The sequence below is a fragment of the Pan troglodytes genome, chromosome 23 (genome assembly GCF_028858775.2).
Source record: "Pan troglodytes isolate AG18354 chromosome 23, NHGRI_mPanTro3-v2.0_pri, whole genome shotgun sequence".
Lineage (NCBI taxonomy): Eukaryota > Metazoa > Chordata > Mammalia > Primates > Hominidae > Pan > Pan troglodytes.
The window spans coordinates 31,717,399-31,856,920 of NC_086016.1; the positions used below are offsets into that span (position 1 = coordinate 31,717,399).

Here is a 139,522-nt window from a genome sequence, read left to right on the forward strand (position 1 = left end):
CTCCCAAAGTGCTGGGATTACAGGCGTGAGCCACCATGCCCAGCCTACCAAGGGTTCTTAACAAGGCTGTCCGGGATGTGCAGCAGAGGGTCAGTGTAACCACCCCATGGGTTCATTTTGCCCGTTTCCCAGACAGCGGATTTATCAAGACAGAGGAATTGCAATAAGAGTTTAATTCATGCAGAGCCGGCTGAATGGGAGACCAGAGTTTTATTATTACTCAAATCAGTCTCCCTGATTTGAGACTGGGTTTTATTAAGGATAATTTGGTGGGTAGGGGCCAGAGAGTGGAGAGTGCTGATTGGTCAGGTCGGAGATGCAATCATAGGGAGTGGAAGCCGTCCTCTTGTGCTGAGTGGATCTCTGGGTGGGGGCCACAAAACCGGATGATCCGGTTTCTTAATCTGTGTATCGCCAGCGGATCCATTGAGTGCAGGATCGGAAAAATATCTTGAGCACCAATCTTAGGTTTTACAGTAGTGATGTTATCCCTAGGAGCAACTGGGGAGGTTTAGAATCTGTGGCCACTACCTGCATGACTCCTAAACCGTAATTTCTAATCTCGTGGCTAATTTGTTAGTCTTACAAAAGCAGTCTGGTCCTCAGGCAAGAAAGGGGTTTATTTTGGGAGAGGGCTGTTATCTTTGTTTCAAAGTTAAACTATAAATTTGCTGCCGGGCATGGTGGCTCATGCCTGTAATCCCAACATTTTGGGAGGCAAAGGCGGGTGGATCAGGAGTTTAGGTCAAGAGTTCAAGACCAGCCTGGCCAACAGGGTGAAACCCCGTCTCTACTAAAAATACAAAAAAATTAGCCAGGCATGGTGGCGGGCACCTGTAATCCCAGTTACTCGGGAGGCTGAGGCAGGAGAATCTCTTGAACCCTGGAGGCAGAGGTTGCAGTAAGCCAAGATCGCGCCACTGCACTCCAGCCTGGGCAACAAGAGCGAAACTCTGTCTCAAAAAACAAACAAACAAAATGACTGTAAGTTTGGCCTATGCCCAGGAATGAACATGGACAGTTTGGGGGTTAGAAGCAAAATGGAGTCGGTTAGGTCAGATCACTTTCACTGTTATAATTTTCTCACTGTTAAAATTTCTGCAAAGGGGTTGCATCAGTAAGCCCCCTGAAATTGTATACAACGTTATGTGCTCCTGTGTGGTGCATTCTCTGGGGAAAGGCATTCACATGCCAGGTTTATCACCATCAAAATAACAAACTTCCTTACAAGTTAAGACAGGGGCAAGGCTGTCAGCTGCAGACACTTCATCTCCACCATCTCCTTTCCCCTTTTCATCCCCCTTTGACTTCTCTGCCTGAAAATCCTGGGGCCTCTTTCTGCCCTGCCCAGCTCTTTTGCCCACCCTCTAAACTAATCCCTTCTCAGCCCACAATCCCCCAGATCACAGACATTGGCAGGGGTGGAGAGCCTGCAGACCCCACAGGGGGCAGGGGCTTTATCCACTTCCAAAGGGGCAGGGACAGTTCCCCAAAAGAATGTCCACCCACTGACTAGTGGTTGCCTCCTGTTATGCTTGGCATGGGGGAGTGGAGGCCAGGCCATGATTGCACCACTGCGCTCCAGCCTGGGCAACAGAGCAAGACCCAGTCTCTATAAAAAAAAATAATAATTTTAAGATTAGGACCACATGTGGTGGCTCATGCCTGTAATCCCAGCACTTTGGGAGGCCAAGGCAGGAGGATCTATGAAAATTCAAAAAATTAGCTGAGCATGGTAGCACACACCTGTAGTCCCAGCTACTCAGGAGGCTGAGGCAGGAAAATCACTTGAGGTAGGAGGTCCAGGCTATAGTGAGTTATGATTTTTTAATTAAATAAATAAATCAGGCTGGGCGTGGTGGCTCATGCCAGTAAACCCAGCACTTTGGGAAGCCAAGGTGGGTGGATCACCTGAGGTCAGGAGTTCGAGACCAGCCTGGCCAACATGGTGAAACCCCGTCTCTACTAAAAGTACAAAAATTAGGCCGGGCGCAGTGGCTCACACCTGTAATCCCAACGCTTTGGGAGGCCGAGGCAGGGGAATCACCTGAGGTCAGGGGTTCAAGACCAGCCTGATCAATATGATGAAACCCCATCTCTACTAAAAATATAAAAATTAGCCGGATGTAGTGGCATGTGCCTGCAATCCCAGCTACTCGGGAGGCTGAGGCAGGAGAATCACTTGAACCCAGGAGGCAGAGGTTTTAGTGAGCCAAGATCGCGCCATTGCACTCCAGCCTGGGAAACAAGAGCGAAACTCCGTCTCAACAAAACAAACAAATAAATAAAATAAAAAATAAAAATACAAAAATTAGCCAGGCATGGCATAGTGATGCACAGCTGTAACCCCAGCTACTCCGGAGACTGAGTCAGGAACATGGCTTAAACCCGGGAGGCAGAGGTTGCAGTGAGCCAAGATCGCGCCACTGCACTCCAGCCTGGGTGATAGAGATTCCGTCTCAAAAAAAAAAAAAAAAAAAAAAAAATCAAAGTCAGTATGATCTCAGCAGAGTCCCCAGTCAAAGCCACTCAGGAAAAACCCAGGTGGGTTGATGGAAGCACAGCAAATGGTGTCATGTGGTGGGACAGCTCTTTCCTTAGGAACCCAGTGTAGCAGACTGACTGTGGAGTGGTGGAAGTGACCACCTCCGCCAGCCTGACTTTGGACCTGAGCTTCAAAGGATGAGTAGGAGTCTGCCAGGAGAGAGGGAAGGACCAGTGGAAACTGAGAGGAAGCAATGTGTACTCAGTATGTGAAGGGGCTGCCAGAGGCCAGGCGCGGTGGCTCACGCCTGTAATCCCAGCACTTTGGGAGGCCGAGGCAGGTGGATCAATTGAGGCCAAGAGTTTGAGACCAGTCTGGCCAACATGGCAAAACCCGATCTCTATTAAAAATACAAAAAGTTAGCCAGTCATGGTAGCACACACCTGTGGTCCCAGCTACTCCGGAGGCTGAAGTATGAGAATGGCTTGATCCCAGGAGGCAGAGGTTGCAGTGAGTGGAGATTGTGCCACTGCACTCCAGCCTGGGTGACAGCAATACTCTGTCTCAAAAAAAAAAAAAAAAAATGAGGGGTGTGTGTTGAGGGCTCTTCCAGGAAGAAAGCACGGTTGAATATAATGAATGGGTGGAGATTATGTGATGGCAGCCTCTCATTCAGTACAGGAATAATTTTGTTTCTTTTTTTTTTTTTTTTTTTTTTTTGAGACAGGGTCTCACTCTGTCGCCCAGGCTGGAGTGCAATGGCGTGATCTCAGCTCACTGCAACCTCCACCTCCTAGGCTCAAGCGATTATCCTGCCTTAGCCTCCCGCGTAGCTGGGATTACAGGCTTGCATTACCACATCCAGCTAATTTTTGTATTTTTAGTAGAGATGGGGTTTCACCACATTGGCCAGGCCGGTCTTCAACTCCTGACCTCAAATGATCCACCCACCTCAGCCTCCCAGAGTGCTGGAATTACAAGTGTGAGCCACCGCACCTGGCTGGAATAATTTTCTAACAATGGAATGGGCTGCCTTGGTGACATGTCATTGAATTGTGTCAACAGAGGCCAAGTAGCAGCACGTTGGCTATGTGGTAGACGGCATTTGGCAGTCAGGCCACAGCAAGCTGGACCCAAGGACAGGGAGGAGCCAGCCTTGCTGGTTTAGGGTGAGAGGCTCTCACCAAAGCCTTGGCGTTCCTGGCTGCATCACACTGCCTCCCAGGTGAGGAGAATGAGGGAGGACTGACCTGCAGCCTCCTCCTGTGGGTCTTAGCATTTCCAAGAAGGGTTTTCCATCTCTGTCCAGCCAAACAGGGCAGGAGGGTGAAAAAAGGTGGTGCTGGGAGCATGCTTCCACCCCTGCCTGGGAGAGATGGGATATGGGCCTCCCTCCCCATCCCACATGAACCACAGTGTGGCCACTGACTAGAAGGGCAACCTCAAGGCCCCTACTCCCACCTCAGCTAGGGCGACCACATATCCCAGTTTATCCTGGACTTTCTCAGTTTTAGCACTGAAAGTCCTCCATCCCAGAAAACCCCTCAGTCCTGGACAAGCCAGAACCTTTGGTCACCCCAATTACGGCCCTAGTTCTCTCCCCAGGAGATATACCCACTCCATCCCAGAATCTTTTCCTTGCTTAACTAAATCTATTTACCCTCCCTTTTTTTTTTTTTTTTTTTGAGATGGAGTCTCGCTCTGTTGCCCAGGCTGGAGTGCAGTGGCGCAATCTCGGCTCACTGCAAGCTCCGCCTCCCAGGTTCAGGCCATTCTCCTACCTCAGCCTCCCGTGTAGCTGGGACTACAGGTGCCCACCACCACGCCCGGCTAATTTTTTTTTGTATTTTTAGTAGAGACGGGGTTTCACCGTGTTAGCCAGGATGGTCTCAATCTCCTGACCTCGTGATCCACCTGCCTTGGCCTCCCAAAGTGCTGGGATTACAGGCGTGAGCCACCGCGCCTGGCCCTATTTACCCTCCTTGAAAGGGAGCTGGGGTCTGGGCGAGGTAGCTCACGCCTGTAATCCCAGCACTTTGGGAGGCCGAGGTGGGTGGATCACCTGAGGTCAGGAGTTCAAGGCCAGCCTGGCCAATGTGGTGAAACCTCACCTCTACCAAAAATACAAAAATTAGCCGGGTGTGGTGGCAGGTGCCTGTGGTCCCAGCTACTCGGGAGGCTGAGGCAGGATAATCAGTTGAACCTAGGAGGTGGAGGTTGCAATGAGCCAAGATCATGCCACTACACTCCAGCCTGGGCAACACAGCGAGACTCCGTGTCAAAAAAACAAAACAAAACAAAAAAACAAAAGAAAGAAAGACAGAAAGGAAAGGAAAAGGAAAAGGAAAGGAAGAAAGAGAGCAGGGATGGGGTCCAAGCTCAGTGGCTCACACATGTAATCGCAGCACACTGGGAGGCCCAGGCAGGAGGATTACTTGAGGCCAGGATTTCGAGACCAACCTGGGCAACATAGTGAGACCCTTGTCTCTACTAAAAATTTTAAAAAATGAACTGGGCATGGTAATGTGTGCCTGTAGTCCCAGCTATTCAGGAGGCTGAGGTGGGAGCACTGCTTGAGCCCAGGAGTTGGAGGCTGCAGTGAGCTATGGTCATGCCACTGCACTCCAGCCTGAACAACAGAACAAGACGTTCATTCTAAAAGAAAAGGGGTATGCCGGGCACGGTGGCTCACGCCTGTAATTCCAGCACTTTGGGAGGCCAAGGCGGGCAGATCACCTGAGGTCAGGAGTTCGAGACTAGCCTGACCAATGTGGAGAAACCCCGTCTCTACTAAAACTACAAAATTAGCTGGGCGTGGTGGCATGTGCCTGTAATCCCAGCTACTCGAGAAGCTGAGGCAGGAGAATCACTTGAACCTGGGAGGCGGAGGTTGTGGTGAGCCAAGAGTGCGCTATTGCACTCCGGCCTGGGCAACAAGAGCAAAACTCCATCTCAAAAAAAAAAAAAAAAAGAAAAAGAAAAAAAAAAGAGTGAGGGTGGAACTGGGCTCTCTTTGTGGCACTCAGTGACATACAATGCTGGTTAACTGAGCACCTGATGTGAACTGTCCTTACCCACAGACCATTCATTCTGTGTAGCAAACCAGTTGCTGTATTCTGGTCAGCAAACCAGTTAGGATAAAATTCCACCAATAGGCCGGGTGGGATAGCTCATGCCTGTAATCCCACTTTGGGAGGCCGAGGTGGGCAGATAGCTTTGAGCTCAGGAGTTCGAGACCAACCTGGGCAACATGACAAAACCCCATCTCTACAAAAAATGCAAACATTAACTGGGTGTGGTGGTGCACACCTGTAGTCCCAGCAATTCAGGAGGCTGAGGTGGGAGGATGGCTTGAATCCAGGAGGCGGAGGTTGCAGTAAGCCAATATATCACTGCATTCCAGCCTGGGTGACAGAGTCAGACCCTGTCTCCAAAAAAAAAAAAAAAAAAAAAAAAAAAAAAATTCCACCAGTAAAAATGTGGCTGACCACAGTAGCTCACACCTATAATCCCAGCACTTTGGGAAGCTGAGGCAGGAGGATCACTTGAGGCCAGAGTTCAAGACCAGCCTGGGTAACATAGGAAGACCCCATCTCTATAAAAATAATTTTAAAATATTAGCTGGTGGTGTGTGCCTGTAGTCCCAGCTACTTGGGAGGCTGAGGCCAGAGTATTGCCTAAGCCCAAGAAGTCAAGGCTTCAGTGAGCCATGATCATGCCACGCCACTCCAGCCTGGGCAACAGAGGGAGATCTTGTCTTTAAAAAAAAAAAAGAAAAAAAGAAAAATTCCACAAATAGAGATTTAGACAATTTCCAATTACTATGGAATAAATTACCCCAAATCTTAGCAGCTTGAAACAATCAGCATTTATGATCTCACACAGTTCCTGAGGGTCAGGAATTCTGGAGTGGGTGGTTAGCTGGGGCGGTTCCTTCTCTGGGGGTCTCACAAGGCTGTAATCAAGATATTGGCTTGGGTTAATAGTCATCTGAAGACTTGACCAAGGCTGGAGAATCCCCTTCCATGGTGAGTCATTCACATGCCTGGCAAGTTAGCGCTGGTAGTTGGCAGGAGACCTCAGTTCCTTGCTACATGGGCTTCTCCAGAGGGCTGCTTGAGTGTCTTCACCACATGGCGGCTGGCTTCCCTGAGAGCGAGTGATCCAGTAAGGTGAAACCTTCAAGGACTTTTGTGATCTGACCTTGGAAGTCACACTGTCGTTTTTGTACATCCCATTGGTTGGACATGCAGCCCTCCTCTGCAGGAGTCAGGGTCTTGTTCTGTTGCCCAGGCTGGAGTGCAGTGGCACAATCATAGCTCACTGAAGTCTCCAACTCCTGGGCTCAAGCAGTCCCCCTGACTCAGCCTCCTGAGTCACTAGGACTGCAGGCATGCGCCATCCATGCTCAGAATATAAATATCAATATGTGAGCGAGGCTGCATGTCTAACCAATGGGTGTAAATATCAACATGCGAGAGTCACATGGGACATCCTGGAGGCTGGCTAGCACAATTAGCTTTTGTACTAGGCCCAACTTAATTATTAGGGTTGGACTCAGTTCTTCAAGCTGTCTTCTACAAGCCCTCCCCAGAGTCCCCACTGTCCTCTGTCCTAGGATCTCTCTCTCTCTGAAGTTCCTTTCTGCCCACCACTATGTCTGTGACATCTTTTTCTCCTGAACATGTCTCCCACCCACCCCTCCTCTCCCTGCAGAGAACCGACCCCTCCTCTCCTGCCCTCTTCCCTTCCCAAAGCTGCCCTCATGGAATCCACCTTCATAACTCTTTGCCGAAGTCTGTTATCCAATCTGCAAAACAAAATGAGAGGAGCCAGGGACAAAGACAGTTGGGCAGAGCCAGGCAGAGAAGAACAGGCAGGTTCATAAGTGTAAAATATTGACAAACCTGCCATCATCCATTCCCTCGGACAAATAGATCATCACCAAATGGGCTGCAGACGAGCAAAGAGACAAATTACCCAGCTGTGGCAGTGTCACCTGCTCCTTATTAATGGGCTTTTATGCTCAGACCCAACTGCTGTCTGAGAACTGTATCCTTCAGTTCCTATGGGACCCCAAACAGGAGGGAAAGGGACAAGAAAGCTTTTATGTCTCACCTGGGGCAAGAGCCACAGAGCTAAGTCCCAGCCTTTCTGGACTATGCATCATATACAGATATGAATCATGTGCCTTTGACAGAGTGCCACATAAAAACATTAACAGGCCAGGCGAGGTGGCTCACGCCTGTAATCCCAGCACTTTGGGAGGCTGAGGCAGGTGGATCACTTGAGGTCAGCAGTTCAAGACCAGCCTGACTAACATTGGTGAAACTCCATCTCTACTAAAAATACAAAAATTAGCCAGGTGTGGTGGTGTGCGCCCATAATCCCAGCTACTCAGGAGGCTGAGGCAGGAGAATCGCTTGAACCCAGGAGGCAGAGGTTGCAGTGAGCCAAGATCATGCCACTGTACTCCAGCCTGGGCAACAGAGCGAGACTCTGACTCAAAAAAAAAAATGAACAAAAAGTGCTACTCCGCGTATAGATTATAAATAATACAAATGCTAGGGGAAAAAATTAACCTGTTAAGTATAGAACAATTTCAAAGCTGGTGGAGTGGATTATAAACTGTGTTTATGCTATTGCCACAAGGTGGCGCCACTTTAGCAAGGAAGCAAATGCCCACATCCTGTCATTACTGAGCAAATCACACGGTTGTTGACGTGCTTGGGACACTAGCAATTGTTTTTTTGTGCTATTATTTGGCCAGACACTGTTATTATGAACCACTTAAAAAGGCTATAACAAGACTGGGCGCGGTGGCTCATGCCTGTAATCCCAGCACTTTGGGAGGCCAAGAGAGGCGGATCACAAGGTCAGGAGTTCGAGACCAGCCTGGCCAACATGGTGAAACCTGGTCTCTACTAAAAATACAAAAATTAGCTGGGTGTGGTGGCACATGCCTGTAATCCTAGCTACTCAGGAGGCTGAGGCAGGAGAATTGCTTGAATCCAGGAGATGGAGGTTGCAATGAGCTGAGATTGCGCCACTGCACTCCAGCCTGGGTGACAGAGCAAGACTCTATCTCAGAAAAAACAAAAATAAACAAATAAGAAAAAGGATACAACAACATCATTCAAGCATTCCTGAAGGAGAGGGGCTAGTGCTGAAAAGCATGTCCTCAAATCAACACCTTTGGAGTGGATATTGGACATGATGAGACACCATGAAGAAGACCAAACCACCTCCATGACAGGTGGTGCTGTTAATTTAGGAGACTGCCCGCAGGTACAGATAATGCTGCAAAGATACAAAGCAGGATCAAAAGCAAAAATGTGGTCAGATGGTTGTGCAGATTTATGAGTTATGTGAGTGCATTTCATCTCCTACTCGTATTCTTGGAACACAAAGTTTTGAATCATGTTAAGTTTACAGCATGGCATCCTTCTTGTAAAATATGACATTTAAATGAGGGAGGTTGGCCAGGAGTGGTGGCTCACGCCTATGATCCCAACACTTTGGGAGGCTGAGGTGGGTGGATCACCTGAGGTTAGGAGTTTGAGACCAGCCTGGACAACGTGGTGAAACCCGGTCTCTACTAAAAATACAAATATTACCCAGACTTGGTAGCCCATGCCTGTAATCCCAGCTACTTGGGAGGCTGAGGCAGAAGAAGCACTTGAACCTGGGAGGTGGAGGTTGCAGCGAGCCGAGATGGTGCCACTGCACTCCAGCCTGGGTGACAGAGCTAGACTCTGTCTCAAAAAACAAACAAACAAATAAATATGACATTCCTGGTCCTCCCCAGCATAAATATGGCCACTTGAGTCCACTCCTGCAAGCAGGGAGCTATGGGTTGAATTGTGTTTCCTCAAAAAGAGATGTTGAAGTCCTAACCCCTAGTACCTCGGAATGTGACCTTATTTGGAAATAGGGTCTTGAAAGAAGTAATACAATTAAAATTAGGTCATTAGGGTGAGCCCTAATCCAGTATGACTAATGTCCTTGTGAACAGGGGACATTTAGACTGGGTGCAGTGGCTCACACCTGTAATCTTAGCTCTGTAGGAGGCCGAGGTGGGCAGATCATTTGAACCCAAGAGTTCAAGACCAGCCTGGGCAACATGGCAAAACTCTTATCTCTACAAAAATGCAAAAATTGCCGGGCGTGGTGGCTCATGCCTATAACCCCAGCACTTTGGGAGGCCAAGGCAGAAGGATCACCTGAGGCTGGGAGTTCGAGACCAGCCTGACCAACGTGGAAAAACCCCGTCTCTACTAAAAATACAAAATTAGCCAGGCATGGTGGCGCATGCCTGTAATCCCAGCTACTTGGGAGGCTGAGGCAGGAGAATCGCTTGAACCCAGAAGGCGGGTTGCAGTGAGCTGAGATCGTGCCACTGCACTCCAGCCTGAGCAACAAGAGCGAAACTCCGTCTCAAGAAAAAAAAAAAAAAAAGAGCATTCAGTAACAATTCAATAAATTTGTGCTTTTAGGATGGATTTACTATTTGAAATTCCATTTCTTTTTTTTTTTTTTCTTTTTTTTGAGATGGAGTCTCGCTCTGTTGCCCAGGCTGGAGTGCGATGGCGCGGTCTCGGCTCACTGCAACCTCTGCCTCGTGGGTTCAAACGATTCCCCGGCCTCAGCCTCCTAAATAGCTGGGATTACAGGCATGTGCCACCATGCCTGGCCTCCATTTCTTTTTTAAAATTATTTTTATTTCTTTTGGGTGGGCAGGGTAGCTCATGCCTGTAATCCCAGCACTTTGGGAGGTGGAGGCAGGCAGATCACTTGAGGTCAGGAGTTTGAGACCAGCCTGGCCAACATGGTGAAATCCGGTGTCTACTAAAAATACAAAATTAGCCAGGCGTGGTGGTGCACGCTTGTAGTCCCAGCTACTTGGGAGGCTGAGGCAGGAGAATCACTTCAAACCAGGAGGCAGAGGTTGCAGCAAGCCGAGATCATGCCACTGCACTCCAGCCTGGGTGACAAAATGAGACTCCATCTCAAAAGAATAAAATAATTATTATTTTTTTTCGAGACAAGGTCTCACTCCCATTGCCCAGGCTGAAGTGTAGTGGTGCAATCTCAGCTCACTGCAGCCTGGACTTCTTGGGCTCAAGCGATCCTCCCACGTCAGCCTTCAGAGTAGCTGGGACTGCAGGCTCGCACCACCATGTCCAGCTAATTTTGTTGTTGTTTTTGTGACGGAGTCTCGCTCTGTCGCCCAGGCTGGAGTGCAGTGGCGCGATCTCGGCTCACTGCAGGCTCTGCCCCCTGGGGTTTACGCCATTCTCCTGCCTCAGCCTCCCGAGTAGCTGGGACTACAGGCGCCCGCCACCTCGCCCGGCTAATTTTTTGTATTTTTAGTAGAGACGGTGTTTCACCGTGTTAGCCAGGATGGTCTCGATCTCCCAACCTCGTGATCCACCCGCCTCGGCCTCCCAAAGTGCTGGGACTACAGGCGTGAGCCACCGCGCCCGGCTGTTGTTGTTGTTGAGATGGAGTTTCGCTCTTATTGCCCAGGCTGGAGTGCAATAGCGCAACCTCAGCTCACTGCAACCTCAGCCTCCCAGGTACAAGTGATTCAACCTCCCAAGTAGCTCAGATTACAGGCATACAGATTACACCTGGCTAATTTTTTTGTATTTAGTAAAGACGGGGTTTCACTATGTTGGTCAGGCTGGTCTTGAACTCCTGACCTCAGGTAATCCACCTGGTTCAGCCTCCCAAAGTGCTGGGATTACAGGTGTGTGCCACTGCGTCTGGCCTAATTTTTTATATTTTTAGTAGAGACGGGGTTTTGCCATATTGCCCCGACTCGTCTCAAACTGCTGGGCTCAAGTAATCCTCCCTCCTTGGCCTCCCAAAGTGCTGGGATTACAGGGGGGCCACTGTGCCTTGCCCCCATTTCTTATTCTCTCCTTTTTAAGTGATGATGAAATGAAGGCCAGGAAATGGTAAAAATCTTTTTGAGGTAACACAGCACCTTGGACACAGGAGGTGCTTGATAAATTTTTTTTTTTTTTTTTTAGATGGAGTTTCGCTCATTGCCCAGGCTGGAGTGCAATGGTGTGATCTCGGCTCACTGCAACCTCTGCCTCCCAGATTCAAGAGATTTTCCTGCCTCAGCCTCCCTAGTAGCTGGGATTACAGGCACATGCCACCACGCCCAGCTAATTTTGTGTTTTTAGTAGAGACGGGGTTTCTCCATGTTGGTCAGGCTGGTCTTGAACTCCCGACCTGAGGGGATCCACCCCAGTCTCCCAAAATGCTGGGATTACAGGCATGAGCCACCGCGCCTGGCCGATAAATATTAATTACAGTTTACGAGGGGTTTTAAACTTGTCATAGCATTTATTACAGTATTACCATTTTTACAAACGGGGTAACTGAAGCTCAGAGAAGTTAAATTGCCCAAGGTCACAGAGAAGTAGAAATTCTACCTCAGGCCTGTCTGCCTCCACCATCAACTGACATCCTAGAGAAATTCAAATCTCTGCAATCTGGCCTGAAGAGAACAGAGGACAGGAGGAGTACTACTTATTTCCAAAAGTGTTCTAGGTCCAGATAGGAGTTATTACCTGCAGCCTGCTTTCATTCAGCTTCAGTACCCCAGTGTGGTGCCTTGGCTGAGCCTCTGACCATGCAAGGTCACCTGGGTCAGGTGATGTTTAATGAGTCGGGTTACCTCACTGAGCCTCAGGCTGCAAGATAGGCAAGAACCTCTTAGTTTGCTTATTGCTCTCTCTGCTGGTGCAGCTTAGAAAAATGCATCTAGAACATCAGTCCAATTCTAAGCAAATGTAAGACAAACCAACGAGACAGACCTTTGAGAAATATATTCTATCGATACTTTTTTTTTTTTTTTTGAGATGGAATTTCGCTCTGTCACCCAGGCTGGAGTGCAGTTGCACGATGTTGACTCACTGCAACCTCCTCCTCCTGGGTTCAAGAGATTCTCCTGCCTCAGCATCCCGAGTAGCTGGAATTACAGGCGTCCACCACCACACCCAGCTAATTTTTTACAGACAGGGTTTCACCACGTTGGCCAGGCTGGTGTCAAACTCCTGACCTCAGGTGATCCACCCGCCTCAGCCCCCCAGAGTGCTGGGATTACAGTCATGAGCCACTGCGCCCAGCCTATACATACTCTTTAAAAAGTGTCAAGGCTGGCCGGACACGGTGACTCATGCCTGTAATCCCAACACTTTGGGAGGCTGAGGCAGGTGGATCAATTGAGCTCAGGAGTTCAAGACCACATTGAGCAACATGGCAAAACCCTTCTCTACTGAAAATACAAAAATTAGCCGGGTGTGGTGGCACACGCCTGTAGTCCCAGCTACAAGGGAGGGCTGAGGCACAAGAATCCTTGAATCCAGGGAGGTGGAGCTGGCAGTGAGTAGCTGAGACTACATCCATGCACCGCCATGCCCAGCTAATTTTTTATATTTTTAGTAGAGATGAGGTTTTGTCACATTGGCAAGGCTCTTCATCAACTCCTGAGTTCAGGCAATCCACCCGCCTTGACCTCCCAAAGTGTTAAGAGTTACAGGCATGAGCCACGCACCAGGCCTCAATGTTAATTTCTTGATTTTGATCATTGTATTACGATTAACTAAAATGTTAACGTTAGAGGATGCTAAGTGAAGGATACAGAGAAACTCTATTTTTGCAGGTTTTAAGTCCAATGTTAGGTCAAAATAAAAAGCTTATAAATTATACACATTAAAAATTACTTTGTTGGTGGGGCGCGGTAGCTCACGCCTGTAATCCCAGCACTTTGGGAGGCCGAAGCAGGCGGATCACTTGAGGTCAGGAGTTCGAGACTAGCCTGGCCAACATGGTGAAATCCTGTCTCTACTAAAAATACAAAAATTAGCCATGCGTGGTGGCAGGCACCTGTAATCCCAGCTACTCTGGAGGCTGAGACGGAATTGCTTGAACTCGGGAGGCAGAGGTTGCAGTGAGCCGAGATCGCGCCACTGCACTCCAGCCTGGGCGACAGAGCAAGACTCCATCTCAAAAAACAAATTTGTTATGTAATGTCTTGTCCCAAAAAGAATAAACAATAACAAAACCTTAAATAAGAGATCTATAACTGTGTAAAAAGAAATACAGCTAGTGCAACAATTAAATAGTAAGTGGGTAGGGAAAAATTCACTGTAAAGTAAGCAAGAGCAGCAAGAATAAAATAAAGCCAAAAATAAGGCAAGGTCAAGTACAATTGCCAGAGGCAGACATACAATTTGGCTCTGAGCTTCTTACCAGCAGGAAGGAAACTTGATTACTTGAGTTACAACGTGTGTAAGAGAAAAAAACTTAAAATTTACATCCATACATAAAGTCCTGTACATTTCTTAGAAAATTATAAAATATTTAGTGACGGGTGAGGATAATATTAATGAATGAAAAATTAACAAACGGCCAGGCGTGGTGGCTCACGCCTGTAATCCCAGCACTTTGGGAGGCCGAGGTGGGTGAATCACAAGGTCCTGAGTTCAAGACCAACCAGGCCAAGATGGTGAAACCCCGTCTCTACTAAAACACAAAAATTAGCCGGGCGTGGTGGCGGGCACCTATAATCTCAGCTACTCGGGAGGCTGAGGCAGAGAACTGCTTGAACCCAGGAGGAGGAGGAGGTTGCAGTGAGCCAAGATTGCGCCACTGCACTCCAGCCCAGCTGAGACTCTGTCTCAAAAAAAAAATAAAATTAACAAATCATAAAACAATAAGTAGTATGCGATAGCAGTGGGTCAGTGGATTATGCGAGTTAAATTTTTTTTTTTTTTTTTTTTTGAGACGGAATCTCGCTCTGTCGCCCAGGCTGGAGTGCAGTGGCGCGATCTCAGCTCACTGCAACTTCTGCTTCCTGGGTTCAAGCGGTTCTCCTGCCTTAGCCACCCCAGTAGCTGGGACTATAAGCACGCACCACTGTGCTCAGCTAACTTTTGTATTTTTTTTTTAAGACACAGGTTTTCACCACGTTGGTCAGGCTGCTCTCAAACTCCCGATCTGGTGATCCACCCACCTCGGCCTCCCGAGTAGCTGTAATGTACTGGCATTACAGGAGTGAGCCACTGCGCTCAGCCCCAACAATTTTTTTCTTGGTGGGGCGAGGTGAGCTGGGTGACTCATACCTGTAACCCCAGCACTTTCGAATGCCGAGCTGGGAAGATCGCTTGAGGCCAGGAGTTTGAGACCAGCCTGGGCAACATAGCAAGATCCTTGCCTCTACAAAATTTTTTTAAAAAATTAGCATGGCATGGTGGTGCCTTTAGCCCCCGCTAATTGGGAGGCTGAGGTGCAAGGATCTCTTGACCCTAGGAGCTCAAAGCCGCAATTAGCTATGATCGTGTCACAGCAGCACTCCAGCTTGGGTGACAGAGTGAGTTCCCATTTCTTTCCCAAAAAATGTTTTTCTTTCTGGCTGTTTTCTATTGCTGTGCAATAAATTGCTATACATTTAGGGGCTTAACATACAGGCCAAGCACAGTGGCTCGCATCTGTAGTTCCAGCACTTTGGGAGGCTGAGACAGAAAAATGGCTTGAACCCAGGAGACCAACCTGGGCAACATTACAGAACTGTCTCTACCAAAAAAAAAAAAATTAACGTTGCGTGACGGTGCATGCCTGTAGTCCTGTGTCCAGGATTGGTGGGTTCTTGGTCTCATTGACTTCAAGAATGAAGCCACGGACCCTCATGTTGAGTGTTACAGTTCTTAAAGGCGACGTGTCCAAAGTTTGTTCCTTCTAATGTTCCGATGTGTTCCGCATTTCTTCCTTCTGGTGGGTTCATGGTCACCGGCTCAGAAGTGAAACTACACACTTCCGCAGGGACCGTTACAGCTCTTCAGGCGGCGCTTCTGGAGCTGTTCCTTTCTCCCGGTGGGTTCGTAGTCTTGCTGGCTTCAGGACTGAAGCTGCAGTCTTTTGCAGAGAATATTACAGCTCATAAAAGCACGGTGGACCCAAACAAGGAGCAAACCAACAAAGCTCCCACAACACACAAAACAAGCTGCACAGGTTGTTCCTGCTAGCACTGGCAGCCTGCTTTTATTCTCTTATCTGGCCCCACCCACATCCTGCTGATTGGTCCATTTTACAGACAGCCGATTGGTCTGTTTTACAGAGAGCTGATTGGTCCGTTTTGACCAGGTGCTGATTGGTGTGTTTACAATCCCTGAGCTAGACACGAAAGTTCTCCACCTCCCCACTAGATTAGCTAGATACAGAGTGTCTATTGGTGTATTTACAAACCCTGAGCTAGACATAGAGGGATGATTGGTGCATTTACAAACCTTGAGCTAGATACAGAGTGCCGATTTGTGCATTCCCCTTAGCTAGACATAAAGATTCTCCAAGTCCCCACCAGACTAGCTAGACACAGAGTATGGAGTGGTGCATTCACAAACCCTGAGCTGGACACAGAGTGCTGATTGGTGTGCTTACAAACCTTGAGCTAGATACAGAGTGCTGATTGGTGTATTTACAATCCCTTGGCTAGACATAAAGGTTCTCCAAGTCCCCACCAGACTCAGGAGCCTAGCTGGCTTCACCCAGTGGATTCTGCACCGTGGCCGCAAATGGAGCTGCCTGCCAGTTCCCCCGCCGTGCACCCGCACTCCTCAGCCGTTGGGCGGTCGATGGGACTGGGCGCCCTGGAGCAGGGAGCGGCGCTCGTCGGGGAGGCTGCGCAGGAGCCCACGGCGGTGGCAGAGAGGTTCAGGCATGGCGGGCTGCAGGTCCCAAGCCCTTCCCCGCGGAGAGGCAGCTAAGACCGGTGAGAAATCGAGCACAGCAGCTGCTGGCCCAGGTGCTAAGCCCCTCACCGCCCGGGGCTTGCCGGCGGGCCGGCCGCTCCGAGTGCGGGGCCCGCCGAGCCCACGCCCACCCGGAATTCGCGCTGGCCCGCAAGCGCCGCGCGCAGCCCCGGTTCCTGCCCGTGCCTCTCCCTCTACACCTCCCCGAAAGCTGAGGGAGCCGGCTCCGGCCTTGGCCAGCCCAGAAAGGGGCTCCCACAGTGCAGCGGCGGGCTGAAGGGCTCCTCAAGCGCGGCCAGAGTGGGCGCCAAGGCCGAGGAGGCACCGAGAGCGAGCGAGGGCTGCAAGGGCTGCCAGCATGCCCTCACCTCTCAGTCCCAGCTACTCTGGAGGCTGAGGCGGAAGGATCACTTGATCCAGTGGAGGTCTAGGCTGAGCCATGATCTTGCCACTGCACTGCAGCCTGGGCGACAGAGCGAGACCTTGTCTCAAAAACAAACAAAAATCTCTGCTCTAGAGCACAGTTTCTTTATCTTGGCACTATTGACACTTTGACCTGGATAATTCTTTGTTGTGGGGAGTTGTCCTGTGCATTGTGGAATGTTGAACGCCATCATTGGCTTTTACCCTTAGAGGCCAGGAACATCCCCCAGTTGTGACAACCAAAAAAGTCTCCAGACATTGCCAAATGTCCCCTGTAGGGCAGGGACCACTATCTGAGAACCACTGATCTGGAAGAGCAAAGTGTAAATCAGGAGAGATGGATGAAACCACTCCTAGATGCAAATTGCAGCTCTACCAATCATGGCTGTGGGTAAATTACCTCTTTTCAGCCTTATTCAGTTTCCTCAGATATAAACTGAGGATATTACACCTACCAAATGTGGTTTTGAAAAAGGTCAAAATAGTCTGGGCGCGGTGGCTCATGTCTGTAATCCCAGCACTTTGGGAAGCTGAGGGGGGTGGATCACCTGAGGTCAGGAGTTCCAGACCAGCCTGGGCAACATGGTGAAACCCTGTCTCTACTAAAATACAAAAAATTATCTGGGCGTGGTGGCGCACCTGTAGTCCCACCTACTCGGGAGGCTGAGGCAGGAGAATTGCTTGGGCCCCAGAGGCAGAGGTTGCAGTGAGCTGAGATCGTGCCACTGCACCATAGCTTGGGCTACAATGCAAGACTCCATGTCAAAAAAAAAAAAAAAAAGATCAAGATAAATAAAGCATGCAAAGCACTTTGCAGAGTGCTGTATATGGTAAGCATTTAAAATATGATAGCTACTAATATTGTCCAGACCATAGTTGACACCATAAGTATTTCTTTATGACCGTCACTCATTCATTCAACAGATATTTATTAACTGGGGTCTGTGTGCCAGATCATAATGAGCTCTATCTGAATTCCCCCTCAGACCCTTATCTGGTGCATATAATTATCATCTGTGTTTATTTATTTATTATTATTTCTTGTTTTGAGATGGATTTTCACTCTTGTTGCCCAGGCTAGAGTGCAATGACGCGATTTCGGCTCACTGCAACCTCTGCTTCCTGGGTTTAAGAGATTCTCCTGCCTCAGCCTCCCGACTAGCTGGGATTACAGGCACCCAGCACCAAGCCCGGCTAAGTTTTTGTATTTTTAGTAGAGACGGGAGTTTCACCATGTTGTCCAGGCTGGTCTTGAACTCCTGACCTCAGGTGATCCACCCACCTCGGCCTCCCAAATTGCTGGGATTACAAGTGTGAGCCACTGCGCCTGGCCGTATTTATTCTTTATGAATGGCATTTTTTGGGGAGCTGGGGGTCTCACTCTGTCACCCAGGCTGGTGTGCAATAACACCATCATGGCTCATGTGGACTCCAACTCCTGGTCTGGTGTGACCATCCCGCCTCAGCCCCACTGAGTAGCTGAGACTGCAGGCACACTCCACCACACAGGCTAATTTTTTTTTCTTTTTTTTCTGAGATGAAGTCTTGTTCTGTCACCTAGGCTGGAGTGCAATGGCACGATCTCAGCTCACTGCAACCTCTGCCTCCTGGGTTCAAGCGATTTTCCTCTCTCAGCCTCCGGAGTAGCTGGGATTACAGGCGTGCGCCACCACGCCCGGCTAATTTTTTTTTGTATTTTTGTAGAGACGGGGTTTCACCATGTTGGCCAGGCTAGCCTTGAACTCCTGATCTCAAGTGATCCACCTGCCTCCGCCTCCCAAAGTGCTGGGATTACAGGTGTGAGCCACCGCACCTGGCACACACTGGCTAAATTTTTACTTTTTTTTGTAGAGATGGGGGCTTACTATGCTGCCCAGGATGGTCTCGAACTCTTGGCCTCATGTGATCCTCCAACCTTGGTCTTCCAAAGTGCTGTAATTACAGGTGTAAGCCACTGTGTCCAGCCTGTGAATGGCACTTTTAATACCAGCATAATATTCTATCACATCGATTTTTATTCCTGGCCCTGACCTCCCTTCTGGGATTCAAACCCATATGTCCAGCTGGATGTCCTCCCAGGAACATTAAATTTGGCATTTGGGGCCAATTAGCCCAGTGCCTAGCACCTGGTAAGTCTTTTCATAAAAATGAGCTATTACCAATCATCAGTGTCGCTTTTTAGTCCCTGCTAGCTGATCCACCTCCTTTTGCTACTCCTCACTGGGTTCCCAGTGTCACGCATTTTCTTTTTCCTTTTTTTTTTTGAGACGGAGTCTCGCACTCTCGCCCAGGCTGGAGTGCAGTGGCGCCATCTCGGCTCACTGCAAACTCTGCCTCCCGGGTTCACGCCATTCTCCTGCCTCAGCCTCCCGAGTAGCTGGGACTACAGGCGCCCGCCACCACGCCCGGCTAATTTTTTGTATTTTTAGTAGAGACAGGGTTTCACCGTGTTAGCCCGGATGGTCTCGATCTCCTAACCTTGTGATCTGCCTGCCTCCCAAAGTGCTGGGATTACAGGCGTGAGCCACTGCGCCCGGCCCGGTGTCACGTATTTTTATCAGCAGCGATTTGTTGTCCCTGTGGGGAGCCCAGAAAACCCAGCCCGGTTCTCCCACCTGCGGGGAAGAAATGAAGCAATGATAATGAAGACACTCCCATGCCAAGCCCATACTGCCCTGAACAATCAGTTTTGGTGGGGAGAATTTGCTAGCAGAAGGCAGGACATAAAGTCCCCACAGCAGCCTCACTGGGTGTGGCAGCAAATCATTCCTGAAGCCTGGCCGGTGCTACCAGGAACAGCAGGGGTCCGTGCAGAAGAACTAGATTTATTCCATTAATATACCGTTACAGCAACAATGTCTGCTGAGTACTCTGGAACTGTAATTCACATTTCCTGAGGCTGTAGTAGGGAGAATTTGGAAGCAGGGCAGCACAGTGCTAACCAGCAGGCTCTGGGTGGGACAGACCTGGGTTTGAGTCCTAGCTTTGCCTTTCACTATCTGCATTATAGTCAGCGAGTGGCTCTATCATATCTCTCAGTATCTTCACCTGTGGAGTGGGGGGGTGATGCTAATGTTAACTAACATTTATGGGGTGATTATTGTTGTTAAAACTCAGTAGACCGGGCGCGGTGGCTCACGCCTGTAATCCCAACACTTTGGGAGGCCAAGGTGGGCAGATCACCTGAGGTCAGAAGTTTGAGACCAGCCTGGCTAACATGGTGAAACCCTGTCCCTACTAAAAATACAAAAATTAGCCGGGCGTGGTGGCGGGCGCCTGTAATCCCAACTACTGGGGAGGCTGAGGCAGGAGAATTGCTTGAACCCGGGAGGCGGAGGTTGCAGAGAGCCGAGACCGCCCCATTGTACTCCAGCCTGGGCAACAAGAGTGAAACTCTGTCTCAAAACAAAAAACAAATGAAAAAACACAGTAAATTGTCCCTATTTGACTACTAAGAGCTATTTTAAAATAGAATTTATCTAAGTACAGAAAGGTGTAATTATCCCCCCTACACCCGTTAGAACCCTTGATGACACTAAATAAATAATACATGAATATGGTTCAAAAATGGGCATCATAGAGTATAAAATAAAGAATGCTTTCATTTTCAACCCAAATTCAGCAATTTCATAGGATGCCAGGCTCAGCTCTAAAGCCTTATATGTATTCAGTGCGCTGAAATTCAACAACCTCACGAGGTAGGTATAACCAATAATAATTATAGGCGGGGCGTGGTGGCTCACGCCTGTAATCCTAGCACTTCGGGAGGCCGAGGCGGGCGGATCACCTGAGGTTCGAGACCAGCCTGACGAACATGGAGAAACCCCGTCTCTACTAAAAATACAAAATTAGCCGGGCGTGGTGACGCATACCTGTAATCCCAGCTACTCGGGAGGCTGACGCCGGAAAATCGCTTGAACCCGGGAGGCGGAGGTTGCAGTGAGCCGAGATCGCGCCACTGCACTCCAGCCTGGGCAACAAGAGCGAAACTCCGTCCCAATAATAATAATAATAATAATAATAATAATAATAATTCTAAAGGGAAGCAGAGAGATCTGGCGGAAAAGTGCCAGCAAACCTAACAGGCCTCCACAAGTGTCTTGAAAGTTTCATAGGGGTCGGTATATGTGATTAACTGCCAAAGAAGAATATTCGCCGTGTGTCCGAAACGCAGTCCCCTGGGGCGCCACACTCGGAGCCTACTTAAACCGAAAGAGTCCCTCCCTGGGCCAACGAAGGACCCAATTCCCGCGCCCCGGATCCAGCCTCTACGTGGTTTCCCGGGTAAGGCCAGCAGAGGTCCGCCGCCTCAACCAGTCTTGTTAGAGTAGGCACAAAAGCATTCGGAGTGACTGCCACTGTAGCCACTCAACGCCGAGCCCAGGCCTGCTTTTTTGCAGTTAGAGTGAAACTTTCCATTGGTGGAGTCACCCCAAAGGAGGCGGGACGGAGCGGGAAAGTCCTGCCTACCTTGGCCTTCCCAGCCAATCGCAGCATCTATGCGTCAGCCTCCGGTTCGGTTGCGCTGCGCGTAGTGGTCTGGGCGACCTGAGGGCGGGGCCGGGAGCAGGCCCCGGGCTGTAGGGAGGGTACGCTTCCCGCGGGCGCGCGGAGTGAGGACGGTGACAGCCACGCGCGCGCGTACGCGCCCGATGCAGCGCGGCCCCGTGACCCTAGTCGGCCGCTGAGAGGCGCGCGGAGTCTGGGCCGCTGCCGTCTAGGGTTCCCGTCCCGAGGCGTCCTCGGCATCTCCGGCCCGAATCCCGGAGTGCCGGGTCGCGCCTGCACCGAAGGTCCCGGCTCCTGTGCCCTCCCTGCAGCCGTCAGGGCCCGCCCCCCAATTCCCCTTTCCGCCCGGGCAGGGTCCTCGCGGCCCATGCTGGCCGCTGGGGACCCGCGCAGCCCAGACCGTTCCCGGGCCGGCCAGCCGGCCACCATGGTGGCCCTGAGGCCTGTGCAGCAACTCCAGGGAGGCTAAAGGGCTCAGAGTGCAGGCCGTGGGGCGCGAGGGTCCCGGGCCTGAGCCCCGCGCCATGGCCGGGGCCATCGCTTCCCGCATGAGCTTCAGCTCTCTCAAGAGGAAGCAACCCAAGACGTTCACCGTGAGGATCGTCACCATGGACGCCGAGATGGAGTTCAATTGCGAGGTAACCGGCCGGCAGCCCCGACTGCTGCGGTGACAGTCGAGGTGGAAGCTCGAGAGGTTCTCTTTATATCATCTTATGGGTGTAGCTAGAGACGGGCAGAACCGGAAGGGCCAACTAGGCCCAAAACCTCATGTTAAAGATGATTGCTGCTTTTTTTCATAGGACTTTTGGGTTTTGGCATTTTCTGAAGGTTATTTTCATTCATTGTTATTGGAAGAAGCTGGATGCTCCTGTGATAGAAAATTCAGGATTTCAGTGTCAGGCTTAAGTTAGGCTTACGCTTAAACGCTTGAAAGTTTATTCTTTCATTAGGTAATATTGTTATGTACCCAGGTATTAGAAGTTGCGTCTTGTTTATTGGAAAGCCAATACTTGTTTCCCTTTTCTAAAGCTTGCATATTCTGGAAAAAAAAACCCTTTGAAGAACGATATAACATCTCATACTTACTTTCCACATAGTTTCCAACATGATGGTAACAGCTATCAATTGTTCAGTACTTTCAAAGTGCCAGACATTTGCACATTTAATCCTCAGAACAAACCCATTTATCTAGTAAATGGCAAGGTGGGGTTTTGAACCAAGCTCACAGCCCGTACAGTACTGCTTCTCAAGTAATTTAAGTTCTTGCTGCTAAAAGTGTGGTTTGTGGACCAGCAGCATTGGCAGCAGTAAGCAAGGGTTGGCATGCTTTTTCTGTACAGGACCACATAGTAAATATTTTCAACTTTGTAGACTAGAGAATCTCTGTTGGAGTTATTCAACTCTTCAACTCTACCATTGTAACACAAAAGCAGCCTTAGATAAGATCAGCTTCCAGCATGACAGCTTTAAGGAACCCATTCCTCTGTAAAACTGGTGAAAATTCTTTTTTGTTTTGTTTCGTTTTGAGACAGAATCTCACTCTGTCACCGAGGCTGGCATGCAGTAGTGTGATCATGGCTTACTGCAACCCTGACCAACCTCCCTGGCTCAGTCAGTCCTCCTGCGTCAGCCTCTCGAGTAGCTGGGACCACAGGCGTGTGCCACCACACCTGGCTAATTTTTTTTTTTTTTTTTGAGACGGAGTCTCGCTCTGTCACCCAGAGTGCACCGGGCTAGAGTGCAATGGCACGATCTTGGCTCACTGCCACCTCCACCTCCCAGGTTCAGGTGATTCTCCTGCTTCAGCCTTCCAGGTAGCTGGGATTACAGGCGTGCGCCACCTCGTCTAGCTAATTTTTCTATTTTTAGTAGAGACAGGGTTTCACCATATTGGGCAGGCTGATCTCGAACTCCTGACCTCGTGACCAGCCGACCTGGGCCTCCCAAAGTGGTGGGAAAGTGGTGCGGTTACAGGTGTGAGCCACCGCGCCCAGCCTCACCTCGCTAATTTTTGTAAAGACAGGGTTTTGCCATGTTGCCCAGGCTGATCTTGAACTCCTGAGCTCAAGCAATCCACTCACCTTGGCCTCCCAAAGTGATGGGATTACAGATGCAGCCACCACGCCTGGCCCAAAAATTCTTTTTTAAAATCAACTATTTAAACCCTCCGGCAATGGTCCTGAGGGCAAACAACAAATGAAGAAACACCTATTCAAGAAAATCTACAAATTCGGTAAGAAAGATGAGAGGATATGGTATTTGAACCAAGATCATTCCCTCCTTACCCACTCCTAGCTTAGTGAGGTGGAGCTTCTACTCCAGACTATTGCAAACTGTAATACCGGGCAGTGCTCCCCCAGCTCCCAATCAAATGCTTTCTTCCCGGGAAAAGCAGGACATCAGCATTTCTCATCCTACCTAGAGCTACTTGTTGCTGAGGTTAAGACCTGTGTGAGTGCAATTGAAAGTTGGAGCTCCCCTTTTTTTTCTTTTGAGACGGAGTTTTGCTCTTGTTGCTCAAACTGGAGTGCAATGGTGTGATCTCGCCTCACCGCAGCCTCTGCTTCCCAGGTTCAAGCGATTCTCCCGCATCAGCCTCCCAAGTAGCTGGGATTGCAGGGTTGCGCCACCATGTCTGGCAAATTTTGTATTTTTAGTAGAGACAGGGTTTCTCCATGTTGGTCAGGCTGGTCTTGAACTCCCTACCTCAGGTGATCCACCTGCCTCGGCCTCCCAAAGTGTTGGGATTATAGGCGTGAGCCACTGTGCCCGGCGAAAAGTTGGAGCTCCCTTCTTCCACCGAGTCCCTACTTGTGGAACAGGACTGTACCTTGGACATGACATACTGAAATTACTGGTGCCCCAATTGCTCATCCCCCAGTTCTTGCAGGCTGAGCCTCAGGTTATTGCGGTCCCCTGCCTCCTTCCACCAAGTGCTCAGTTCCTAGAGTGAGGGTATTTCTCAGAGAGAAGCTTCCCAGGGTCCTCCCCCACAGCTCCAGAGCCTTGGCTCCGGGATTTTGCCTCAGGAGAGAAGCAGGTCCTAAAACAGATAGCTCCTAATCTCTTTCCAATGGCAGTGACTTCATTTGCAACACAGTGTGGAGAAATTCATGCCTAAGGGCAATCTGGAGATGTGAAGGTTTTGGTAAGAGGCAACTGGGAGATCTGCGGATTTAATGGAGATGCAGCCTAGACTGTAGGCCTCCTGGTTTGCTGGAAAGAATTGGGGAATAAGACAGCTGGAAGAAGCCCTTCTAGGATCAGAAGAAGGATCAAACATTGACCGCAGCATGGTGGCTCACGCCTGTAATCCCAGCACTTTGGGAGGCTGAGGCAGGCAGATCATCTGAGGTCAGGAGTTTGAGACCAGCTTGACCAATATGATGAGCCCCGTCTCTACTAAAAATACAAAAATTAGCTGGGCATGGGGGCATACACTTGTAATCCCAGCTACTTGGGAGGCTGAAGCAGGAAAATCACGTGAACCGGGAGGTGGAAGTTGCAGTGAGCCAAGATCACGCCACTGCACTCCAGCCTGGGTGACAGAGTGAAGCTCTGTCCTGTCACAAAACAAAACATTGACCACAGACCTCTGAGGTGGTGGATGTCCCTCGTGTCCTGGTTATATCATTATACATTGTATATTAATGTATGGAAATACTACAGGTACCCCCAACATGTGTACAACTATTATGAATCAATAAAAAACAATTTGAAAAGTAAGGTATGTGGCGGAGGTGGAAAAAAATGCTTTCCTCCAAACAGCCACAATTTGATTGTATCAGTTTGTAGAGTAAGAGCAAGTTATGCCTCAGTGTGTTGTTGAAAATAATAGAACAATATGCCACAATTAGTGGAGCTTCATAGCTGGGTGTGGTCAAGGAGAGAATAGAAGAGAACCCTACCAAAACCACTGTCATCCCAGGGTGACTGTGAGCATACCCAAAGCTGCACCTCCCTGAAGGGCAATATCATAGGCCTTAACACTTTTCAGGGGAAATGGATTTCACTCAAATAATCCAGCCAGTCGCTAAACAAATAAATAACAATTGGCCCTGGAGAGGGGGTACCAATCCCCAGAGTTGCTACAGTATATTATCTAAAATGTCCAGTTTCCAACAAGAAATTGTGAGACATACAAAGAAACAGGAAAATATGACACATACACTGGAAAAAAGCTGGCAACAGAAACTGCCTGTGAGACAAGGGGCCAAATTAATGAAAAAGGCTTCAAACTAGCCTATATATATGTATTCACAGTACTAAAGGAAAATATGATGACAAAGAAGTAAAGGATGGTATGACACTGTTGCATCAATTAAAGAATATCCATAAAGATATAGAAATTATAAAAAAAGAATCAAATGAAAATTCGGGAGTTGAAAGTACAATAACAGCTGGGCATGGTGGCTCACACCTGTAATCCCAGCACTTTGGGAGGCTGAGGCGGGCGGATCACCTGAGGTCGGGAGTTCGAGACCAGCCTGACCAACATGGTGAAACCCCGTCTCTGCTAAAAATACAAAAATTAGCCAGGCATGGTGGCCAGCACCTGTAGTCCCAGCTACGCGGGAGGCTGAGGCAGGAGAATTCCTTGAACCTGGGAGGCGGAGGTTGCAGTGAGCCAAGATCGTGCCACTGCACTCCAGCCTGGGCAACAGAGCAAGACTCTGTCTCAAAAAAAAAAAAAAGTACAATAACAAATTTAAAAATTAACTAGAGGGACTCAGGACTCAATAACAGATTTGAACTGGGTGAAGAAAGAATTAGTTAATTTTTTTTTTTCTTTTTGAGACAGAGTCTCGCTCTGTTGCCTAGGCTGGAGTGCAGTGGTGCAATCTCGGCTCACTGCAACCTCTGCCTCCCTGGTTCAAGCGATTCTCCTGCCTCAGCCACCGCACAGTGGCTTTGGGAGTACTCTGGGAGGCTGAGGTGGGTGGATCACCTGAGGTCAGGAGTTCAAGACCAGCCTGGCCAACATGGTGAAACCCCATCTCTACAAAAATACAAAAATTTAGTTGGGCATGATGGTGGGTGCCTGTAACCCCAGCTACTCGGGAGGTTGAGGCGGGAGAATTGCTTGAACCTGGGAGGCGGAGGTTGCAGTGAGCAGAGATCGTGCCACTGCCCTCCAACCTGGGTGACAGAGCGAGACTCCATCCCTGCCCTGAAAAAAAAAAAAAAAAGATGTGAAACACATACAAAAAAAAGTAAAATGGCAGTTGAATGCCAAGTAATTAGATAACTTCAATAAAATGGACAAACTCCTAGAAAGACATAAACCACCAAAATTGACCCAAGAAGAGACACCATCTGAATAGACCTATAACAAGTAAAGATATTAAATTAGTAATTGAGGGGACTCGTGGGGTAACTTGCCCTTGGGAACCAGTAGTATGGCATCGGGCTGCAAGATTGGCCTGTCCATCCTCAATGCTACCTGGCCAATTTAGGGGCCCAGTGCCTCTGGATGCTAGACTCTGGGGTCAGTTATCTCCACCGGGATGTAATGGACGAACATGCATGTGATGGTGTCCAAGCCAGAACAGTGGGTAAAGCCAATGGCTATAAGAGGAGCCAATCAGTACATCTTTCATCTCGAGGAAACTGAGAACCCAGGGGCTTTGATTAAAGACATTCAGGAGAATGGGATGAAGGTTGGCCTTGCCATAAAACCAGGAACCTCAGTTCAGTATTTGGCACCATGGGCTAATCAACTAGGTATGACCTTGGTTATGACAGTGGAACCAGGGTTTGGAGGGCATAAATTCATGAAAGATATGATGTTAAAGGTTCACTGGTTGAGGATCCAGTTCCCATCTTTGGCTATAGAGGTCGCTGGTGGAATAGATCCTGACACTGTCCATAGGTGTGCAGAGGCAGAAGCTAACATGATTGTGTCTGGCAGTGCTATTGTGAGGAGTGAGGACCCTAGATCTGTGATCAGCCTGTTAAGAAACGTTTGCTCAGAAGCTGCTCAGAAAGATTCTCTTGATTGATGAAACCTTAAGAAGCCCAATGTTTGTTTATGAAATCTCCTTTTTACTGGAAAACAGGAATATTGACTACCAAATCATAGTGCAATTGAAGCCATTCTGCGTTTTTGAGCAGTTGTTTCAGTGATTATAATTGATTGTGCAGAGTATTCTAAGAAGTTAGAAATTGGTGTGTATAACTACATTTTCAGTGATGCAATGTAATGATTAGTGAGTGAGGTACTGTTTTTATTGAGAGCCTTGATTTTTATAAAGAGTAAAAATATGGCTGCATTAAGGGTACAAACAGAAAAGTGTCTTAATGTCTAAGGAGGGCATATTAGCTACACTATAAAAACAATTTTTTTCTGTATTTCTGAAAAGAATTTTGTTGTTTCTCAGTTGTTTTCCAAAAGCAAAGGAAGTCTTCATGTTTTTTTCTATTTCATGTTATGTGTGATTTGTTTATATGCTTGGTAATATGAGTCTAATGGAATTTAAAAATATAAGTTTGGGTAGGATAGTATACCCTTAAAAAATAAATAAATAATTAGAGAGAGAGAGAGACCTGGGCACAGTGGCTGTTGCCTGTAATCTCAGCACTTTGGGAGGTCAAGGCAGGAGGATCCTTTGAGGCCAGGAGCTTGAGACCAACCTGGGCAACATAGAGAGACCCCAACTCTAAAATATACATACTATATCTAAACTCAGCTAGGCGTGGTGGTGTGAGCCTGGAGTCCCAGCTACTCAGGAGGTTAAGGTGTGAAGATCACTTGATCCCAGGAGGTTGAGGAGGCAGTGAGCTATGATTGTGCCACAGTGCTTCAGCCAGGGTGACAGAGTGAGACCCTGTCTCTTAAAAAAAAGAAAAGAGGCTGGGTGCAGTGGCTCATGCCTGTAATCCCAGCACTTTGGGAAGCCAAGGTGGGCAGATCACGAGGTCAGGAGTTCAAGACCAGCCTGTCTAATATGGTGAAACCCCATCCCTACTAAAAATACAAAAATTAGCCGAGCATGGTGGCGTGCGCCTGTAGTCCCAGCTACTCGAGAGGCTGAGGCAGGAGAATCGCTTGAACCCGGGAAGTTGGAGGTTGCAGTGAGCTGAGATCGCGCCACTGCACTCCAGCCTGGGTGACAAAGTGAGACTCCATCTCAAAAAAAAAAAAAAAAGAAGAAAGAAAAGCAAAGCAAAGCCCAGGCCTGTACCTACTAGAGGTCCTGATAGCTTCACCACTGAATTCTATCAAACATTTCAAGAAAAATTAATACAGTTCTTCACAAAGTCTTCAAAAATGAAAAAGAGGAGAAAATACTTACAAACGAATTTTATGAGACTGGTATTACCCTGTTGCCAAAAACCAGAAAAAGACATTACAAGAAAAGAAAACCATAGACAAATATATCTTACAAATGTGGAAGCAAAAATCCTCAACAAAAATACTAGCAAACTGAATCCAGTAACATATAAAAATAATTATATACCATAAACAAGCAGGATTTATTCCAGGAGTGCAAGGTTGGTTTAACATCCAAAAATGAATTAGTGTAAATAATGTAATGCATTATATCAATAGAATAAAAAACAAAAATCACCTTGTCATCTCAGTAGACACAGAAAAAGCATTTGACAAAATTCAGCATGTTTTTCATGATAAAAACACTAAATAAACTAAGAAGAGAAGAGCAGTTCCTCAACCTGATACACAGCAGTTATGAAAAACCCACAGCTAACTTCATAATAGTGAGACTGAGGCCGGGCACGGTGGTTCACGCCTGTAATCCTAACACTTTAGGAGGCCAAAGTTGGAGGGATCACCTGAGGTCAGGAGTTCAAGAACAGCCTGGCCAACATGGTGAAACCCTGTCTCTACTACAAATACAAAAAAAAATTAGCCAGGTGTGGTGGTGCATACCTATAATTGTAGCTACTTGGGAGGCTGAGGTGGGAGGATTGCTTGAACCTGGGAGGCAGAGGTTGCAGTGAGCTGAGATAGCACTACTGCACACAATAGGCTGGGCGACAGAGCTCAAAACAAACAAACAAACAAACCAAAAATAGTGAAAGACTGTATGCTTATCCTTAAGATTAGGAAAAAGAGAGATAAGTCTACTTTCACTACTGCTATTCAGCATTGTGCTGGAGGTTCTAGCCAGGGCAATTAGGCAAGAAAATGCAATAAAATACATCTATGTTGGAAGGGAACAAGTAAGATCATCTCTGCAGATGACATGATCTTGCATATAGACCCTGAGGAATCCACTACCAAAGTATTGGAACTAATAAATTATTAGTTTAGTAAGGTTATAGGATACAAGATCATTACACAAAACTCAGTTGTAAATGTATCCACTTGGAATGAACAATCTGAAAAGGAAATTAAGAAAATTCCATTTACAATAACCTAAAAACTAAAAATACTTAAAAGAGGTATCTTTTTTTTCCATCCTCTGACAGTTGAGTAAAAGAAAGTATAAAACTTACACTCTAAAAGCTGTAAAACATTTTTGGTTTTGTTTTTTAAATTAATTTTTTTTTTTTTTTTGAAACGGAGTCTCACTCTGTTGTCTGGAGTGCGGTGGCGCGATCTCAGCTCACTGCAACCTCTGCCTCCCAGGTTAAAGCGATTCTCCTGCCTCAGCCTCCTGAGTAGCTGGGACTATAGGTACATGCAACCACACCCAGCTAATTTTTTGTATTTTTTTAGTAGAGACAGGGTTTCACCATGTTAGCCAGGATGGTCTCGATCTCCTGACCTCGTGATCCACCTGCCTCGGCCTCCCAAAGTGCTGGGATTACAGGCGTGAGCCACCGCGCTGGCCTTAATTAATTAATTAATTAATCTTTTTGAGATGGAGTGTTGCTTTGTTGCCCAGGCTGGAGCATAGTGGTGTGATCTCGGCTCACTGCAGCCTCTGAGTCCTAGGTTCAAAAGATTCTCCTGCCTCAGCCTCCGGAGTAGCTGGAACTACAGGTGTGCACCACCATGCCTGGCTAATTTTTGTATTTTTAGTATAGAGGGGGTTTCACCATGTTGGCCAGGCTGGTCTCGAACTCCTGACCTCAGGTGATCCACCCACCTCAGCCTCCGAAAGTCCTGGGATTACAGGCGTGAGCTAGTGCGCCCGGCCTGGCCTTTTAAAATATTTAATTAATTGATTATTTTTTTTCTCGGACTTGCACTGAAGTGAGAACAAGTGCAGTGGTGCAATCATATCTCAGTGCAGCCTAGACCTTCCAGGCTTAAGTGATCCTCCTATATCAGCCTCCCAAGCAGCTCAGACCACAGGCATGCGCGATCATCCCTAGCTTTTTTTTTTTTTTTTTTTTTTAATTTCTTGTAGAGACAGAGTCTCCCTGTGTTACCCAGGCTGGTCTTGAACCTGACCTCAAGCAATCCTCCCATGTTGGCCCCTCAAAGTGCTGGGATTACAGGTGTGAGCCACCGTGCCTGGCCTGTAAAACATTTTTAAAAGAAAGAAGACATAAATAAATAAATAGAAAATAGCTCTTGTTCATGGATCATAAGACATAACGTTGTCAAGTTGGCAGTATTTTGGAAATTGATCTACACGTTCGACATAATCCCTGTCAGAATCCCAGTTTATTTCATTGTAGAAATTGACAAGTCTCCAGGCGTGGTGGCTCATGCCTGTAATCCCAGCACTTTGGGAGGCCGAGGCAGTTGGATCACCTGAGGTCAGGAGTTCAAGACCAGCCTGGCCAACATGGAGAAACCCCGTCTCTACTAAAACTACAAAATTAGCCGGGTGTGGTGGTGCATACCTGTAATCCCAGGTACTCGGGAGGCTGAGGCAGGGAATCGCTTGAACCTGGGAGGCAGAGCTTGCGGTGAGCTGAGATCACGCGCCACTGCACTCCAGCTTGGGCAACAAGAGCGAAACTCCATCTCAAAAAAAAGAAAAGAAATTGACAAGTCAATTCATAAATTCCTATGGAATCGCAAGGGACCCACAATAGCTAAATCTTGAAAAAGAACAAAGCAGAAAGACTCACGCTTTGTGATTTCAAGACATACTATAAAACAACTAATCAAGACAACGTCACCAGGCACCGTGGCTCATACCTATAATCCCAACACTTTGGGAGGCCAAGGCAGGCAGATCACTTGAGGACAGGAGTTCGAGACCAGCCTGGGCAACATGGCGAAATCTTGTCTCTACCAAAAATACAAAAATTAACCGGGCGTGGGGGTGCACACTTGTAGTCCAAGCTTCTTGGGAGGGCTGAGGCACAAGAATCCCTTGAACCCAGGAGGTGGAGGTTGCAGTGAGTCGAGATCGTGCTATTGCACTCCAGCCTGGGGGACAGAGCGAGATTCCATTTCAAAAAAAAAAAAAAAGACAGTGTGGTACTGGTATAAAGATAAATGTATAGATCAGTGGGATAGAATTGAGAGTCCAGAAATAAACCCAGTGGAATAGAGTTGAGAGTTCATGGTCACCTGATTCTTGACAAGGGTGCCAAGACCATTCAGTGGGGGAGAACTGTCTTGTCTTGTCTTGTCTTGTCTTGTCTTGCTACATGCCACAGACTGTGAGAAGGAATAGTCCTTTCTTTTCTTTTTTCTTTTTTCTTTTTTTTTTTTTTTTGAGATGGAGTCTCGCTCTGTCATCTAGGCTGGAGTGCAGTGGTGCAATCTTGGCTCACTGCAACCTCTGCCTCCTGGGTTCAAGTGATTTTCCTGCCTCAGCCTCCTGAGTACCTGGACTACAGGCGCCTGTCAGAACGCCCGGCTAATTTTTGTATTTTTAGTAGAGATAGGGTTCCACTATGTTGGCCAGGCTAGTCTCAAACTCCTGACCTCGTGATCCACCTGCCTCAGCCTCCCAAAGTGCTGGGATTACAGGTGTGAGCCACCGCACCCGGCCGGAATAGTCCTTTCAACAAATGGAGCTGAGACAACTGGATAACCACATGCAAAAAAAAAAAAAGAAATTAAACCCTTACCTCACACTATATACAAAAATTAACTCATGGCTGGGCACGGTGGCTCACACCTGTAATCCCAGCACTTTGGGAGGCCAAGGCAGGTGGATCATGAGGTCAGGAGTTCAAGACGAGCCTGGCCAACATGGTGAAACCCCATCTCTACTAAAAATACAAAAAGTAGGCCGGGTGCGGTGGCTCAACGCCTGTAATCCCAGCACTTCGGGAGGCCGAGGTGGGTGGATCACGAGGTCAGGAGATCAAGACCATCCTGGCTAACATGGTGAAACCCTGTCTGTACTAAAAATACAAAAACAAAATTAGCTGGGCGTGGTGGCGGGCGCCTGTAGTCCCAGCTACTTAGGAGGCTGAGGCAGGAGAATGGCGTGAATCCAGGAGGTGGAGCTTGCAGTAAGCCGAGATCGCACTACTGCACTCCGGCCTGGGCGACAGAGGGAGACTCCGTCTAAAAAAAAAAAAAAAAAAAAAAAATTAGCTGGGCGTGGTGGCGGGCACCTGTAATCACAGCTACTCGGGAGGCTGAGGCAGGAGAATCGCTTGAACCCAGGGGTGAGCTGAGATCACGCCATTGCACTCTAGCCTGGGTGACAGGGTGAGTCTCCGTCCCCCACCCAAAAAAAAGCTTAAAATGGATCAAAGGGCCAGTTGAGGTGGCTCACCCCAGTAATCTGAGCACTTTAGTATGTTGAGGTGGATGGATCACTTGAGGCCAGGAGTTCGAGACCAGTCTGGCCAACATGGTGAAACCCTGTCTATATTAAAAATACAAAAATTAGGCTGGATGTGGTGGCTCATGCCTGTAATCCTAGCACTTTGGGAGGCTGAGGCAGGTGGACTGCTTGAGGCCAGGAGTTCAAGACTACCTTGGCCAACATAGCAAAACCCCATCTCTACTAAAAATACAAAAATTAGCCAGCCGTGGTGGCATGCTCTTGTAGTGCCATCTACTCTGGAGGCTGAGACATGAGAATCACTTGAACTCGGGAGGTGGAGGTTGCAGTGAGCTGAGATTGTGCTACTGCACTCCAACCTGGGCAACAAAGCAAGACTCTGTCTGGAAAAAACAAAAACAAAAACAAAAAACAAATGTGGAGAAATGTGAACCCTTTTACACTGCTGGTAAGACCGTAAAATGGTGCAGCCAGTTTGAAAAGCAAACTAGTTAGCCAGGCATGGTGGGTCATACATGTAATTCCTGCACTTTGGGAGACCAAGGTGGGAGGATCACTTGAAGCCAGAATTTTGAGACCAGCCTGGGCAACAAAGTGAGACCTTTTCTCTACAAAAAATTTAAAAATTAGCCAGGCGTGGTGGCTTGCACCTGTAGTCTTAGTTACTTGGGGGGTTGAGGTGGGAGGATCACTTGAGCCTGGGAGAGGCTATAGTGAGGCATGACTGCACCACTGCACCTCCAGCCTGGTAATCAAAGCGAGACCCTGTCTGAAAAAAAGGAAGACAATTAGCTGGGTGTGGTAGCGTTCCTCTGTAGTCACAGCTACTTGAGAGGCCAAGGTGGTAGGATTCCTTGAGCCCAGAATTTTGAGGTTGCAGTTAGCTGTGATTGTGGTGCTATACTCCAGGCTGGGCGACAGAGTGAGACCCAGTCTCAAAAAAGATAAAAAGAAAAACATGGTGGCAGTTCCTCAAACAGTTAAACACAGAGTTACCATATAACCCCACAATTCAACTTACAGATGTCTTCTCAAGAGAAATGAAAACATAGGTTTGCAAGAAAAACTTATATGTGAATGTTTATAGTAGTAGTATTCATAATAGCCAGAAGGTAGAAACAGTTCAAATATACATCAGCTGATGAATGGATAAACAAAATGTGGTCTATCCTTACTATGGAATTACTTGGCAATAAAATAGAATGAAGTACCAGCACGTGCTTCAACATGGATGGACCTTGAAAACACTATGCTAAGTGAAAGAAACCAGCCGCAAAAGAACACATATGATTCCATTCATATGCAAATCTAGAATAGGCATATCTACAGAGACAAAGTAGATCAGTGGTTGTTCAGGGCTGGCAAAAATGGGTGGGGTAGAGGGTGTGATAGCTGAAATATACAAGGTTTTATTTATGAAGTGATGAAAGTACTCTGAAACTGACTGGTGATGGTTGTACACACTGAATATACTAAAAACTACTGAATTATACACTTTAAATGGGTGAATTTTAGGGTATATGAATTATATATCAAGATGTTTAAAAAAAAACCTTAGGCAAAATGTAAACAATGGGCATGACTGTGTTCCAAGAAAACTCTATGGACACAGAAATTTGAATTTCACATAATTTTCACAAGAAAACAAACATTAAAAAATGTAACAGGCTGGGCACTGTGGCTCACGCATGTAATCCCAGCACTTTGGGAGGCCGAGGTGGACGGATGACGAGGTCAGGAGTTTCATACCAGCCTGGCCAATATGTAAAACCCTGCCTCTACTGAAAATAGAAAAATTAGCCGGGCGTGATGGCACACGCCTGTAATCCCAGCTACTCGGGAGGCTGAGGCAGGAGAATCACTTGAACCTGGAAGGCGGAGGTTGTGGTGAGCTGAGATCATGCCGTTGCACTCCAGCCTGGGCAACAAGAGTGAAACTCCGTCTCAAGAAAAAAAAAAAAAAAAAGTAAAAATCATTCTTAGTTCTCAGGCCACACAAAAATAGGTGGTGGGTTGGATTTGTCCTGTGGGCCATAGTTTGCTGATCTCTGATCTAAGTTACTATTTGATAGATGTTAGATGTTGTGAGAGGCAGTTGGATCACCTGAGGTCAGGAGTTCAAGACCAGCCTGGCCAACATGGAGAAACCCCGTCTCTACTAAAACTACAAAATTAGCCGGGTGTGGTGGTGCATACCTGTAATCCCAGGTACTCGGGAGGCTGAGGCAGGGAATCGCTTGAACCTGGGAGGCAGAGCTTGCGGTGAGCTGAGATCACGCGCCACTGCACTCCAGCTTGGGCAACAAGAGCGAAACTCCATCTCAAAAAAAAGAAAAGAAATTGACAAGTCAATTCATAAATTCCTATGGAATCGCAAGGGACCCACAATAGCTAAATCTTGAAAAAGAACAAAGCAGAAAGACTCACGCTTTGTGATTTCAAGACATACTATAAAACAACTAATCAAGACAACGTCACCAGGCACCGTGGCTCATACCTATAATCCCAACACTTTGGGAGGCCAAGGCAGGCAGATCACTTGAGGACAGGAGTTCGAGACCAGCCTGGGCAACATGGCGAAATCTTGTCTCTACCAAAAATACAAAAATTAACCGGGCGTGGGGGTGCACACTTGTAGTCCAAGCTTCTTGGGAGGGCTGAGGCACAAGAATCCCTTGAACCCAGGAGGTGGAGGTTGCAGTGAGTCGAGATCGTGCTATTGCACTCCAGCCTGGGGGACAGAGCGAGATTCCATTTCAAAAAAAAAAAAAAAGACAGTGTGGTACTGGTATAAAGATAAATGTATAGATCAGTGGGATAGAATTGAGAGTCCAGAAATAAACCCAGTGGAATAGAGTTGAGAGTTCATGGTCACCTGATTCTTGACAAGGGTGCCAAGACCATTCAGTGGGGGAGAACTGTCTTGTCTTGTCTTGTCTTGTCTTGCTACATGCCACAGACTGTGAGAAGGAATAGTCCTTTCTTTTCTTTTTTCTTTTTTCTTTTTTTTTTTTTTTGAGATGGAGTCTCGCTCTGTCATCTAGGCTGGAGTGCAGTGGTGCAATCTTGGCTCACTGCAACCTCCGCCTCCTGGGTTCAAGTGATTTTCCTGCCTCAGCCTCCTGAGTACCTGGACTACAGGCGCCTGTCAGAACGCCCGGCTAATTTTTGTATTTTTAGTAGAGATAGGGTTCCACTATGTTGGCCAGGCTAGTCTCAAACTCCTGACCTCGTGATCCACCTGCCTCAGCCTCCCAAAGTGCTGGGATTACAGGTGTGAGCCACCGCACCCGGCCGGAATAGTCCTTTCAACAAATGGAGCTGAGACAACTGGATAACCACATGCAAAAAAAAAAAAAGAAATTAAACCCTTACCTCACACTATATACAAAAATTAACTCATGGCTGGGCACGGTGGCTCACACCTGTAATCCCAGCACTTTGGGAGGCCAAGGCAGGTGGATCATGAGGTCAGGAGTTCAAGACGAGCCTGGCCAACATGGTGAAACCCCATCTCTACTAAAAATACAAAAAGTAGGCCGGGTGCGGTGGCTCAACGCCTGTAATCCCAGCACTTCGGGAGGCCGAGGTGGGTGGATCACGAGGTCAGGAGATCAAGACCATCCTGGCTAACATGGTGAAACCCTGTCTGTACTAAAAATACAAAAACAAAATTAGCTGGGCGTGGTGGCGGGCGCCTGTAGTCCCAGCTACTTAGGAGGCTGAGGCAGGAGAATGGCGTGAATCCAGGAGGTGGAGCTTGCAGTAAGCCGAGATCGCACTACTGCACTCCGGCCTGGGCGACAGAGGGAGACTCCGTCTAAAAAAAAAAAAAAAAAAAAAAAATTAGCTGGGCGTGGTGGCGGGCACCTGTAATCACAGCTACTCGGGAGGCTGAGGCAGGAGAATCGCTTGAACCCAGGGGTGAGCTGAGATCACGCCATTGCACTCTAGCCTGGGTGACAGGGTGAGTCTCCGTCCCCCACCCAAAAAAAAGCTTAAAATGGATCAAAGGGCCAGTTGAGGTGGCTCACCCCAGTAATCTGAGCACTTTAGTATGTTGAGGTGGATGGATCACTTGAGGCCAGGAGTTCGAGACCAGTCTGGCCAACATGGTGAAACCCTGTCTATATTAAAAATACAAAAATTAGGCTGGATGTGGTGGCTCATGCCTGTAATCCTAGCACTTTGGGAGGCTGAGGCAGGTGGACTGCTTGAGGCCAGGAGTTCAAGACTACCTTGGCCAACATAGCAAAACCCCATCTCTACTAAAAATACAAAAATTAGCCAGCCGTGGTGGCATGCTCTTGTAGTGCCATCTACTCTGGAGGCTGAGACATGAGAATCACTTGAACTCGGGAGGTGGAGGTTGCAGTGAGCTGAGATTGTGCTACTGCACTCCAACCTGGGCAACAAAGCAAGACTCTGTCTGGAAAAAACAAAAACAAAAACAAAAAACAAATGTGGAGAAATGTGAACCCTTTTACACTGCTGGTAAGACCGTAAAATGGTGCAGCCAGTTTGAAAAGCAAACTAGTTAGCCAGGCATGGTGGGTCATACATGTAATTCCTGCACTTTGGGAGACCAAGGTGGGAGGATCACTTGAAGCCAGAATTTTGAGACCAGCCTGGGCAACAAAGTGAGACCTTTTCTCTACAAAAAATTTAAAAATTAGCCAGGCGTGGTGGCTTGCACCTGTAGTCTTAGTTACTTGGGGGGTTGAGGTGGGAGGATCACTTGAGCCTGGGAGAGGCTATAGTGAGGCATGACTGCACCACTGCACCTCCAGCCTGGTAATCAAAGCGAGACCCTGTCTGAAAAAAAGGAAGACAATTAGCTGGGTGTGGTAGCGTTCCTCTGTAGTCACAGCTACTTGAGAGGCCAAGGTGGTAGGATTCCTTGAGCCCAGAATTTTGAGGTTGCAGTTAGCTGTGATTGTGGTGCTATACTCCAGGCTGGGCGACAGAGTGAGACCCAGTCTCAAAAAAGATAAAAAGAAAAACATGGTGGCAGTTCCTCAAACAGTTAAACACAGAGTTACCATATAACCCCACAATTCAACTTACAGATGTCTTCTCAAGAGAAATGAAAACATAGGTTTGCAAGAAAAACTTATATGTGAATGTTTATAGTAGTAGTATTCATAATAGCCAGAAGGTAGAAACAGTTCAAATATACATCAGCTGATGAATGGATAAACAAAATGTGGTCTATCCTTACTATGGAATTACTTGGCAATAAAATAGAATGAAGTACCAGCACGTGCTTCAACATGGATGGACCTTGAAAACACTATGCTAAGTGAAAGAAACCAGCCGCAAAAGAACACATATGATTCCATTCATATGCAAATCTAGAATAGGCATATCTACAGAGACAAAGTAGATCAGTGGTTGTTCAGGGCTGGCAAAAATGGGTGGGGTAGAGGGTGTGATAGCTGAAATATACAAGGTTTTATTTATGAAGTGATGAAAGTACTCTGAAACTGACTGGTGATGGTTGTACACACTGAATATACTAAAAACTACTGAATTATACACTTTAAATGGGTGAATTTTAGGGTATATGAATTATATATCAAGATGTTTAAAAAAAAACCTTAGGCAAAATGTAAACAATGGGCATGACTGTGTTCCAAGAAAACTCTATGGACACAGAAATTTGAATTTCACATAATTTTCACAAGAAAACAAACATTAAAAAATGTAACAGGCTGGGCACTGTGGCTCACGCATGTAATCCCAGCACTTTGGGAGGCCGAGGTGGACGGATGACGAGGTCAGGAGTTTCATACCAGCCTGGCCAATATGTAAAACCCTGCCTCTACTGAAAATAGAAAAATTAGCCGGGCGTGATGGCACACGCCTGTAATCCCAGCTACTCGGGAGGCTGAGGCAGGAGAATCACTTGAACCTGGAAGGCGGAGGTTGTGGTGAGCTGAGATCATGCCGTTGCACTCCAGCCTGGGCAACAAGAGTGAAACTCCGTCTCAAGAAAAAAAAAAAAAAAAAGTAAAAATCATTCTTAGTTCTCAGGCCACACAAAAATAGGTGGTGGGTTGGATTTGTCCTGTGGGCCATAGTTTGCTGATCTCTGATCTAAGTTACTATTTGATAGATGTTAGATGTTGTGAGAGGGTAAGAGAGACTAGCCTATAAGGAAAGGGATTTTAGTTTTTTTGGGGTGTTTTTTTGAGATGGAGTCTCGCTCTGTCGCCCAGGTTGGAAAGCAATGGTGTGATCTCAGCTCACTGCAACCTCTGTCACCCAGGCTCAAGCGATTCTTCTGCCTCAGCCTCCCAAGTAGCTGGGATTACAGGCACGTGCCACCATGCCCGGCTAATTTTTGTATTTTTAGTAGAGACGGGTTTTCACCATGTTGGCCAGGCTGATCTTGAACTCCTGACTTCAGGTGATCCGCCCTCCTTGGTCTCCCAAAGTGCTGGGATTACAGGTGTGAACCACTGTGTCCATCCAGGAAAGGGATTTTGTATGACATTTTTCAGCCGCAATTTTGCTAGGAAAAGCTCTTTTTTCTTCATTAAGTAGATTCCAGACCCAAAGATGTTGGACAGTATTATCAGCTAGAGCAAGGTTTTTCAACCCTGGCACTATTGACATTTTGGCTGGATGATTCTTTGTTGTGGGGAGCTGTCTTGTATGTTCTAGGATGTTTAGCAGGATCTCTGGCCTCTACCTACTAGATGCCAGTAGCATTCCCCCACCCCATCCCAGTTGTGACAACCAAAAATGTCTTCAGACATTGTCAAGTGTCCCTGGGGTAGGGAGGACACCCTCCAATCTCCTCTTTCTCCCTACCCAACCTCCATTACCACATTGAGAACCACTGATCTATAGAAAAGGATAATAGTGGTGACATTCAGAGAGGCAGGATGGTATAGTGCAAAGCTTGCCAAACTTTAATTTTACATAAATGACCTGGGGAATCTTGGGAAAATGTAGGTTCTGATTCAGTAGTTCTGGGATGGAACTGAGAATTTTGTATTAATAACAAACTCTCAGGTGATGATACCTGTGCCACCGGCCCAAGGACCACACTTTGAGTAGCAGAGCAGTAGTAGAAAGTGCATTGGCTTTGAAAGAAGACAGACCTGGGCTTGAATTCTAGCTAAAATACTTCTACTTTGGACAAGATACATAGCTCTCTGGACCTTATTTTCTCATTGGTAAAATGAGACTAATAATGCTGACCCTGCAGAGTTCTTATAAGGATTCATGGAATGCATAGTCCCTGGCAGAAAGGAAGATATAGGAGGGACTATAATTGGCCTAAAGTAGGAGGCTCTGGTTACCATGGGCACTGCCCTGTTGTGATTTATCAAGCCATTACACCTCACTGAACCTCAGATTTCCAGTGGAAAAACCTGTTTGTAAATCATGTTCACATATTTTGTTGAAAGTAATCATAGTTTGATTTATGATGATAGGGCTCAGGTAAGTGATTAGTTTTATTCTCCTGCCTGCTTTTTATGTTGTCCATTAATGAGCAAGGTGCTGATGCAAGGAGATGGCAGATGCATTTTGAAAAAAAAGGAGAGAGAGAGTACTTGTAGAATTCTTGACTTTATTGAGGTCAAATGTAGGTGGCTTTTCAAGAAGGACTCAATTTCAGAACCGGTGGCAGTTAACATATGAGTCATGTTACCTTATGCTAATAAGTTCAGACTTTTTTTCTTTTTACTGCAGAGAGAGGGGGAAAAATCTCCTGCACTACTTGCTGCATTGCACAATTGGCTGGATGCTTTGGAAGATTTTTCCACTTGAAAGATTTGTTGTTTGTCATTTTGAGAAAGTGGGTGCTGAGTGTAATTTGCCAGGAGGCTAAACGGCTATGTTATTTCTTATCTAGGCTGGAATTTTACTCTAATAATTCAATCTATCAGTAAGAAAAGCCAAATAGGAAGTTGTAAGAGATCCTCATACTATCTTATATTGAAAACAAAGTCTCCTTCTCCTGTTGTTTGGCATTCTAAATGTTTTCACATACCTAAGTGGGATTATGATTGTATTAAATACCAACATTGCAGATCATTCCAGCGTACAAGTGGACGTAAGTTGTCCATAACAGAAGGAACTTTCTAAAGGGGAAGACAGATAGAACAATTCTGGCATTTTCAGTAAAATCTTAAATCCTAGGCTCCCTAGGACCAGGCAAACCATCCCCTTCAAGGATGTAAACTCTGGAGGGCAGTGTAGTTGTACAGGGTAATAGTTCTATACTCTATATTAGTGCAACAAGAAACTTCTATTCCTGTTTCAGAAGTAAGACTGTTATCTACCTTTTTTTTCTGAGATGGAGTTTCACTCTTGTTGCCCAGACTGGAGTGCACGATCTCGGCTCACCAAACCCTCCTGGGTTCAAGTGATTCTCCAGCCTCAGCCTCCCGAATAGCTGGGAATACAGGCATGTGCCAACACGCCCTGCTAATTTTTAGATTTTTAGTAAAGACGGGGTTTCTCCATGTTGGTCATGCTGGTCTCGAACTCCTGACCTCAGGTGATCCACCTGCCTTGGCCTCCCAAAGTGCTGGGATTACAGGCATGAGCCACTATGCCTGGCCTGTTATCTACCTTTTTACCGCTGTGCTCTCCCATGGGTTTTTGTTTGTTTGTTTGTTTGTTTTGAGATGGAGTCTCGCTCTGTCGCCCAGGCCGGAGTGCAGTGGCGTGATCTCAGCTCACTTCAACCTCTGTCTCCTCGGTTCAAGCAATTCTCCTGCCTCAACCTCCTGAGTAGCTGGAATTACAGGTGCCTGCCATCACGCCAGGCTAATTTTTGTATTTTTAGTAGAGATGGGGTCTTACCATGTTGGTCAGGCTGGTCTTGAACTCCTGACCTCATGATCTGCCTGGCTCGGCCTCCCAAAGTGCTAGGATTACAGGCATGAGCCACCGTGCCCGGCCTCTCCCATGGGTTTTAAGTAGTGCCTATGGATGGCATGGGTGCCACTACTCAGGTCTAGGACAGGCAGGGGTGAGTGATGAGTGCGTGCGTGCTGATGAAGGGGTGCGAAGAAACAGATGCTGGCTAGTGCTGCCCTCCACTGGACCCCATTCTGCCTTTGTGTGGGACAAAGGGCTAGGGACTAGCAGTTACTTTGTGCTAGGTACCATACTAAATGCTTTAAATGCACACTACCTCATTTGATATAACAGGGACTCATTTATTCATTCAAGAGATATTATAAAATAGGCTAGGCACAGTGGCTGACACCTGTAATCCCAGTGGGAGGCCGGGGCGGCCAGATCACTTGAGGCCAGAAGTTCGAGACCAGTTTGGGCACATGGTGAAATCCTGTCTCTACTAAAAACACAAAAATTAGCCAGGCGTGGTAGTGGGCGCCTGTAGTCCCAGCTACTCCGGAGGTTGAGGCAGGAGAATTGCTTGAACCTGGGAGGTGAGGGTTGCAGGGAGCTGAGATCGCGTCACTGCACTCCAGCCTGGGCGACAAGAGCGAGACTCTGTCTCAAAAAAAAGACAATAATTAGGCGTGGTTGTGCGCACCTGTAGTCCTAGCTACTTGGTAGGCTGAGACAAGAGGATCACTTGAGCCCAGGAGTTCGAGGCTGCAGTGAGCTATGTTCGTACCACTGCATGAAGCCTGGGTGACAGAGTGAGACTCTGTCTCTTTTATTTATTTGTTTTTTAAAAAATAGAGACAGGGTTGGCCGGGCATGGTGGCTCATTCCTGTAATCCCAGCACTTTGGGAGGCTGAGGCAGGTGGATCCCTGAGGTCAGGAGTTCAAGACCAGCCTGGCCAACATGGGAAAAACCCGTCTCTACTAAAAATAGAAAAATTAGCCGGGGGCAATGGCATGTGCCTGTAATTCCAGCTACTTGGGAGGCTGAGGCAGGATAATTGCCTAAGGTGGAGGTTGCCTGAGATTGAGCCACCACTGCACTCCAGCCTGGACGACAGGGAGAGACTCCGACTCCAAAAAAAAAAAAAAAAATAGAGATGGGGGTCTCCCTACATTGGTTGCTCAGGCTGGTCTCAAACTCCTGTGCTCAAGGGATCCTCCTGCCTCAGCCTCCCAAAGTGCTAGGATTATAGGTGTGAACCACCACACGCAGCTCTGATTTACTGGGTGCCCACGTTGACCAGGCAGGGAACACCTCCTAGCAGTGATCAAGGACTACTTTGGACCTAGGTTCTGTAACTGGCTTCATCTTTAAGTGGGGAAACAGAGGCTCAGACAGGATACATAGCATGCTTAAAGGCTTAGTGCAGCCACTGTCTATTCTGAAAGAGGCAGAATAGGACAGGGACAGGTAGGTAGTGAGAGAATAGGGAGAATAGATGGGCACACCCTTTAACTTAATATCGACCAGTAAAGCCTGCAGTTGCTTATTTGAACCTCACATTGAGGCTGACATGTAAGTTGAGCAAATCTTAGCTCAAGCTTCAGTTTCCTTGTTGGGGCCGCTGAGGCAGCATAGCCTAGAGATTACAAGCATAGACTTCAGAGTTTGATTCCTGGCTCTGCCTCTAACCAGCTTTGCAACCTTAAAGCTCCTTAACCCCCTCACATGCCTCTGTTCCCTATCTGTAAAATGGTGAATGTAATTAATTCTTCCTGCATAGTGTTACAAGAATTAAATTTGAGTAATTACTGGTAAAGTACCTAGAATAGTACCTAACACAAGATAAGTGCTATATATAATGGTTGTTACCTAAAGAAATAACAGCCTGGGCAACATGGCGAAACCCTATCTCTACAAAAAATACAAAAATTAGCCGGTTGTGGTGGTGTGCACCTGTGGTCCTAGCGTCTCGGGAGGCTGAGGTGGGAGGATCACATGAGCCTGGGAGGTCAAGGTTGCCATAAGCTTCCTGATTGCACCACTGCACTCCAGCCTGGGTGACAGAGTGAGACCTTGTCTCAAAAAATAAATAAATTAATTAAAAAAATAAAAAGGAAATAAGTTCAGTGCCTGTCATTAGCTTGCTCCCTTTCTCAGCCTCTCCTCTACTTCCTCACGCACCCTCTTGCTCTGAGCCTATTGTCCTGGTCCCTCCTTCACACTGCCACACCTTTGTGTAGGCTGTTCTCTTTGCCTGGAATGCCATTCTCATTTGTTGCTTGGCAGAACTGAACTCATTCTCCTTCTAGACTCTGCTCAAGGGTTTCCTCTTCTTTGTGTCCAAAGTCACCACATAGCTTCTAAGTGATGGGACTGAGATTTGAAGCCAGGTCATCTGTCTTTCAGACCAGCCCTCTTTCCACTACCCTATGCTACCCAAATAGGAAGCGTAAAAGAGAAGTAGGAGAGAAAAAGTTAGAAACCTGGAGAGAACTTAGGTATTTGGTAAACAGGAAAAAGAAAGTGGAAAGAAGAGATCCTTTGAAGGACTTCCTCAACTTAACAACTATTGCCTATGGCATTATTTTATTGCATTTGGTGTATGATACTATCTCAAAAGCATTTTGTAAACTTGCCAGTGGCTTACATTTTTGCCGGATGAATGACATGACTAACGATCCGTGCTACATTACCTCAGTGTCTAGTTTGTCATTTTGAATCAAGTGGACATTTTCTGTAAGTGAATCATTTTCACTTGCTCATGATATAATGAGAATTCCTTACCTTTGGCTTAAAATGAGGCTTATGTTATAACAGTTAAGCATTGTCTAGTTGCATATTTAACATAGTCAGAATGCTCCTGCCTGTATTCAGCCTGGTGTCTTATAATATTTGGTATGCCCACCTAGATAGCAATTGGTAACATCTTTATTCTGAGACTCTTTCATGTATGGATTTTGAAAAGTTAGTTAACTGTTCAGACGACATTGTTTCTTTGACTTTTAAAATCCGCTTCCCTCTCACTGACAGTTCAGTTTTGGAAGACCCTGTATTTTTTTTTTTTTTTTTTTTTTTTTTTTTTGAGACAGAGTCTCGCTCTGTCGCCCAGGCTGGAGTGCAGTGGTGTGATCTCTGCTCACTGCAACCTCCACCTCCCGGGTTCAAGCAATTCTCTTGCCTCAGCCTCCTGAGTAGCTGGGATTATGGGTGTGCACCACCACACATGGCTAATTTTTGTATTTTTAGTAGAGACGAAGTTTCACCATGTTGGCCAGGACGGTCTTGATCTCCTGACCTTGTGATCAGCCTGCCTCGGCCTCCCAAAGTGCTGGGATTACAGGCGTGAACCACCGTGCCCGGCCTTTTTTTTTTTCGAGATGGGGTCTCACTCAGACTGGAGTGCAGTGGTGCTATCACAGCTCACTACAGACTTGACCTGCTGGGCTCAAGTGATTCTCCTGCCTAAGCCTCCCAAGTAGCTGGGACTACAGGCACATGCCACCAATACCTGGCTAATTTTTTTGAAGAAATGGGATCCCGCTATGTTGCCTAGGCTGGTCTGGAACTTCTGGGCTCAAGCGATCCTTCCGCCTCAGCCTCTCAAAGTGCTGGGATTACAGGCATGAGCCAACATGCCCAGCTAGAGATGTGTGTGAATTGGTAGCTTCAAGCTAGATATTGGAGGCTCATGAAGCCCAGGTTAAAGAGGCTTGTATTCATCAGATGCGATGAAGAGCTTTGAAGTTTTTACTAGAAGTGTGATTTAAAGTGGTTGGCATGCAAAATGATTTGGAACCTTTGGGGTTTGGGGTAGGGAGAGAGAGGTTGGAAGTAGGAAATAATTAGAAGGCAAACGCTTTGGGCAAGGTATCACATTGAAACCTGAACAGCAGTGGGACTTGCTGGGGGTTGGGACAAAACTAGGCAGATGTAAGCATCTAGTGAATCTAGAGATTAGGGTGTTCTGTGACCAAGAATGAGCAGAAGACCTGCTAGGCTCAAGATTCAGGAGATTCTCAGGTCCAAAGCCAGTCCTCAGTCTCCGAAGTCAGGCAGGCAGAAGGGAATTTGGATCAAGCTGGCCAGAGTTGAGCTCAGGAAGTCAGTGCACTTTCTCTTGTCTGGTTCCTGCATCGTTTTACTTGTGTAAAATCATCAAGATCCCTAAACCGATGTCTGAACACCAGGCTTCTAGGCAGAGCTCCACCGTGTGACCTTGGGCGCATCACTTATTTCCCCCAGGCCTCAGTTCTTCTGAAAGATGAGGGGAAGAACTCACATTCAAAGGCCTTCAGCTTTAGCGTCTTATTTTAGGTGATCTGGGCAGAAGAGTCTCACTGTGCTCCTCTCCCTTTCATATTTCCTGCTTTGGTAGGAAGTCATCTCAAGACTTGAGTGTATAGGCATGAGGAAGTCTGCTAGAGGACAGGAAGAATATTGCTTAAAGAATAAGAGCTACAGCCCTGATGGAAGGGGTAAATTGGCCTGAGAAAAGCCCTGCCTCTGCTACCTGCTTCCCAAGTGACCTTGAACTTAACTCTTTAAACCTCAGTTGCTGCATCTATAAAATGAGAATAATAGTATCTTTTTTATAGGGTTTTTTTTGTTTTGTTTGTTTGTTTTTAGACGGAATCTCCCTCTGTTGCCCAGGCTGGAGTGCAGTGGCACAATCTCTGCTCACTGCAACCTTTGCCTCCCGGGTTCAAGCGATTCTCGTGCCTCAGCCTCCTGAGTAGCTGGGATTATAGGAGTGCACCACCACGCCTAGCTAATTTTTGTATTTTTAGTAGAGATGGGGTTTTGCCATGTTGGCTAGGCTGGCCTGGAACTCCTAACCTGAAGTGATTCTCCTGCCTTGGCCTCCCTAAGTGCTAGGATTACAGGTGTGAGCCAACGTGCCTGGCCAGGGTTGTTTTGAGACATGAATGAGGTGGACCTTTACAGGCACTTGGTTCAGGGCCTGACCCGTAGTGAGCATTTGATAAATGTTACCTATCTATGTTGTCATGGGCTGGGAGTGTGGGAACAGGAAGTGTCTCATGCCGGAAGCACTGTGAATTTTCTCCTTTAATCATTGCCTTCATTTTCTTTGAACCTTATTCAGATTATCCATGCCTTTGTAATTGTAGACCCTCTAAACTATAATTAGTCCAAATAAAATGGACTCACCTTATGCCATGTTCTTGTTGAAGGGTCCTCTTTCTTTCTTTCTTTCCTTTCTTTCTTTCTTTCCTTTCTTTCTTTCTTTCTTTCCTTTCTTTCTTTTCTTTCTTTCTTTCTTTCTCTCCTCTTTCTGTCTCTTCTTTCTCTCTCTCTCTCTCTCTCTATTTCTTTCTTTCTTTCTTTTTCTTTCTTTCTCTTTTCTTGCTCTATTGCCAGGCTGGAGTGCAGTGGTGAGATCTCGGCTCACTGCAACCTCTGCCTCTGCCTCCCAGGTTTAAGCAATTCTCCTTTCTCAGCCTTCCGAGAAGCTGGGACTACAGGCGTGCGCCACCAAGCCCAGCTAATTTTTGTATTTTTAGGAGAGACAGGGTTTCACCATGTTGGCCAGGATGGTCTCGATCTCTTGACCTTGTGATCCACGCGCCTCAGCCTCCCAAAGTGTTGGGATTACAGGCACGAGCCATTGCACCCGGCCAGATCTTCTTTTTTGTAACATGCTAAGTAATACAATCTCTATTTAGCTTGATGTCCACGGTGATAGCAGGATTCTTTTCGGATTTCTGCCATAGTTAATTATTCTGCATTCTTTTGTCCCTAGTGTGTCATATTGAAATTTTTCTTTTTTCTTTGTTTTTGATGACTTCTCCAGTTATTCATGCTAGTTTTGCATTCCTGTCCAAGAACATTTTTGCTGCTTGTTTATTTTTAATTTCATAAACTAAAGCGTTTGAGGTTTTAAAAACCCAGAATTGAGTTTTCTCAGAGCTGCTAATCTTTCTAGCCAGCTGGTAACGAGGCTTCTCAATTCTTGTTACAGGATGATGTGTTCTGTCCTCCTGTCTGTGCTTTGTCTAATTTAGATTCTAAATCCACATGTTTTAGGACATTTTTAGCGCGTCAAAATTTATTACCAAAGTAGTGCTGACTTCAGGGAAAAATTTTTAATGAAATCTTTAGTCACTCATGTTGACACAAGGTGCTTGTCCTAGTGCAGGAATCTGTGTGGCACCACTAGGTGGTGCCAGACTGCATCATTTTTAAAGACAGCCTTTTCTCTTCCAACTCTTTTGCCACTGTTCTCTTTTTTGCTTCTTTGCCAAATTTGGACCGAGCTTTGAAAACTTCATATAAACTTTCTCTTAGTGAGTTATGTTGCTTATAGCTTTTCCCTCCACCTTGCCTGTTTTAGTCTTCTTGTTTCAATAGTTTTGATAGTTTGACATTCAGATAAAACTTAAAACTGAAGCCCAGAGTAATTACTAAATGTATCTCGACTGATCTGTGGTTTTAAATTCACCAACAGTGCATCTCCCTACTTGCTTAATCATATTGATTTTGAGATTAAATCAGTCTCATAAATATGTTAGTCTTCAGCCCACAGTAGTTCTCATCCATCTGCAGACTTTTTTTTTTTTTTTTTTTTTTTTGAGATGGAGTCTAACTCTGTCACCAGGCTGGAGTACAGTGGCGCCATCTCAGCTCATGGCAATCTCTGCCTCCTGGGTTCAAGCGATTCTCTTGCCTCAGCCTCCCGAGTAGCTGGGACTACAGGTGCTTGCCACCACGCCCAGCTAATTTTTGTATTTTTAGTAGAGACAGGGTTTCACCATGTTGGCCAGGATGGTCTCGATCTCTTGATCTCGTGATCCACCCGCTTCGGTCTCCCAAAGTGCTGGGATTACATGTGTGAGCCACCACGCCCAGCCCCATCTGCAGATATTTTTACCAGTCCTATCCACTCATGCCTGTACCTTCTAATGTTATTAAAGTCAGTTTTATTATCATTGATGACCATGAAACTTAATCAAAAGGTCAAGCTAGAAACAGAGAATATTCAAAATTTCTTTCCAGGCAAACGTCTGGGTTCAATAGAAGCTAGTTCATGTGAATGGATCATGCTCTAGCTCTGTTGTGCTGGAGCTTTTTTGAAGGAATGCATTGTTACATACTAACCACAATTTTTACATTGTCCAGGGCAGGAGTAACCAGTTGGTTGATACTTAGTCAGGGGTTGTGTTTCGTAATCTGCTAGTTGTACTTGTTGTTTAGGCATTTGAAATTTAACCTTGTGCCTTATTTGTGCTGAATTTACTATTGTTTCCTATTTGTAGTGCTCTGCAAAATTATTCTCAGTATATCACACATTTGTAATCATTGCCAATCACTGAATATCAATAACATGCTAGGTGATAAGAACTTCTATTTTTCAGCAGCTTTATCATTCCCAATTTTACTACATCCGAGAGTTCATCATTACACAGTCAACTCATGATTATTAGGAGTAAGGAACGTAATAGCAGACCCTGAATGAGGGAAAAGAATGTGAAACCACACATAAACTAAAGGTGAAGTCATTTACATCCCTGAAAATGATTTTAAGATACAGAATGAGATGTTAAAGGATCAAAAGAAAATTATCGTAGCAATGAAAAATGCTACATGGTTTATACAAAGTCATGTCAAGCTCATAGACTCAGAGAGTGGTGTTAATCCTGAAGACCACTTGATGATTATGGAAGCCGAGACCCAAAGAGGTTAAGTGACTTACCCAGCACAGCGGGTTTGGGTGTTTTATAGCTGTTTGACTATATGACCTATGATTGCTCTCATGTTGTGAGCTAAATTCCAAAGATATTGTCGTGTTTGCTTTTGTGGGGACTGTATTGCTTTCATAGCATGATGGTTGTATTGTTTCTTTTTGCTTTGTCATCTGTCAGTCAACTTTGAAGCGAATCTTCTTTGTTTACAGCATAGTAAAATATGGTGATTGCATGGCTCATAAGAGATTTACAAATGAAGAAACTGAGGCCCGGTTGAGCTGCATGGCACACCCAAGTCATAGACTTGTGTGTGGTTGAGGCAGAGAATCTAGGATACAGACCTCCCTGCTGGGTTCCTCCCGCTCCCATAACTGCTCTGCACTTCAGCGGGAAAGATGCCAGAAACTGCAAGCATAAGGCCTTTTTTTCCCCTAAAAAACTGTAATTCATTTGGTTTTGAAAGACTTACCAGAGTTTAAAAGCTCCATTTTGTGGCTTCCCAAGGTGCTGTGATTTGTTTCTTACTAGTCTCCTTTGTTCTGTGGAAAATTTTCTTCTTTGGTTGTTTGAGATTTAGATTTCCTTGCCAAGGTATTTTTAGAGAGAGGAAATCAGTATGTGTCACCAAAGGGGTAAAATATATACCTTAAGGCCTAATTATGCAATTACATTTTTAATAACGAGTGTCATAAATTCTTGCTTCATTGCAATCATTAATTGGAAGACTGTTCTGCTCAGAAGCCTCATCTAGTTATCATGATTATCATCAACATCGTCAACCAACCACAAGCATCAAGCATTTATGGAGTATCCACAGATTATGCAGCACTTGCCAGGGTTCTGGGAGACTTAATCTGTGTGTGTGTGTGTGTGTGTGTGTGTGTGTGTGTGTGTGTACACCCTTGCCTTCAAGGAGTTTGTGATCTGCAGAACTGGAGGAAAGACAGAAAACTTGGGGAAAGACAAGTACCTCATTTTTCAATACGTGTAAAGCCCATACTGATTCATGTATGTGGCATTGGGGGACATGGACAGCAGGGAGACAAAGGGATAGATCTTAGAAAGGTCTAGTTACAAATAAATGGAAGCACATAAGTTTGCTGACATGGGAGGACATAGGCTGGGTTGTAATAAGGTAGGGTAATTGGTTGAAGGAGGGAGGAAGAAATTGGTGAAGAGTTGAAGGCAGTAATTAAATAGATTTGGCATAATAACAGAGATGATTGGAGAACTGGGAGAAGAAAATTGCTTGCTGTAGTTGATTATGGCAGAAACTGACAGGGCAAGAGATTACAGTTGGGATTTTTTGCAAAGAGGAGCTTTCAAGTTTGTGACATCTTTTTTTTTTTTTTTTTTTTTTTTGAGATAGTCTTGCTCTGTCACCCTAGCTGGAGTGCAGTGGCGTGATCTTGGTTTACTGCAACCTCTGCCTCCCAAGTTCAAGCGATTCTCCTGCCTCAGCTTCCCAAGTAGCTGGGACTACAGGTATGCGCCACCACGCCCAACTAGTTTTCGTATTTTTAGTAGAGACGGGGTTTCACCATGTTGGCCAGGCTGGTCTCGAACTCCTGACCTCAGGTGGTCCACCTGTCTCGGCCTCCCAAAGTGCTGGAGTTACAGGCATGAGCCACTGCGCCTGGCCTCCAAGTTTGTGAGATCTTGCCCAGATTTAAATGAAGGATGTGGGGTTCAGGATTGGTACAGCAGAGGAAAAAAGTCTCTCTCTCTCCCCCCTCCCCTCTTTTTGCTGTGATCTATTTTTTTTTTCCCACACTTTTCACAGGTGTTGTCCTGTGATCTATTTCTATTTGGAGGATCTCTTTTCCCCTCATGTTGAGAGTAATGGCTGAGGTGTGGTGTATCCTTTAATTTTGAAAGGAAACGGCATGATGGTTTTGCGGTTTAATCATGAGACACAAGAACAGCTTTTGTTGTGTGGTGATACCATACCCTGAATTGAGAGTATCAGTGTCAGACATATATTACTGCACTTTTTTATCTTCTTCGCTTAATCAAAATAGATTTTAATGGAATTTATTATTCACTTACTGTACAGTAAAATTACTTTTATAACTTTCCATTGTGTTTTTCTTGTAAATTGAGGTATTTGGCCTCTATTTTTCAAAACAGATAAAAGTTGTATTCAGGTTAGGTTTGGATCTGGTATATTAGCATCTTAAATTCTCAAGTCTCCTATAAACCTGTTCTCTTAGGCCAGCTATGACTGCAGAAGTCAGTTATAGATAAACATTGAGAGGGGAGATCACATCATCCTTTGTTTTCCATTTCTGAAATAACGGCAGACACGTGGCACATGTCCTGAGCCTGGGGCGGTGCCGTTCCTTTTGTTGCTCTATCTGTATGGGAGCTAACCTTTTGACAATTTTTCTGGCAAATGCTAGGGCAGCTTGTGAGCTAATTAGAAGAAACTGATATGTGAATGCTGAGTTCGTCGATTCTCTTTCATTTTCTGCAGAGGAGACAGCCGTTCAAACGGCATTCTTCATGTGGCTGATAATTTAGCCCACCAGACCCCTATGAAAGGGAATATTGCTTCTCTCTTAGCTTTTTCCACATTTTAGTATTCTCTTTAAAGCCAACATTTCTCCATAGGTTCTAATACCTAGGCATTTCATATATAGTAGCCAAATTCAGTTCACTTTCTTCAAGAAAGTTGTCCTTTTCAAACTGTGGCCTTTTCCTGTCATGGGTCTGGTTTCTTACTCACCCCGCACTGTTGTATCAGCAGGTACCAGGATTTGATTGCTGATGACTGTATGTCCCAAAGAAAACAGTGGAAGAAATGCAGCTGTCAAAGCAAAAAACAAATAGCGGTTTTAAGGTTGAGTCTCAACCTGGCCAGTTGCAAGATGGCTGTTCAGTAGATGTTATTCCTAATGCTTCCCTGGTTAATAGAACTCAATCAGTCCTGCAGGTTATTGGTGCTGGTTGCTTCCTATAACAGAAAAGGACTGCATTCCAGCTACGTTCCTGCTGTGGAACATAAGTGCTTAGTGCTATTTACTTAAAACATTGTAGGTTGATAAATTACAAGCACTTCACTCTGGGTAAAGCTCATAAATCCAGCTCCTACAAAAAAAAAATAGCAAGCTGATAGCACTTAGTCCTGTTTATAAAGTTCATACACATCTATCCATGATATAGGCACAAGTATATATCTATGAAATAGCACTGCAGCCTGTTAAAGTAATGGGTGAGCACAGCCACAAAGGCGAGAAGCATCCGACTTCCAGACTCCTCCTATTAGTCTCTATGCCTGAAGGGCACCTTGAGGAGGAGGTCTGTGGAAGGGAGCTTCCAGGCATTGGAGTCCACATTTGTGCTCCTTTCTCTCTTTCTTCTTCCCGCAAGTCACCTTTCTCACGCCCTCCACCTCTCTCTTTCCTTCTGCAAAATGAGCATCTGCCTCTTAGCCTCCCTCTTCTTCACTAGGCTGAGATGAGGCAGGGAACCGTGGTGGATCCAGAGCAGTTTGAGCACTTTGGCTGCGTGGAAAGCGATGGGGTTAAATGAGCATTTAATCAGAACCAGGAGCTGTTCTTTTGGCAACCTGTTGAGGAAAAATGATAAACCCTAACAAAAAGGCCCTCAAGTGGCACGAGTGCAGGGCCTGAAAGCGTTACGTGCCATCAGGTATCCAAAAAGAACATTTTTTAACCAGAAAATAAACATGAGACTCATCCCACTAGTCCTAGGTTCTTGGAGCCCCACAGGTATTGTTGCAGGATGCATCACTGCTTCGAATCAGTGACTGAACAACCCAGTTCCTAATCAGCGTGGAGAGTCAGAATTGTCACACGCACTGGGCTGAAGCTGCATATTCAGTACTGCATTGAACATTCAGTACTGCAGATAGGATAATTATGCTGTTTGTCAGATACTAGAAAAGTGCAAAGAACATTCCTTCACTTTGCAACAGCTTGGACCCAAGCGGCAGACCTGCTGTTCCCTCAGGCTGGCGTGACCTCCCTATCGTCAGCCCCTTCACCACAGCTCAACTACCCCCCTGGCTTTCAAGATACAGCTCAAACAGCATCTCTCCTCAGGAAAGACCTTACTCCCGGAGACCCAGGCCCGAGTTGTGTTGCCACTGTACCCTGTTCTGTTAGCACTTACCAGGTTGCATTTTTGTGATCCATTTACCTGTCTTCCCTGTCAGACATGAACAGGGACAGTGTCTTGTCCTCAAATCATCATTTTTCTCCTGTTTTGAGCACAATGACCAGGACGTAGTGGATGCTCAATAAAGGTTTGTCAAATGACTGATAGTATGGTTAGCTCAGTGAGAATTGATGGTGCCCTTTGTGATCTGTCATCCATCATCCTTGGTGTGAAGCAGGGCTGGGAGGCTTTAAACAGTGCCACTTGAGAATCTAAGGAGAGGTGGCAGAGTTACAATTAACAATAACTACCCCTTACTGAGTATTTATTTGCTATGGGCCAAGCACTCTCTTAGGGTTTTTAAATGAATCAATGCACTTAATCCTTAGATCAATCTGCTAAGATGAGTTCTGTTTATTATCCCCTTTGCAAAGCACAAGGAAGTTCAGTCACTTGCCCAAGGTCACACAGTGACAGTGCAGAGATTCATACCAATGGAGATAACCATCACTTATCTATATTCCTTTTAGACTAGTTCCTGGAAAGATTAAGCCCTCATGTCCTCAGGCATCCATCTTAGGTAACAATTTAACTTCTCTCTTGTTTCTAGAATGGTATTAGTGTGTTCCCTACTTGGGAGAATGGAGAAAATGGTCACCAGATAACTTTCTGTGTTTTTTGGTTCAGATGAGAGAGGTAGAGTTAGTTGACAAAGAATTGATTTTATGTATTTATTTTTATTTTGGTTTTTTTGTTCTTGATTTTAGATGGTAGTTTCGGTCCTTTTGGAAACATAGCATTATCCTCCAGCCAGACTGAACTATCCTACTCCCATTTCCTGTAAGGACGACTGACCTCTTTTTTGCCTCTAGACTTGTGCATATGCTATTCCCTCTCCCTGGAACATACTTATTACCTGCTTGCTCCTCTTTCCCCAAGCCCAGTCTTCACTTGGTTCCTCTTTTCTACCATGAGCCAGTTTAGATGTCGTTTCCCTACCTGCCCAGGATAGGAGGTTCCCACAGCCGCTGGGTGTCCTGTTGTGGCACTCACAAGTGTTATAGTGCTGAAAGCCCACTCCTGGGGTTTTTATGTGTGCGATGAAGGAGGTGATTATCTTTTCCCAGCTAGTTCATATCCTAGTCCTCTGAGTGTAGAGACTTGTTTCTTTTTCCCCATTTGTCCCCTGCACCTTGGGCGGTGCTTGGACACAATGTGTGTGTTCACTAACTATTTGTGGAAGAGGTGGGTGAGCGGGAGTTAACTGGCTTTAAGTCTTTGAGTTTTGGGTTTTTGAAGTAGTCAAGTCCGTCCACAGTCCGTCCTGTGGACAGCCATTGTTTGCCATGTCTTGTATGTACACACTTGCCTGGGCACTGTGGGGAGCAGAAAGAGGACTAATACTGCCCTTGTGCTGAGGCACCTACAGTCTCGGGAGATGTTCAGAGGACAGTGAGTCACTTCACAGCATCAGCATGGTATAGTGGATGAGTGATGACACTGAAGATGAGCTTGGTCATATTGTGGCAAGTTGGCTGACACCTGGAAGTCCCGTCCACACCCCAAGACCTCTTTTCCCAGGGTGTCCTGAGAACCACCCAGAGCAACTGTGACCAATGGCGCTTGTTTTTAAACAAGTAGAAACCCAAATTAGGAAGACTGAGCAAACCTCATGCATTTGGGGAAGGGCTTGTTGGAAAGTGGAACCTGATGTAGGTAACAACATGTTGAGGTTAGATTTAACCAAACAGAAAGACTTCTTAATTGCTTAAAGACAAAATTTTATTTTTTAAGTGGAATTAGGGCTTTAAATCAAATATGTTTGAACGTCTTTACTTGGTTTCCTCAGGCACCTTCACTCATCTTGTCTAAAACTTAATTGCTGGTCTACCTCTGCCAGATTTGCTGCTTCTCCTTGATTCCATCTCTCCTTTAGTGGAACCACCTGGTACTCAAGCCAGACACACAGGTGTCCCTCTTAATTCTGTCTCCTCTGGTCCTGTTCAGGCACCTGTTCTGTGACTCCGCCTCTTTTCCATTTCTCAGGCTGCCTTCTCTCCCTTCTACTGCCTTCCTTATGTCAGGGGTTGGCCTACTTTCCGGCCTTCTTGATCCAGGGCTTCTTTTGTTCAACTCATACTCCACCCTGTTGTCAGAGTCCATCCAGATTGCAGATTGGAGCCTATGACTCGTCTGCTCAAGGGTCTTCAAAGACTTTGCAGCTTTTGGCTGAAGTTGAGCCACCTGGTCCCAAATGGAGCCCCATTCCCGCCATGCCACCTCCTGTCTGTTTAAGCTTTACAAGATGACTTGCAGTTTCCTGTAGAAAGCATGACTTTTAAAAAAAGACTTATTGCCTTCTCTCCTGCATCTAACTCTCACTTGCTCTTTAAAGCCTTCTCTGACCTAGGTCTTGCCTGTTTCTCCTGCAGAACACTGCTTCCACCATTTTGTAGCATCAGTGTCTAACATTGGTTGGCATGTAGGGTGTGCTCTGTAATCCTTGTTGAAAGAATAAGTGGGAGGTAACAGAGGCTTAATTCACATTGAGCTGTAAAGGAGCAATATCTGACTCTTCTGAGAATGGATTTTGTTTCAAACACTGGTTACTTACTGGAAAAGGTGTCTGGGGAGTGCTGGACAGCAAGAACAAAGGGACCCCACAGAACAGGAAAAGAGGCACTCTGGGGTCTGCGGTTTGCCTATGTTAGATCACCGTGAAAAAGGCCAGTGTATGCTTTGGCAGCTGGCAAAGAATCCTGTGACTCAGTTTCCTTATTTGCACAAAAAGGGTATGAGTCTACATTAGGTAATTACTCATGCTCATTTCCAACTCTTGACAGTCTACGATCCTTTGTGTCAAAGTTAAAAATCTAAGTAGGGCATTCTGAATTGGTGTCAGAGTTGATGCACTTCTCACTGTATTGCAAGTGCCAAGGGGACAAATACATTGTCTTTTTGCATTCAACAAAGACAGTTTTGCATTTTAAAAACAAAGTAGAAGGGAATACAGGAAAACTGCATTAATACAATTTTATGCTGGAGAATTTAAACTCCCATGTCAGGAAATTCACTCATCATTCCCTTGGCAGCTTTTGTTTCTCTGCACTGCACACCCCACTTACAGACAGCCCCTTCTTGCCAAAGCCCAGCCCAGCCATGACCATGAGTTATGGCAGATTGGGAATCGTTACCTTGATCTTCTCAACCCTTGGGTGTTTACCTTTTCCAAGTTAATGCCTGTTCTTTAATGTTACATTATCTTGTAGCAAGGTAGTCATTTATAATTTATATACTAGAGCTGCCTTAAAATAGAGACAAGAGGATAATCAGCATCCTGAAGCTTCTAGTTTTCCAAAATAACATTTCTTCAGTGAAGTCTGCCTGTAGGAATTAAAACTTTTGGTGAATTAAAAAGCCTTTTGTCCTATTGTCAGACTGGGAAATGGATGTGCCCATTACTCAGCCTTAAAAACGAGGAAGGAGATCATCTGTTAAAAATAAAACTCATCATTTTCTTTTATTCTTCTCAAAATAATCCCTAAAGACCTCAATCTTTATAGTGTTCCAGTGGCCCCACTATAGTCAGAGAGGAGACAGGGCAGAAGTTGAAGGACAGATAGGAGAAACGGCCCTGCTAAAAGATAAAAGCCAGTATGCATCTCAGCTACTTGTCTGCTGTGGTCCTGATATTCTTCCATCTAGGTTGCTGCTTTGCTTGACTTTGACTGCAAACACAGAGAAGGAATGGGCTTTCCTGTTGAGTACCTTGTAGAGAACCCACTGTTCATTCATATGTGTTAAAAATGAAAAGCCTACTTGAAAACTCCCCTGTAGAATCAGGTTTTAGCAAAAACCAATCAGGTATCAGAGGTCTAACTTCTTTTTCCCTTCTTGGTTTTATAGCAAGTCTCTAAACCCTAAGATTTTTTGTTTGTTTGAGATGGAGTCTTGCTTTGTCGCCAGGCTGGAGTGCAGTGGCATGATCTCGGCTCACTACAACCTCCGCCTCCCGGTTTCGAGTGATTCTCCTGCCTCAGCCTCCCGAGTAGCTGGGACTACAGGCATGCGCTACCACACCTGGCTAATTTTTTAGTATTTTACTAGAGACAGGGTTTCACCATGTTGGCCAGGATGGTCTCGATCTCCTGACCTCATGATTCGCCTGCCTCAGCCTCCCAAAGTGCTGGGATTACAGGTGTGAACCACCGCGCCCGGCTGCCTAAGAATTTTTTTCATTCCTTTTCATTATACATCTTCAGTGTGCCAAGACTTTGAGTGGAGATTTCTAATGAGGGCAGGAAGGGACGGATGCTTCTGCAATTGAGTGGTCTCATTTTTCCCATGTCTGTCGAAAGATTACTCTTTCATGACCACCATTTCTATGATGCATCTCATATGATCCTAATGCACTCGAGTTTGTATTTGAATGTCCATCTGATATTTAGGGGTGGTTGGGGCAAGGAGGGGGCAAGCAGCAACTAAGGGGTTGTATGGGAACATCCTGGTGGTTTAACTTGAAAGCCACTAGGTGGCAACATTTACTAAGCTGCCAGCCATTCTCTTCCCTTAAGACATTGAACTTGCTTTTCCACATAGCAGATGGAATAGCTGAGAAAAGAGATTAGTAGCCATTGCTTCAGGTTCTTTTGAAAGTGAGGCTATAGGATAAACACACTACAGTATATTGATGTCTTTTCATCACCTGGGTTTAGATACCAGGAGTTTGAATTTGCTCTGGGTGACTGGGTGAGTAGCTTCCCCTTTGGCCTCAGTTAGGCATCCTCGACAGGACAGACCTGTGATTGGACTGTCTGGTCTCTCATGGTTCTTTTTCTCCATGATTTATGACTTTGATTATAATTTCTTTATATTAAAAAAAAACTTGTAGTAAAACCAGTCTTATTTAAAGGAATACTAGCCTTTTATCAAAGGGCAAAGTAATGATTTAAAAAAAAAATCAACAACAAAATTTCAAGGGAATGAATGTCCCTAGAAGCTAGCCATCTCCCCGAGTTAACTTAAGAGGCTAGACTCTCCTAAATGAGGATGCTTATTTACCAGCTTTCCTAAATTAGCAGCTTTGGGGATGTTAAAATCCGTAAGGAACTGTCCAAGGGATGTATTGTGTATGCTTTGCAGTGATTAAGCCATTAAGCTCTAATTGGTATTTTCCCACTCATGGGTTTGTAAAGGAAGCTTTAAAATTATTTAGGAATTCAGTCCTCATCAGCTATCTTAGTGTCATCCCCACGTTTTGGAACCTGAGAGTGGAGAGTGCAGAGAAAAGGTTTTATTAATGATTTTTGCTCACAGTGTCCTTCCCCATTGGTTTGTTATTGCAGATGAAGTGGAAAGGGAAGGACCTCTTTGATTTGGTGTGCCGGACTCTGGGGCTCCGAGAAACCTGGTTCTTTGGACTGCAGTACACAATCAAGGACACAGTGGCCTGGCTCAAAATGGACAAGAAGGTTGGGCTAGAACTCGATGAAACTGGTGGGGCTGACGTGAGCTTTCCAGTTTTTCCCTGAGCAGGCGCCTAGCTCATCACTGGGGCGCTGTAGCTGTATAGTAGAGAAGGGGGCACATTCCTGAATTAAGTCATGCAGAAAGCAGGACGTAGAGATGCTACCAGTTTCCTACTCCTCACAGGCTCTCCTGGGCAAGCAGAAGTTACCAGGATTAGACTGCTGCTGGCCCTGGCTTCTTTACCCATTGTTACCAGCCTGATTGCTTCTGGCTTTATGCCTTTCAGTTTATGAATAAAAACTTCATGAATAAAAATTACTGTTATCTTCATATACTTAAAAATAACCAATTTGTGTCTTTTAGAGAGTATTGGGGCTTGTGTTCTTTAGGGAATTTTTAAAAGTCTTTTTGAGGAACACCATAGTCTGACATGAAGTAATCATTAATATGATCTAAGGAATAGAGAGTGCCTGGTCCCCAGGGTGAAAGAATGTCCATTTTGTCCTCAGGATTCTCTGGGGCTTCTGACACATGGCCAAGAAAGCTGGGCTCCTGGCAATTTTAATGTGGCTTGGAAATGAATATTGTCTAAAGGAACTGCCCTCTGCATGGGTTCATATGTTCACACAAGGATACACTTGCTTACTGACCTGCCTACCTAGCCATGAAAGGCAGGCGGGGAGCAGGACCATATGCTTTTGTCAGTAACTCCTAAAAGACACCTGAACTTCAAAGTAAGTCAATGTCTAATTCTTACCCCAAATGATGCCCCCTCCACTTGCCTACCTGAGCATAATAAATAATGAAAGCTTCCTATTTTTTTTTTTTTATCAGTTTGACTCAAAGCTTAAGTGTTCGAATTGTGTTCACATATGTACACTGTAATCTAAATAATCACATGGGAATCCCTGCTGGTTGTAAGTTCAATGGTAATTCCCAATGATCATGAGCATCTAAGTGCCACTGGGGGCCACTGTCAGTGAGGGTGTCGTAGACCAGATTTTGAATCTCCTTGGCATTGCCATCTAGAATTTGGGCAGGAGCATGGAGAGTTATGTGTCAAAGACAGCAAAACTTTTTGTATGTTTTTCATGATTCTTAGCAAAGTGAATTTTAATGATAGCTGAGTGTAGGCCAAATGGATATTAGACTGGGGGCATCAGGAGCCGTGGAACTTGCTGCTCAAGGGAAATACATCATGACACATGTTAATGGAGCCTTGTAGCCTGTCACATGGCGTGTTTATGTCTTGAAATTCACTCTGGAGAGCAGATGGTTCAAGCTTTACAGGGGTGAATGGAATTGTTAGAAGATTTAAAGGCAGTGGTTTACAGACTGTGCTTCAAGTATTTTGTGGGGCATCTCTGGAGGTTCCTTGAAACAAAGGGTTGCCATGATGGACACATTTTATTCTGTTGCTCAGTTAATGTTTGGATGACTTCATAATGATCTAGTTCATCATCTCTAAGCTGTATTTTTTTTTTTTTTTAAGACAGAGTTTTGCTCTTGTTGCCCAGGCTGGAGTGCAATGACGCAGTCTCGGCTCACTGCAACCTCTACCTCCCGGGTTCAAGAGATTCTCCTGCCTCAGCCTCCCGAGTAGCTGGAATTACAGGTGTCCACCACCACACCTGGCTAATTTTTTGTATTTTTAGTACAGATGGGGTTTCACCATATTGGCCAGGCTGGTCTTGAACTCCTGACCTCAGGTGATCCACCCGCTGTGGCCTCCCAGCGTGCTGGGATTATAGGTGTGAGCCACCGCGCCCAGCGTTCTAAGCCGTATTCTATCACGGACCTAAATATTGGCAGTAGGCACCAAGAAAAAAGAAATAAAGGAAGATTCCACTACTTCAGATAATTAAAAAACCTTCCACCTACCATAAAGGACAGTGTCCAAGACTGCTGAGTGATACATTTCTAGTTTTTAACTATTCTGTGGCCCTGAGAACATTTATGCCTTAATCCTAGCTCTGCTCACTTCTTGGGGCTATTAATTTGTTTCAGAAACACCATAGGAAGTGAATATTACCTCTTGCTATAGGTGACTTTGTGAATACTTCAAACTGTGGAATCACAACTTTCAGGAAATGTGATAAATTTAGTGGGAAAAAAATTTAATGCACACCTTGCAAAGGCTTCTTTGAGGGTAGCACAGGAGGAAGAAGTGCCAATATAGTGTGTTTGTCTTTTGCTCTGCAATTCTGCAGGTACTGGATCATGATGTTTCAAAGGAAGAACCAGTCACCTTTCACTTCTTGGCCAAATTTTATCCTGAGAATGCTGAAGAGGAGCTGGTTCAGGAGATCACACAACATTTATTCTTCTTACAGGTACATCAGTCAAGGCTACCCCCCAGTTCTGAGAGAACTTGCCCAGGAGTGGTTGCAGAGTTGGCCTCAGAGTTGACCACAAACACCTTTGTATTGCAAAAATATTCTACCTCTGGAAGGTCAGCCCCTTTGGTTCTGTAATGGAAAAAAGGCTTCAGAACAGAACTATACTTGAGTGATGAAAATTGGTGTCAGATGAAATTGCGAAGGTGTGATGGTGAAGAATGGATACAAGTAGCTACCTAACTTAAAACCTCCTTGAAAATGGGTCCTATTTTCTTCTAGCTAACTTAAAAGTACTCAATAGTTTCAAAGGAAGGCTAAAGAGAGAGTCTTATAAAGCAGTAGTTCTTCCAAAAGTTTAAAATCTGCTCTCATTAAGAGAGGACTGGCCGGGCATGGTGGCTCATGCCTGTAATCCCAGCACTTTAGGAGGCCGAGGCGGGCAGATCACAAGGTCAGGAGATTGAGACCATCTGGCTAACATGGTGAAACCCCATCTCTACTAAATATGCAAAAATTAGCCAGGTGTGGTGGCGGGTGCCTGTAGTCCCAGCTACTCGGGAGGCTGAGGCAGGAGAATCACTTGAACCTGGAAGATGGAGGTTGCAGTGAGCCAAGATCGCGCCACTGCACTCCAGCTTGGGCAACAGAGTGAGGTTCCGTCTCAAAAAAAAAAAAAAAAAAAAAAAAAAAAAAGGACTTCAGCTGGGCGCGTTGGCTCATCCCTGTAATCCCAGCACTTTGGGAGGCTGAGGCAGGCAGATCACGAGGTCAGGAGTTCAAGACCAGCCTGACCAACATGGTGAAACCCCATCTCTACTAAAAATACAAAAATTAGCCAGGCATGGTGACGCATGCCTGTAATCCCAGCTACTCAGGAGGCTGAGGCAGGAGAATCACTTGAACCCGGGAGGCGGAGGTTGCAGTGAGCCAAAATTGAGTCACTTCACTCTAGCCTGGGTGACAGAGTGAGACTCTGTCTAAAAAAAAAAAAAAAAAAAAAAAAAAGAGGACTTCAGAGCTCTAGTGACACTTGGTTTGTCCCCCATATGTGGTACTTCAGACATCATGCTTCATGCTATGCTGTGTCTCTAATTGTCCTATTTCTTCCTTAATTCCTCATTAGATTGTAAGCCCCTTAAAGGCAAGCCTCATTAAGTGCACAGTAGGCATTCCATAAGTAATTGTCCCACCGAATTGAAGAAATTAAGAAATTCATAATTACAGGTTGACCATCCAGAGGCACAGGGAGGGGAACTGGTCTGAGGATGAAAACCTTATCAGTTTCACTTATGTTCTTACTGCAGGTCAGAGTGGCTCCCCAGTTTCATGGCCAGTTGCAGTGATTGGCACTGGGGCTATTTGTGTGCTCAAAGGTTTCAGTAATGTAAAAGATGGCAGTAGGGGCGTTAATTACATGATTTCCCAGAGATAGTTGGGTAGTCTGTCACATAGCCCTCCTGTAATTAATTTCAGCCTCAGTATATTGTGGTCAGCAAATATTAAGTTAAATATAATAAAACCCCCTAAATTCTTTTTAAAAAAGGTCTGGGGGGCGTGTGTGTGTGTGTGTGTGTGCGTGCAAAAGAGGTGACAAATTTATTTCTGATGTTTGCAGATCAAAGGGACACTCTTAGGCTGGGCGTGGTGGCTCATGCCTGTAATCCCAGCAATTTGGGAGGCCGAGGTGGGTGGATCACCTGAGGTCAGGAGTTTGAGACCACCCTGACCAACATGGAGAAACCCCGTCCCTACTAAAAATACAAAATTAGCCGGGCATGGTGGCACATGCCTGTAATCCCAGCTACTTGGGAGACTGAGGCAGGGGAATCACTTGAACCCGGGAGGTGGAGGCTGCAGTGAGCCGAGATTGTGCCATTGCACTCCAGCCTGGGCAACCAGAGCAAAACTCCTTCTCAAAAAAAAAGGGATGCTCTTGCAGTTTTTCTATAGTGTTGCTTTTTTCCCCCTCTCTTTGGAAATGAAACCAAGGGATTAGAAAGTTGCACTGCTTGAGAAACATCTCAGGTTTCATTTTCTCTCTAAGAATGTAAAATCACTTTTAAAACCTAAGAAGAATTTTTCTGTTTGAACGAAAACACCTAACAATCTCCTAGGTCCCAGAATGTCCTAATGTTATAGAAATGGCTTTCTTGTAAGTACTTGGAAGCACTGCCTGTCTCTTGTGTGACTGACTTGATTTTCCCCATACTGAAATGTTAAGGCATTTTTATGACTGAGCAAGGCAAAATTTACTGCTTTTATGAATCCGGTGACTGTTGACATCTGTGAGAGGAGAGCTGGCTTTCCTGCTGTGTTTATTTCAGTGTCCCCCTGCCACGTCATGCAGTTGTCTTGCTTCTGTGTCTGGAACATCCCAAGTTGCACCATTCTAAGAAAATTAAGTGCAATGAAATATGTTAATTCAACATTATGGCTTAAGAATTATATTTCCTGGACCTCACGTGTACTTAAAAGTTGAATCGATCAAATTTTATTGCTTCCTTTTCCCTTAGAGCAGCACGTTGAGAGTGATGGTTTTTTTCTGCAATCATAACTCAGTGGCCTTGGTGACTTTTGTCTTGTGTTAATACTTAAAAGTAGATACATTTCCTCTAGGGCCATGCATATTCAAAGGGGCTGAGGCTGTAGTCACCCCCAGAGCTGCTCTTGACACTTCTTGAGTTCATAGCGCTCTGTCACACAGCCTCTGTTGTAACTACAGAGACCGTTTTTACTCTTCAGCATTGATCATGAAGAGAAGAGATAAGGGGTTTTTATGCATAGCCGTCATACCAGTAACTTCTGTGACTGAACTCTCCACCTGTCTGCATCAGTAGAAAAAAAATTGTACCCTTTGTCAGAAAATTATTAACAGGCTGCTCTGGCAGCCCTCATTAGAATGCCGTGAGGCCATCTGTTGTGATCAGCCTACACACCTCACTTCCACGCACAGAGTATCATGTCTCCCTTGTTGCTCCTTTCAGGTAAAGAAGCAGATTTTAGATGAAAAGATCTACTGCCCTCCTGAGGCTTCTGTGCTCCTGGCTTCTTACGCCGTCCAGGCCAAGGTAGGCTCAAAGAAGAAAAATGTATTTTTCCTGGGCGTTAATTTGGGTCATGGGATCACTCCTATCTTCTCTTTCTTTGGGTTTTCTGTACTTCAGAGAGACTTGCCCCAGAAAGTGAGATGTTATGGGACTTGTGGACTTGAAGAACCACTGTCACTGTTCCAGTGTTTGTATAATCTTGTGTGTGTATGTGTGTGTGTGTGTGTGTGTGTGTGTGTGGTGTGCAGAAATTATAAGTATCGTTCTAATGAATTAGAATTCATTCTAAGTGAATTAATTCAGAAAGATGAATTTTCTGTGTAATCTCATCATGTACATGTGGTTTATGACATTTACTGGAAAAACCTTTTTTCTTTTTTTTTTTTAAACCATAAACTCAACCATGTGGTACAACCTTTCTATTAGCCAGGAAAAATGAATTTATGGTCTCCAATTTTAGCCAAACATGGCCTTTAGGTCAGAAAGGCCCAGGTCCTCACTCCAAACTCATTTGCGAACAAGCTGCCTTGTGTATGGACACTACACTACACCCTCAGAGAATGCCCTGCTTCATCTGCCCCTGATTGACATGCTAGCTGTTCATGTGGCTAAGCACTGCAGGTGCTGTGGCCCACCAAGCCCAGTTGAGCTGTCTGGTTAGCTGAAAATCGTTCACTTCCGTTAAATCACTATAGACCTTTTTTTTTTTTTACAAGACCGATAAGAGGGTCAGCCATGGAGTTTCATGTCCCTCAGATTTTTCACTTCAGTCATATATCACCTTCTCTTGGTTCCCCTGATCCCTGCCTTTCACCAGAGCACAAGATGTTGTCCCCAGAATTGGGGCTCCTTGATTACTTGTGTGATTTTATTTTATTTATGTTTTATTTGTATTTTTATAGAGATGAGGTCTCACTATGTTGCCCAGGCTGGTCTTGAACTCCTGAGCTCAAGTGATCCTTCCACCTTGGCCTCCCAAAGTGCTGGGATTACAGGTCTGAGTCACCATGCCTGGTCTTACTTGTGTGATTTTAAAACATAATCTTTTCACTTATTTTTCTTTTTAATTAAAGGTGTTCATGAAGCCATTTCCCTTAAGGTTAGAAAAAATAATAAAATACTCTTAGCTCACTTTTTGGGGTAGATTAATGCAATTTCAGATCAAAGCCAGGAAGTAACTGTCATTTGTGGGGAAAAAAGACTATACATGCTGGTCAGACCAATAGAAGCACCAAAGTCAATTTAATCATTTGATGGCTCATGTAATATTTGCTGAGTATTCATCAGGCCCAGGGTGGGGAGAGAGCGTGAGAGTTGTTGACTATCTCATAGTTGCAGGCACTAAAGCAAGTATCTGCCCTCAGTGATTTGCCCAAGATCATTCAGACAATCTTGGGCAAAGCTAAGAGCAGAAGGGTAGAATTCATGGCTTTGAGATTGCATTTTGTGCCTCCAATATTCTACTTTCCTGAAAAATGAGTAATTGAGAAAACAGAAAATGGGCCCTCATTCAACTAAAACATACGCTTCCTTTTATGCTTTGATCAAGAATATTAGTAAGAGGAAAAATGTGTCCTTTCAATCAGTATCACCCCGACAGTGATGAAGCAGTCATTGGCACTTTGATTAAATCCGAGCACTTCCTGGCCTGGAGTTGAGTTCCTTTTCGCACGCTTTCTCCCCAGTGGGAGCAGACCCAGACTCTCAAGGACACCACCTCTCTTTGAAGGGCTTCCATCTCAAAGGCTACATTTCCTTTCCATGGATTTTTGGGCCACAAATTCAAAGGCCACCTGTAGAAAAAAATTACTTTTCAGTGAACCAGCAGATGTTTGCTTAAACAGGTTTCACTGTAGGAAAGCCCTGCTAATTTGGATCGTACTAATTTGGAGATGAAAGTGATTCACAGACAACATATGTGGCTCACATGGAGGAGGATGTTCTAGCTATTTTTTCTGGTGTAAATTTTAAGGATCTTACAAATAAAGGTAATCTATGGCTTAAAGTCTTCATTTGGGAAACTAAGGCTTACTATGATATGCTTCCAGTTTCTAGGACTGCTGGTTAATAGTTAAAGGATATCTGATTATAATATTAATAAGATCTTACATGCCCATAGTGTTTTCTAGTTTTACCAAAGCAATACAAATGAATATTTTGTGCGACACTCAGTGTAGTCTTTCCAGAAGCCAAGGCTTGAGAGTATTATGCCTGTTTTGCAGATGAGGAATTTAAGGCTCAGAAAGGGATTTGTGATTTGTGCAAACTCAAAATACTTTTATGTTAAGCCTATTTTTATGAAATTTTTAGCCCACTTCTTGATGGAGAGGATTTCAGGCCAAATAGAATGAGTGGAGCTGGGATGGGAACCCTAGTGTCCAGGCTGCCTAAGTTAGCACATTGCACTTGCCTGTCACTGTCTAGCTTGAGGGAGGTCTTTGGGTAGCAACCACTGCCTTTCACTAAAGGCTAGTTTCATTTATATGATCACATTTGTCTAAGTTCTTCAGTAAGTCATACTGCTTCCTTCCATTATATTCAGCTTGTTTTCTTCCACCTTTCTGAAACAGAAAGGAACTTTAGAAGTGTGGAAGGGAAAGCGAATTGAGCTCATTAACACATGGAATGTAATTATGCACAAATGTATTCATTACAGTATTTCAGCTGTTGGAATGATATAGACACAGTTAATTCCAAAGCATAAAGAAACAATTACCCTCAAAGTATAAATACAATACTAATCACATGGTTCAGTTAACAAGAACCATATATGAGTTATACTTGAATCAAAAGTGTAGGCAGGGACTGGGCACAGTGGCTCACACCTGTAATCCCAGCACTTTCGGAGGCCAAGGAGGATGGATCACCTGAGGTCAGGAGTTCTAGACCAGCCTGACCAATATGGTGAAACCTCATCTCTACTAAAAATACAAAAATTAGCCAGGCGTGGTGGTGTAGTCCCAGCTACTTGGGAGGCTGAGACAGGAGGATTGCTTGAACCTGGGAGGTGGAGGTTACAGTGAGCTGAGATTGTGCCATTGCACTCCAGCCTGGGTGACAAAGTGAGACTCCATCTCAAAAAAAAAAAAAAAAAAAAATGTAGGCAGGGTTTTTTTGGTGCAGTCACATGACACACTAAACCATCTTGCAATGTTTAAGTCACCTGTTGGATTGTATATTGACCATTTGGTGTTGGAAATGTGTTCTTATTAAAAATGACTTTGGGAGAGAATGGCATATAATTTATGAATCTCATGTTGCTGTGTGCAGACTCCTAGTGATCAGAAGAGAGAAAAGAATTGTGGGAAGGGAAGCTTAGTTTCTTAGTACTCTTTAATGCAAATCAGGGACAGAGTGCCAAAGTACAATTGAGTTAGAAAATTGAGTGTGTAAAGTGTAGGTAGAGAGTGGCAAGAGTTGATGCTGGAGAGGTATGCAAAAAATCAGATCTTAAAAGGTCTTAACTTTATCCTGTAGGCGATGCAGTGAAGGGTTTATATTTTAGATAGAGCCTGTAGTGGCTGTGTGATGGACAGATTGGAGTGAGACAACTTTGGAAACAGGGAGACCTATTAGAAGGCTGTGATAGTTGCCCTGGTGAGAGAATATTAGGTTCACACTTCAGGTGGTTGGTTGGATGGGGGCTGACTGATTTAAAAATATCCAGGAGATAAAAAGTTGATTAGATGGTGCTATACTCTGCATATACCTTTTTTTCATATCCTTTTACAGAATGGTATTTTTCTTCCCACTCAGCATCTACTTTGAGATGTATCCATGTTGTGTGTATAGATGTAGCTCACTGATTTTAATTGATTTAATATGGTAACCACTGATAAATAAACCTAGTTTATTTATCTGTTCCTCTTCTGAGGGAGAGGTAGTTTGTTTCCACTTTTTCCTTATTATCTAAACAGTGCTCAAATGAAGATCCTTTTATGTGATTCCTTATGTACATGTGTGCTTTTTCCCCTTAAGGTAGGTGCCTACAAAAATAAATAAATAAATACATACATACATACAAAAAATAGCTGGGTGCGGTGGTGGGCGCCTGTAGTCCCAGCTACTTGGGAGACTGAGGCAGAAGAATCGCTTGAATCCGGGAGGCAGAAGTTGCAGAGAGCCAAGATCACACCACTGCACTCCAGCCTGGACAACAGAGTGAGAATCCATCTCAAAATAAATAAATAAATAAATAAATAAATAAATAAAGTAAAAAAATTAAAAAAGGTAGGTGTCTAGAAGAAGAATTGCATAGAATTGACAGAAGAGATGAACCCCAATATAAAAAAAAATCTTAAGTTGATAAAAAGACAAATGCTATGAACAGGGCATGAAACATGCACTTTATAGAAGAGAAAACAAGAATGGTCATAAATACAAAAAGATGTTTCATCTCACAGGTAATCAAGAAAAAGAAAAAACAACAGTAAGGCAACATTTCAAACCCATAAGATTGGCAGGGATTACTAGATTGGGTAACTGCATTGTTGGTGCTCATTTACCTGCCAAAGGGATTGTGAAATTGGCATAACCTCTGTAGAGCACCAAGTGTGGAAGGGACGGGTGGAAGTGAGGAGACACACCGCTGGCTGTTCCAGGTGGCTACTCCAGAGGAATCTCTGCACACACATCCTTTTCACTTAAAACTGTCACAACAGATAGACCCACTTCATTTTCTTTTTCTTTTTCTTTTTGAGACAGCAGTCTCTCTCTGTCACCCAGGTGGCACGATCTCCACCCACTACAACTTCTGCCTCCCAGGCTCAAGGGATCCTCCCACCTCAGCCTCAGCATATGCCCTGCTAATTTTTGTGTTTTTTGTAGAGACAGGGTTTCCCCTTGTTGCCCAGGCAGGTCCCAAACTCCAGGGCACAAACTCTCTACCCACCTCAGCCTCCCAAAGTGCAGGGATTACAGGCATGAATCACTGCACCTGACGCCAGCTCATTTTCATTTAACTGCTGAACTATATTTCATAGAAAGGAGGGACTGGATTATTTAAATATATCTTTATTGGTAGATATTTAGGTTTGTTTTTCTTTCTGTTGTTTTTCTATTGGTGAAACAGATGCAATGGACATCCTTGAATATGCATCTTTGGGCATATATGAATAATATCTCTCTATAATAGATATCAAGACATGGCATAACTGGGTTAAAGAATAAGAACATTTAAAATGTAAGTAATGTGAAGCAAAAAAAAAAAGCCAGACACAAAAGGCCACATATTTTATGCTTCCACTTACCTGTAGATGAAATGTCCAGAACAGGCAAATCCATAGAGACAGAAAGTAGATTTAGTGGTTGCCAGGGAAAGGGAGAAGGAGGAAATTAGGAGTGACTGATACTGGCCAGGCACGGTGGCTCACACCTGTAATCCCAACACTTTGGGAGGCTGAAGTGGGTGGATCACTGGAGGCCAGGAGCTTGAGACCAGCTTGGCCACATGGCGAAACCCTGTCTCTACTAAAAAATATATAAAAGTTGGCCGGGTGTGGTGGCTCACGCCTGTAATCCCAACTCTCAGGGAGGCAAGAGGTGGGAGGATAGCTTGAGCCCAGGAGTTCGAGACCCCGTTCTCCAGAAAAAGTAAAAAACAAAACAAAAGACAAAAAATATATAAAAGTTAGCCAGCTGTGGTGGCATATGCCTGAAATCCCAGCTACTCAGGAGGCTGAGGCACGAGAATCACTTGAACCCAGGAGGCAGAGGTTGCAGTGAGCTGAGATTGCACCCCTGCACTCTAGCCTGGGGTGACAGAGTGAGACTCTGTCTGAAAAATAAAATAAAAATAAAAAAGGAGCCACTGGTACAAAAAAAAAAAAAAAAGAAAAAATGAGTAAGACCTACTATTTGATAGCACAACAGGGTGACTATAGTCAATAATAATTATACACTTAAAAATAACTACAAGAACATAATTGGATTGTTTGTAAAACAAAGGATAAATGCTTGAGGGGATAGACACCCCATTCCCCATGATGTGATTATTTCACATTGCACACCTGTATCAAAACATCTCAGATACCACACAAATATATATATACCTACTATGTACCCACAAACATTAAAAATTAAAAATAAATAAAATTATAACTTACAAAGATTAAAAATGAAATTAGGAGTGATGGCTAGTGGGTACAGGACTTCTTTTTGGGGTGATGGAAATGTTCTGGAATTAGATAGTGGTGATAGTTGCACAAGATTCTGAATATACTAAAAAACACTGAATTGTACACTTAATGTAAATTTTATGTATATAAATTTTATCTCAATAAAAAATTTAAATAGATATAGCCAAATCACCCTCCAAAAGTGATGTCATAATTTAACTTTCAATAACAGTGTGTGAGAATACCTGTTTTTCCACATTCTTGCGAACAGTAGATACTATCAGTCTTTAAAATTTTTGCTAATTGATAGAAAAAGATTTTTTAAAATTTGCATTTCCTTGATTGCTATTGGGACTGAATGTCTTTTCATAAACTTACTGGCCATTTGTATTTCTTTGTTCTGTGAATCAACCGTTTATGACTTGCCTACTACTGTATTGTTTGTTTGTTTCTTTCTTTTTCTTTTTCTTTCTTTTTCTTTCTTTCTCTCTCTCTCCTTCCTCCCTCCCCTTCCTTTTCTTTCCTTTTCTTTTTCTTTTCTTTCTCCCTTCCCTTCTCTCCCCTTTGCTCCCCTCCCCTCCCCTTCCCTTTCTTTTTCTTTTCTTTCTTCCTTTCTTCCTTTCCCAGGTTCAAGTGATCCATCCGCCTCAGCCTCCAGAGGAGCTGGGACTATAGGCATGCGCCACCACGCCCAGCTAATTTTTGTGTTTTTAGTACAGATGAGGTTTCACCATGTTGGCCAGACTGGTCTGGAACTCCTGACCTCAGGTGATCCATCCGCCTCGGCCTCTCAAAGTGCTGGGATTACAGGCATGAGCCACTGCACCCAACCTGTTCATCTTTTTCCGATTGATTTGTAGATGCTCCGTGTATTATGAGTTATCAACCTTTTGTCTATTTTACGTATAGGACTGGCCAATCTTTTTCTTTGTATGTTTTGAGTGACTTTTAGAATGCATTTACCAACCATTATTATATCCATACTCTGTTATGTTTTGTTCTGGTATTTGTATGGATTTTCATTTATAGGTTTAAGAATTTATTGACTGGTGTGTGGGTATAGTAGGGAGGGGGTCTGTCTTTTTTCTATATATGTAGTAATCTAACCGTTATGTTTTTGTGAAATCCTACTCAGAGCATTTTATCTCATTTCTCATAGTTATAGACAGGAAATTATTTCATATCCAGATAGAGCCTCCGTTTAACCTAAGTATTGGCTCCACAAGTCTTTTAAATGGTAAACTCCTTGAATTTAAATTCAATTAGTTTATGTCAGGAGTAGGTCCAGGTTTTCTGGGTCTGAATTTTAATAATTTAGGGGATTGTCTTTAATGCAAGAGTACCAAATTAGGTACAGGCCTATGAAGGTGCAGAGACCTGAAATCCAAGCTTCCTTAGCTTCCCAGTAAATTCACCCTGGTTACATTATCAGAATGCATCTGTTACATAAAACGATGAGGAGCAGCCATCTCCATCCCTGGAGTGGTATGACTTTCTTTTGTATTCACCAGCTACCACAACTTCAGGATTTTTTTCTTCCCTTGTTGTTTAAAGAGACATTTAAGAGCAGACGCATACATCAAGGTGGCTTTAATGTTGGAAGCAGACTTCGTCCAGTGGAGAAGTTCTTTCAGCAGGGTCTTTGCCACCTCTGCATTGCTCAAATGTGATGTATTTGATCAGTGGACTAGCTGAGAACTTGGTATAATAATGGGGATTGTTAATCTTGCATGCCTTTGGAACCTGAATTTACAGCTTTAACTTTGCATATCTGCTTGCTTTTGCATTAAAGCTTGGTCAGCACTGTTGAGAGATTTGCAAATGCAACTAACAGGGCTTTCTTTTAGCATCCTACCCTTTCAAAAATCCAGGAGGCAAACAATGATCAATGTTGTCATAAGTAATGCAGAGGATGGCAATAATAATAATACCTGACTTTCACCATAAGCCATGTGCTGTGCTAAATGCTTACCTGTATTGTTTTACTTCATCCTCATCATCCCCTATAAGGCAGATGCTATTATGACCCTCACTCTACAGATGAGGAAGTTGAGGCTTAGAGAGAGGATGCCTTACTCAAGGCCTCAGAAGGGGTACTTCAGCACTCCCCCACTTCCCTTCAAGATCCTCTAAGGCCAGTGCTCTCATTTGACAAATAAAAGACAGATTTGGAGAGACCTGAGATCTTTTGGACATCAGGTTTATGTGTCAAGCATAGTTTTATTTATTTTACTTTATTTTGTTATTATTTTTTGAGATGGAGTTTTGCTCTTGTTGCCCAGGCTGTAGTGCAATGGCGTGATCTTGGCTCACTGCAACCTCCGCCTCCCGGGTTCAAGCGATTCTCCTGCCTCAGCCTCCCGAATAGCTGGGATTACAGGCATGTACCACCACGCCTGGCTGATTTTGTATTTTTAGTAGAGATGGGTTTCTCCATTTGGTCAGGCTGCTCTCAAACTCTCAACTTCAGGTGATCTGCCCGCCTAGGCCTCCCAAAAGTGCTGGGATTACAGGCGTGAGCCACCGCGCCCGGCCAAGCATAGTTTTAAAAACTTTGCTGGTCTTATTTAATTAAATCCCTGTAAGAGTCCTGCAAGATAAATACTATTATTATTCCTGTTTTACAGATGAGAAAGCTGAGACACAAAAATTTCCAAGGCCACATAGCTACTATGTGAAAGATGTAGGATAAAACCTTAGGCAGCCTGCCTCCAGAGCCAGGCTCCTACCCTCACTCTACAGCTACAGCTGCCTTGCAGGGAGTACTGTTAAAGCTTAGTACAGTTACGACTTACTGCATCACATCTCTGAGCCTCCCAGAAGTAGAGAGATACCAAGGCCTTTCATTTATAATTTCTAAGTTATTTTTTATTTTTATAGACAGGGTCTTCCACTGTCACTCAGGCTGGAGTGTAGTGGCACAATCACAGCTCACTGTAGCCTTAACCCCTGGGCTCAAGTGACCCTCCCATTTTGGCCTCCCAAAGTCCTAGGATTACAGGCATGAGCCATGGTGCCCAGCCTATTTTTTTAAATGAAGAAATGCCTAAACTGTTACAAAAACTGTGGCACGTTTAAAATGTTTAAATTTGACAAATTAGGCCAGGCACGGTGGCTGACGCCTGTAATCTCAGCACTTTGGGAGGCCGAGGCGGGCAGATCACAACATCAGAAGTCCGAGACCAGCCTGGCCAACATGGTGAAACCCTGTCTCTACTAAAAATACAGAAATTAGCCCGGTGTGGTGGCGTGCACCTGTAATCCCAGTTGCTCAGGATACTGAGGCAGGAGAATTGCTTGAACCTGGGAGGTGGAGGTTGCAGTGAGCTGAGATCATGCCATTGCACTCCAGCCTGGGTGACAGAGCGAGACTCTGTCTCAAAAAAAAAAAAAAAAAAAAAAAAAAATTGACAAATTAATTCCCTTAAGATTCAAAAAAAACAATGCAATACAATTCTGCTATTTGAAAGATAATTATGAGATTCAAAAGAAATATGAATTCATGGGGCTTTTACAGTTAAAGTGATATGGGAATGAGGCATGATTTAAAGTTAATGATGAATATCTTCTTTCACTCCTGTGTCTGTAGTTTTAGGCCACTTCATTTGGAGAACACACCAGAAGTCTTAACTCGAGGCTCTTTGAGAATGAGAGAACATAACGAAATAATGAGATTTGGTGGTATATAGAAACAGCAGCCTTGTGCCTGACCTTTGTTTTTTCACTGTTGGTGGTTAAAAGAATAAATGTTTATAGAAGATTATACTGAAGTACTGAGTTTTGTTGTTTTTGGTAAAACGAAGAGCCACTGTACACTGATTGATAAGAGATAGGCTTTGATTTTATATTCTACTGTATGTTTCAGTTAGTTTCTTTTTAAACATTCTTTAACTTTTGATTATTTCCTTATCAGACTTGAGTTTTCTAGGAAAGAAAGGAGTTTTTTTTTAAATCAGAGAATAAATTTCCAAGTCATTGTCCCCGGAGGGATAAATGAAAATGCAGGGCCTATTTCCAACCGCATTAGTGACTTCTCTGTAGCTTTAGGAAGATCAATTAACCTTTTACTCACTTCTTTGTCTGTACAATAGGAATGGCAGTGTTGACATCAGATTTTTCCAAAGTATTTTTCAGAAACTTGGGTGAAAGGTATTAAAACTACTGCCTGCATTATTCCTGGATCCCCCTAGTAATGGGCTCCAATTACCAGTCACTTATAAGAATTTATAGGTAAGACTCTTATCATATGTTGCTAATCACAACTTTCACAGTTGTGATTTGGTGTTTTAATTCAAAAGCTACTGTTTTGGAAGTGACTGCTTTCTTTGAGGGTTAGAAAACATGCCCACATTTCCATACAAGTGTCACATTCTTATTAGCACATCACCCATCCATCTCTTACAGGATTATGCAACTCAGTTCATAGATATAATCAGCTTTGTATTTTCATTCAAGGATAACAAACTAGCAAGGTTGAAATCTTGACTTGTCATCGGAATTGAATTGCTCCCTGGAGCTGGGAGGGAATGAGATTGGTCCAGCTCTGTTCAGAAATGGCAGTTATCTTTAGAATCTCAATCGCCTGCTCTGCCTTTCTTCTTTCCAGTATGGTGACTACGACCCCAGTGTTCACAAGCGGGGATTTTTGGCCCAAGAGGAATTGCTTCCAAAAAGGGTAAGAGATTAAATTCCCTTTTCAGGAAGACATAGCAGATATGTGGTCTAAAAGAAAGCTAACCAAAGGACTTGAAGGAATATTGGAAGTACATAGCAATTTAATTTTAATAAATATTTTGTAATCTCCAGTAAAGAGTGTGGGATCTCTGTTAAGAATATTAAAAAGCAAAGGTTTTTGGAGTTAGTTTGGGGTCACCAGGACTAGCATGGCCTGTAAATGTTTTTTCTAGCGTGGTTGTTTTTTCAGATGCGGTTGAGCATCATTGATTCCCAAAGAGGAGGCTGGAGCAGAGTGTATTCAGCTTGGGGAATTGAGCTGTTTGCAGTGGCGAGGGGCGGATAGAGGAGATGAGGTAGGGGTGGGCATTGTGGTTTTTAATCCTCAGTGTTGTTCATCTTATTCATTAGCCACAGAAGCAGGCCCGCCCTCCCTTTTGCTCCTGCCGATTTTATAGCCCCCACTCATCTGTCACTGGGTAATAAAGGCCCGTTCCTCACCTCTCACTCTCTTTACCTGTCCCTCGATGGCTTCTGAGCATGTGAAGGCCTGAGATGAGTGAGCATTGCTTCTGACTGAGCTCCGCTGTCAGAGGTGGTCTCTGGGATGTATCGCCCAGGCAGGGACAGGGTCACTGCCAGATGAGGGATGCACCTAGGTCTGAGTTATCATGCAGCTTTCTGAGTTGCTCCTCCAATAGAATGGTGCCTTATTTACACGCCCTCTCTCTGTGTGACTAACTCCCTGGGTGTAGCTTTTTAAAAATAGCTTTACTGTTTTGTAAAAATGATGCATAATTATAAAAGTGGCAAACAATACCAAATTTACTTCATGTGTAGGTTTTTTATTTTGCTCTATTTTTTGGTAGGTAATAAATCTGTATCAGATGACTCCGGAAATGTGGGAGGAGAGAATTACTGCTTGGTACGCAGAGCACCGAGGCCGAGCCAGGTGAGGCCCATTCATTGTTGGTTTACATTCCTTTATGGGCTTTTTTTTTTTTTTTTTTTTGCCTTAAAGAACTGCAAAACTAGGACATGCTTGTTAAACAAAATGCAGTACTGAAGTCTATAAAAGAAAAAGGGAGAGCTGGGGAGCTGGGAGTAACGTTGGTCTTCAGTTTTGTGTGTGTCCTTTTCTAGTACGTATGACATAAAGTAGGTATGTGTACTGCCTGTCAGGATATATAGACCTGTACTCATTGGTAATTAAGTTTAAGATTTTTGTTTTTTTGAGACAGAGTCTTGCTCTGTTGTCCAGGCTGAAATGCAGTGGCGCCATCTCAGCTCACTGCAGCCTTGACCTCCTGGGTTCAAGCAAACCTCCTGCCTCAGCACCCCCAGTAGCTGGCACTACAGGCACACGCCACCATGCCCAGCTAATTTTTCTATTTTTAGTAGAGATGGGGTTTCAACATGTTACCCAGGCTGGTCTTCAACTCCTGGGCTCGAAGCAATCTGCCCACCTCGGCCTCCCAAAGTGTTGGGATTAGAGGCGTGAGCTGAGCCACTGTGCCCAGCCTGAATTTTAAGAATTCTATTGTATGGCTATCCCATTGCTTTTGCATCCATCCCTTTATTGATGGCATTTGAGTATCTGTAAGTTTTTCACTTTTACAAAAATTTCTGCAGTGCACAATCTTTTATTTTTATACAATTGTATGAGTAGTTCTGGGGATATATTCTTTTTTTTTTTTTTTTTTTTTTTTGAGATGGAGTCTCACTCAGTCACCCAGGCTGGAGAGCAGTGGCGCGATCTCGGCTCACTGCATCTCCGCCTCCCGCGTTCACGCCATTCTCCTGCCTCAGCCTCCCGAGTAGCTGGGACTACAGGCACCCGCCACCACGCCTGGCTAATTTTTTGTGTTTTTAGTAGAGACGGGGTTTCACTGTGTTAGCCAGGATGGTCTCGATCTCCTGACCTCGTGATCTGCCTGCCTCAGCCTCCCAAAGTGCTGGGATTACAGGCATGAGCCACCGCGCCCGGCCGATATATTCTTTAAAACAAGAGTTGTTGGGACAAAGGATGTGAGCATTTTGCATTTTGCCAGGTACCACCAAATTGTTCTCCAAAAAGGCTGTACCTGTTTATATATGCCTGTCGACAAGTGTTATGAGAGTGTCCCACCCCCCACCCCCAGTCTATCCTCAACAATTGTTTTTATCAGTCTAATTTTTGTAATCTAAAAAGTGAAAAGTTGTATTATGTTAGAATTGCCATTCCCTTGATTAGGAATTGGTCATGTTTTCATTAGCCTTTAACATTTTTTTCTCTTCTTCAAATCAGTTTCCTAACACTTTTTTTTTTAAACTTAAGTGCAACATGCATATGGAAAAGTAGACAAATTATAAGTATACAACTTGATCAATTATTGTAAGGTGAAAACACCAGAGGAAGAAATAACCTATGTCTCCCTACCCCCAATTCCCCTTTCTTCCTCCCCAAAGGCAACCAGTCTCCTGATTTTTAATTCCAGATTGGTGTTGCCCATCTTAAACTTTGCATTCTGTTTTTTGTGTCTCCTTTTACTCAGCATCATGTTGTCAGATTGGGGTTTGTGGCATGTGGCAATAGTTTTTTCATTTTCATTGCTGTATAGACTTCCACTGTATTAGTATATTACAAATTATTTATTCATTCTACTAATGATGGACAGTTAGGTTGTTGGGTTTGTCCCCTGAGTTTTGCTATTACAATAATGGCAAACAATTTCCCAGAGTAATTGTACCAATTTACGTCAATGTGCGTGATTTCTGATTTCTCCACCTTTTCACCAACACTTGGCGTTCTCTCAGGCTGGGTTTTTAAAAATTCATTGAGAGCATTTGGAGATTGGAGAGAGAAGGAAGAGGACAAGGTCATAGGGAGACTTGAGTTAAAATATTTCAGTATGATACCTGTTTGGGAGTTTTCTGCAAGTTATTGCTACTTCAAGAGCTTACTTTAAATTATAACTTAGATGAAGGTGACCTGACTTGGGTTTTACAACCCAGATAACTCTTGCCCTAACCTCCAACAATACTCAGGAAGCTTGCAGAGAGAGCTGTTTCATTTCCAGAACCTTCCAGGTAAAGAAAGTACACAAAGGAAAAGCAAGAACTTAAATAAAATTCCAACACCCAAATCTGTTTGAGGGTAGAAGATAACATACCACACAGTCTTGTTGAATTACTTGAGATGAGTTTACTGTTTACCAAGGGCAAGGTGGGAAATTAAGGCCAAGAAACTCCGTGATGAGTCTGTTCTCTGACTCTCTTTTGATGGGGATGGGAAATTCTGCTTGACCTCAGGGTGTTTAATAGACTCAGGGCCGGGCAGAGCTTTGCTAGTGTCTGCTGTGGCTTTTGTCTTCTGGCAGCAACGTGGCTCTAGAGGAATGGCAGGGTCAGAATGCTTGATTTGGTGCCCACCCGCTCTCCACCCATCTCACTGAGCTCCAATGACAGTGTCTTCCGTTCTCCCCACAGGGATGAAGCTGAAATGGAATATCTGAAGATAGCTCAGGACCTGGAGATGTACGGTGTGAACTACTTTGCAATCCGGGTGTGTTGAAACCTCTCTGAGCTCCTTGTGTAGTAGACAGAGACTGAGTGAGGGCCAGACTGCTAAAATGGTTACTTCTTCATTCCAAGGCGATAGACTCTTTTATGGTTCTGTGGTAAAGAAGGAAAGAGGAAGGAAAGAGAGGTCTTAGTGCCTAACTTTCTATTTTTGGACTTCAATTAGATCATAGGTAATTAAGTGTCACTTGAGCCTTGGGGGACTTGGACCTGGTTCTGCTCTCAGCAGAAACCTGTTTGAATGCTCTGAGTGTAAGATTTGATTATTTCTGGCTCTGTGAGATCTCAGTCCACAGGGAGCACTTGTAAGTACTTCTCCCCCCAACACACACCCCACCCCCACCCCCACCCCAGGCACTAGTAGAGTAGATCTGCCTTTATAGATTACTGATTTGTTTGGGATTCTCACTATGAGGCTAATTGGTTTTCTATTCAGACTATTAATAGTCTGCTGTCTGCTGGGAACCCACTGCTTCTGCAGGGAGAGGCATTTGTGTGCAGCCCAGATCTGGGCCTTTAGAATGTCTTTCTCCTGTGGGTCAGTATCTGGATGCAGTGTATAGGCAGCTTCTTACAAAGGGATGCATGCGATTTGCCAAAGCATTTCACTACGGACTCCAAACTGCAGATGAGTAGATGTTAAAACAATGAGGCGGGTCCACCTTTATTTTCATAGTCATGCTTTGCTTTCCCTTATTGGGTTCCTACAGTTGTTGTATTAAATTCAGGTAAATTGAAACATATTTTAAATATTCTAGGATAGCTTTCTACTTCATTTGTATTTTGTAAATACAGATTTGTATGGATTACACTGCATAAGAAAATAAGGCACACTTAAAGTGCCTAAAAGATGCTCCATAATAGTACAGGAAGTTCTTTTCTAAAGTTCTGTCAGTTTGTATTTGCTAATTGCTTGGTTTCTTTAAGGTCAAACTAATGTAACACATTTCTGTGGTTTTGTCAACTCCTCTTGCCCCATGTGCTGGCCACCTAGATTCTAGAAAACTAAAGTTTTATAATCCTCAGAAAACAGTTTTTTGGTTTTTAAAAATCTTTTTTGTTTTTTAGAGGTGGAGTTTTGCTATATCACCCAGGCCTGCTAGGCTCAAGTGATCCTTCCACCCCAGCCTTCCAAGTAGCTGGGGTGTATCACTGTGCCTGGCTGAAAAAGTTTCTTATTAGGGAATATTTCTACACCAGTCAGACTAATGGATACTGTTTTTTGTGTGTGTTTCCTATATTGAGCAATAGACAAAGCTACTGGCTATCTTAGTGTCTTTTATGTTAAATTTCCTGAAATCTCACCATTAACTAAGGAAGATGTATGCTTAAAACAGTTTAAAAGGGGCTGCTTGAGTCCCCACCTCTCTCTCTGTTTAATCTCTAGGAGTGTTGGAGTCATAATGGTAGGAGGCAGAAGGCTGAATCTTTTTTTAAAAATTTAAACTAAATAGTCAGAAACTATTTTCTGACTATTGACACACAATGAAACATCTAATTTTCCAAAATGTACTGCAGATTTAAAAGTACAAAGCCTCACTTCTATTAATGCAGTAGCTTTCATGGCTTTGCTGACGAGCAGAAGAGTCTCTCATGGTTTGGTGATAGCACCTGACTTCAGGATGTTAGGAGTAAAAAGATTTATGCTGGAGTGCTCACTCCTCAGTCTGATATCTGCTGTTAGATGGGTACTTCTCTTCACAGTCCCAGTACCTTCTCAGTTTGCAGACCTGTTTTTCTGCCCTTGAGTCTTGGTTCAATTTCCATTATCGTCAAGGGGTCAGGAGCTGTAGTATCCTTGTGCAGCGAGTTTCCTTCCACTCCAAATGAGGGCTAGACCACAGCACTGGCGGGTGGACCTTCACGTGAAGATACAGCCACTCAGTCCGTAGCAGGGTCAGTGCTGTGGGAGCCCAGGGCACCCGCCGCGGGCTGCTCTGACTGCTGGCCAGGACCGCTGTCAGGGGCAGAGCATAAGTACGGCTTTTAGACAACTTTGTTGATGAATAGAATTCTTTTTGATATGTATTTCTCATCATGCAATTATTAAAAATTTCAAACTTACAGGAAAATTGAAAGAATTTTTCAGTGAATACCCATATATATGCACAACCTAGATTCTACAGTTAACATTTTACCAGACTTGCTTTATCACATGAAGACTACATTTTATCATAAAATGAGACCATCCAGCCCCAGGCACTGAAAATTTTCTTTCTAGTAGTCCAACAATGGTTTCTTTAAATATAAGAAATCATTAAACCTATGGGTTTTTTTGTTTTGTTTTTTAATGAAGTCTCTCTTTGTCGACCAGGCTGGAGTGCCGGGGCGCCATCTCAGCTCACTGCGGCCTTCTGGGTTCAACCAGTTCTCCTGCTCAGCCTCCTGAGTAGCTGGGATTACAGGCGCGTGCCACCATGCCCGGCTAATTTTTTTGTGTGTATTTTTAGTAGAGATGGGGTTTCACCATGCTGGCCAGGCTGGTCTTGAACTCCTGACCTCGTGAACCGCCCGCCTCGGCCTCCCAAAGTGCTGGGATTACAGGCATGAGCCACTGCTCCCGGCCTAAACCTATGGGCTTTAATTCTAAACCTATGATAGCCTGCTTATTTAACCAGAGGGAACAACACTTATGTTACTCTTCCTTTAGCCATCGAGCCAGTGACAGAAGCCCTCAGTGATTGTTCTGGGGGACCCAGAAGTCACAAGAATGGAACAGTTTTGCTTCTGCCTGCCCCAATTCAGAAAGCTGAAATCTTCTTGGTTTATAAGACAGCTGTGACTTCTGTTGGGACCTGCTGAAACTTGTCACATGTGACAGTGTGTGCCAGATTCTTTGGAAGGTTGAATAAAATTTTGAGCCTCAGCTGGCGCTTACAGTAGCTGTTCTTATTGGATCCACAGAATAAAAAGGGCACAGAGCTGCTGCTTGGAGTGGATGCCCTGGGGCTTCACATTTATGACCCTGAGAACAGACTGACCCCCAAGATCTCCTTCCCGTGGAATGAAATCCGAAACATCTCGTACAGTGACAAGGAGGTAGGACATGTGTGTACTGCAGATGCCACTAGTGGCCCAGGGGTCCAGCAGATCTTTCCCTGTCTGCCCCCCTCGCTGGAGCCTCCCCAGCCAGGGTATCTCCTTGTTATTCATAGAATCCTTTAATTCCCAGGCTTTGAGGGTGTGGTTGTTGATTTTCGAAGTCTTTACAGAACAGTATTGGCATCAATAACCCCACTATGACTAATAGGAAACTGGGAAGCTCAACTGGCCAGGGAGAAACCCCAAAGAATAGTGAACGAAAACAGTAACATTTTCTTATTACTTGGCTTTCTATTTTTGTCGATACATTCTCTTTGTATGCTTTCTTTTCTTTTTTAGAGACAGGATTTCATTATGCATGCCCAGACTGGATTTGAATCCTGGGCTCAAGCAATCCTTCCACCTCAGCCTCCTGAGTAGCTACTACAGGTGTGCGCCACAGCACCTGGCTTAAATTCTCTTTGTATTTTAAGTGTGGTCTTTATTGAGCTTTCTTTCTGTGTCCGGTGCTTGATACATGTGGCAGAGAAATACATATACACACATATATTCATGTGGACATATGTGTGTTTTGTGTGTGTATCTCTCAGTAATGATATAAATAAGTATATTAGGTTAATATGCTTACAAGAATTCCAAAATAATTAAGGTTGAATAACTTAGATAAATGCTCTTAGAATTTAAATATTTCCATATAGGGTGGTGACTTTTACCAAAAAGGTCCCATAATGTATAATCTTATGTTTACTCATCCATCCATTCATTCACTCATCCATTCATTCATTCTTCATTCATTTTATTTTATTATTATCATTTTTTGAGACAGGCTCTCATTCTGTCACCGAGGCTGGAATGCAGTGGCAGACAATCACAGCTCACTGCAGCCTTGACCTCCCTGGGCTCAGGTGATCCTCTCACCTCAGCCTCCCAGGTAACTGAGACTACAGGTGTGTGCCACCACATCTGGCTAATTTTTTGTAGAGATGGGGTTTTGCCACATTGCCCAGGCTGGTCTTGAACTTCTGGGCTTGAGCAATCCTCCCACCTCAGCCTCCCAAAGTGCCAGAATTACAGGTGCGAGCCACTGTACTCAGCAGTTCTTCATTAATTTTAAAGGAATTACTGAGCATCTGCTTTGTGTTAGATTTCATGGGGGAAACAAAGATGGAGAAAATCCAGTCTTAGCATTCAAGGAAGTCAAGTAACTACTCACCTGCTATAATAAATAAGTGCCGTGGAAGAGACATGATGACAACGAATGTAGTCTTCCACATACAAGCACATTCACCCTGACCGTCTGAATTTAATCTCTATAAGAACACGGCTGTAAAGGCAGGGGCTGTGTTGTCAATATCTCTGTGTCACATCAGGAAGCAGAGACACAGAAGGATCAAGTGACCTGTGTCTGAGTGAAGTAGCAGAGATTAGGAGCCGGAGTTGCTGATGCCACAGCCCCCGCCTTTCAGGGAGGCCCAGAGGCTGAGTCCTGAGAGCACAGGGGCACTGAGGAGAGGGAGGCTCCACTCAGTGACCTCCTGGTACCTGCACAGCCAGGACACAGACTAGAGAGTGAAGAACAGGAACAGCTTATGTTGCTGCCTGCAGAGCCCCAAACCTGAGCATATTTCCTGTTTTCTCTTTTTTCATGGCAACTCAAGGAAGGGAACACCAGGCCCCTGGTTTCCAGTATATGGTTGGGATCTACTCAGCCATGCTTGATAAGACAGACTGAGCCCCTTAATTCAAAACATTCTGACTTTGAAGTTTTTGTTAGTAGTTAGCCCAGGAATAAGCAGTTAGGTATTTCTTTTTTAAAGTACTTAAATTGAAAGTTCCACATGACATAAAGCTGTATGTGTGCCACCGTATGGTAGTTTTTCATCTCCCAATTTCATAAAGTCTGTTTATTGCACATCCACACATTTGTGTGCTAAAGGCTCCCTAAACACCCGTTCTTCAAAGAAGCCAAGGATTGAAATCTCCCATAGTATGGCCTGACACAGTAAACTCTAATATGCCCTCTCCGGGGGACAGGCACCATCATGTTCCATCAAGTCAATAACTCATGCAGTAAGCAGACCCCAAGCTGACTTGACATAAAAGAAGTAGTCTTGGTAGTTATGCATGACAGCCGTGCTGTCAAAACAGAAATGGTAGTTTATTTTAAGTGATCCATTGATTCTTTGTGTACGCCCTGGCATGGTGCAGAGCCTGCGGTTTCCCCACTACTTGTGGTTTCCCACTGACAGCTCCAGGGTTGGACAGCAAAGCCAAAAATAAGCTCACAAAATTCATGAATAGCAGCCTACACAAGAGCAACACTGCTTCTAAGTTAACTTGGCTTAAAGCTAAACAAAGGATCATTTTCTGTCCTCAATGTACTAACCCCTTCTTGGGCAATATAACGTGTGAAAGAAATATATCTTCCCAAACATATTTATCTGCTTGGCAAGTCTTTCTTGGGAATGGATATCCATTTTGTAAGTGCATCTTGGAAATCTAGGATCTGTTTGGTCTATCGGGAGTGGTTGAGAGCAGCAGCCATTTGTTCCTTGCAGGCTTTCCTGCTAGTGGTCTAACCCTAGGTTCTCCTACCAAGCCACCACCCTGTCTTTATCATTCATCTTTCTCTCCATTTTGATTTCAGCATCAAGAACTGTTTTCCCTTCTACTATAGTCCATTTTTTCCCCATTTGATTCTATTAACAGCTTTTACCAAATTATTCCCATGTTCAGAAACCTGTGGTGAGCACAGGTATCCTGTCACATCAAACCTAAACCCTTCTTTTTTTTGAGATAGGGGTCTACTCTGTTGCCCAGCCTGGAGTGCAGTTGTGCAATTACAGCTCACTGCAGCCTCAAACTCTCGGCCTCAAGCGATCCTCCCGCTTTGGCCTTCCAAAGTGTTGGGATTACGGGTGTGAGCCACCATATCTGGCCACCTCTGACTTTTATTCTCACTGCCAGCCCCTACACCCACCCCTTCCTCCCCCCCAGGCTAAACCTATTATATCATCTTAGTCACCAAAAAGCTAATACACACACACACACACACACACAGCTCATTTCCCTGTCTCTACCTTATTTCTGGTTTTGCCCTGTGCAGAATGCCCCTTCACCTGCCTTTTAGCTACCCTGTTGGATTCTTCTTCTAAGATCAGCTTCACTCTCTCTTGCTTATGGTGGATCTACTCTGAACCTCCACATATTTGTGATTTGTACCACCCAATGAAGCACTAATATTTGATGTGATTTCTTGAGTAATTGGCTGTTGTTAGCCTAGTTCCAACTAGATGGTGAGCTTCATGAAGGTGGGCCCATGCCCTCGACTACAGTAGCCCTCCAGTGTTGGCCTCAGGGTTGGGCCCATTAAGGATGCTTATTTTAGGTTGTCAAGAATCCTTTCCCACACTCATGCCTAAGATGGTCTAGAGAGCGTACCTTTAGGGTCCTGAGCTTCCACAGCCTGAGACTTGGTGCTCCTAATTCCCTGAGGTTTAGTGCCTGGATACTGGGAAGCCAGGACAAGGCATAACTTCATGCTGGTCTGTGGCCAGTGTGGTTGCTGCATTTGTGGAATTTCCAATTGCTGGTAACATTCCAGGCTGTCGGACTGAAACTGTGTTCTGCTTCATTCTTCCAGTTTACTATTAAACCACTGGATAAGAAAATTGATGTCTTCAAGTTTAACTCCTCAAAGCTTCGTGTTAATAAGCTGGTAAGTTGAGATCCTGGTTTTCATTACTGATAATGGTAGCTTTTCTGAGAATTGAATACTTCTTTTTAAAGGATATCAGAGTGACATCTTGTGAAGTGTAGAATGGTATCTCACTTGGCGCATACTTTCTGTTTAGCTTAAAGAGTTAAAACTAAATTATATCATGAAGAAGTTTTTTTTGTTTGTTTTTTTTTGAGACAGAGTCTCACTCTGTCGCCCAGGCTGGAGTGCAGTGGCAGTGCCATCTCGGCTCACTGCAACGTCCGCCTCCCAGGTTCAAGAGATTCTCCTGGCTCAGCCTCCCGAGTAGCTGGGATTACAGGCATGAGACACCATGCCCAGCTAATTTTTGTATTTTCAGTAGAGACGGGGTTTCACCATATTGGTAAGGCTGGTCTCGAACTCCTGACCTCAGGTGACCCATCTGCCTTGGCTTCCCAAAGTGCTGGGATTACAGTCATGACCCACTGCGCCTAGCCGATGAGGAATTTTTAAAAAGGATTTTTAATGCAGTATTTCATACATATAAAAGGATAAGTAAGTGTAACATATGAATTATAAAGAATAACAAAAGTGAATAGCTGTGTACCCACAACCCCACTTTAAGAAATAGCACAGTCCTGGCCGGGTGCGGTGGCTTACGCCTGTAATCCCCACTTTGGGTGGCCGAGACGGGTGGATCACAAGGTCAGGAAAAAAAAAAAAAAAAAAAGAAAAAGAAAAAGGAAAAAAGAAATAGCACAGTCCCAATACTGTTGAGACCCTTCATGTTAACACCCTGCTGGTCTCTCCTTTCCCTCTCCCCAAGGGTGATCACTGTTTTGAGTTGAGTATTCATCATCCTCTTGCTTTTCAACAGAATTTTATTTCATATATGGCAAAAGAAAAATACCATTCAATGTCATGTGTTTATGAAATTTATCTAAATGCTGTCAAGTATATATATTCTTTTGTCATTTTCCTTTTCCTTTTTCATTATTTTTTTGAGATATATCTTTGTTGATGCTTAAAGATAGTCTGTTCTTTCTCACCTCTGTAGCACTCTGATATATATTTTTCTGATTCTTCTGTTAATGGATAATTAAGTGCTTTTTACTTCTATACTTTTTTTTTTGAAATGGAGTCTCACTCTGTTGCCTAGGCTGGAGTGCAGTGGCACAATCTTGGCTCACTGCAACCTCCGCCTCCCGGGTTTAAGCAATTCTCCTGCCTCAGCCTCCTGAGTAGCTGGGATTACAGGCGGCCACTACCACGCCCGGCTAATTTTTGTATTTTTAGTAGAGATGGTGTTTCACCATGTTGGTCAGGCTGGTCTCGAACTCCTGACCTTGTGATCTGCCTGCCTCGGCCTCCCAAAGTGCTGGGATTACAGGCGTGAGCCACTGCACCCAGCCACTTCTATACTGTTTTAACAGGCTGTTATGAAAACTTTTGTATCTGCCTCCTGGTGCACATAGGCAATAGTTTCTTCGGAGTCTTGAGTATACTGGGCTAGGTGGGGTGGCTCACGCCTGTAATCTCAGCACTTGGGGAGGTCAAGGCAGGATAACTGTTTGAGGCTGGGAGTTCAAGACCAGCCTGGGCAACATAGCGAGACCCTGTCTCCAAAAAAATGAAAATAAATAAAATTTTTAAAAAATAAAAAAGAGGGCCAGGCACAGTGGCTCAACGCCTGTAATCCCAGCACTTTGGGAGGCTGAGGCAGGCAGATCACCTGAGGTCAGGAGTTCAAGACTAGCCTGACCAACATGGAGAAACCCTGTCTCTACTAAAAATACAAAATTAGCTGGGCGTGGTGGCGCATGCCTATAAATCCCAGCTACTTAGGAGGCTGAGGCAGGAGATCGCTTGAACCCAGGAGGTGAAGGTTGCGGTGAGCCGAGATCATGCCATTGCACTCCAGCCTGGGCAACAAGAGAAAAACTTCGTCTCCAAAAAAAAAAATAAATACATAAAAATAAATTAAAAATAGAGTTTAGAGTATATACACAGGAGTAGAAGTACAGGGCTCGGTATATGTTTAAATTTCAAAATTATGACACATTGTTTTCTAAAGAAGGTGAATCGATTTTTACAGACCCAACAGTAGTGGGTGAAATTTCTTTTTTGCTATCCTTAATACTTGTATTATCAGCCTTTTAAAATTTTTGCCAATCTTGTGCATCTAAAATGGTATCTCATTATGAAATGAACTTTTTTTTTTGAGATTTTGAGATAGGGTCTCACTCTGTTGCCCAGGCTGAAATGTAATGACACGATCATGGCTCACTGCAGCATGGACCTGCCCAGGCTCAGTGATCCTCCCACCCACCCTCCCCAGTAGCTGGGACTACAGGCACACACCACCATGCCCAGCTAATTTTTTGTATTTTTTTTTTATAGAGACAAAGTTTTGCCATGTTGTCCAGGCTTGTCTTAAACTCCTGGGCTCAAGCAATCTGCCTGTCTCCCCTTCCCAAAGTGCTAGGATTACACTTCCCAAAGTGCTGAGCCACCAGGCCCGGCCAATTTTTTTGATTTTTTTGTGGAGATGGCGTCTCACTATGTCACCCAGGCTGGTCTTGAACTCCTGGGCTCAAGGATCCTCTCACCTTGGCCTCCGAAAGTGCTGGGATTACAGGTGTGAGCTACTGCACCTAGCCTGTTTTCTTTATTGGCTATATCTTCCAGTTTGTTGCTCTTTTTCTTTTTTTATGTCTTGACAATAAGAATTTTTAATTTTAATGTAGACAAATATATAAATTTTTTCCTTAATCACTTTTTGTGTCTTACTTGGCATCTTCTCTTATCCTATGATCATAAAGATATTCTTCTATATTGTCTTCTAAAAGTTTCAAGGGCTTAATCTTTGCATTTAAGTATTTAATCCTTCTGGAGTTGATTTTTGTGTAAGGTGTAAGGGAGGGATACAACTTATTTTTTTCCACATGCATAACCTGTTGCCTCAGCCCAGCTTACTGAACGAGCTTTCCTATCCTCCCTGGTCTGCAGAACCACATCTTGATGTAGGAGAGTAAGGTGCACCCAGAAGACATGGTGAAGTGTCCTCCAGTCCTCTCTTCATTTATGATTTTTATCTCCAGGCATATCTGAGGCACCTTCATTTTGCATGTTTCCAGAGCTGACAGCACTAGAGGCCACTAGTAGGGCTTTGGTGTTTCACTCTATGCATTCATCTTCACGTTTACTGCTACCTGCAAGAGCTCAAACTGCTATGGCACTAGTGGGCCAGTAGGCAGTGAAGTAAATTTGTGGATATTAACCTTTTTGTCTGCTTCTGTGGCCACAGATTCTCCAGCTATGTATCGGGAACCATGATCTATTTATGAGGAGAAGGAAAGCCGATTCTTTGGAAGTTCAGCAGATGAAAGCCCAGGCCAGGGAGGAGAAGGCTAGAAAGCAGGTGAGCACAACCTTGTTTTAACTGATGATGTCACTGTGTGGTCAGTCCTCGCCTGGGAGGCGAGGAGTGGTCATGGGCTGGCAGGAGTCTTTTGGCCATGGACATACCTGCTCTTGTTTTATACCTTTTGGATCTTCATTTGCCGATGCCTACCTGGTGGGATGTCAGCTCTGGAAATGAGGAATAAACCCTAATAGCATATCTAAAAGAAACATCTCTAGTAATTTCTACGCTTGGAGAAATTAAGTGTGATTAACACCAGTTTGGGATGAAATAGCCAAGAGTGCATGCATCTATCCGTCCGGCTAGCTAGCTTGCTTTCTTTTTTTGCCTGTCTGCCTCCTTGTGCAGCCTTCTCCTTTTCTAATTAGATGGTGATAGAATGCCAGGTGGCATTTCAGTGCTTGTGGCTGGAATGCTAATTTGACTCTGGCTGCAATTCCCCACTGCAGGTCAGGCCTTATGGCATGTCACCTGCCCCAGGAGGTGCCAGGAGCATCTATCAGCAGACTGGATGATCTGCATCATTGTTTTCTACTCATAAACCTTCTCTGCTCATGGAAATCCACACAACTAATTTGGGCCTTACTGCTGAGAATATCAATTGTGTTTTTGGATAAACTACTAGATAGAGTAGCAGCAGCTGCAGTTGGCTGCCCGCAGGACTTGCAAGCTCAGAAGTGTAATAATTAGTCTGTGTGCACCTTTCTGATTTGGATACATTGGAGAGGCTGGTCCCAGCCCTAGGATTTAGAATGAAATTCCCAGTGTGCTTTCAGCTCTCTATCTCTTTGCTTTCTGAGGTAGTGGGCCACAAATGTGTTCTTTGGGATGCTTTCAGGGTGATGGGATGGATTTGTTGGACAAAGAAATCCTACTGAGCCAGTATGGGGTCATAGTGGCAGTTTCATGAAGAGCTCATGGCAGTGGCTCATCCCTATAACTCCAGCACTTTGGGAGGCCAAGGCAGGAGGATCACTTGCCTAGGAATTTGAGGCTGCAGTGAGCTATGATTGCACCACTACATTCCAGCCTGAGTGACCAAGCAAGACCCTGTTTTAAAACAGAAGCAGAAACAAAATACCAAAATAAATAAATAAATAAGTAAATAAATAAGAAGGAGGAGGAGAGCTTTCTTTGACCTTTTTCTTAGCAGAGCAAAGCTTAGAAGTAAGAAATCTGAAAGTGTCAGGGAATATGCAGTCTGCGGGCCCTGGCAGAGAATAGCAGGAACACTGCAGATCGGCACTGCTTACAGCACAGCAGAGCCACAAACCTGGCATCTGGGCAACCACAGATCAGGTGGACAGACACTGACCTTGGAGCCAGATCTGAAATTTAGAATGTGAGTAAGTCAATGACTTACCTTCCAGACCTCAGTTTTCTCATCCATCAGGTGAAACTAATGATATACCTTCTCCATCTCAGATGAAGGGACGTATATTACACCTTACAGTCTTTGTATGCAGTAAACTTCTTTTGTGAATAGGAGGTCCTTTATATTGGGGTAGAGGTCTCAGGGAAAGTACAGTGCCAGGAACTGAAGGAGATTACCTGGCTTTTTTTTTTTTTTAATAAGAGGGTCTTGTTCTGTCACTGAGGCTGGAGTGCAGTGGTGCCATCATAGCTCACTGTAACCTCAAGCTCCTGGGCTTGAGCAATCCTTCTGCCTCAGCCCCTCAAGTAGCTGGGACTACAAGTGCATGCTACCACACATAGTTAATTTTAATTGTTTCGTAGAGATCAGGTCTTGCTATGTTACCCAGGCTGATCTCAAACTCCTGGGCTCAAACATTCCTCCTGCTTCAGCCCCCCAAAGTGCTAGGATTACAGGCATGAGCTGCTATGCCTGCCTGGCCTGACTGGGCTTTTTCTTTCTTTCTTTCTTAGTTTCTTTTTTTTTAAAAGAATTATAGATATGTAGTAAGCCACCTTATGGAAATTGTAATATGATGGAAATTAGAGAACAAATTGGCCAAGCTTTTCATTGACTTGCAAGGAGAAAATTGGAGAAGAACTTTCACTGTTTTATTGCTTGTCTTTGCATTATCTTTTTGAGCTTGTGTGTGTGTGTGTGTGTGTGTGTGTGTGTGTGTGTGTGTGTGTGTATTTGGCTTAGGATTTAGAAAAAGCAGCAGTCTTAGAAACCTTGTATGACCAGAGTGTGGGATAAGATTGAAGCAAGAAGTAATTAAATGTGCTTTAATTATTTAAGGCAGAAAATAGTGCAGTGGTCACTTCTGGGTTCTGCTTTTTGAACTCAGTTAGTACCCTGGGATCACAGAGGAATGGCACTGTCTTGTGCTTGTTCCCTTTATTAAGCTCAGCATGTGGCCCAATTAATGCAGTGATCCAGAAGGCAAGGGAGGCAGTGGTGGCTTTGTACTGTTGCCTTAAGGACAGGGGGCTGTGTTCCCCGCCCGGCTCCCTCCTGTCCTAGGCCTGGCTCAGGAGTTGTCTCCACATGAGGCTGTGCAAGTCTGTGCTGTGGCTGTTGCAGCTCCCCCCTGTGAAATACAATGTGTGAACTATTGATGCATCATGTAGAATGATTCCATCTTCTCTGTGGGTCAGAGGCAAGAGTGGAGCTATTGTTGATGAAATCAGAGATGTGAGAGGGGTCCATGTGGATTAGAAATGATGAGATGGCTTACCTGCCCAGATGAGAAAGCTGCTTATTTCTGGGGCTCTATCTGAGGGAGGAGGTCCTGCATTGCATCCCATCAGCCACGGGGCAGAGCCACCTGGGGTTTCCCAACAAAAAGCAACATTGGCAAGGTAGCCATTTCAGTGCACCGTGTATAAGAATGCCTCCTTCTGCCAGGCGCGGTGGCTCATGCCTGTAATCCCAGCACTTTGGGGGGCCAAGGTGGGTGGATCATAAGGTCAGGAGTTCAAGACCAGCCTGGCCAATATGGTGAAACCTGATCTCTACTAAAAATACAAAAATTAGCGAGGCATGGTGGCGGGTGCCTATAGTCCCAGCTACTCGGGAGGCTGAGGCAGGAGAGTTGATTGAACCTGGGAGGCGGAGGTTGCAGTGAGCCGAGATCGTGCCACTGCACTCCAGCCTGGGTGACAGAGCAAGACTCTGTCCCCTCCACCAAAAAAAAAAGAATGCCTCTTTCTATCCGGGTCAAGACTCAACAGGTTTTTGTTGTTTGTTTGTTTGTTCATTCACCACTAGACTGTTTTTCAAGTGGCACAGCTTTCAACTCTGCAACTGGTTTAGAAGGACGGGGTGGGGGGCAATAAGAATGACCCTGGCTACCTAAAGGAAAGTGAAGGAAAAAGGTCCCAAAAGGGGAGACTCTGGAGATGGGGCATCTTTGGGCCCTTGTGGCACCCTAGGTCTCGAGCCCTGTGATTCAGTGACTGTTTTTCTTCACCCCTCGCAGATGGAGCGGCAGCGCCTCGCTCGAGAGAAGCAGATGAGGGAGGAGGCTGAACGCACGAGGGATGAGTTGGAGAGGAGGCTGCTGCAGATGAAAGAAGAAGCAACAATGGCCAACGAAGCACTGGTGATTTCTGAGGGGCTGGGGTTCCAGGAGGCTACTTGGGGACTTCCTTGGCTTTTCTGGAGCTTGGTCTCCTGAAAACCATGAGTTAGCAGCGTTTGCTTTGAAATACTTAATTTCAGCTTTGAAAAAATCAGTGCCTTTTCTTTTCACCTGTGTTGGCAGAAGCAGATTTAGGTTGAGCTTATGTGCAGCCAAACTCCACTTTCACCACGAGGTTGCCTTTACAGCAGGGCTTCTCAGCCTGGGCACTACTGACATTTGGGGCTGACCATCCTTTGCTGTAGGAACTAGATCCCAGTAGCAGCACCTCACCCTCCATTTGTAACAATCCAAAACATCTTCAGACATTGCCACATGTCTCTTTTTTTTTTTTTTTTTTTTTTTTTTGAGACGGAGTCTCACTCTGTTGCCTAGGCTGGAGTGTACAGTGGCACGATCTCAGCTTACCGCAATCTTCACCTCCCAGGTTCAAGCAATTCTCCTGCCTCAGCCTCCTGAGCAGCTGGGATTACAGGCATGCATCACCATGCCCAGCTAATTTTTGTATTTTTAGTAGAGATGGGGTTTCCCCATGTTGGTCAGGCTGGTTTCGAACTCCTGACCTCGTGATCTGCCCGCCTCAGCCTCCCAAAGTGCTGGGATTATAGGTGTGAGCCACCGTGCCCAGCTGTACTTTTATTTTTTTTTTTGAGATGGAGTTTCACTCTTGATGCCCAAGCTGGAGTGCAATGGCATGATCTTGGCTCACTGCAACCTCCGCCTCCTGGGTTCAAGCGATTCTCCTGCCTCAGCCTCCCAAGTAGCTGGGATTACAGGTGCGCGCCAACACATCCGGCTTTTTTTTTTGTATTTTTAGTAGAAATGGGTTTTCACCATGTTAGCCAGGCTGGTCTTGAACTCCTGACCTCAGGTGATCCGCCCGCCTTGGCCTCCCAAAAGGCTGGGATTATAGGCGTGAGCCACCGTGCCCCGCCTGCCACATGTCTCTTGCAGGGGACAAAAAACTCCTCTGGTTCTAACCACTGATTTAAAGGGAAAGAACAGAGTTTAAGTTGTTGTTCTCCACGTGAAGCATAAGCCTGAGCTGAGGTGGGTACTCAGAGAAGGTGCTCTTGTTACTCCCCATGGGTGCAGCCCGAAGGGCACTTCTGAAAAGTTGGGGAATGTGGCTTGTCATCTCTTGTCAGAGGGTCATGGAGGGCACTCAGCAGCAGGGCCCCAGGAGTCCGAGACTCTGGTTTGTCCCATCTCAGTGTTCAAGGCAGATCTGGGCGGGAGAACAGCACATGATCCCGCTTCAGCTAAGAGCACCGTGCCCTCCAGATGCGGTCTGAGGAGACAGCTGACCTGTTGGCTGAAAAGGCCCAGATCACCGAGGAGGAGGCAAAACTTCTGGCCCAGAAGGCCGCAGAGGCTGAGCAGGAAATGCAGCGCATCAAGGCCACAGCGATTCGCACGGAGGAGGAGAAGCGCCTGATGGAGCAGAAGGTGCTGGAAGCCGAGGTGCTGGCACTGAAGATGGCTGAGGAGTCAGAGAGGAGGTGAGGGGGCACTGGGCACCAGACTGGCGAGGAGGCTGGCGAAGGGCCGCAGACCAGCCTGCCCAGAGGCTGAGCTCTACAGCAGCTGTCCTCAAGCTGCTTGCCCATCTTCTGGGCCGGGGGGGAGGCTCCTCCTTGGCTGATGGTGACTGGTGCTTTATCCATTTTGGGGCTGGCGCTACTGGTTGGGCACAGGAACTCAGTTCTCCTGCCACGGGGGCCTGTCTGGTCATACTTGTGTCTCTTTGATAAGCCCCTGTCCCTCTGATGACCGTGTGTGCAGGAAAACCCCTGAGCATATCCACAAACCACTTTCAGCTGAAGAGATGTGAGGAGGCTCTTTGTGCATTTAAAAAAAATGTGGTTCTTTTCTGCTTTCATTCAGTGGGGCTGCAGGAGAACAGCAGCTGCTTACCTTTAAAGGGAAGCTAGTGCCTGCATCCCCCAGCCTTCCTTGGCACATGGGGGAGGAGGGCTAGGATGATCTCTGTGACTGGGATGTCCCACTCATGGCCAGGTTGAAGGATGGAACTGTTGTCTGTACTTTTGAAAGACTATTCTAGGCCTGCAACCTTCAGATAAACACTGACACATTCCCCACAGCTTTTGGCTCTGTTGATTTAGAGCACTTGAATTTGGCTTTTAGCTACCAAGGTGCATTCACTACAGTTTTCCTCACCACGCTTTGCATGTCGTTCTGGGAATATGGTTCCTTTTTGCCTGCCCTGCTTCAGGCCCCTTACTGTATACGGGGGTCACTCCCTGTGCATGATGCAGGTTGGGCCAGGTCCCTGCACCAGGCCTCACATGCCGTGTCCACCTGAGCTCCATAGGATGAGGATCTGCACCAGGGTGCGGGTGCCCTCAGTGACTGGGCTCATCTTTCTGCTGGAGAAAGTAGGCACAAGGCCCACTGGTGTTTTATCTGGGGGCTGTGAAGACGCAGTTCTTGCACATTCTGCCCTTTGCGATCCAATATAAGAACTTTGATCCTCCAGGTTCTTCCTTTGCCCAGCTCACTCTCACCCAAAAATAAAGCAGAGAAAGCTGCTGGTGCCCCCTCCAGCTCCTCTGTCTCCTGGCTGTAGAAGGTCTGGTTTCTCTCATTCCCCACCAGTTTTCCTGCTCTTCCAGTTTAGATTTACCAACTCAAACAAAAGTCCTCAGGAATGTTGTCCTTGCTTGGAAGTTCTGATTTCATGTAAATATCCCTGTCTCACTGTCCTTTTTCACCTCTTTGGGTGCCATCCTCAGGGTTAGCCCAGGTCCCTCCTCTGCAGGGGTGGGGTGGTGTCTTTTCCTGCTACCTGCCCTCTTCTGTGAAGCTGACATCTCATCCTTTCCTTGCAGGGCCAAAGAGGCAGATCAGCTGAAGCAGGACCTGCAGGAAGCGCGCGAGGCGGAGCGAAGAGCCAAGCAGAAGCTCCTGGAGATTGCCACCAAGCCCACGTACCCGGTGAGCCTGGGGGCCACCAGCTGGGGCTGCCTTAGTCCTGGTGATGTTCTCTTTCCTCCCGGCCCTTCAGTTCATCTGTCGGTGCCTTCAGGGTGACCATTCAGGCAAACACATGGCTGGATGAGAGGTGCAGAGAGCCTGCAGTTAGGGACTGGGTAGAACACTCTGGTCTGCCATTTGGCTTTGGACTAGTTAGTTGTCTCTTTGGTTGCCTGGATAACAGGCAACAGGGCCTTTTCCAGCTCTGGAATGTTTTTCTTTTTCTAAGTAATATAGTCCCAAATTATCCTCAAGAGAATTTGCTCTCTTGCCTCTTAATGCTGAGCTGAATGTAATCTTCAACTATCAGTATATACCATATATCATAATTATAGTTCTGGGAAGGGATTGGCTGTACACCTCAGAGTGAATTACTGCCGTGCAAGAACGAGCAGCCACTCTCAGTGTGGGGACAGAGAGTCAGACTTCCATTAAATGGGGTCACAAAATGAATAGAAGCCTCTTTCCTTCCTTTCTTCTGGGCATTCAGTTTGGCATTTTTTTTTTTCATATTTGTTCAGTGTCCACATAGTGCCATGCAGTTGGAAGTCTCTATCCTGACAGGTGTTCTCAGGGTGCACAGGTGCCTAGAGGAGGAGGACACAGCCCACCCTGGAGGAGCAGGAGAGGCTCAGTATGGTGTCTACATTGATGCTTGAAGGGGGAGCAGGAAGTAGCCAGGTGGAGAAGAGAACATAGGGTATTCAGGGTGAGGGCACAGATGCACACATGGCCCAGACTCACACACAGCACAGTCATCTACATGACACAGACACACACACGTACCCATACATACATTGATGCACATAGCACATCCACACACACAGCACGGACACACACACGCACCCATACTTACATTCATGCACATGGCACAGGCACATACATGACCCAGATGCACAAAGGGCACCAGAGGCACAAGCTGCCCAGGGTTTGAGGTGGGGAAAATGTAAGCAGTTTGCTGTTGCCGTATATCCCGGTTCTCTGTTACTGTGTAACAACCCACCCAAGCCAGCTGTGTGGCTTTGTTAGTACGTCTGGTGGCTTGTTGGGTTGACTGGGCCAGACAGAGATCCTTGCTGGGGATCTCTCTGGTGGTCACAGTCAGATGGTAGCTGGGACTGGAGTCGTCTGAGCAGTCAACTGGGCTGAACACCTGAGATGTGTTATGTTTTTATTTTTTATTTTATTTATTATTATTTTTTTTTTAGAGAGAGAGAGTTTTATTTACTCTGTCACCCAGGCTGGAATGCGGTGGCAGAATCTCGGCTCACTGCAACCTTAGCCTCATAGGCTCAAGCGATCTTCCCGCCCCAGTCTCCTGAGTAGCTGGGACCACAGACATGCACCACCATGCCCAGCTAATTTTTTTTTTATTTGGTAGGGACAGGGTTTTGCCATGTTGCCACAGCTGGTCTCAAACTCCCGAGCTCAAGTGATCTGCCTGCCTCAGCTTCCCAAAGTGCTGGGATTATAGGCATGAGCCACTGTGCCCAGCCTATATGTGTTGTTTTAAAAATATACACTGGAGCAAAGCTTATACACTGCTGTAACTGCTCTTTCCTCTTAGCAGTCAATCCTGAAGGAGATCATCCATATCAGCTTTTTAATCATGTTTTGTTGTGTGGATGGATTGTAATTTATTTAACCAGTCCCTCATGGATGAGTATTTAGTCTGTTTTCTTTTGCAATTTTGAACAAAATGACACTGAACATCCCTGAACACAAATCTTGACACACACACGTGGATATATTGGTAGAATAAATTCTTATAATAGAACTGTGGGGTCAAATTTTCGATTTTGATACTCTCCAAAGAAGTCATACCAGTTCATGCTCTCACTAGTGGTGCAGCAACTAGTATGTGTTTTTGCTGGAAATTTTTATGAAGTGTAACATACACATAGAGAAGTGCCCAAATTACAACTGTACAGTTTGAAAAATTTTCACAAACTGAACATACCCATGTACCCAGCACCCAGATCAGAAAACAGGACATCCCTGGCACCCAAGGAGCCTTCTCTCAGCACCCTTGCAGACGGTCTGCCTCAGGCCTTGAGAATGTCTCAAATGAATGTTCCAAGCCTCTGCTCTTTCCCAGACACTGCCCTAGACTCAATACGGGATCCAAGGATGAAAAAGAGGCAGATTGTTTGCAGGAAACTTGCAAATAGTAGAAAGAAGATACAGCCAAAAAGAAATCTTTTACAGGGTGGAATCGCAGAAGAACCATTAGAGAACTGTAAACACAGCGTTAAGGGACAGCAAAGAAAAGGGTTGCCGGCTGGCTGGGAGGGGCTAGAAAGGCTTTGGTGAGAGATCGTGGTGTTTGAGAAGGGCCTTGAAAGAGGGATGGAGCATAGGGAGGAGAAATGGGATAGGCAGGGGTACAGAGATGGGAAGGCAGTAGTCCAGGGGATAATAAACAATACTGTCTGTGACTTAGTAGGGCAAATAGTAGGAGAAGCCGGGAAGCTAGATTGGGGCCCTCTTTAGATGACGCTTTGGGCTGGGATGAAAGTCCAAAAAAAAAAAAAACTACACCACCCCTGCTTCAGGCCCTACTCCGGTTCCATTGTCCAAGCCCAAGCCCCTCGGTGGGCAGGTGGAGCCCTTTGTGGTGGTGCCCATCTCCCACCCCACCTCTCCACACTGCATGGCAGACTCCTGGCACCCTCGCTGGGCACCGCCCCACCCATTGCCATACTTCCCGCCCGGCAGACCTTCTCCTGGCACTGCCTTGGATCCCAGCAAAAGCAGCATCTCTTCTAGCCTCTGTTCGCTCCCTGGCTACAGTGTTTACCTTTTTTAACAGTGATGATCTGTGAACACATCTATTTCCTGAACAAGACTTTCAGCTGCTCAAAGCCAAGGATGCTGTCTTGTTTTCTGCATCTCCAGCCCCTTGCACGGGGCCTGGGAGTTTCCTAAATGAAAAAGCGAGTGGGAGTTTGTGTTTGATTCAGCTGAGCATGAAGAACGGTTAGAGATTTGAGGGATGAGGGATGATTTTCCTGGATTTGTAGTCTTTGATATTGTTTACCTGGCAGTGGCAAATGTGGAGGGAGTGAAGTGGAGGGATGGGGGCTTGTGGTGGCATTGGGAGGTGGGACCCGAGTTGTGCCCATTGCCTCTGTGGCTGCTGGAGGATCGGTTGTCAACACAGTAGTGTCCTTCTGTGCTTGTATGACCCAAGCTCCTAATCCGAAATTTCTCATTAACAGCCCATGAACCCAATTCCAGCACCGTTGCCTCCTGACATACCAAGCTTCAACCTCATTGGTGACAGCCTGTCTTTCGACTTCAAAGATACTGACATGAAGCGGCTTTCCATGGAGATAGAGAAAGAAAAGTATGTAGCCCCCTGTGCCCTGCTGTGGGCAGCTGTGAACTAGAGTGAGTGATTGGGGCCTTGGGAAGCTGGGGCAGAGGTGAGAGGTCGCTGCAGCAGCCTGTCATTACTCCTGTAAAGGTTTGCTCTGCTCTTACACCCTGGAGGAAGAATTTCCTTAATCAGAAATTAAGGACAACAGATCAGCATTCATTCTGAATGAATAAAAATAAAAATTTTTATCCAGGATAAAAATAACACTTGACTGGTGACCTGGAGTTTTTGGTGGCTCTAAGCCTCACCTAAAGTGTAGGACTGGGTTGTTAGCATCTCTGAGTCAGTTCAACTGCTGTTATACTACTGGACTGTAGTCACCTCCTAGTTGCGTTCTCCAGCAACTGGGATCTGTGGTGGTTCCCATGTCTAGAACAAACAAAGGTGAGAGAAGAGACTCAGGCTCGAGGCTAAGGAAAGCTGACAGCTGGTGGGGCCACTTTGCTGCAGTGGGTGGCGCTGGGCAGGGCCCCAGCATGGCCTGATCATGGCAGCAATTGCTGAGCTGCCCTCCGTCTTCCCTTTATGGTGGGTAGAAGTGGATCAGAGATGGAAAGGAAAGGATCCCCACTGCAGAAGAAATCTAAGCTAGGGCCCCTAGTTCCCAGAGCTAGCGGTAAGTTGGTTAACTGCTGCTGCTTGCTGGAGGACAACCACAATAGCCACCATGCATTGAGTGCCTGTGTGTCAGGGGTTTTGGCTTTTGTCTCATTTAATTCCTGCTAACTTACAAACATCAAACTGACATCAAAGGTAGGTTTTCATGTTCCCATTTTATAAGTGAGAACTCAGATTTAGAGAGTTTAGTGAACTCCACCAGCATCCCACAGCTGATGCAGAGGGGTTGAAACCCCTCACCCATCTGACTCTGCAGCCCATGTGCTTTTACCATGGGTGGTATCCTCAGGAAAACCCTTTGGGGAAAGTGTCTCCATGGAGTCTAGTATGGGCAACCACAACCCAGGCTGTTTTTCTCTGGGCTCTCACACTGAGGGTATAGCTAAGTAGCCAATGAACCAGAGCCTCTAGCTGTCATATCTGCTGTCCATGTTCCTTTCACCATTATCCAGACATATACATTTATGTGGTTGGGATCCGGGATCAGGGTGAAGCTGTTCTGTGTCTGCTATTTTATAGTTTGTATTTTGTTACTATCTTAGTTTGTTTTGGCTACTGTAACAAAATACCAGAGGCTGGGTAGCTTATAAACAACAGAAATTTATTTCTTGGCCAGGCACAGTGGCTCATGCCTGTAATTCCAGCACTTTGGGAGTCCAAGGGGGGCAGATCTCTTGAGCCAGGAGTTCAAGACCAGCCTGGGCAACATGGCAAAACCCCATTTCTACTAAGAATACAAAAATTAGCTGGGTGTGGTGGCACATGCCTGTGGTCCCAGCTACTCGGGAGGCTGAGGTGGGAGGATTGCTTGAGCCTGGGAGGCAGAGGTTGCAGTGAGCCCAGATTGCACCACTGCACTCCAGCCTGGGCAACAGAGAGACACCCTGTCTCAAAAAAAAAAAAAAAAAGAAAAGAAAGAAATTGATTTCTCACAGTTTGGGAGGCTGAGAAGGCCAAGATCAAGGCACGGGCAGAGGTGGAGTCTAGTGAGGGCATTCTTGCTGGTTCATAGTCAGCCCCTTTTTGCTGCATGCTCACCCAGTGGAAGGGATGAGGGGTCTCTCTGGAGTCTCTTTTATAAGGGCACTAATCCCATTCATGAGGCTCTACCCTCATGACTGCCCAAAGGCCCCACCTCCTGACACTTTTTTTTTTTTGAGATGGAGTCTCACTCCATCGCCCAGGCTGGAGTGCAGTGGTGCGATCTCGGCTCATTGTAACCTCCACCTCCTGGGTGCAAGCGATTCTCCTGCCTCAGCCTCCTGAGTAGCTGGGATTACAGGCGCACGCTATCACGCCCAGCTAATTTTTGTATTTTTAGTAGAGATGGGGTTTCACCATGTTGGTCAGGCTGGTCTCGAACTCCTGACCTCATGATCTGCCCACCTTGGCCTCCCAAAGTGCTGGGATTACAGGCGTGAGCCACCACACCGAGCCAGTGATTAGGTTTCGACATATGAATTTTGAAGACACGAACATTCAGACCATAGCACTTCTTACCCTTGCACATATTGGCAGAGTCTCTATACTAACCATGGCAATCCCTATGGAGTGTTTTTGGTATTTGTATTGCATGGTTTTTCTGGCCATGCCTTGTAGTTGGACACTTTGTGGGTGGTTTCCAGATTTTCACCATCATAGATGCTGTCACTCAGTGTTATCTGTTCTCAGGTGAAGGTGGGGATCTTTTCTTCCTTGCGTTGGGTGAGCTTCTGAGTGAGCTTCTGTCATCTTTAGATGAAGTCTCAGAACAAGTGGGAGTGTGGATGTGGCCTATCAAAAGAGATCACGTGAAGCTGGGCGCTGTGGTTTATGCCTATAATCCCAGCCCTTTGAGACCAGGGATTCAAAGCCAGCCTGGGCAGCATAGCAAGATCCTATATAAAAAAAAGAGTTTACTTGAATTACTGCTCCAAGAAGGGTTGAGACAAGGAGATTGTTCTGGGTTCCCAGGAAGCTTGTTTCACATATTTTTTTTTTTTGTACAGAACGAAAAGCTGTTCATGAGAGCTGGTATTTGTAGAGCCCCCTATGAGAATTTACCAAGGGCTTTTCTACTGTTTCTTTTTCTTTCCTTTTCTTTTCTTTTTTTTTTAAATAGAGACAGGGTCTTGCTATGTTTCCCAAGCTGGTCTCCAACTCCTGGGCTCAAGCAATCCTCCTGCCTCAGCCACCCAAAGTACTGGGATTACAGGTGGAGCCACCGTTCCTGGCCTCCTACACTTCGTTTTATTTAATCCTAACCACGGCCCTGTGATCATTATCCCAATTTTAATGATGAGGAAACATTCATAGCAGTTAAGTGACCAGCCCAAGCTCCCATGGCCTGTGAGTGGCCAAGTAGAGACGTGAACCCCAGGCCTCAAACCCTAGATCACACACCAAGCAGCTTGTGGGCCACAGAGCACCTGAGTCGTGTCTCACTGTCTGCCCAAGCCCTGATGCATGATACCCTCTTGCCGGCAGAGTGGAATACATGGAAAAGAGCAAGCATCTGCAGGAGCAGCTCAATGAACTCAAGACAGAAATCGAGGCCTTGAAACTGAAAGAGAGGGAGACAGCTCTGGATATTCTGCACAATGAGAACTCCGACAGGGGTGGCAGCAGCAAGCACAATACCATTAAAAAGGTACCCAGGGTCTCTTTCTTGTATTTTGCTGATCAGGACCATCATTAATGAAATGTGCGGTTGGCATCTGGTTTCCTCAGTAGCCAAGTCACTAGACTATTGGCATCTTTTGTATGTACTTAGTTGAGGGAATTTTTTAACTTATGCCAGAAAGGGAATTTAATCTGCCAATGACTATGAACCCATTGGCTGGATGGAAGTTGAGCTTGTGTTAAAAGCTCTGATGTAATGAACCCCTGTTACAGGGTGGATTTTGAGCCCTCATTTAGCAGTAAAGCATAATGCCCTTTTAAGCCAAGGGGTGTTATACCCAGGGAGCTGCCTTACTTTATGAGAAAGCAGAATGAAATGGAGGCTATTGAGAATGGACTTTCCCTCTAGTCTTGTGGTGTCTTTAAGTGGCAAGGACTATAAAACCAAACTGAATTTTTAACTTTTTTCATACTTAAAAGGAAGTGTCTAGGAGAGAACCTCTTTGTTTTAAAAGAGAAGACTTTATTACTTTGCAAATGGTTTCATATCTTTCTCTACTGGTATTTTGAGCTTTCAGCATTGTTGAGATTCAGAAGCTAAATTCCATACTAATTATCAGCCCAAGAGCATACCTCTCTCATTTGGGCCAAGCAGAAGGGTCCTCTCATGCCAAATAATGCTCTGCTCTTAACTGATAGCCCAGGACCAGGTTAACACCTATAAAATAGGTGTTATTAAGATAAGACTGTCCATTGAGTTTAGGTGATACTGATACAGTTAATTTTTTATTCTTTACCTCAGTCTTTAAAATGGGCTTCCAGTTTTATGGACTGTCTCTGTTTTTAGTGGTTAAGCTGTATCTGAAAACTCCAGGGGATCTGTTTCTGCCTGCCTTCGTTGTTGGGTACAGTAGGCAGCCCTGACTTCTACCTCTCGACTCCAGTCACAACTGGCACCGGGTAGAGAATTCCTTTTAATAGTGCAACCTAGAAGGAAAGGCATTTCCACATTCCACATTCTTCTTTCCTCTGGCTTCTGTAATTTACTGGGCTTCCCTTCCAAAACAAAATTATTAAACAGTAAAGGGGAGTTCAAGGGAGGCCTCAGTCATTAAGGAAAGAGGTAAAACGATGGCTGAGCCAGTGAGCCAGTCAGCCCTTAAATGAACTGCCTCAGACACCCCATCTCACCCCTTACCCCCAGCCTTGTCATCTGGGTCCCAGGAACAGTCTCACCATTTCCACTGCTGCTGCAATGAGCAGGGCCCTCAGCCACAGAAACCTGCAGTGTGAGAGCTGGAGAGACCCCGTTCCAAGCCATTAAAACAAACAAAATCACTCATCACGATTTCAGGCCTATCCAAGCATTTTACAGATGGCACTTATGGCATTGTTGATATCACAGGGTATGTTTTTGTTTTTCTTCATTTTATTTTGCTGGTTTAGCCTCAAGCCCAAGGCAGAAGACCTATCTGCATTTGAGCCCTCAAAGTAGGTTGTTCCCAGGTACTCTCTATGTGGTGATGGTACTGCCCTCTGTGATACTAACCCGTGCATGAGCTTGCCTGTCTCTGTCCTCGGGCCACACTGAGCCCTTACAAGGGCAGGTGGTGCCTGGGTACTGGCCGCAGCATGCTTTGAGTCTAAAAGCAGGCACCCACCCTGTGGAGCCGGACCAGCCTCCAGGGCCCCAGAAGACTGCCTCGTTCCGAAGAGCATGTCATGGGGCTGTAGGACCAGCCATTCTTCCCATCTCGTGTCATTGTTGGGCTGGGGAAGGTTATGGCTTCTTGTCCAGTCAGGTGTGTCTAAAAGTCCTTTGTCTTGGTGGCATACTCCTAGCATGGAAATGGGGTCAATCTGGGCACTTTGGAGACTGGTGTGTTTAACTCAAGATCAAGACCTTTTATGCGGTGACAGCCTCTCAAGACCCATGGTCACACCTGGCAGCTTCTGGTCGTGGGGCGAAAGGGTTGCTTGTGCTGGCTCATTTTCCTTTAGAGCTTTCCCTTTCTGCACACATCCCTTTTCTTTTAAATAAAGCAAACCCAGAGCACAGGGTCTGATATGTGAGTCCACGGGGAGTGGACTGTCTGTTCATCTGTGCTCAGCCACCTCTGCTTCAGCTTCCTCTCCATAGGCTGAGCAGAGATGTGGTCAGAGTGAACTCACATTGGAACAGTACACTCACGGCACCCTGGAGAGGAGCGGTCACTGGTTGCTGAGTGAATTAACCGAATGTTTGCTGCTTTTCTCTTGCAACAGTTCATTATTCCTCCAGCATGCCTAGGCAGTGGAGAGAATGTATTTTGCCCAATAATAAAATGACATCCTGCCTCTACTTCTCACCTAATCCCCAGTAGTACCCATGCCAACAAGCCCTACACCACCTGACAGCAGCATAGGATGTGTCCTTTGGAGTCTTCCCTGCAGTTTCTGCTCATAGAGTAGAATAAGCTCATTGGAACCTTTCTAACAAAAAAGAGATCTGGCATAAGATAGATCCTACTTGTGGTCGTTATCCCATCAAGAGAGGTCAGCTGTTAAAGTCCCTGATAGATTTTATTAAAAGGTACACTTGAGCTGTCAGTGGTTCCAAGAATCCATGACATGAACCCTGTTTTGTATGCGACACTTTCATTTAGCGAGCTCCTGTTTCTTCAGCTTTCATACCCATGTTGGCATTGATACCCTGATACAGAACAGTCCGCGCTCTGAGCAGGGCAGTTATGGCCAGCATTGTCACGGGCAGGCCAGCTCATGGCACCCAGAGCAGCCAGGTGGACCCACCTTGGTTTACTGAACTTTTTGTAACCATGGGGGCAAGCAGAAAACCCCGCTGCATTTCAGCCAGTGCTGCCAGGTGTTCCCTCCATGGGAAGGTGCTGCTCAACCTGAATGTAACTTCCTCTTTCTTCTTTCTATAATGATGCAGAATGCTGAAATTCTTCAGGGTCCTGATTTTGACTGTCATTTCTCACTGAGCTTTTACTGCAGACAAAAGAAGTTTCATTTTTAGTTAAATTTGCACTGCTCCTGGGATATACATGGATGCATTTATTTATTCATCCATTTTAATGTCTCGATGTGAACTTGTTTTTAAAGCAGGCTACCAGGCAGTTAATCAAACACTCGGGTTAATCAAGGGTTAATAAAAGCAGGGACTTCATGTTTAATGGGACAGGCATTCTCTCAGCATCACTAGATTCAATAATGCTGCACTATTAAATTTTGCTGCACATGAAGTTCAGTGCATGTTCCATTTTCTAGACTTTGGCAGTGCCTGTGGTCAGTGACCGGGACTGATGAGCAGCCACATGCCTGCACTAGGGTGGCTCTGGGGTGGTGCATGCTGCAGTCTGGCTGGCACAAGCCTAGCTGAAGAGAAGTACTGCTTTAGGCTTGGATGTGGGGATACCTAGATGTCAAGGGCAGAACTCCATCTAGAATGCCTGGGGATGAGATGCAAAAGCTGATAGTGAATGGAACAGTTTCCAATGTCCAAAAGCTTGCTAATCTGGGATCAAACCAGCCTGCGTTGATGTTAGTTTTGCTTTGTTTTGAGACACGGTCTCCCTCTGTCACCCAGGCTGGTACATTCTCGGCTCACTGCAACCTCCATCTCACAGGCTCAAGTGATCCTCCTGCCTCAGCCTCCCAAGTAGCTGAGACTAGAGGTACTAGCCACCACACTCAACTAATTTTTGTATTTTTTGTAGAGATGGGGTTTCGCCATGTTGCCCAGGCTGGTCTCGAACTCCTGAGCTCAACCAATCTGCCCGCCTCTGCCTCCCAGAGTGCTGGGATTATAAAAGTGAGCCACTGTGCCTGGCCTGTTTTGTTTTTAATAAGGTTTTTTGTTTGTTTTGTTTTGTTTGAGACAGGATCTCACTCTGTCACCCACCTTGGTGACAGCCTCGACCTCCTGGGCTCAAGCGATCCTCCCACGTCAGCCTCCCAAGTAGCTGGGACTACAGGCATTTGCCACCATGCTTGACTGATTTTTTTATCTTTATTTTTGTAAAGATGGGTTTCGCCATGTTGTCCAGGCTGGTCTCGAACTCCTGAGCTCAAGTGATCTTCCTCCCACAGCCTCCCAAAATGCTGGGATTACAGACATGAGCCATCTTGCCTGGCCATTGTATTTGTCCTCGTTTTCAGTACTCTTCTGCCTCACTGAGAGGTCTCAGAGTCTGCTGTGTGGTTTCAGCAGTACCCATGGGGGCTGTGTAACATTGAAGCGGATTCAAGGAGTTTGCCCTTAGGTTACCAGGGGTTACCGCATTCCCTGAGGAATGCTGAGCGGCCATCCAGTCTGATTAACCGAGGTTCCTACTTCTCTGCCACTTCCTTTCTCTATAATTCTTACTCGCTCGCTCTTTTTTTTTTTTTTTATTATACTTTAAGTTCTAGGGTACATGTGCACAACGTGCAGGTTTGTTACATATGTATACATGCAGCTGTAAAAAATGATGAATTCTTACTCTCTCTTGAGGCAGTGTCCTCACCTGCAAAAGGTGGATAAAAATAGTCTTTGCCCCCAGGAGTGTTGTGAGGAATAAATGAGAGAATGTGCATGCAACACTCAGTGCACAGTCAGAGCTCAGTAAGGGGTTAAAACTCTGAAAAGGGAAAATCTGCTTGTGATCCTGCAGCAAAGGGCGAAGGACGGCATGTGGGCCACACCGCCACATCTAGGTACACTGCTTGTGCTGGGCATATTCATTCATTGTATTAATTGCTACGTGGCTGAAAGTAAAAACTTTTAAAAAGCCATAATTGGCCGGGCACAGTGGCTCATGCCTATAATCCCAGCACGTTGGGAGGCCGAGGCAGGTGAATCACCTGAGGTCAGGAGTTCGAGACCAGCCTGACCAACATGGAGAAACCCCGTCTCTACCAAAAATACAAAATTTGCCAGGTGTGGTGGCGCATGCCTGTAAACCGAGCTACTTGGGAGGCTGAGGCAGGAGAATTGCTTGAACCTGGGAGGTGGGGGTTGCGGTGAGCCAAGATCGTGCCATTGCACTCCAGCCTGGGCAACAAGAGCAAGATTCCATCTCATAAATAAATAAATAGCCATAATTAACTTCACTGTTTCCTTGTAATATTTCACTTGGGTTTGCAAGGATGTATTTTTCTCCTCTTGCTAATCTTAACTTCCTGTATTTCCATTTTTCCCAATTGATGATCAGTACAACTAGTTTGCCATTTGCATCTGAGTCAGAGCAGTGCTAGCGATCAAAAGCCTCCCTGGGGAACCTGGAATTGTTTCATTCTCAGCGGGAGCGACACGTGTCCTGGCATCTGAGCCTTCCAAGTGAGGGGAGTAAGTCTGGCCATCAGGCTGGGGTTGAGGGACACAGGGTGCCTTGAGCCTGCCTTTCGTGCCTTCAGAGCCACAGTGCCAATGATGGGAGTGGTGGCTTGGTGTGGCGTAACTGTACCACCATACCTTGATGGTAGAATGCAGTCCTGGAATATATACATTCAGGGTCTTTCTTTCATCGCTTTTCAAGAGAGGGGTTTCAGTCTCCCGATCCTGAGCTGGTCTGAGTGCCAGCAAACAAAGTCATCACTTTTGTGCCTGTGGTCTCCCAGGGAGCACAGGATTTCCAAGGAAATTGACGGATGAGAAATCATGGGGGTGGTGGAGCTTAGAAAGCTTATTTCATTAGTAAATGGTTTGAACTGTCAAGGTCCAGCTGTGGTTTCCACTGATGGAGGAACAGGAAGAAGAGGAGCCTTGACATTTATCTCAAGCACCAGCAGCTTCTCTTGGATCAGGAAGACATAAAAGTCCAATGTCATCTTCAATTTGTGTGGGCTCCCCTTGGAGTTGCAGAGCCGGTGAAGTGAAGTAGAACAGTTAAAAAAACACCCGGGGAAGTGATAAATCACAGAGAGAGATTGCATATGCGGGAAAGGCGTCTCCCACAATTAAAACAAGTGGTCAGAGCCTCCCTGGTGACCTCTGGTCTGCATTGCCAGCCCTGAAGATGGCTCCTAAATTACTTAAGTTTAATAGGTAGTTAATATAGCCACCCTCCTTATGACCCCAGTGGGCTGAATGGCTCTGCTTGCTTTAGGAACTGGGCGTTGTATGGTAGAGCATCTTGGCCTTGACATAAAAGGTAGCATACTGGCTCCCCAGCCCTGAACCTTCCCTGCTGGAGCAAGGCAGGGGTGAGAGGGGGAAGGAAAGAAAAAGGGGTGGGGAGTAAGGATTAACAGGGAGCAGTAGCAGCACCAGATGTGGGAAGAAATTGCACACTGGGAAGAAATTGCAGTGGCGATCTGAACTCTTCCTCTCCGCTTCCTGGCTCTGTGGAAGCCCAGGGAAGGCGTTAGGAACTGCAGGCTGCTCTTAGTGCTCCTCCCGGATGGGACACCTTGGGCTCATCCCTGAAGGCCACTCCTACCACTCTCACACACTGAGTTCCTGGTGTCTCGTAACTGTTGAGAGCTTAGTTTTCTTGCTTGTTTCTGGTAGCTCTAGATAGAAGACTGTATCGGCCTCTTCTAAAAGTCAACAAGCCAATCCTGTTTTTGGTTAAGAGACTTTACCCGGTCAAGCAGTTGTTCTCTGGGAGGTGTTGAAGAGCCTACAAACCTGCCTTGCCTGCCTAGGTATTTTACGACCATTTGGAGATGCCTGAGGATATTACCAGGCCTTATTTGAGGCAGTAAAACACCCCGTTCGGCCCCTCGGCACTGAAGATGTGTTTCAGTGCAGCTCTCCTCGGCACCGGATCCGGATTCGTTGCTGCAACAGTGGGAGGGAAGAGCCAGATGCAAACTCGTTCTGCGAGCCTGAGGTTCTGTTCTCATGATCCTTGCTGTGATTTCTCTTTTGATGTTGGCAATTTTAAAATGACATCAGTCTATCTGGACCTTTTTCCTAAGGCTCTTGCTCAGACCACTCAGTAGATAGCCGCCACCTGCCCAGTGAGGTGAATCAGGCCCATTAGGCCATTTGTCAGGGGAAGGAACAGAGGAGCAGCGGAGGGCCCCGCCGGCCAGTGCCACAGGGCAGCCTGCAAAGCAGGTAGACAGGTTTTCAGGCAGCTTTTGCTGCTTTGGGTCCCTCAGGGATTAATACACAAAAAGGGCCCCTTGGGTATTCAGTGGCAGATTTCTCTTGAGAGCAGATAAAGTCGCTAATACCAAATTGGATTTGTTCATTGGGGTGGACTTGGCCTTTCGTTCCACCTCTGTGTAGGATAAGTGTGTGGATAGTGCTCCCACTGTGCACATCACCATATGGCATTTGGGTGCAGCTGTCCCTAGCCAGACTGCAGAAAAGCTTGATCTGGGCCGGACGCGGTGGCTTATGCCTGTAATCCCAGCACTTTGGGAGGCCGAGGCGGGCAGATCACGAAGTCAAGAGATTGAGACCATCCTGGCCAACATGGTGAAACCCTGTCTCTACTAAAAATAACAAAAATTAGCTGGGCGTGGTGGCATGCGCCTGTAGTTCCAGCTACTCAGGAGGCTGAGGCAGGAGAATCGCTTAAACCCAGGAGGCAGAGGCTGCAGTGAGCGGAGATCGCGCCACTGCAGTTCAGCCTGGCAACGGAGTGAGACTCCGTCTCAAAAAAAAAAAAAAAAAAAAAAAAAAAGAGAAAGAAAAGAAAAGCTTGATCTGGCCACTTAGTACAGCCATCCCCCTTCACTGGCCCTTCCTCTTTGCTCATTTGGAAGGGGGAAGGTTTCCCACACCCCAAACCAAAGATTCTTTTGGAATTTGCTGCTGTTGGATTCAGCTGTCACCTTTCTGCTCCGAGTCTGCTTTCTCCCTGTGTATCCGGTGCCAGAGGATCTGCACGTCCTTTTGTGTCTACACCCTCCCCCGCTCCTTCGTTTTCAATATGTAGTAGTGGAGAGGAAGTGTAACATGATTTTAGGGCTCACATTTCAATTCCACTGCATTTTTATGGGACAAGCAGAGACCCAGAGCCTGGAGTTACTAGGTTAGTATCTAAAACGGGTTCAGTACTGTGAGTCTTACTGTTTAAAATGAATGAGATGGTCCCCTCCTACCTTCTTTTCTCCTCCCCTGGGATGAGTAGATTGAGGCAAGGCCCCCAGAGACGAGTTGAAGGAATCCTGGTGCTCTGATTAGTTTTGTTCCCCAGCTTAATTGTACAGCTTCCTTTCTCTCACCACTGATAGCCAAAGTAGCTCTGTGTCTCCCCCAACCTTCCCTTGCTTTAGGAACGAGATGATCACAATGCAGCCTTGTGAATCAATTTTCTCTCTGTGCTGATGAAAGTGTAATTCATTCTTAATCAAGCAGCCTTGCTGCTGCAGGCTCCGTGCCGGAATACATTTAGTTACCCTCCCATCACTTTGGGAAACGATCCCCCAAAAGGGCTTTTAGAGGAGAGCTGGAAGGAGAGTTGGCCGTGCGCCTCATGCTGTGGTTTTCCAGCAGGGGGCACTCTCAGGAACAATGCTGGCGGAGGCTTTGTAGCTGGAAGCCGTCTGCTGCTGGCAGGGCAGCAGGAGAATGTTTGTCACAGGTGCCTTCCAGGCTTGCTTTCTCCAGACCCTGGGGCCATTTCTCAGAAGTACCTTAATGGGCCACCAAAAATCCTCAGGTAGCAGTGAGGAGGAACAGTTGAAGATGCAGATTGCATGCCTGGGTTAGAGAGTGCCGGCTGGGTACCAGGTTCTTTTAGCCAGCCTCCTCTGTCTTTTTAAGTAGACAGATGTGTCTCCTGAATCTGAACTTGTTTAGATTGGGTGGATGTGTCTGTTTTTGTCACACCACACACAATTTGGGGAGCGTAAGGAGGCCCAGCTCTGCCAGAATGGAACTCTCCTAAGTTCTCCCCTGCCGTCTCACAGCCTGCTGGCTGTCACAAACAGCTGGCAGTTTTATGGACAAGTGGGCAGGGGAAAAGGGACTCTGCCGGGGCTGAGTCTCGATGTTGGGCAGGAAGTAAAAGCCAGGACCCAACAAGTGGATCGGGGGGGATGTGAAGATGAACAGTCAGATAGCAATAAAGCCTCATAGATCTGCCCCAGAGAAAGAAAAGGAAGTTCGTCTCCTCAGAATGGAATTGGATTAGTGACAGACTTGAGCAGCCGGTTCAGTCGAGAGAGAACTTAATTCCTCCTGTGTTATTCACACGGCTGATTCTAATCAGATGTGAAGAGACAGCTGGAGGAGAGCAGCGGGTCAGCCCATGCCTGGTGCGGAGGCTTCATGTTCTTGTAGGCATCTTCAGGGAACTGGCAGGAGCGCTTTGGGTTGGAGACTCTGAGCAGGGCCCTTGGGTTTATAGCCTGCCCAAGGAACTGGGCCTGGCTGCGGGACTCCCATGGTTGGACCTTGTCTAGATTCAGTGAAAGTTTTGAAGGACAGTGCATGGCAGACGTCACTGGTCACGTTCACCAGAGCTTGGCTCACTTGTCTTCAGAAGGATTCAAAGGCAGTTGACCAGACTTGGCAAGTCCCAGACTGGTGCAGCCACTATCCTCGAGACCCTGGTTGTACACCCTGAGGTGCTTCTGCTTCATTACCTGCTGAAATTTGGAGACCTCTTCTTCCTGGATAACCTTCAAGATACTCATTGTGCATGCGAGGAATTCCCCGCCCTCCTGGGGGGACTCCACTCCCCAGGCAGGCAAGGTTGGGCAAGGGGAGGGCTGTTGCTGGATTGCCAAAGGGAGCATGGACATTTTTGTTTGGAATTCAGGGTGGGAATGGGACTCACCAGAGTGGCTTCAGTGTTCAACTCACAGTGCGACATAGGACAAGGTGAAGGCCTTCTTGGGAGGCCTCTTCTGGCTCTAGCAAGCAGGTGTTGCTAGGCAGTGTAGAGGGACCCAGGCCGGTCGCTGAGCAGGAAGATGTACCTAACACTGGTGGGCCTGCACATCTTAGGGTATGAGAGCATCGCAGGGGAACCAGGAAACTTGTTAGCTGGTTTTCATGTGTTTAAAAAGAAGACTCGGAGGCAGAGTTTATTTTATGAAGGGCTAGCTTTTTGCCATTTCTTCTGAGCTTTTGCCTTTTCCTTTATGAATACTTCCTGCCTATGGGTGTACTGTAAATGTGATAGCCAGTGAGCTTTCTAGAAGCAGCAGATGGTGAAAGATCCACAGGTGAGGAGCCTGCCCACTGGAGGGGCGAGACAGTGCCCAGGCAGGGCGTGCAGGTGGCAGAGCTGTTTGCATGCCCCGCGGGGTGGCTTCCCAAGCTCTCTGTAGAAAAACTGCCTGAGGGCAAATGGCTCCACTGAGCTGCTACCTGCAGGAAAGAAGCTCAAGGGCTCTCCTCGTCTCACTGCCTGCCTTCCTCACCTGCTGGGAGGAGGGCATTGTGGTGTCTGAGATAAAGGATACCCCCAAGGTGGAAGCAGAGCCATGGGGATGGCTGGGAGGGCCACTCCAGCAGCAGGGAGGAGCATTGTGCAGTAAATTCTGACTCTGGGGCTCCTGTGGGGATTGGAACCCATAGGAATTGCACAATGAGGGTAAAGGATGGGGCGGCAGCAGCCAGGTCTGTCTAAGGGGCAAGCAGCAGTGGCCGAAGGCTCCCAGGGCCCTCGGGCAGCAGCCCTTGCTGACCAGTGCAGCCAGGTCGTGGCTGCCTCCAGCTGGTGGGTCTGCCTTTCCCTCTGACCGCCTCAGTGCCTTCTGGAGGACTGTGGCTCTCTCTCCTGCCCAGTGGCTGTGGTGCCTTCCTACTTCTGTGTGGGCAGACTGATTTCCCTCTCTACCTTTACTTGTGGCTGAGGCGAAGCTCCTGCTCTTGCAAGATAAGAGGTGGGGCTGAGGCGCTGCAGTGCAGCTGGGGTGGGGCTCAGGAAGCACCCCGCCCACCCCAGAGCACTCTGCATCCTAATAAGCACATGCTCAAGTCACTGGAATCTGGTGCTGCTGGCACTGCCAGAACCCTCCCCTAGCACCTCGAGGGGACAGCCAGCATGCTCCTCAGGTGGAGGATCCAGGAATTCTTGGAGCCAACATTGCACAAATGGGCAGGAGCCTCTCAAGGCCCCCACAGCCTGGGCTCCCTGCCTGGGGAAGTGGCCAGGCTTCATGGGGGCATCACTTGGCCCTCCTGGTAGGCATGGAGGCCAGTGCCATACGTGACCTTGCTGTTGCCTGCACCCCTTCCTAACGAGCACCCTGCTCCCCGCTGGAAGGAGAGGAGCCAGGGCTCCTCCCTCCCCAGGGAGGGGAGAAACGTGATGTTGCTATTGGCAATAACAGCTGCCGAGTTCCCACCATGCGCCAGGTGCAGTGTTGAGTGCATCACACGCGGTTCCCAATTCCTCTGCCTGTCACCCCACGAGGAAGGGGCTGCCATCACGCCTGCTTCACGGTGAGGAACTGAGGCTAGAGGGGAGCAAGTGACCTGCCCAGGGCCACACAGCTGGTCAGTGGCCCAGCTGGGCCTTGCACCAGGCAGATGACTGTGCCTGTATCTGACTCAAAGTGGCTGTTCTTTTCAGAAACCTGAGCGGAGATACTGGGCTCACATGCTTTCATTTAAACCCTCTCCCATTTTTGCCCCAGTAGTTATCTGGCAGCTAAATCTCTTCCTCCTTTCTTCCCCAGTGACCATTCTGGTTCCCATCATCACAGGGCACATAACTCCTGGCCCTTCTCCTCTGATTACATTTAGGGAGAAGCCCATACTGACGCAGCTCCCTTCTAGAGGGAGTTCCATTTAGGCAAAAAAGCGCTCTCCATTCCCATCAGAACCGGGCTTTCCAAAGGGCTCTGAAATTGGTTCCACTGAAGAAAGCAGCTGAGCTGCCTCCCCACATTCCGCTTGTTAGTCGGGAACTTCAAGGCCAAAAGATTTGGCAGGATTTAAAGAGTTGCTCTCAAGCTGTCTCATTCTGAGCACACTAATGCTATCTGTCTTCTGATGGTGAAGTGGTGGGTTTGGAGTCTCCCTCCCCTGCCCTTTATGGAGCCGCCGATAGTACCGAGGACTCTTCACATGCAGACTCGAGGGGTCCAGAGAATGGGCCAGACCATCTTGCCGGCCCCATGGCAACCTCCAGAGGAAAGAGGCTCAGAGAGGTCAGGGGTGTCTGCAGTGAGCTGCTGATGGCAGAGAGTGAGCTCTCGGACCTTCTCAGCCCCGTGTGGAGCTCTTGCCTCTCCCGCGAACCTCAGTTTAGTTATCATCATAGCTCACGTCCTGGTCGCTTAACAAACATTGAGCTCCTGATCGGCACATAGCACTAAGCCAGATATTTGGGGGATATGAAGATGAATGGTACAGACACCCTCCCCTCCACCCCTGCACTCCTGTGGGAAGTCCCAGAGCTGGAAATGGAACACAGTCACACCCAAGGCATTGATTTCAGGAGTCAGCAGAGAGCAGGGAGTAGGGAGAGTGCTGGCTCCAGATGCTTCTATCCAGGGAGATGCTGGGAAGTGGCCCAGAGTCAAGGGCTTAGGAGGTTGCAAACCTCACCATGCCAAGAACTCGGTCCCTGATCCACCCCATCCCCTTGCACATCTCCCTGACTGTCCTTCTTTACATTTGCTGGGCAGAGTGCCACCTGTGTGCACCAGCCCTCCCTGCCTGCACCAGCCACACTGAGAAAGCCGTTGCCTCCAGCTCATGGAGAGAAACACCTTCTCAGCTGCCACGTCATGAGCAAGTTTGCTTCGGGACCACCTGGGAAACCAGGAGTAGAAGGGGTAAACTCTTCCTCATCTGCCACAGGCCTGCCTTGCCTCAGGCCACGTCACCTTACCCCAGCCATGTTGCCAGGGCATGAGGACTAAGATGCTTGCCCTGCCAAGCCCGGAGGGGATGAGCAGCCTCAGCTGGTGCCGCCACAGACAGCACACCACAGAGGTGGCTCAGGGGCCCTGGTAGATGGGAATGGGAGAATCTATTAAAATAGGCAGGGATCTCCGGTCCTCTGTCAGGAGGCAATGCTGACGGCTTTTTCCTGCTGGCGTGCCTCTGCCCACCAGCCTTCCCCTTGCACATCCTCATTTGTCACCTCCTAATTTGAATTATTGGGCAAATCCAGCCGCTTATTTGGGACTGACAGCCAACTTCTTGAGCATCTATTTGAACAGCCTTCCCTTTCGCTCCCAGCCACCTTTGAGGTGAGTCCAAGTGGCAGGACAGGACCCTGTGTGACAGAGCGGAGGTCTTGTGCCCTCTCAGCTTCTTCTCTGCTTTCTTACAGCTCACCTTGCAGAGCGCCAAGTCCCGAGTGGCCTTCTTTGAAGAGCTCTAGCAGGTGACCCAGCCACCCCAGGACCTGCCACTTCTCCTGCTCCCGGGACCGCGGGATGGACCAGATACCAAGAGAGCCATCCATAGGGAGCTGGCTGGGGGTTTCCGTGGGAGCTCCAGAACTTTCCCCAGCTGAGTGAAGAGCCCAGCCCCTCTTATGTGCAATTGCCTTGAACTACGACCCTGTAGAGATTTCTCTCATGGCGTTCTAGTTCTCTGACCTGAGTCTTTGTTTTAAGAAGTATTTGTCTTCCTTTGTCTAATGTGGGATTCCTGACTCCCTTCGTCCAAGGCACCATGGTGTGTGTGTGTCTTGCACTCCAGAGCTGACCTCCACCGCCCAGCCTGGGAAGTCATTGTAGGGAGTGAGATACTGAAGCCCTGAGAAGCCAGTGCCATCATCCCCACCCCGCCCAGGGTTCTGGAACATTCATTCCCCCACCGGTGAGGACCTGGCGTGCAGCGAAGCAGCCCAGCCCGGCGGATCCCAGGCCCAGCACGCCTGCCGGCTTCTCATCGTCAGGGAGCCCGCCCAGAGCTCGTGACGAGCAAGTGCTGGGTCCCCGCCAGGCACCCCGAGGCGGCGCTCTGGCTGGCAGCTGGTGGGGAATAGGCAGGGCAGCTGTGGCTGGGGAGAGACTTTAGGCAGAAGCTGTGATGCAGGCTGACTGCCAGCCGAGGGGCTGGGTAGTGCCGTGCGGGAGCTGATGGTACAGGGCACTCGCTGTCCCCCTCCGGCCACCCTAGACCAGGGTCCGAGAGGCAGGCAGGGGCCACTCATGTCTTCCCCATTGCCCGACGCCCATAGACGCTCCTTCCTGTGTGGGGCTGGGGTACTCCCTGGTCGTACTGCAGTCAGCACCCGTAACCCGGCTATGACCAGGGATCCGTAAGCCCTGTGGCTCCACAGGTGCTGCTTCTCACTGGCCCAGACTCCGAGCTCCACCGGCCCAGCCTGCACGGCCCATCTGCTTCACCTTCCCTCCCAGCCACGTGCCAGTGGCCACAGCCCACTTCCCAACCCACTGTTGTACCCAGGCCTCACTTTGCTGTTGCCCTTGTCCCTCTTCGGGCCCTGAATTTTCTGTTCCCTGGGGGCCAGCCAGGGCCCTTTGTGCCCCTCCCAGCACAGGCCTGATGCAGGTGTCCACTCACAGGTGGCGCTCACCTAGGCTGTCACAGGACCCACCTCCATGCCAGGCAACAGAGGGCCACAGAACCACCCCCACGGCTCACTCCTTGGTCTGGGGCCACCTTCTTGCCCTTTCTTTTTTTTTTTTTTCGAGATGGAGTCTCTCTCTGTCACCCAGGTGGGAGTGTGGTGGCACAATCTCGGCTCACTGCAACCTCCACCTCCTGAGTTCAAGCAATTCTCCTGCCTCAGCCTCCCAAGTAGCTGGGACTACAGGCATGCACCACCACACTTGGCCAATGTTCTGTATTTTTAATAGGGATGGGGTTTTGCCATGTTAGCTAGGCTGGTCTCAAACTCACACCTGGGATTACAGGCATGAGCCACTGCACCCAGCCCCTTCTTGCCCTTTCTTTTCTCCATGGCTGATGCTGCTGTGGCCAGCCAGGGCCCTTGAGATCCTTCCAGTTTGGCTGTTATGCAAAGCAAGTGATTTGTCTTAATCAGATAAAAGATGGAGGCTATGGGGGCCTCAAGATTTTTGGAGAGCAGAGGTGGTCTCTGGCAATTCCATCTGGTTTTGAGAAACTTAGCAGCTCACAGAGCACAGAGATCCTGCCTTCTTCCTACTATCAGGCTGACCTAATGGGGTTGGGCTGCTCGGCAACTGCTTGGGTCACCTTGCCCCAGGGAAACCAGCCCTGGGTGCCACCCAGCCACTTAGGGTCTACAGGGTGGGACTCCAGACCTAGAGCGTAAGTATGGATGTTGTGGCCCTGTGTCTTCCTAGTGTGACCCAGCCAGGAGCGGAAGCTTCAGGCGTTTGTAAAGTGAGGTCTGGCTCTGCCTCCTCCGTTTTTTTTTCTGTTTCTGTTTCTGGTTTTTTTTTTTTGTTTTGTTTTGTTTTGTTTTTGAGATGGAGTCTCGCTCTGTCGCCCAGGCTGGAGTGCAGTGTCACGATCTCAGCTCACTGCAACCTCCGCCTCCCAGGTACAAGAGATTCTCCTGCCTCAGCCTCCCGAGTAGCTGGGACTACAAGCGTGTGCCACCCATGCCTGGCTAATTTTTGTATTTTTAGTAGAGATGGGGTTTCGCCATGTTAGCCAGACTGGTCTCGAACTCCTGACCTCAGGTGATCCTCCCGCCCCGACTTCCCAAAATTCTGGGATTATAGGCGTGAGCCACCATGCCCGGTCTCTTCTCAGTCTTGAAGCCCATCCCTGGATTTCCACCGGGAGTTACTTTCCTCCTGACCTGTAAATTTGTTCTTTAACAATGGCTGCAGGCGGGAGCATATGGTGGTTTATAAAAACGCTGTCGGGCTTTGTTTCCTTCTTTAGCTGCTGTGTGTACTTCTGAAGTCTGGGAAGTGCCAAGCCACGCGGCCTCAAGGGAGCTGGCTGGTGTTTGAGCTGTGGCAGAAGCACCTGGGGCTCCAGGGAGCAGGCTGGGAACTGCAGGACCTTGCTCAGCCAGGGGCACTTCCCCCTGCTTGAGGCAGGAATACCGAGGTGCCTCCCCACAGATGGAGAAGGTGGAGAGGAGGATGGGCCTCAGGAGCATCTCAAGCCCCAGTAGCAGGAGAAAGAAAGAAAGAGATGCTTGGTTTTCACAGACTGGTTCCTGTGGCTGGGATGACTGCATCCTTTTTTTTTTTTTTTTTTTTTTTGAGACGGAGTTTTTGCCTTTGTCGCCCAGGCTGGAGTGCAATGGCGTGATCTCGGCTCACCGCAACCTCCGCCTCCCGGATTCAAGCAATTCTCCTGCCTCAGCCTCCCGAGTAGCTGGGATTACAGGCACGCACCTCCACGTCCGGCTAATTTTGTATTTTTAGTAGAGACGGGGTTTCTCCATGTTGGTCAGGCTGGTCTCAAACTCCCAACCTCAGGTGATCTGCCCACCTCGGCCTCCCAAAGTGGCGGGATTACAGGCATGAGCCACTGCGCTTGGCCAGACTGCGTCCTTTTTAAGCGAACATTTTAGGGCCTGGGAGTTTGTCAAGTAAGGAAGTCTCAAGCCCATAGAGCAGCATCCTGACCACGGTGGTTTCATTACGAGCCCTTCTGCTGGCTCTCAGGCAGAAGCCCCACAGCACCGGGACCATTCATGAGGTCACTGCCCAGCTCATGATGTCCGCGAGGCTGTCCTTTTGGCCAGTAGCCGTGTGCAGCTGTGTGGCACAGACGGCTTCGTTCATCCTGATCAAGGCCCCACCTCAGCCACAGCAGTCCCCCCAACCTGTGTTGTCCACCCTATTATTCATGTACCTGCCAGGCCCTGCTAGACAGCACCCCGTGGCATTACATAACACTTCATGAGTGGCTGTGTCTTGTAATTTTGGGGACAGGTTTCTCTCTTTCCCTCTCTTTTTTTTGTCAACCAGCTGCAGTGTCTAAGTGTTCCTCACTGACAGGGTGGGGCCTCACCACCCCTGGAGGGAGCAGTGTTGGCAGGGAGACAGCCTGGCCCAGTGACCCTGGGCCCAAGCCAGCCCCTCCAGGGCTTTCAGGGAAGCGCCATCCATTTTCAAAGATGTCAAACGTCACTTCTTCCTGTAGGGCCCGAGTCCTGCCTCCTGTCAGGGCCAGATCATAGAAGGCTATTTTCTATTCTGGGGAACGATTGTAACTTAAATGATTGTTTTAATAAAAATTCTAAGCTGGAAAATACTTGCCTTGGGCTTCCTCAGTTTGCCTGTTGCTCAGGCCATTGAGGCGTCAAGAACACGGCTGGGTGGTGGGGCTGTCTTGTGGTTCTGTGGAGAAATGAGCCCTCTGCTGTCCCTCACTGCTTGGGCCTTCACCTCTGGCCCCTTGTCTTTGGTGGCAAAAGAATCACCTCCTTCCACAGACCCCTAATGACACCTTCGCCAGGGAACTGCCTCCCTCTTCCTGGGGGCACTTGAGGGGTGGCAAGGGCCCTGCATGGCGTCCCAGCACTCCATTTCCTCTCTGTGGTCCCTGCCCATCCGTGATTTCAGACCAGAGAACTAGGGAGCTGGGCTGGGTGATCCTTCCAGACATTTCTGTTTTCGGCGTTCCAGGCTCTGGGGGTGCATGCAGAGCCCCTGGGGCCCAGGCGCTGTCTGCAGAGTAAATGAGGCGTAGCCACTGTCAGGGCTATGCGACATTTGCACTTGAAGTTGGAAAGCACCACTGCAGAGCTTATAGTTTGGGTTTTGCTTCTGTTTTCTTAAGCAACAAAAGTCCTTTATTAAGACCAAAACTTCTATAGGATAACTCTGTCCCAAAGCACTGCAGCCCCAGTTGGAGAGTCAGACAGCACAGTGTGGCTGCCAGGACTTCTAAGGGACACACTCGACACACTTGTCAGGACATACTTCAGGTTTCCATTGCACAAGCCAGTGAGGAAAACAGCCTATCAAAATACACAACGTCTTTCCAAAATGTTCTGAGTTATACATAACTTGTGTTTGTTTTTTTTTTTTAGAAAGATGTTTGAAGTGGATAAACTAAAGAATATGAAAAGTTTTTTCTTTTTTCTTTTTTTTTTTTTGAGACAGAGTCTCACTGTGTCACTCAGGCTGGAGTGCAGTGGCCTGATCTCAGGTCACTGCAACCTCTGCCTCCCCGGTTCAAGTGATTCTGCTGCCTCAGCCTCCTGAGTAGCTGGGATTACAGGCACCTGCCACCATGCCCAGCTAATTTTTTTGTATTTTTAGTAGAGACAGGGTTTCACCATGTTGGCCAGGCTGGTCTCGAACTCCTGACCTCAAGCAATCTGCCCGCCTCGGCCTCCCAAAGTGCTGGGATTACAGGCGTGAGCCACCATGCCCGGCAAGAATATGAAAAGTTTTAACAATTTGTTGTTAGCTTTGAATATATAGAATTGGTCAACCTGGGCCACATAGAGAGACCCCATGTCTACAAAAAAATTTAAAAATTAGCCAGGTGTGGTGGCTGCACCTATAGGCCCAGCTTTTTGGGAGGCTGAGGTGGGAAGATCACTTAAACCTGGGAGTGTGAGGCTGTAGTGAGTCAAGATCATGCCACTGCGCTCCAGCCTGGGTAACAGCGAGACTGTCTCAAAAAAAAAAAGTGACAGAGTGAGACCATCTCAAAAAAAAAAGGTAACTAATTAGACTTTTTATTAGATGAATAATATAAACTCATTTTGCAAATGTAGATTGTTATTTTTAGTAATTGAAAGCAGTTTGATTTCCTCCGTAGTCTAAGCCAAAGAAAGCACTTTGAAAAATATTGGTCATTTAAAGCCGTCCAGGCAATATTTTTACCTAACCTTTCTATTAAAGACAACCCGACGCCCCCCTACCCCCACCAAAATAGTAAATGTGACCTGAGGTCAGAGGTCCCTGCTAAGTAGAGTTAGAATTACTAATACCAGAGTTCCAATGACTGATTCTAATGGTATTTTGGTATCGAGGAGATCGGTTGAATTCTTTGCTGTTTTTTCTAGTCTGTAGTGACCCTGCTGTAAATGCAAAGCGGGGGGCCAGACCTCAGTGCTTCACTGTGGCATTTGCCGCCAGTCCCATCGGAGCCCCAAGTGGCTCATTCTGGCCTCCCTGCTAGCACTTCATTCTTTGCCTTTGGTCCTCGCCTGAGTGGGGAGTGCCTGGCAGCTGTTCCCCAGGGCTGCCTACCCCAGAAGCCTTCATGTGGCAGAGAGGATAAGGAGCCACCCACATATAATGAAGAGTTGGCAGCGAAACTCTGGGGGGAAAGGTATTGGCGAGAAGACTGCTGTGACTGTATCTAATCCAATTTCTTAGCCGTCTGGGGAAGAGAAAGTCGGGCACCCGCATGTTCTCCGTCTCCCTTTCAGACAGCCCAGGCAGCGTCATCTCCAGCAGAGAGAGGGAGGCCAAGGGCTCCTCTCCCCCTCCCCTGCCAGGCTGTGTGGGGCTCCCTGGCAGCCTGTCATTACTGCATTATGGCAGGATCCTAGCCGCAGCCCCAGCTCCGGTAGGGAGACCGCAGCTCGCTTCCAGAGAGATGGCTCTGGACCTCTGCGCCGTGATGGGAGCACCTGGGGAAAATTACAGGGCCGTTAATCTGCCCAGCAAGGACTCGAGCTGACTCGGAGAGGAACCCCTGCCGTGTCCTCTCCTGGTTTCCACTTGATGCCCATTTCTCACCAAGTTGGTGGCCCCAGAATAGCACCTGGCATTTTGCCTCTGAGCTGAAATCAAGACTTCTCTTGAAGGGCTCCGCAGTGGGAGCAGCCAGAGGCATCTCGCCCCTCCCCTAAGCCACACTTGCCCAGGGCAGAGAGGTGGAGGGCACCTGGCTCTTCCTTCCCCACAAGGGCCAGACCTTCCACCCCCTGTGAAGACAGTTGACAGTGAGGCCTCTGGGTACCCCGGGGATGTTGTCAGGATAACGTGAAAAACAGGAACAAAATGCACTCAGGTTTCTAAGAAAAGGGGTGTGGACCTGTCGCAGTGTTACCGTAACTTACAAGTAATAGACGCAGCTGGCCTGAAGAAAGGTAAAATCTCTACCATTAGCTGCAGGGGGAGCTGGGGAAACGGCACAGCTGAGAGGCTAAGAGCCCTCCTTGCCTCAGAACACAGACAAACCTGTGTTCCTGCTCGGCCACTGACCAGCCATGTGAGCCTACGTAAATTGCCCAGTCTATTGGGCACTGCAGTTTCTTCATCTGTAAAATGGGAATTTTGTAGGGTTTTGTGGGGATTACGAATGCCCAGAAAGCTCTAAGCACCTTGCCTAGATGTGCGTCACCACTTGGTACACGGTGGCTTTTTTTCTGATACTTCTTTTGGGGGCAGAGGGCAAGAGGAAGCAGAGGAAAGAGCCATAGTGACTCAGGGGATGTCACAGCTCAGAGGGATCAGGCCCACTCACGGCTCCCCTGTGGCCTCCATCCCCTCCACCTGCACCCTGAGCTTAATGAGCCTGCAGCTGGTCTGTTTGTCCGAGCCCATGTTTGCCCAGTGCCAGCTGCAAAGCCCGAGAAATGATAGATAACTCCGGGCTGGAGCTGCCTGCGAAGGATGTTCTCATTTTGTCCCATTAATACTGGCTGCTCAGGTCAATAATTGACTGGAGGCTCAGGGTGGGAGAGAACCAGGTGGGCCACACTGTGCACATGAGCTCTTCCCTGAGCCTGTGAGTACCTGGGCTGTAAAAACCCAACTGCAGACGCCAGGGAGGCACGGGAGTGACCTAATTTTCTCTTATCAGGCATAAGGAAGAAGACCCATGGAGCCTTGCCCATTTCTGATATAAATAATGTCATTCCCCATCTGCCTGCTCAGGGAGGAAGGGGCAGCCTTTGATCTGAAGGAATTAAGTCGGTAAACAAAGCAAAGAAGGCTGCTGAGGTGTCCCAGGCAGGCACCTGCTGTGCCATTTACCCTGAGAGAGAGAGAGAGAGGAGTTAAATTTGGAGGAGTGGAGTGGACCGACAGGGACAGCCCAGCCTCAGGCCAGCCCTCCCCAGATCTCTGAAGTCTCCCTTTATCCCCAGCTGAGCCAGGCAGCGCCTCCCCAGGAACCCTGGCACACCCCTGCTGTGGCAAGCTGCGCATGGTGTCTCCATCCTCCCCAGCAGGGGCCCTCCTTGGGCCCTGGGGATTTTCAGCAGAGGATAATTCCCAGGGAATATATCTGAGAAAGTCAAGTGCTCTGGGATGAGCAGATTAGCCTGGAGCCCGGGGCTGGAGAGGAGCTCCACTCTGGGAGGACGGGGCCCTGTCTGTCGCAGCAGAAGGCAGCTCAATGGTCCAGCCTGCGCTTCAGGCCAGCTGGCTGTGGGCTCTGATCCCCTGCAGCTCTCCGCCTGTTGCTGTGTGGCCTTGAGTAAGTCCCTTCCACTCTCTGGGCTTCCATGCCTTGGCTATAGAAGGTCAGGTTTGGACCAGCAGAACTCGAGGCCCCCTTAGGTTCCAACTCCACAGACTGTTCCCCCGAGGTCCCCCAAGGCCGTGTCAAGCCAGCTTCACCTTCCAAGGAGCCAAAATGGGAGTGACTGGCCCAGGATACCGCAGGAGTGGCTATGGCTACGGCCATGGCCGGGAGCCGGAGTGGAACCAGGTGCCCTGCAGGGACCCCAGTCTGGGGCCTGTGTTAGAGCTCCCACCACATCCCTCCTTTCTCTTGGACCCACTATCCTCTGGCACAAATTCGGGAGGGGCCACCGTGCTGCCAGCCCCCGAGCTCAAGTGAAAGGCAGTAGGCGCCAGGGCAGGGATTGGCATGGCCACTCTGGGTTTTCCTCTTGAGCAACCAGGCCCAGCGCCTGTCAGCCCAGGTGGCAGTGGGGGGTGGCAGGAGCCGCAGCGTCGGCCGGGCCTGCTGTGACAGTTGCTCTGCCCCGAAACCCATGGGACCTCCCTTCTTTGCCCACGCCTTCATCCTTCCCCCTCCTCACTCGCCAGCCTTCCGCACCCAGCCCGAGTTCCTGAGTTCCTGAGGCTGAATCTATTAAGTCCTTCATATTAACCAGCAAAGGGGGAAACAACCCTCTTTCATCTTAACTGGAGTGAATTTGCATTAACACCTGGGGAGTTCTGTTTGCCTTGAGAAGGCGCATTGCTATTCTGAGCCGCACACGCTGTGGGGTTAGTGCAGTATCCTATTCTTTTATTAATACGGCTTTCCTCTCCTCCCTCCTCTTTTCCCATGGAAGGGGGAGAGCGGCTGGGGATGCCAGGGCTCCCCACATCACGTAGGAAGAGCCCCTGGAAATGCCAAGATGGGAGAGCAGCTCCCAGCTGGGGCAGATTCTTCCCCTCAGAAGATGGTGGGGGCAGCTCCCAGCCCCAGTCCAGAGTCCCCTCCCTGCTGTGTCCAGTGCATGCTGTGTGTAGGGTGGAGAACCCTGCAAGGCAGGGCTCAGGGAAACACCCCACCCTCAGGAGCTCCTCAGGGCAGGGAAGGTATGGGGAGGGGGACACCAGGGGGCCAAGAGCTGTGGATACTCAAGGATGACCTCCACTGGGCTCAGGGGCCCCGCGAGGTCTCTCCCCCAGCGTTACAGGGGAGCCTGACTTGGTGGCTGCTGCGTGTCTGCCCCAAGCGTGCTGCTTCTGACCCTCTGGTGACAGGACTGGTATTAGCCACCTTCGGTCCTGTCCAGGCTGGAGCACATGGGTGCAATTTAGGATGCTCAAGAGTGCCTGGGAAATGCTGAGTCTAGGATGGGGGTGGGTTGGGCAAACCTTGGTTTTCAGGTCTCAGACCTGGAGATCAAGTTCAAGGTTCTAGAAAGAGAGAAGTTTAAGGCAGGGGAGGGAACATGAAGAGTGAATGCCTCCCCAGGACCCCTCACCCCCGAACTCCTGACCACCCCACCATCCTCCCCTCACCTCACCCCCCACCTCCTGACCACCCCACCACCCTCCCCTCCCCTCCCACCTCCTGATCACCCCGCCACCCTCCCCTCCCCTCCTACCTCCTAACCACCTCGCCCCCCTCCCCTCCCCTCACCCCCACCTCCTGACCACCCCGCCACCCTCCCCTCTCCTCCTCCCCACCTCCTGACCACCCCTTCACCCTCCCCTCACCCCCCCACCTCCTGAGCACCTCACCCCCCTCCCCTCCCCTCACCCCCACCTCCTGACCACCCCGCCACCCTCCGCTCCCCTCCTCCCCACCTCCTGACCACCCCACCACCCTCCCCTCACCCCCCACCTCTTGACCACCCCGCCACCCTCCCCTCCCCTCCCCCCACCTCCTGACCACTCTGCCACCCTCCCCTCGCCCCCCACCTCCTGACCACACCACCACCCTCCCCTCACCCCCGACCTCCTGACCACCCTGCCACCCTCCCCTCCCTCCACCTCCTGACCACCCCGCCACCCTCCCCTCCCCTCCCCCCACCTCCTGACCACCCCACCACCCTCCCCTCAACCCCCACCTCCTGACCATCCCATGAGATGGCGAAGGGGAGAAAGGTGCAGGGCAGATGGGGGTGGGGAGCTGGGGCAGAGAAGGGGTCCCATGAGGACCGTGGGTGAACTGGGGATGGGGGTGTCCGGGCCCCCCAGTGCTGCTCAGAGTTAAGAACTTGGCCTCTCAGCCTCACATTCCTCTCCTGAATGACGGAGTGCATTCAGAATCCACCACAGGGTCGCTGTGGGGTTGAATGAGATCACAGGGACCGGTTCTGAGCCAGTGCCGGCTGCAGTGAGAGTTTATTAAACAAGGCCTGCCGCTGCGTGGTTATGGCTGTTTACTCTTAGCTTGTCCTGAGCCAGTTATCAAAGGAGACAGCTCAGGGTTGGGAGGGCAGTGGGCCAGGAGGGGTCCTCACACGGCTGCGCCTTGACTCCTGGGCCCTGGGCCCATCTCTAGACCACCCTAAATGGCCCCCCCAGTAAAGAAACGGGCAACCCTCCCAGCAACGGGCATCAGTCCATTGTATGTTGACAGCAGGAGAGGGGCTGGTGGTTGCAGATGTCCCCAGGGGGGTGACAGCTTCAGCTGGCCGGACACAGCCCCTCCTCAGGGATTGGTGGGAGAGTCTGGAGGCTCTGGAGACCCTGGACTGGTATCAGCATTTCATGGGCATCCCCAGCCCCTCTGGCAGCCTGCCAGCCCCCACTCACTACTGGACCCATGCCAGGTGCCACGGCTGCACTCTCCAGTGACATTTACCAGCTGGGAAGTGGCCACGGAGACGTGAAATCAATGTGGCCTGTGGCTAGCCCACTTCATTAGAGCCGGCTCAGCTCCACTGGGTAGGGCAGCACAGGCTAAGCGCAGCCCCCTCTCCAAGCCTCCCAGCTCCTCCTGGACCCACCTGCTTGGCTGATGGGCCCCGTTCCAACCCCAGCACTGATCCTGTGTGCGTGGGGTTGGGGCCACAATGTCTTCTGAATGCCTGCTCTGGCCAGGCCCTAGGGAGGATGAAAAGAACGCCAGCAGTGACCTGAGTGGGCCTCGGCACACTTGGTCTCTCCCTAATCCTCACAGCAGTACCCAGAGGAGGCGGCGACCATTAGGCACACTAGGGCCCAGTGAATGCCAGCAGCTCCCACTTAGGCCTTACCTGGAGTCATCACCAGAGACCCCCATGAGAGCCCCATACAGTTACCATTATCCCCATGTAAGACAGAGGAGGAAACTGAGGCTCAGGGAGGCCAACTGACTTCTCGGAGCTGGGACTTGAACCTTGTCCTCCTCATGTGCCTGGCTCATTCAGCAACTCAACTTCAGAGAAGAATCCCCCCAGCCCCACCCCGCTCAGAGTGGGTGGGACAGGAGACCCTCCCCTCACATTGCCTGGGTGCAGCCCACGACCCTCTGAGGGGGCTCAGCAGTGGGAGGCCCAGGGGGGCTCGGTATGGGCTAAGCGGGGGTGGTCCCGGTCTTGGCCTTCCCCTCCTCACGGCAGGGGAGGAACCTGGGATGTGGGACTGGGCTCGGTGCTCCCTGGTGAGGAGGAAAGAACCCAAGTCTGGGGAGCAGATGCTGCTCTGCCTCCTCCAGCTGGGGGCCCCAAGCAAGACACTTCACCTCTTTGTGCTCCAGTTTGCTCAGCTAGAAAACGGGGTCACCGATGTCTGCCTTGGATGAGTAAGTAAGATGATGTACTTACAGTGCTTGCACAGCGCCTGGCACAGAGTGAGGACCCAGAATGCCAGGGAGCTCGAGCCACCAGAAGGGATGATGTCCCATAACATTTGCGTTTATCTGGCAGGCCTATGCAGATGCAAAACTCAGACTGAGCCACATGTAACCTCCAGAGTGCCCAGGGTGAGCTGGTGGCCCAAGCCTACTTGTCTGGCCCCCATCCCCAGCACCATGCCCAGCACAGCACCTGGGACGTAGTAGGTGCTCAGGACATATCTACTCAGTGAATAAATGAGTGTCTGTTTACCCATCTCGAGCATCTCAGTGCCTGAGAAACTCATCCCACTCCCAGGCTGCTGTGCAATTCAGGTGAAATGATGGCTTGGAAAGGGCTTGTTTTTATAATTAAAATGCAGAGAAGGAGGAAGAGGGAGGCAGTGACTTCCCAGCAAATGGGCGTGGGGGCTGGGAGAGGGTATGGGGCCTGATGTCCCCCTGGCCAGCTGGTTGGGCCAGCTGAGCTGTAATCACCACGGGCTGATCATCACTCAGCCACCCTACTCCCCACGCCTCTCTGGCCAGGAGGAGCATCCGTCAAAGTCTCCTTCCCCATGACGGCCCAGACAATCAGGCAGTCCTGCCTGAATCCACCGCTTGAAGCCTCCGCCTCCTCCTCCTGCCAGCCCAAGAGGCAGGAGCCAGGCAGGGTCACACCCCCAAGCCAGGCCAGCCTGTCCTGAGCCCTGTCTGTGTGCCAGGCACAATGCCCACCTCTGCACATCCTCCTCTCCCTTGGCGGGGGGCACTGCTGCATCCCCAGTCCTTACAGATGAGGATGTGGTCTCCCGAGACTCACCCGGGTAACAAGTGAGTCCCACAAGAGCTATCACTCTGAGCCCCCACTTTTAACCTCTGCAGCCCTTCTCCAGGCCTCAGTTTCCCTTGTGCACCAGCGAGCAGCAGTTTTCTAAAGGTTCCACCCCGAGGAGCCGGCTGGCCCCCAGCCAGCATCGCAGGGACAGCATGATGGATGAGGATCCCGCGGGGGGCAGGTGCGACACGCACACACACCCGCCGACCGACCGTTGGGTGATGGATCTTTTCCTCCTCTCCCCCTCCCCAGGAGCTCGGCTTCATCTGGTCAGGCGCAGTGCCAGGCTGATGGATGGGCCACTCACTGGGCCACCCTCACCGCGGCTGCCTCCTGCACTCTGGATACTGCACACCAGGGTCAGCAGGGTAGGTCTGCGCCTGCTCATTCAGTCATTCAACAAACACGTATTCACCAGGGCCTACTATGTGCTAGAATGAAGCAGTGAGCAAAACAGACTAGGAAACCAGCCATCACCCTCCATGTGACAAATATGGTCACAGGGCAAACAGAGGGTGACTGTGCAAGCCAGAGGAAGCCTGTGAGCTGACTCGAGGGACCAGAGCAAGGAGTCTTCACAGGACAAAGGGAGCAGCTTCTAAAAAGGCCTCCATGTGAGAAAGGGCAAGGCATGTCTACACAATAGTGACAAGTTCAGGATGGTGGGGTTGGGACGGGGGCAAGGGCCAGGGCAGGCTGAGAGGTGAAGCAAGGCCAGTTTGGGCTCACCCCAGGGCAGGAGGGTGCTGGGCCAGGTTGGCACTTCCAAAAGACCCTGCTGCTGCCAGGGAAGGAGGCATGCTGAAGGTCTGCTGAAATTCAGGAGCAGACAAGGCGTGGTGCTGTGCACCTGTAATCCCAGCACTTTGGGAGGCTGAGACAGGAGGATCGCTTGAGCCCAGGAGTTTGAGTCTGCAGTGAGCCATGATCACCCCACTACACTCCAGGCTGGGTGACAGAGCAAGACCCTGTGTCAAAAAAAGAAAAGAAGGCAGGGCACAGTGGCTCATGCCTGTAATCCCAACAATTTGGGAGGCCAAGGCGAGCAGATGACTTGAAGTCAGGAGTTCGAGACCATCCTGGCTCGAACATGGTGAAACCTTCATTTCTATGAAAAATACAAAAACGGCCGGGCATGGTGGCTCACACCTGTAATCCCAACACTTTGAGAAGCCAGGGTGGGCAGGAGCTCGAGACCAGCCTGACCAACACAGTGAAACCCCATCTACTAAAAATACAAAAATTAGTTGGGCATGGTGGCATGTGCTTGTAGTCCCAGCTACTCAGGAGGCTGAGGTAGGAGAATTGCTTGAACCTGGGAGGCGGAGGTTGCAGTGAGCTGAGATCGCACCATTGTACTCCAGCTTGGGCAAAAGAGCGAGACTCCATTTCAACAAAACAAAAATTAGCCGGGTGTGCTAGCATGTGCCTGTAATCCCAGCTACTTGGGAGGCTGAGACAGGAGACTCGCTTGAACCCGGGAGGCAGAGGTTGCAGTGAGCCAAGATTGTGCTATTGCACTCCAGCCTGGGCGACAGAGCAAGACTGTCTCAAAAGTAGAAAAAAAAAGAAAGAAAGAAATGAAAAGAAAAATGCAGGAGCAGATCAGCCCTGGTGCAGGGGATACTGGAAGAGCCAGCGAAGAGCAGGGATGTGAAATCCTGGAACCAACGGCGGTCAGTACCAGAAGCCAGGGGTGGTCACATTTGCCCCATTTTAAAGATGAGAAACTGAGGCTCGGAGTTGGGGAAGGATTCACCCAAAAGGTCATGCGGGGCAGAGAAACAGAGCTGGGCAGGAGGCAATGCTCGGTGAGAGCTCTCGGCCCGTTGGACCTCCATGTCCAGGCGCCCTCCCCCTCTGCCTGTAGAGGCTCAGCAGCCTAAGGACACCCCCACCAGCACCAGCAACTCCTCATTCAGGGAGGCAGCTGTCCCCTTCGCGCCGCCATGGACAGGAGCCAGGCAAGAAATATCACATCATTAAAATGACAAATCCCTTCACTAACTGAACCGGAAGGCCTGCCTCCCCACCTTGGATCCCCTCTAGCTCATCTCCCCTCCCAGACTGGCAGGTGGGCAGGGGAGCCTGTGCGGGGTATGGCCTGTTGTGGTCAGGACCATCGCCTTGCCCCTGAGATGACCTTGGTCCCCAGACTTCTGCTTCACGGCATGGCTGTGGTGTCTGGGATCCCATCAGCACTTCCCAGCAGGAGCCCGGGAGAAGTAGGGGCTCCATTCTACAGGTGGGGAAACTGAGGCTTGGAGAGGCGACCCTCCAGGTAGGACACCCCTCTGCAAAGCTCCTGGCCACTGGGCCTGAGCAGAGGCCCTGCCGTCCCTGCCATTCCACAGCCCATGTCCTGCCCCTGCTCAGAACAAGAACAAAGCATGACCCACGCCTCAGGATATTTTCCCAGCCCATAACCAGCTGCAGAGCCTGTCTTCAGGGTCAACCCTGCCCCCTACCAGGGCGGGACATGTTTTTGTCTGAGCCCCACCTTGTCAGGAGGCCAGGGCAGGCATCATTCTCCTGAATTGACCAGGCAGGAACCTGGCTGCCTTGGGCAGGCTGCTGCCCTCAGTTTCCCCATCTGGCAATGGGAGGCTGCCCCTGTTCTTTTTTTTTTGCTTTGAGACAGAGTTTCGCTCTTGTTGCCCAGGCTGGAGTGCAATGGCTCGATCTTGGCTCACCGCAACCTCCGCCTCCCAGGTTCAAGCGATTCTCCTGCCTCAGTCTCCTGAGTAGCTGGGATTACAGGCATGTGCCACCACGCCCGGCTAATTTTTGTATTTTTAGTAGACAGGATTTCTCCATGTTGGTCAGGCTGGTCTCAAACTCCCGACCTCAGGTGATCTGCCTGCCTCGGCCTCCCAAAGTGCTGGCCACTACGCCTGGCCAGCCCCTGTTCCTTTTGACTGAGGCTGAGCTTGCGCAGGGCCTGATGGATGTGGAGTGAGCACCTGTAACACGTGCATGTACACCGCACATTAGATGCCTGTGATGTGTGCACACTTGCCACATGTATGTTTCCACCTGCATCTGCCCTGGCCCCGGGTCCTCAGAGTGTCAGACCCCCGTGTGTGCACATCCACCCTGGCACCCAGACACCCAGCCACAGATGCACACATCTGCACCAACAGCCCACATCCACCCAGACCTGTTCGTGCCCATCAGTGTCACATGCCCACAGACACTGAGAGCCCACATGGGGTCCCTGTTCCTCTGGGGCACAGGGCAGGTGAGCAGATGGCAGGAGATGTCACCTGGCCCCGCTGGCAGCCCTGGTTCCCAGAATGACCCCTCTCTCTGCTCCCTCATCCTTCCTCCGGGCCCAGCTGGCAAGGACACACCGTCCGTCCGCCCAGTGTCCTGGTCTCCTTGGACGCAGACAGAGCCCACGGAAGCGTCTGGCGCATCCTGACTCGGCTGCAGCAGCTGCACGAGCACCCCCAGCCCCCTTCCCTGTGCCCGGCGCTGTCCTGCCTGTCCTTCCCCACCTGCTGGGCGGCCGAAGCAGCCGCCACATGCCACCATGTCTCCATGGTGGGGAGGGGGCTTCCTGCAGCAGCTACCACGAGGGGCCTCTCCAGCCCTCCCGCCCGACCTTGGATAGGTCCTTCCTCTCTCAAGGCCTCAGTTTTCCCATCTGGAAAATCGGAGGGAGGCTAAACTGGCTTTCCAAGGTCCTTTCCACATCTGGCTGTGGGATTCTCCCAAAGACCGGGAAAGGAAGGTGGGGCCAGGGCTCTGGTGGGGAGATTCAGGAGGAGGAAGCGGGGATTTAGGGACAGGCCTGCAGCGCTGGGTTCAGGGCTCTGCTTCAAGTGCATTCTCTCAGTTCGTACCCCCCACTGCCTCCCAATGGGGCTTCAACGCCATTTTACAGATGAGGAAACTGAGGCCTGGAGAGATACTACTTAGGGCAAGAACCCCCCACCTCCAGCTCCCTGCACTCCCTACGCCAAGGGCCAGAGCATGGGAGCCATGCCCGAAACATCCCGCACTTGCTGTCCTGCCCTCGGTCAGGGAGGTGGCATTCCGGGAATGGCTGTCTCCAGAGCCAGGCCTCTCCCCACCCCCTGCTCAAGGCTCCTGGCTCTGAGCCCACCCAGGCACTGCCCGTCCATCTGCTGTTGCTTCCTGGCAGGGCGAGCGGGCCATACATCACTTAGCCATGCCGACGAGGCTGGGCCGGGCAGCTGGGCAGGGTATTTCTGGGCTTGGGTGCAACCCCCTCTGTGGGATGTCAGGCACGGACACCTGCCTGGGAACAGGGGTCTTCTTGGGGCCCCAACCTCACCCCCATCCCCCAGATGGCAGGAGCCTGAAGGAGGCAGCTGGAGGCCACAGGGTGACCTGGCTGAAGGGGAGTGGTCAGACTGGCAGCCAGGAAGGTCTGAGGTGGTGCAGGTCTGAGGTGGTGCAGGTCTGAGGTGGTGCAGGTCTGAGGTGGTGCAGGTCTGAGGTGGTGCAGGTCTGAGGTGGTGCAGGTCTGAGGTGGTGCGGCTCTGTGGCATTTGGCAGGAGGACAGAGATTTTTATCTCCCCAACCCCTCCACTTCGCCATGCAATGTGCTGATGTAGGTCGCTGGGGTGCTGCCTCCTGACTGAGCTGCTGCCGAGGGGATGGGTGGGGGACAGGTGGGAGCTGGGGCAGCCGGAAGAAAAAGGTTCACAGCCAGGGGCGTCTCAGCCACCACTCCTGTCCCCAAACCCACAAACCTGCCCCCCACCTGGCCCTGCCTACCAGGGCCGCTCCTGCAGGCAGTCTCTAGCTCTTCATCCATCCCACAACTAAGTACGAGCACCCTCTGTGTACCCCAAAACCAGGGACGCAGCAGCGAGCAAAACCCAGCCCCAGGCAAGGAAGGAGTCTGCGGTGTCACTAGGAGAAGGGCAAGGTTTGTCTTTTACTTGTTTATTTTTAAAGCTAGGGTCTCCAGAGAAGACCCAGGGAGAAGGTGAATTTTGAGTAAAGACTGGGCATGGTGGCTCCCATTCGGTAATCCCAGCACTTAGCGAGGTCAAGGCAGGAGGATCGCTTGAGCCAGAAGTTGGAGACCAGTCTGAGCAACATAGCGAGACTCTGTCTCTACAAAAAATTTTTTAAAAATTAGCCGGGTGTGGTGGCACATGCCTGTAGTCCCAGCTACTCGGTAGGCTGAGGCCCAGGAGGTGGAGACTGCAGTGAGCTATGATTGTGTCACTGCACTCCAGCCTGGGTGACAGAGTGAGACCCTGTCTCTAAAAAAAGAGAAAAAAAGAAAAAAGAGAAGAAGAAAGAAAGAGAGAGAGAGAAAGAGAAAGAAAGCAAGAAAGCAAGAAGAAAGAAAAGAAAAAAGAAGGAAAGAAAGAAAGAAAGAAAGAAAGAGAAAGAAAGAGAAGGGAAAGAAGAAGGAAGGAAGGAAGGACCTGAAAAAGTGATTGTATTTGGGAGGAGAGCATTCCTGGCAGATCACACAGCAAGTGCAAGGGCCCTGGGGTGGGAGTGTGCCTGCCAGGCGAGGCCAGCAGAGCAGGTGAGCTGGGGGAGGAAATGAGAGTAGAGAGGGGAGGAGGGAGACACTGTGGGTCCTGGGGCAACTTTGCTGACTTCAGCTCTTCCTTGGAATAGGGTGGGAGCCACTGGAGGACTGGGAAGGGACCGTGCTGTTTGGGGGAGTGATTGGTGGTAGCTTAAGGGCCCAAAGGGAGATGTTGGAGGGTCAGTGGGAGGGTCCTAGAGGACCAGGGGCCGAGCATGTGACAGAGGCCCTCTGCCATCTGTCTGTCCTCCTCCTCTCCCTTCCGCCCCTTTTTTTGCTTCCTCTCACTCATTCATCCAGCAGGTATTTGCCGAGTGCAGGAACAGGTCTAGCCTTTTATGAACTCAATCCAAGGGACGCTCCGCCCTCCCCACCCCCTAGCAAGGCACCTCCAATGTCCACCCTGCAGCCTGGGGTGGAGGCCAGGCCACCTCAGCCGCTCTCCACACTCCAGATGGTCAGCCCAGGTGCTGCCTCCTGTGGGTGTAGAATGAACACCCGTGTACTGGTGTACGGGGCTGTCACACACACATCTAGGACCAGCATGGAGCACACAGGATGTCCCCTTCCCTCCTGGGCCTCAGTTTCCTCGTCTGAGAAATGATTGGAGGACAGGACCTAAGAGCCTGTCCTATTCTAAAATGAAGACACACTGTGGTCACCCAGTGCCCTGGGGGCCACCAGTGCCAGGGGACAGGGCTATGGTTCTGCCTGTGTGGGCTTGGGCACTGGTGCAGGCTGTGGCCATGGGCCAGGCTGCATAGAGCCCTGTGAGCCCCAGAAAGCCCAGGGGACAGGTGTGTGAGGACACAGGGAAGGACTAGGCTGGGGGAGCCCCTCCACTCTGGCCTGTGAGGACCTGGGGAGTGACCATCATTGTCCCTGTGTGAAATGCTCTCATAGCCCTCTTCCTCCTGACCTGATGGGACCCTGAGTCTAGGAGGAGTGGTGTGTAGACCCCTGGCCAAGCCTCCCTCGCCCAGCTGCCCCAGGAGTAGCAGGAGAGCAGGAGGTCTTAGCAATGACCCAGTTGTAGCTCGGGAAGAGGCCCCGCCCCTGTTCCCTGCCCCTGGCCCCACATAGCCCCCTAGCTCACCCGGACCCCTGCAGCTCCTCTAATTACACAGCCATAAAGCACAAATCTCTAACGATCCAATTAGTAATGCTGTCACTGCTCTGTCCAGGACTAAAATCACCAATTAAACTGCTGTCGATTTTATCATCACTTAGACTCGGCACAAATGGGGCACTGCAGGCCTCAAGGCCCATCCTCGGACCCTTGGGTGGGGGGCCAGCCAGGGGTGTGGGCCTAGCTTAGCCCTGGAGGAAGTCCCTCCATCCACCGGGGCCCTCGTACCCCACTCCAGCCCAGTCCCCAACATCAGGGACTCCACAGAATTAGAGCCCAGTTCCCTGTAGATCTGCTGGTGGCAGGGGGCGCAGGGGCTCCCCAGGCCCAGCCTCTCCCTGGCAATGCCTCCAGTCTGGGCCTCCCTCATGTTCCCCGGGGACAAAACTCATCTATTCCATGTTCTAGACTTTCAGTGTCGGGCTACTCTCAGCAGCTGAGCCCTGGGACAAGGGACGGGGGTGGTCATCTGAAGGTCTGGCCCCCACTTCCCCTGCTCTCCTTCCCCTGCTCCTCTCGTTGCCACAGGCTCAGGGTGCCAACCTCACAGGGTGTCCCCCACTGTGGAGAGAGGTTCCACTCTGATGCGCTATCACAGGTTAGTATTGTCCCTCTCCCAGTTGATGAGCAGGTGCCCCTGTAGGGGTCCCCAGTGTTTTGTCTCAAAACAGGAAAGATACTTGAGCACAAAGGCCGAGCCCAGGGACTTGATGAATACTAGCCATTTCCTTCAGAGGGGTGAGCTCCCTGTCTCTGGAGGTGTGCAAACAGAGGCTGCACCCAGGCCACATGTGGCAGGCAAAGACAGCAGGTCACGCATAGGGAAGGGGCAGGGTTGGGCTGGATAACTGAAGCCAGATCAATCATTTGGTCCTCTTGGGAAAGAATTCCAGACGTTCGGTCTCCTGCTCTCCATCTCTGCCCTAGAAGTGCTTCCACAAAGAGAGAGGGACAGGGGCAGGGCAGGGCAGGGCAGGGCAGCAGGAAGGGTCCAGTCAGCTGGAGATGGGGAGGCGGCCATAGCGTGAACGCTCAGCCCAAGGCAGGTGTGCTAAAGGCTCCTGGTCCATGACATCGCCAGCCGACGCCGGAATATTTGTGCTGTCCTGGGCCCTGGGCTCAGCGTCTCTCGTCTCTTAATCATCCTGAGAAACAGGTGCCCTTATTCCCAGGTGAGGCACCAAAACTCAGAGGTCCAATGATATTCCCAGGGGTTTGATGAACCCCTTAATGAGGCCATGCCTGTGCCCCCTGGGGGGCAGGGTGTGCCGGGCAAGGCCACAAAGCTGACCTGGCAGCACCTGGATATTTTAATGACCCCATTGTCCAGAGGAGGAAATCAAAGTGGAGACGGTGTAAGCACCAAGTTCAAGGTCATCCTGGGACTGTTGATCACAGCCCTACCTGAGCCACGGGTCCTGCTGGGAGAGAAGGAGGAGGGGAGGTACCTGTGGTGGGAAGCGGGTATTCAGGGAGGGCAGAATCTATGGCCTCTGCTCCTTGCTGAGGAACAATATTGTTCCAAGAACCTGCTGGGGACAGTGTCTGGAGGTGAAAAAAATATTCATTTACCCACAAACTCCTAAAGTCTGTCTATTTCAACACCTGCGCAGCTCCTGGTTGAAGTGGAAGCTTATGCACAAGCCCTTTATGTGACACAGAGAGATGCAGAGAGGAGGGGGACAGGCCCTGGGGGACTGCAGGGTCCCAGCCTCGCCCTGCTCCAGGACCTGGCAAGGAGAGGTGACTTTCCTCCACCTATCACCCTAGGCTAACGCCCGGGCTGATGGGAGCTGGGGCCTCTTCTCAGGGAGCAGCCGCCCCAGGCAAGTTGGTTGAGCGTCTCATCAGAGGCAACAGACTGAGGCAGGGATCTGGGAGCCCAGAGCAATTAGGAGCTGCCTCGTGCCTCGTCTCCCGCCAGCTGCCACAGCTGTCACTCAGGAAGTGGGCTGGGAGCAAGGGCTAGGCCTGCAGTACCCATGGTCCCCCTCCCATCTGTGAAGGTTCTGATCCCTGGGGCAGCCTCCCAGCCAGCAGCCCCGCCAGGCCCCGGGCATAGGTGGAGGCCCAGAGGACGCCAGGTACAGGATCTCTGTGATTTCCTAACGGGGACATCCCCAGGCTCCTCTTACCCCTATCCAGACTCAGTTTCCCTCTGGAACATTGGTTCTAACCCTGGCTGCACCCTGGAAGCACGTAGAGGAGCTTTAGAAGAATACCTGCCCCACCCCCCAAGTTTCTGCTCCCAGCCCAGACCAACGGGAGCAGAACCTTTTGGGGGGATACAGGGCAGTGCACTTGAATGTGTGGCAGGGTGAGCCAGGATTTTGCAGTTATTGACATCATCCCTGCCCTGAGGGCTGGCAGCTTCTTTCCTCTGGGGACCATGTCTCCCCTCCCTTCCAGCTGGACCCAGTGCAGCCGGGGGATACTGTCCTGGCATGACCTTGAACTTGATGCTTACACCCTCTCCACTTTGATTTCCTCGTCTGGACAATGGGTTCATTGATAGCCTCGGCCAGCTCTCCTAGGTCCCTCCATAGCTTCACCCTCCGCAGCTGGGCCCTGAGCCTGAGAGGGAGGCTCAGAAGGTCCAGCCTCGGACAGCAGCACCAAGCACTGTCACCTCAGCAGATCCCTGCAGCAAGCTGTGTGGTGGCAGCATAAACTCCATTTTACAGGGACGAAAACTGAGACCAGGGCAGGGGCTACACTCAAGTCATAGAGCTGGTAGCAGGGGTCAGACTTCATCCCAGCTGCACTGGACTCCGAGTCCAGTGCTCTTTTCCCATCACCAAGTTCCTTCCCCCAATAGCAACAAATTCAAGGGCCTGTCCCCTTCACTGTTTCCCTCACATGGACTGTGTTCCCTGTTGTCCTTTCCGCTCCTGTCACCTTCAAGAGCTGGGCATGTGGGCGTTCAGAGGGGGGTAGCCAGAGAAGAGCAGGGATCTGAGCAGTTGGGGCCTCTGGGTTCTGGCCTGCACCCCCTCTCAGCCCGGTGTGCATCTTTGAGTCTATAAATTCCATTATTCATTAGTTGACTTCGGGAGTTTGCCCGGACAATGAATATTTTATTCACCTCCAGACACTGTCCGCAGTGGGTTCTTGGAACAATATTGTTCCTCAGCCTAGGAGCAGAGGCCATAGCCTCTGCCCTCCCTGGACATCCCCTCCCTACCACCACTACCTCCCCTCCTCCAGTACCTTCTCCCCCAGCAGGAGCCCTGGCTTGGGTAGGGCTGCAATTATTGGTCCCAGCATGATCTTGAACTTGAAGCTTACACCCTCTTCACTTTGATTTCCTCGTTTGGACAATGGGTTCATTGATAGCCTTGGCCTGCTCTTGTGGGTCCCTCCACAGCTTCACTCTACACAGCTGGGCCCTGAGCTCTGCTGGGAGCTCTCCCTGGTGCTGAATGTGGCAAGAGGATGCTGGCCTCGGACAAGAGGTCTCTGGCCAGGGAGGGCAGGGACTGTGCTGCTCTTGAAAGGAGTGGGCTCCAGTCTCAGGGAGGGAAGAGTCTGGCCTCTGAACATGGCAGTTCCCACCTCTCTCCCCTTGTCTCCTTCCCACTTGGGGAACCCCCCTGGAATCACAGGTTTCAGCGTGTCACCTCTCCCAGTGTCTCTAGCCTCCTGACCCAATGATTAGTTAGCAAGGCCTGTGGAGAACCCCTCTTGGGAGGACCTGAGGCTCAGGCATCTCCCGGTGGGCACCCCAGAGAGTGCAGTGTGATGGCAGCAGCACCTTCCCCAGATGGGGGAGCGACAGACATAATTCACACCCTGTGATCATGCCATCTGCTCCCCCGTGACGCACAGAGGAGAGGACGGGGCTGCAATGCCGAAGGGCGGGGGGCGGTGGTGAGCGGGCAGTCGTTCATTCACTAATTCTCTCATTCATTCATTTGGCAGATGTTCATCCAGCCCCAGCCACCTTAGCCCATTCCAGTCCTGTGCCAAGCGTAGGAGATCTGGAGAACCCAGACCCAGACCTGCCCTTCAGAGCTAAGAGAGGCCCTCTCACACTTCTGAGCTTTTGCCCACCCTCCTCTTGACCCCTGGAATTCCCTTGACTTGAAAAAAAAAAAAGCCACCATGGGTTGGGAGTGGTGCCTCACGCCTGTAATCCCAGCACTTTAGTAGGCCAAGGCGGGTAGATCACTTGAGGTCAGGAGTTTGTGACCAGCCTGGCCAACATGTTCTCTACGAAAAATACAAAAATTAGCTGGGTGTGATGGCATGTGCCTGTAGTCCCAGCTACTCGGGAGGCTGAGGCATGAGAATAACTTGAACCTGGGAGGCGGAGGTTGCAGTGAGCCGAGATCATGCCACTGCAATCCAGCCTGGGCAACAGAGAAAGACTCCACCTAAAAAAAAAAAAAAAAAATACCCACCTGGACAGCAAGCCCAGGAGCTTCCCCTTCACAGGGCGAGTACCAACACGCTCTGCAGCGGCCTCCCAGGGAGTCACTGGGAGCTGGGTTTCCTGCCAGCCTCTCAGCAGGCTCTAGCCCACTCTCCCTTGGCCCAGGGGTTCTGATTTAGAACTGACAGGCCTGGGCTGTCACAGCCTGGACACTTAGTAAACGTGGAACAACTGAGCTGCTGCTGCGGCTCGCTCTCTCAATCAATACTCGAAGCTATAATTATTATTAATTCCTATTCCTTGGGGGGGATGTTCATGCTAATAGGAAACTCCCAAGAGTTTCAGGGAGGTGATGCCTGGCACCTTTCCTACATTATGTCACTTCATCCTCACCGCTGCCTGGGATGTGGCACTGCCACCTTAACTTAACAGGCAGGGAAACTGAGGCCATGGCCGGTTAAGGGACCTGACTGTAGTTCCATGGTGAGGAGATGGTGGATGCAGAAACCCCAGTCTGCCTGGCTCTTGGTGCTGGGTTCTTACTTCCTCAAGTCTCTGCTCCATCAAAAACACTGGGGAAGCTCAAGGCATTCAGCTCTAGCGGTGGAAGGTCAGAAGATGGGACAGGTGGGCAAGGAGAGCTTTGGAGTGGGGTGGGAGCTTTTCTGGGGCCTCTCTCACCTCCAGGCCCAGGTCCCAGTGGGCAACCAGCTAGCCCGGAGAGGTCTGGGGAGACAGACAGACAGCTG

The 139,522-nt window shown here is 47.8% G+C and overlaps 1 protein-coding gene and 1 pseudogene across 11 annotated transcripts; both read left to right on the top strand.

Annotated features, from left to right (window-relative positions):
• Positions 1-21,210: 21,210 nt before the first annotated feature.
• On the top strand, positions 21,211-119,014 carry NF2 (NF2, moesin-ezrin-radixin like (MERLIN) tumor suppressor). Of its 11 annotated transcripts, none has more exons than XM_016938924.4 (17): positions 21,211-21,821; positions 58,800-58,925; positions 61,134-61,256; positions 64,247-64,330; positions 75,032-75,100; positions 75,969-76,051; positions 78,568-78,643; positions 81,565-81,699; positions 85,346-85,420; positions 88,710-88,823; positions 92,222-92,344; positions 93,668-93,885; positions 95,236-95,341; positions 98,602-98,729; positions 101,847-102,009; positions 103,428-103,487; positions 115,166-119,014. In XM_016938924.4, exons 1-16 carry the CDS (start codon positions 21,708-21,710, stop codon positions 103,461-103,463), a joined length of 1,773 nt encoding a protein of 590 aa, XP_016794413.2. In that variant the 5' UTR covers positions 21,211-21,707; the 3' UTR covers positions 103,464-103,487; positions 115,166-119,014. The 11 variants fall into 11 exon arrangements, with proteins under 11 accessions (XP_016794413.2, XP_016794412.2, XP_016794411.2 ...); XM_016938923.4 differs by having other exon boundaries at positions 103,428-103,472; XM_016938922.4 differs by lacking the exon at positions 103,428-103,487.
• Positions 26,483-27,272, top strand: LOC134809664 (ribulose-phosphate 3-epimerase-like; annotated as a pseudogene).
• Positions 119,015-139,522: the final 20,508 nt, after the last annotated feature.

Excerpts from the sequence above, each read along its gene's own strand:
- NF2 (XM_054675672.2), top strand. The coding sequence starts at position 21,708 with ATGGCCGGGGCCATCGCTTCCCGCATGAGCTTCAGCTCTCTCAAGAGG. Across the intron at positions 61,257-64,246 it reads AACATTTATTCTTCTTACAG|GTAAAGAAGCAGATTTTAGA; the intron begins GTACATCAGTCA and ends TGCTCCTTTCAG. Across the intron at positions 88,824-92,221 it reads AGGAGAAGGCTAGAAAGCAG|ATGGAGCGGCAGCGCCTCGC; the intron begins GTGAGCACAACC and ends CACCCCTCGCAG.